The sequence below is a fragment of the Indicator indicator genome, chromosome 3, assembly GCF_027791375.1.
Source record: "Indicator indicator isolate 239-I01 chromosome 3, UM_Iind_1.1, whole genome shotgun sequence".
NCBI lineage: Eukaryota > Metazoa > Chordata > Aves > Piciformes > Indicatoridae > Indicator > Indicator indicator.
Genome location: NC_072012.1, coordinates 50193867 through 50310573, shown reverse-complemented (window position 1 = coordinate 50310573; position 116707 = coordinate 50193867). Strand labels below are relative to the sequence as shown.

Here is a 116707-nt window from a genome sequence, read left to right as displayed (position 1 = left end):
ATGCTTCAGAGTCATTTCCTGGACAGGAAATGAAAGGCTCTAGATATGCTGAGCTGTGAATCCTTGACTTCCACCACAGAAAACTCCTCTTATTAACTGATGAGAGATAAAACATGGATGATATTAAACCCCAAATCTATACTGATTCAGCTTTCCAGTGTTTGTCCACAACTGGTGAGAGAAGTTTCATCCAGCCTCCAATTATTGTAACAACTTGATTTATCTAGAAAAGCCTTTTTGTATTACTTGTGTTTGCTTTAGATGGTACAAGTAACATTTGTAGGGCTGCTCCAGAAGAAAAGCAAGCTCTGCCACATTCCACACATCAGCAGCCTAGGGAGGAGAGGAGGGTTCCACTCTGTAATAATGATCCTCACGGCTCTTCATCACCCACAACAATATTTACTATTGATGCACTAACTGTTGTGAGCTGTCCCCCTCTATCTCACGTTCTTAGATCAACAACCAGACAACTACATTTGATTGTTTTTTTTTTCTCTAAATATGATTTAATTAAAAACACTAAATCAGCTTTGATTTTTATTTTAGCTCTGTACAATAGTTACCAAATAATGAGTACACTGATTCAGTTCTGTTAAAATTTCACATCACGTCAAAGGACATCAGCATGGCATGGAATAAACTCACACTGCCTTCTGCATATACAAAGAGAAATAAATTGCATTTAATGTTAATTGTGATTACTGTTTTGGGTTGTGGTTTGTGTTATTGGTTTGTTGGGTTTTGAGTTTTGTTTTTTTTTATAACCTGCTTAATCATTCTCCAAATAATCTTGGCATAAAAACAGTGTAAGTAGTTAACTGATCAGTCAACATATTAGCAAAGATAAAACATTAGTAAAGTTTGCAAGAAAATCAGTTGCAAAATTCCCCTCAAGTGTAAGACTGACTTGAAAGTTACCTTCTGTTAGAAAAGTTCTGCAAAAGAGCCCAGGTTGGAGCTGTGCATTAATTTGGTCAAAGTGATTCATCTGACCAAAGAGTCGAGTTCATTCAGCTATTGAAATCAGGACTGCTAGGCCTTTTTTAGTATTCACAAACACTGGTGGCTACAGTGTGTGGGGGGGTGTCAGTATAGATGCAAATAGAAAGTGAAGGTATGTTAATGTAAAAATAGACTGTTCATCCACTCCCAAAATTCAGTATGTGGACATTAAACTCTCTAAAGGATAAACGTCCATTTCAAATCTACATTCAACCAGCAACAAATACTTACAAAGTATTTTTGTAAACATTTGAGATAGGGAAAACCCTTTCAGTTACAAAATAATCCTTCTGCTACAGATCAGCATCTCCTCAGCTGGAGAATTTTGTACAGCAGCTCCAGCTGACCTCTTGTGAATCTGCTCCAAGAGTTCACACTGTCCGAGATCAGCAGGTGTGAAAGCTCAGCAAACGCACGGCTTCCAAATCCACTCTTAATCACCATTCTCTTTCCAGTTCTTCTGCAAAAAAAGAAAATGCACTTGGCTACAAAAATATTAAGGAATGTTATTGAAAACAAAAGGCTATTTTGGTAGAAGAAACTACAAAAATAGTTAAGTTGAGTCATGTTGTAAAGCTTTAATGCAAGAGCATTACAGTACAGATTTTCTTTCCAACCTTAAAGCTTAATCAACATCGAATTTAAATATCCATCTCTCAAGTGCTTGAAAAACAATGTGCTCAGTCAAAGTCTCTCTTCAGCTTAGCCAGCTGGCACTATGCAGGTGTCAAGCTCTGTGTCTCAGATGTCTGTTGAGTGGTGTCTCTGGTTCCATTGGCAGCAGTTATGGGTGCTGAGATGCTCTGGTATAAGGATGGAGGACAACTCAACACAGCTCCACTTTCGTCCTCTCCAGTATCCGAATCTGGTGTTACAGAACTGCTTTCTATCCCCAGGATCTCGCTAACTGCTTGAGGCAATTCCTAGAAAGGAGGAGGAGAAAAAAGAATATAAACATTAGAAACCACTGTAATTCAATGAAGAACATTAACAACAAGGATGCAACCAGTAAGAGTTGGACTTGATCTCTTGAGGTCCCTTCCAACTTCTAATGTACTGTGATACTGTGATCCTCCTCCCCTAAGTCATTTTTATCTCTATTTAGCTGCACTGAAAGCATTTCTTTCAGTAGTAGTTCCAATTAAGTTACCCTTTTCTGTATCTGCTTTCTGAAAAGACAAAGAGGACAGGCTCAGAAGTTAACTCCTGGTTAACAATGTAATCTTCATTACAAAAACAGAAGTCCTAACAGCTAGTATACGTACACAGCATCAAAGTTAGTGTTGGCTGAACCCTTGAGTGGACTCTGCCTGGGAAGTCTGTTTTCAGAGCAATGCACCTTCCACCTCACCCTTCTCAAGCAGCTGAACATCTAATCACTTGTCCTGAGGTTATCTAGTAAGCTAAGAAATCAGGAGCAAAAGCCCAATCCAGCTTTCCCCCAGTGCACAATACTACTCAGTAGCATTAATCACTCTTGCTTGTAGGCTCTTTAATGTATGTGCTGTGGAGCTACAGCACATTCTTTATCAGATCCAGGCATGCAGTTATTTTGCAAGCCACCCAGGTACAATTACAGCCAACAATGTACTTTTACTATCTAGAAATGCTCACAGCAGGTATGGTCAAAGTATCTTTACCTTGCAGTTCATCATCTGCATAGAAATTGCTTCTGCTTTGCAGAGTATATATTCCACATCGATTTTCATAGACAGTTCATTAATATGCTGAAAAAAAGAACACTCAGTGTCAGAAATAGTAAATACCCTTTATTGTACAATCCACTGCTACCAATTATCACCTTGCAAGCTCCCTCCTTAAGTTAAGGAGTGCTGGACAAAAAATTATTTGCTTGGATGAAAGGAGAATGAAAAGAAGTACTATGGAACAGCTGCCTTTCAGCAGTACCCAAGAGCTGCAGGAGGAAACTGTGGTATTTCTAAATGTGACAAATTCTCCAGCCCTCTGAGGTGCCTCCAAAGAGACAAAAAGATAAATGTTTACTTTTCCTCTCTTGAATATATGAAGCAGTAGTCAAAGGGGGAGAACAGTTTTCCATCTGCTAATGATCTGGTGATTAAACACAGATATCAAACAAACATTTTGCAAGCATGTAGGACAGGAGAATAAATCTGATGAAGAGAGACTGAAGGACCTCTTTAGTTTGGAAAAGAGGAGGCTGAGGGGAGACCTCCTGGCTCTCTACAACTACCTGTAAGGAGGTTGTGGAGAGGTTGGTGCTGGGCTCTTCTCACAGGTCATTAGTGATAGAAGAAGGAATGGCCTCAAGCTGCCACTGGGTAGCTTTAGACTGGACAGCAGGAAACATTTTTTGAGGGCAAGAGTAGTCAGGGACTGGAATGTGGTGCGCAGGGAGGTGGTGGAGTCCCCAAGCCTGGCTGTGTTTGAAGGTGGTTTGGCTGTGGTGCTTGGGGCTGTGGTTTAGGGGTGAGCCTTGTAGAGTAGGGTTCTGGGTTGGCCTTGGTGATCCTGAGGGGCTTTTCCAACCTGAATGTTTCTGTGATTTCTATGATTCTGTGACAGACATTCAGTTCACACTTAATCCTTCACAAGCTAGTACACCCTTTTCCTGACATGAAACACTCCCAAAAGTTAATTAATATTTAAATAACACATTAAAAATTGAGTACCTTTAATATTTCATTAAAGCCATAGTGCTTGTCCATTATTTGCTGCTTTTCAGATTCTAAGATGGCACAACAAAGGAGAAGATGAAAATTCTGGCAAGGTAATTCTGTCCACATGACCTGTTAAAAGATGAGAACTGCTTTGGAAATGCTTCTGTTTTTAGTCTGAAAAGAAAGGCACTTCTTGGAAAACAAGGATGTCCCCAAGCCAAGTGGCTTTAATAAACTATTTTTGAAAGCAACTAAGTATTTCTCCAATTACCAGGAACTTTTCATTTAGCCACAGATAAAATTTAAAAAAGTTAGGAGTGGGATCTCAGATGGTACTTCTCCATTCCACCCTCTGCAAATGAATGCATCACAGTCTGCTAACATCACAGTCTGTCCATTCAGGGGGACTTGGACAGACTGAGAGCTGGGCAGAGAGGAACCTAATGAGGTCCAACAAGGAGAAGTGCAGAGTCCTGCACCTGGGCAGGGAGAATAAACTGCAGCAGGACAGGTTGGGAGGGGATCTGCTGGAGAGCAGCCCCAAGGAGAAGGAGCTGGGAGTGCTGGTGGACAACAAGTTCTGCATGGGACAGCAATGTGCCCTGGTGGCCAAGAAGGCCAATGGGAGCCTGGGGTGCATTCAGAGGAGTGTGTCCAGCAGATCCAGGGAGGTTCTCCTCCCCCTCTGTTCTTCCCTGCTGAGACCACACCTGGAATATTGCATCCAGGTCTAGGGTCCCCAGTTCAAGAGGGACAGGGATCTGCTGGAGAAAGTCCAAGGGAGGGCTCCAAGGATGCTGAAGGGACTGGAGCAGTACCTGGTGAGGAGAGGCTGAGAGCCCTGGGACTGTTTAGTGTGGAGAGGAGAAGACTGAGAGGGGATCTGATCAGTGTCTATCAATAGCTGAGGGCTGGGGTCAAGAGGGAGAGGACAGGCTCTGCTCACTTGTGCCCTGGGATAGGACAAGGCGTAATGGATATAAACAGCACAGGAGGTTCCACCTCAACATGAGGAGGAACTTCTTCACTGTGAGGGTCACAGAGCACTGAAACAAGCCCACCAGAGAGGTTGTGGAGTCTCCTTCTCTGGAGACTCAAAACCCATCTGGATGTGTTCCTGTGTGTCCTCGGCTAGATTCCATGGTCCTGCTCTGGCAGGGGGGTTGGACTTCAAGATCTCCAAAGGTTCTTTCCAACCCCTAACATCCTGGGATCCTGTAACATCACTTTCAAATGGGTTCTCTCAATTAATGTGCAATAAAAACCAGCACAAATTCTGCTCAGACTGAACACCCTCAAAGTAGTTCATTTCTCTCTAATTAATATAAAGGGGAGAATACTCTCCTGTGCTTATAGCTTGCGTTTGTAAATTCCACATATATCCTCTCCTAAGACCAATGAGGCTGCACAGCTATGAAGAGGAAAAAACAAAACACTGAAAAAAACAAGCCAAAACTAAAACCAACCAGCCACCAAGCCAAAACTAAAACCAACCAGCCACCAAGCCAAAACTAAAACCAACCAGCCACCAAGCCAAAACTAAAACCAACCAGCCACCAAGCCAAAACTAAAACCAACCAGCCACCAAGCCAAAACTAAAACCAACCAGCCACCAAGCCAAAACTAAAACCAACCAGCCACCAAGCCAAAACTGAAACCCTCAGTGTTTTAAGTTGGACTTCCAACTGTGACAAAAGTGGCACTAGCTGTCACTAAAACACAGGGCCTCGATTAGTTTGCTTAAAAAGGAAACCAAGATAGCCCTTTCCTATTCCATATGTCCTAGCAAAAGAAATGGAATCTTTGTAGTAAAAATGCATTATGATGTGCTAGAAGGAGCCTGCAAGACTCTCATATCAATAGGTTTCCATCATCTTCCTAAGACAGAAAAAATACACTTATGAGTTAGACATACAGTGTGTTTCTTTTCTCTATGCACATATTAAAGCAGATGTAATAAAACCATGCTAACCTGGGACTAAAACCTATTAAAAATACTGTGATTATCAATTTAAAAGGAGAAAAAAGCCTCTAAAACATACTGTGGTAACACTCAGGGGGGTAAAAAGGATGGGTGATTTCCTCCTCCCCACCTCAAAATCACAGGGTCACAGGATGTTAGGGGTTGGAAGGGGCCTCTGGAGATCTTCCAGTCCAAGCCCATCATTATAATTTATCCTTGGAACAGAGAATTCTCTTGGTTCCCTCCTTTATGAATGTTATGAATAAACTTTAGTCCTCTTCAGTTAAAACATCACTTCAATATTCTATTATAATAAATTCCAACAACTGGTGACAAAAAGCTAAAGAAGATTTACTTCAGACAGCTTTACATACTGGTCCTCCTCTTTATATGACTCCTTTCTCATTAGAGGAAAAAGCCAATAAAAGCATCAACTTTGGTTTTTATTGTATCAGAAACCTTATGTTTTATCACAATACAAATTTTATGCACCTCAACCCTGCTCTGTTCACTACCCTTCTGTTTCCCAGCACAACTCGGTGATGCTATGTGCTAGAAAATCCACCTTCCACTTATGTGAACATATCCTCTCTTGTGAGAGTTTGCAATGGATCTCAGACAATAAACCTGTACTGCTGGTGTGCTTCTCAATTTTCCTGGAACAAAGAATTGAAGAGAATTCAACAAAAACATTAGTTCACCTTCACTGCACCATCTGATCTCAAGATCATCTAAACCAAAAAAAGACTTTATTAACCTGAAACTATCAGAGCTTCCACGTTTTGGTATTTTACATTACAGCATTTGGCATCATGAAGCCTTATCAAGATGCCAGCATCATCCTCTATACGGTTTTAGCCAACACAAAACCTACCTTACAAGTGTTTCATTCCACTTAAAGCACTACCAATATCAAGGAATTTGTTAGACACACACACAAATACTACTACTTTTAGCATAAGCTCTTCTCTATTAGTGGACAGATACTTTACACTTACTATTTTCACTTAATGCCTCATCTGAGGGATCCTGCCCAAACCTTTTTCAAAAAGCCAATTTACCCCCCACCAGCTCTTTAAGTATTTTATTCATTAACTTTGCAAGTTGCTGTTTTGGCTGAAGAGACATAACAGACAGAAAAATCTCAGCTCGTTAGGGTATGCTAATACGTCCTCACCTCCTTGCATTGATCCAGCTTAACAAGTAAAAATCAATCTGTTGGAGTATTAACCACTTTGCAGAAGCACCCATGCTTTTGGTTCTAAAGAGTTTGGATTAGTCTTTAGGTTTTGAAATCTCTTCTTACCTCCCAGAGTCGAAGAATGTCTTGAAAGCTAAATTCCCTTTTAAATCTGATAAGAAGCCATCGGAAGCAAAAATAAAGGTAGCCTGAGTCTTGAGATTCTAGGAATAAGATTGTTACATTTCATAAACACCACATTTAGTTAAGACAAGAGAGGGGAAGCAAACCCAACACACTTTACAGGTACACAACCATACCCCTGATGCTTAAGATGGTAGCCCCTTTTCAGAATCAAAAGGTTCTGAGGACACCATATTATTAAAATCAGTAGCAGGATCATTCTGGTTTGCCACAGGCATGGCGCAATTACTGGAATCTTTGAGGGGTTACTGATTTACAAGTCCTGTATTCATATCAAATTACTAAAGGAATCATGTCTAAAGACTGGCAAGGATATCAATGCACACAGAATGCAGCAAGTTGTTTCAGTTACTGTGAGTGTATGAGGCACCTACCTAAATAACTGCAAAAGCCACTGTCTAGTAAACGAAGCAAAGTACTCAGCTGAATTAGTTGTGTCTTCATACCCTGCATCTGTTCTTCAAAATTCTGATGCTGGATGGGGGGGGAAGTAAAAAATAATAGCATTGTCATTTTTATCAACTCAATGACAAGAAAAATAAATAAATAAATAAATAAATAAATAAATGACTGTTTCAAACCCAGCTGTAAATCTCAAAGTGAAGTTTCATTATTGCAACAGTGGTTCTCATCCTTTACTTACTTAACCTATGGATATTTAACTGCACTTCTAATGCCTTTTACTGCAAGGTTTAACTAAAGCTGTGACCTGTGCCTCTTCAACAACACTTTTGTATGTAATAAAGGTTACTTTACATCAGCCTATGCTCTGTGCCTCCATGCAGCACCACTGCACTCAAACCAAAAAGTCAGCCTTGCTTTCATTCTTGTACAATTCTTCAAAGCTTCAGTTTGTGTCAAGTCTAAATTGCATTTAACAAATCACAGCAAACCATGATCCTGAACAAATTTCTGCTAGAGGGCTCCTGATTAATACAAATTCCTTTGTGATGGCTCAGAGTTACTTTGGAATTTGTAAGGAGCCTGATCTGTCTGCATTGCACAGTAACAGCACTGCAAACCCCCCAGATCCTGGGTTAAGGATTTTTAATACCCAATGAAACCTGTAAAAATGAACCCCAAATGCTACCCATAGCTTGTCTGTTTCTATGGACTACACAAGCCTTATTTTACCATTTGATCCATGTATGATACAAAGCACCAAAAGGCATCTACTTCATTCTCCATAACGTACAGGACAGGTGAAAGCAAGTCGCTCATTCCCTGGACGTAACCTTGATGTAGGAAAAAATAGGGGAAAAGAAGATTTGCACTCCAAGTTTCTACAGAGAAAACTCAACCACCAACAGAGACGGTTTTGTATTAATAATAACCAACAACCAGCAGATCTAACAAGATCTAGCAAATGCTTTTGCCAGTGTCAAGAGAATAGAAAAGAAACAAAATACGAAGAAACTGAGCTAGCACAACAGACACAATGGGAAAGAACAACTCCCTGGAGCACGATAGGCTGGGGACTGAGCTGCTGGAGAGCAGTGAAGGGGACAAGGACCTGAGGGTCCTGGTGGATGAAAGGTTGACCATGAGCCAGCAATGTGCTCTTGTGGCCAAAAAGGCCAATGCCATTCTGGGGCAGATTAGAAGGGCTGTGGTTAGTAGGTCAGAGAGGTTCTCCTCCCCCTCTACTCTGCCCTGCTGAGGCTGCATCTGGAATATTGTGTCCAGTTCTGGGCCCCTCAGGTCAAGAAGGACCTCAGGGAACTGCTTGAAGGAGTCCAGCACAGAGGCACAAAGATGCTGAAGGCAGTGGAACATCTTCCTTAGGAGGAGAGCCTGAGGGAGCTGAGGACTCAGTACCTTGGACATAAGGAGCCTGAGAGGTGACCTCATTGCTGTTGATAAAGATGTGCAGGGGGAGTGCTCAGAGGCTGGAGCCAGGCTCTGCTGGGTGATGCCCAAGGACAGCACAAGGGGCAGTGGTGGAAGCTGAGGCATAGGAAGTTCCATGGAAACAGGAGGAAAATGTTTTCCCTGGGAGGGTGCCAGAAGACTGGAACAGGCTGCCCAGGGGGCTTGTGGAGTCTCCCTCTCTGGAGATATTCAGGACCTGCCTGGATGTGTTCCTGTGTGATCTGCTCTAGGTGCTGCTGCTCTGGCAGAGGGCTTGGACCAGATATTTTTCAGAGTTCCTTCCAGCCCTTAACATTAGTTAAGAGAGTCCCCATTTAGTGCTTAGAAGCATATATTGATAATTCTAAGACGATAAAATATATTTCCCTTGCATCATCACAAATACAGACTCCTATTTATTCTCTTCTCCCCGTGTAATTGGTTGCTTTCTTCTATATATTTAAAATCTTTTCATGTCTTCCCACTTTCCCCCCCAACTGAAGATTTTCTTTCCAAACAGATTTCAAGAAGAGATGTTGAGTTTCAATCCCAGGAGAACAGATAGCACAAGAGCTTTCATGAAGAAAATTTCACACTTAACACTTTTTTTTTTGGGGCACTGAGTATGTTTTAAGGATTTCTGTATTTAGGGCAGTAGGGACTGTTCCTGCTTGGGTAGTATTATAAATACACTGAAGCCTGAGACCATCCACCTAACAATAAGGACTACTCCCCATCAAACTGCAGAAGGGTAGTAACAACAACGTATTGTTTGAGAAGCACAAAATACATATCCAGACCTGATTCAAGGAAGTACCTTTAGGTTTCTGTGCCCAGAAACAGGGAACCAAATTCCTATGTCCTAAAAAGCACTCACATCCCTTATAAGAAAAAGCTTCTGTTTAGCACCAGAACCAAACACCTGTTTTTAGAGAATGACATCTAGAATACCCAGGAAATTTTAGTTATATATAAAACATTTTCACAAGTCACAATTTTAATGCTTCCTCCAGCTTCCTTATTCTGTAATTATCAACCCAAATAAGAAGAATAGAAGACAAGGATTTGTAGAGCTCATTTTCCCCCTTCTTCCTGCCTCTTCCAATCTAGCTTTTCACTGATGCTGAAGTCAGCTTATCTACTGCTCTACTGCTGCTGACCTCCCTAAGTAAGGCAGAGTATGATTTATGTGCATGTCTGCCATTAGGGGTTGGTCCAACACAACATGAGATTGCTCAGCTAGACCCAAGCTTGGCTGATTCCATTTCTTAATGAGGTAATTGTAACTGAGTAACTGTTACTCAGTTACAAAAAGTTAACTGTTAAAATATGGAGAAGAAATGAGAAGAAAAAACAAACAAGGACAAAATTCAGGTAAAATAATTAAAAGCTCAAAGGAAAACAAATGTTTTATTCCCTACACATATAACATACAGCAAACTAAAAATAAATGTAGAGAAATTTTGGTTCAAGAGAGATTAAAAGTCTCTTAAGAGAATAAATCTTGTTTCTTTAACGCAGACCTGAGAAATACATTCATAAAAGGTTGTTCTGGCAGCTCTTCTGTCTCCTTCCCTATCTGGAACTTTGTGGCACTGGGCAGACCTCTCTCCAGCTGCTTTTGGAAGGTTTAAGAGCGTGAGTAGCTTAGCAGCCTTAGGCAGAGGCAATGTCAAATGTACTATGCTTCCATTTTTCTTGCTTGTTTCCAAAACAGCAGGCTTACCCACTGCAATATATTTAAGGCATCTAGACAATATTTTTCATAGAGTAGGCAGTGAATGTGCTTTAATTTCACTTCACTACTGCCATATAATGCAGGCTGAAATTTAGAAAAGAAGTGGAAAAGAGCTACATGGCTATACAGTCTCGGTCAGTTCTTTTTCTCCTTTTTCAAGCCAAACAACAAGTATCTCTAGAAACTTGACAAGAAGGACAGAAGCTAACAAGTACTATGGCTCTGCAGCAAGTTTACTACCAATGAAAGATTTGCTTCTACCTTCTGCCACAGTGGGCTTTTAGAAGCCAAAGACTTTCCTGAGGGAGAATATCAAAACAATCTCAAGAACAAAATCACAGAATTGTCAGGGTTGGAAGGGACCTCAAGGATCATCCAGTTCCAACCCCCCTGCCATGGGCAGGGACACCTCACACTACAGCAGGTTGCTCACAGCCACATCCAGCCTGGCCTTAAAAACCTCCAGGGATGAGGCTTCCACCACCTCCCTGGGCAACCTGTGCCAGTGTCTCACCATCCTCATGGGGAAGAGCTTCTTCCCAATGTCTAATCTGAATCTGCCCTCCTCTAGCTTGCATCCATTCCTCCCAGTTCTATCACTACCTGACACCCTCAAAAGTCCCTCCCCAGCTTTCTTGTAGCCCCCTTCAGATACTGGAAGGCCACAAGAAGGTCTCTTCAGAGCCTTCTCTTCTTCAGACTGAACAACCCCAACTCTCTCAATCTGTCCTCATACAAGAGGTACTCCAGCCCTCTGATCATCCCAGGGGCCCTTCTCTGGACACCTTCCAGCACCTCCAGATCTTTCTTGCAATAGAGGTTCCAGAACTGGACACAGAGCTCCAGGTGGGGTCTCAGCAGAGTGGAATAGAGGGGGAGAATCACCTCCTCCTTCACCCAGCTGGCCACACTTCTTTAGATGCAGCCCAGGCTCTGCTTGGCTCTCTGGGCTGCAAGTGCTCACTGCTGGCTCATGTTGAGCTTCTCATCCACCAGCACCACCAAGGCCTTTTCTTCAGGGCTGCTCTCAAGCCAGTCGCCACCCAGCTGGGATTGCCCTGACCCAGAACACAGCAGCCAGACATCATGCCAAGGGTGGAGGGGGGAACCAGCTACAAGTATCTTTTCATTCCCCCCCTCTCCAAGAATATTAACAGAATTAAAGACAGCTATTGCTTATTCACTGTGATGAGAGGAAGATTTTGCATGCTTTTGCTTCTGTAACAGATGCCTACTCTAAAGCAACTTCTGACAGACTGTTATGAATACTTTCAAAGCTGGTTCCTTAGACTTCAGAACACCCATGTTTACTAACAGCTGCTTCAGCATGCTGTGCTTTAATTACAGCAGTGACAGCTGGTTTATCATTTTTATTGATATATCCATCTTAAAAGCAGATGTAAAACTCAAGCTCCAAGGACTCAAATGCATTTAAAACTCTGAAAAGCAAACTTCTAAAGAAACAAAACCAAATTATAAAAAAAAAACCACCAGGAGGGCTATGGTGAAGACAAACTGTCTCTTAATTTTCCAATCCCAACTCAGCTGATGAATTCAGATGCCTGTGATAAGCATCAGATAGAAGAGAACAAGAAATAGGATGAGAAACTGAACGAAGTTATCTACATTATTGGAATATGAATCTTGACACTTACAAAACACATTGTAATCAATATGAGTAACAAGGCAGAATTTAGGGGGGGGGAACCACCATTAAAGTACAAAATAGGATAAGAATAAAAATACTTCAGTGATAATGTTATTTCTATTACGACCTGTGAGTCTGTGTTCTTTAAACTGAATCAGTAATAAATGAAGAGGGAAAGATCATTATATGTACAACCTGTTTCCAGGGGAAGCATTAAAAGGTTTCAGCAATGACAGGTTTTTCATTATTTCCAGTGCTAGGTGCCCATTATAGAGAGATTATTTTTTTATTGTGCAGTGCCTCTCTTAAAGTTAAAGCCCTTCAAAAATAGGCATTTTAATTTTATGCCAATTAGAGTGAAAAAGAAGAGGGGGGTGGGGAATAAATCCCTGTAAGTGTTCAAGCCCAGACTGGATGAGGCTTTGATCAACCTGGGCTAATGGAAGGGGTCCCTGCTGATGGCTGGCAGTTGGAACTGGATGATCTTTAAAAGGCCTCTTCCAACCCAAACCTTTCTATGAGCATTAAGCAAAGCTTAAGAGGCTTTTACATTCAGAAGAACTCAACTTACCTAAGTCAAAGTCATACATGCAGTAGGTCATCAAAATATCATGAAGTAAAATCAAGCCTGGATTATCTTCACCTTCATAGAACTTATTTGTTCGGTCTGTCCTGTTCACATCTTTTTCTAAGGAAACAGTACAGAGGGAGAAACATTCTCAAAATAAGTTCTACAAAGCCAGCAGCAAATGAATTCAGAATGGTTTTTAGGCTGCTGCTTTCTTCCTCAAACATTGTTGCAAAACTTGGAAGCACAGAAACAGACAGGGACAGGCTCTGCTCAGCTGCACCCTGGGATAGGACAAGAGGCAATGGATATAAATTGCAGTACAGGAGGTTCCACCTCAATATGAGGAAGAACTTCTTCACTGTAAGGGTCCCAGAGCACTGGAAGAGGCTGCTCAGAGAGATTGTGGAGTCTCCTTCTCTGGAGCCTTTCCAGCCCTGTCTGGATGTGTTCCTGTGTGACCTGTGCTGGATTCTCTGGTCCTGCTCTGGCAGGGGGGTTGGACTGGAAGATCTCCAGAGGTCCCTTCCAACCCCTAACATCCTGTGAGCCTGTGATACTTTTTCACTTTCTTGTTGTGTGTTATTATTTTAATTCAAAAAATCACATCATGAAGTAGTATGAAATAAAAAGCCTTCTATTACTAAGTACCTGAAGCTAAAAACCCCAGCCATCGTCTAACATTAATATGTAAAGCTCAGAATTACTGTAAGATAGTTTTAGTACTATGAATATAACAAAGTTTAGACAACTGGAAAGGCCAACATGTTAGCTTGTAGCGCCTGTTCATACAGTTCCTACTGAACTGCCAAAGTGTGATTTGTCCTCTCAGGATGTTTCCAGATCTACATTTACCTATAAGGCTCCGATAATCTCTTAATCTTGAATTCCGCTTTTCCTGTTCCTCACTGACAGACTTCCACTGCAACTTCATCCTGAAATATTCGTCCCTGAAGAAGAAAGGTAATTTTGAAACCAAAACATGCTCAATTATTACCCTGCTTTCTATTTAAAGCATTCACTCAGGCCATTTTTCTTTACCATAAATAGGATAACACCCTGCTTATATAGAATTTTAACTCTAGCATACAAATAATTTTTAAGCCCCACACACTTCTTCGCATTCAAGAATCTTCAGCAGCTGTCTTTCAAGTTTCAAAAAAGCTTTCTACATTACCACATGCCTAGAGAAAAGAAGCAGGGCTTAATTTTTGTTACTTTGTAACCCAAAACCCTAGCACACTCACGTTTTCCTTTTCTGCAGATTTGCTCTCTCTTCTTTAGTGCTATTCCAAGGAAAATACCCCAAAAGAAACTTCCATGCCTCTTTTCTCAGAGTATGACAGAGACCCTAAGGGAAAAACAGATATGAAACATTAACAGAAGACTATTTTGTGGGGAAACTTTCCTATAGTAATATAAAACTGCTACAAATTAGAAGAGAATCTTTACAAGTAAGCTTCTGTTTACATGCTACCCAAATCTTACCTGTCAAGTAAGTATGACAATTGAAGGAAACCACAGGAAAAGAGTCTGAGTAGAAAACTTCAGAATCACAGAATGCACTGAGTTGGAAGGGACATAGAATCATAGAATTGTCAGGGTTGGAAGGCACCTCAAGGACCATCCAAGCCCCTGCTATGCACAGCAACACCTCACACTGTATCAGATTGCCCAAAGCCTTATCCAGCCTGGCCTTGAAAACCTCCAGGGATGGGGGCTTCTCCCTCTAGAGATCATCTAGTCCAACTTCCCCTGAAATAAGCAGGGACATCCCCAACGAGATCAGGTTGCACAGAGACCCATCAAGCCAGACCTAGAATGTTTCTGGGGATGCAGCCTCCACCACCTCCCCTCATAGCAAAGAACTTCCCCCTAATGTCCAGTCTAAATCTACCCTTCTCTAGTTCAAAACCATTGCCCCTTGTCCTGTTCCTCCAGGCCTGTGTAAATAGTCCCTCCCCAGTTTTCTTGTAGGCTCTCTTCAGGTACTGGAAGGCCACTATGAGGTCTCCCCTGGTGCTAAAAGCACTGGATTCATTCTTAGAAAATAAAAAAAAGAAACTTTATAAAAGATTTTTCTTCCTTTTTGCTTCACAGCTGCAATAAAAACTTTATGTCTTTGAAGTGTATAAACACACTGCTCAACTGTCAAACTTCTGATCTTGAAGACCAGACTTCTTTTAAACTAGTATTTTTACCTACTGAGACTGAACAAAATGCAGACAAATCTTCCAACCAATATTAGTGTCCACTTCAGAACACTAACTGTCATACATCTTTGTAAGCAATGTTCATCATTTGAGGATGAAAAAAGTGTAGTAGCTGATTATATCCCACTCTCATCAAAAGAGCTTCTTTCAACTCCTGCAGTACAGTCAAGAGAATGAGGCACTGATGCTATCAGACTCCCCAGCTCACCAGTCCAAAGCTGGCTTGATTGCTCATTCTATTTCCTCATTTATCATTAGATTAAGGTGAGGCAGACAGTACAGCAAACAGCATCAACCACTGCAAAAACAAGCAGCACCTGGAACTTTTCCAGCAACAAGTGAACAGTTTAAGAGATACATTTTGACTTTCAATTTTTTCTCCTTCTTTAATGGGGATCTGCACTTAACGTACTGGATGTTAGCGGGACCTTGTGTTACAAAATTGAGCACTCACTCCTCTAGACATGGAAAGCAGAAAAGGTTTATACTAATTCTCATGATTGCAGACAGGTCCCTCACTGGGCACCTCAGGTACAAGTATATTAAAGAATAGTCAGAGAAACTGAAGAAGGGCCTCTGTTTCACCCTACTCCCTTAACAGTACATTACTTAGTATGTACAGGTGTTTAAAAATGGTTACCATTCTCTGCTTCTCAAAGATCAAGAATGCAGGGCTGCATGCTTGCAAACACAGGTGCAGAAAGAATGAAGCTAGATGCTCACCAAAAAAAAAAAAAAAAAAAAGGAAAAAGAAAAATACCAAAGTAACACTAGGTAGGATACCTACAGAACATAACTGAGCCTCATTTCACATTCATATTGCAAAAACCTTCAGGTCAATGAAGAAATATCAGCTGAAGTGTTTAGGACTGCTCTGATGAGGGACAAATCCAGGCAGATTTCTGGGCAAAGAAGAAAAGCTTTTGCTAAAGAAAGACAGGAAAAAGACCTTAAAATGAAAAGAATAAAGCCAATATTCTAATACTGAAGCAGTGGTGTGTTCCTGAACGGCATTCCAAGTTATCTTCTTTATTACTTAAGCCTTTGTGTTCTCAACTCTTCCACTTTAGCCACCACAAGATCCCTCTTCTCACAGAGCACTCTGTGTGGTTGCAAGGCTGCTGATGTATTTGATTAGCATGAAGTTGTGCTTTAGGAGGTCTCCCCAGCAATACTGACTGGCTCAAGGCCCTGCACAAAGCATTACAAGTACCAAAAGAACAGCACACCACGGTTTGAGGAGGAGGAGAGGTTTCCTATGAGGAGAGGCTGAGGGAGCTGGGACTGTTTAACCTGGAGAAGAGGAGGCTCAGGGGTGACCTCATTGCTGCGTACAACTACCTGAAGGGAGGTTGTAGCCAGGAGGGGGTTGGTCTCTTCTCCCAGGCAACCAGCACCAGAACAAGAGGACACAGTCTCAAGCTGCGCCAGGGGAGGTTTAGGCTGGAGGTGAGGAGAAAGTTCTTCACAGAGAGAGTGGTTGGCCATTGGAATGGGCTGCCCAGGGAGGTGGTGGAGTCACCGTCCCTGGAGGTGTTCAAGAGGGGATTGGACGTGGCACTTGGTGCCATGGTTTAGATAGTCATGAGGTTTAGGGTGACAGGTTGGACTCGATGATCTTTGAGGTCTCTTCCAACCTTCTTGATTCTATGATTCTATGAAAAAGAAAAGAATCAAGCCACAGGTCTTGCCAACTTGAGAGAAACAAATTACCCCTTTGAATATCAATCGCTTTATATAGTCAGCATCTAGAATTCTTCCTTCAGAATCCATATTCTTCACCCATTCTTCAGCTGACACAGGCTCTCTCCTGCTAACTTCGGGCTGGCTGCCCAGATCGATCTGAAATACAAACAAATGTGTTATATGAATCTCTCTTAAAGGCTTCAGGAGCTTGAAACAGCTGCACAAGTAGTACTAAGCTTGCCAGTTTGATATTCACTATGACTATATTTTCACATATGCATACCTCAGTTAGCAACACTAAAGATTTAGGCTATGTCCACAACAGCAACACAGCCAGACCTTTAAAGTAAACCACTCTGTGCTGAGGACCTGAGCATACATATGAGTATTTCAGATTTTGGAGGAGGTATGTGCCGGTGTTAAACAACCTTCTAACCCCCAAAACACCTCTGAACTAGCTTCCCATAGACTAAAACCCCCTGCAACTGGAAATATATTGGGTATGTGCAACACGGCAAACAATAGGGAGCTGCATTTCAAAAGCACACTCCTGATAAGAGAGAACTGAAAAACACCTTGGGTATAGAAGCTGCTATGCTCACAGAGACTGCACAGTGTGACAAAGATTAGCTGAAGTACACCATTCCTTAAAGAAAAACTGTATGTGCTTTCAGACCTCCGATCACCCACCACAGTTTCACAGTTTGTGGTTAGTCTCTCAGTTTCCAAACTGAATGTTTAAGCAGAGCAGAATTCTGTTCAGCAGACAGTAACTCCTCACTCTCCAGAACTATTTTGGTGATGGCAGCCACCAAGGCAATTTGTGTTTCAATTCTTTAGAATCACAGAATCACCCAGCTTGGAAGAGACCTCCAAGGGGCTACAAGAACGCTGGGGAGGGACTTTTTAGGGTATCAGGTAGTGACAGGACTGGGGGGAAAGGAATAAAGCTGGAAGTGGGGAGATTCAGACTGGACGCAACGAAGAAGTTCTTCCCCATGAGAGTGGTGAGAGCCTGGAATGGGTTTTCCAAGGAGGTGGCTGAGGCCCCGTCCCTGGAGGTGTTTAAGGCCAGGCTGGATGAGGCTCTGGCCAGCCTGATGTAGTGTGAGGTGTCCCTGCCCATGGCAGGAGGGTTGGAACTGGATGATCCTTGTGGTCCCTTCCAACCCTGACTGATTCTATGATCATCAGGTCCAACTGATCATCCAACTCTATCTAATCAACCAGACCATGGCACTAAGTGCCTCATCCAGGCTTTGCTTAAACACCTGCACCCCAACCCCTCCCTGGGCAGCACATTCCCATGGTCAATCTCTCTTTCTGTGAAGAACTTCTTTCTAAGATCAAGCCTAAACTTGCCCCTGCACAGCTTAAGACTGTGTCCTCTTGTTCTGGTGCTGGGAGAAGAGACCAACCCCCACCTGGCTACAGCCTCCTTTCAGGTAGTTGTAGACAGCAATGAGGTCTCCCCTGAGCCTCCTCTTCTCCAGGCTAAACACCCCCAGCTCCCTCAGCCTCTCCTCACAGGGCTGTGCTCCAAACCCCTCCCCAGCCTTGCTGCCCTTCTCTGGACACCTTCCAGCATCTCAACATCTTTCTTGAATTGAGGAGCCCAGAACTGGACACAGCACTCAAGGTGTGGTCTAACCAGTGCTGAGCACAGGGCAGAATGACTTCCCTGCTCCTGCTGGCCACACTATTGCTGATGCAGGCCAGGATACCATTGGCCTTCTTGGCCACCTGGGCACACTGCTGGCTCACGTTCAGACACTGAAGTTATTTGCCAGATTAAGACATTGAGGTCAGTGTTAGTTTCAGCATGTAGCAGTTGTTATACCTTTTCTCATTGATAAACAAATGTTTAAGTGCTAGGCAGCAAGTTCTTAGAATTATATACTTGATACAGCTACAGATATTAACACTATTTTGAACTCAAAGGGAAAAGTTAACAGTCACAGCAGTGTAAGACTCTCAAAACACATAAGCTGCTTAAATAGTAATCATAAGCATTTAAAAATAAACCTTTTCCACCTATGTGTAAAAGCCACCAACAGAAGTCCAAGGTGAATAATGATCCATTTACAAGTTCATTCTAGATTTGGTTCAAGTCATACATAAATCTCTACATTTACACACCCTAGGTACTAAATATCCAATTAAATACTTTGGTTTAATCTTCTCAGTCCCCTCAAAACAAACTGCGAGGTAAAAGTGATTAGCCAAGAAAGTTGGTTATTAACCTTCATACCTCCATGCTACTTACATAGCTCTGTGACTGCAGATGAAACACTAAGCATGAAATGGGTCACTTCAGGGAAGTGACTCTTAGACAATGATAACCCTGATTTCAGTAATGACAGACTTTCAAAGCAAAACTCCCATCTGCAGGCACAAACAATGAGATATCCTAGAAGCAGCTGACGATGCTCTCACTCTAATGAATAAATAGTAGAGCAGCACACGCCGCAGTCGCCAAGCACAAACACCACAACTCACCAGGCTTCCAGTCCTGCCACTCCTTTAAAGGTGTGCATCAAAAGAATAAATGCATCTGTCTCATATTCCTTGTCCTAGTTCAGGCTGGGTGCCTTTGAGAACCCCCACAAAGCAGACCTCCAGAAGGTACAGAGCATCCAGGAGGTGTACCAGAAGGTGCAATCTTTCCATTTCCTCTCATAAATCCTGCAGCTCTATAAATCTGACTGCAAAGTTATTGTCTTTCTCCCCTTTCTCCTCCCTGGACACAGTGAGCTCCCTTATCTGGTGGGAGGAGAGGATGGTTCCAGTCTTATCCATGGTCTTCAAGGCCTGACTAATTTTTACTGTGCAATCTTGGCCTGTTTAGATCTAATACCAGGGACCAAGAGGAGGCAGTTCAAGGCCTGGCTAGCCTGAACCCAATCTAGTAGTGGAAGGGAAGAAAGAGCCCTGGGGCATAGGTGGGAAGAAAAGAAGTACTGGGCTTTTGGTTTGATTTGGTGGAGGTTTTGTGTGAAGGTTTTTTGCCTAAGGAGCTTCTCTGTCAACCCCAGATCATGCATTCCTCTGTATTTTATATGCTTGCCTGTGCTCACCACTATGCATTGTAACATTGCAGTATGGTAGCTTGTGAAGAGCTTTTCCATGTACACTTTCCAGTACCCCAATCCTGTGTGTGAGGCAGTTTGCTTTTGCCCCTGGGGCGCGGGGGCAAGCTGTCCCACTCTGAACCAGGACACTCATTTACACACTCACCCGAGTGATGACTTCAAACCCTGGTTCCTCCTGCTGATTGATCTTCAGCCCTGGGATGGCATCATTGAGGAAGTCTGCCATTTCCGAGGGCGGGCGCCTCTGGTGGGAAAGGTCACTTGAACGGAAGCTGTCAAAAATGTAGTTGGTGACTTTGGAAAACTTTCCCATTGTTACTGTGTAGGGATCTTTCTTCAGCTTCTGTGTTGGAACAAGGAGAATTTGGGTTATTTGGAATTCTTGCACTCACAGAGAACAATACTCTTCCTGCTGTTCTGCAACTCTCAAAGTTCCTGAAGTTTGCTGTATCAGTAGCCTCGTACAGCACATGCATTACAGAATTAAAATGGTACTTGAGTATTGAGGTAATATTCCTGATTGATTTGCAAGACTGGGATAGCAGTGGATCAGATCCACCAGTTACTTTCCAGTGATTAATGCCACAAAATGTTTTCCCTATGCCTAGCTTCATAGGAAAAACACACTTGAATCATCATGTACTCTGCTAGGAATCTCACACAGAGCTTGACTTGATAAATAATGTAATTGACTCATCAAGGCTTTTCTTTAATTAAACAAATCAGTGAGTCAAAACACTGGCCTCATTCAAGGCACAGGAAGTTTTGCTGTTGACTTCAATGAGTTCATAAACTCCACCAAATGATAAGCAGTTCTAACCGGAAAAAAAGAAAGAAAAAGCTGTTTTAGACAATATTGTGCTCTTTGCTGCTGTATTTCCAGCATCCCTTCAAAACTGTCAGAAAATATCAAGAAAAGAAGATTCACTCAAGGAATATTTAGAAAATCCTAGTTAATGTTTTGGTAACTCCTAAATGTTTTCTTTCTCTCCCCTTCTACAGCTACCTGAACCCATGCGTATAGAATCAACATTCACTTGAATAGGTTTGAAATAGTACCAGAGGGAAGTTCAAAAGGATACATACTTGTAGTAAGCCATATGATGGTTCATCAAAGAGATTTTCAAAAGACTGAGACAGAGACTTGTTCTGAGAATTCACAAGAAGAATCCGTTTGTCCTGTGAAGATCTGCAATACAATTTGAAAAAGACCATTTCTTTCTTGACAATGGTTTTAGAACCTTTACTAGCTTTGGAAGCCACACTGCAGGTTTTGTGCAAAGAAAGAAGGTTTGATGCAAGCTCATTCTTAGTTCTTGGCACGAGTTCAGAAGCTAACACACTACAAAACAGGAAACCCAATGGAGGGCTACAAGGATGCTGAAGGGACTGGAGCACTGCCTGGGGAGGAGAGGCTGAGAGCCCTGGGGCTGTTTAGTGTGGAGAGGAGAAGACTGAGAGGGGATCTGATCAATGTCTATCAATAGCTGAGGGCTGGAGGTCAGGAAGGAAGGGACAGGGACAGCCTTTGCTCACTTGTGCCCTGGGGAATGGATAGAAACTGCAGCATAGGAGATTCCACCTCAACATGAGGAAGAACTTCTTTACTGTGAGGGTGACAGAGCACTGGAGCAGGCTGCCCAGAGAGGTTGTGGAGTTTCCTTCTCTGGAGACTTTTCAGCCCTGTCTGGATGCGTTCCTGTGTGCCCTGTGCTGGATTCTCTGGTCCTGCTCTGGCAGGAGGGTTGGAGTGGAAGATCTCCAGAGGTCCCTTCCAACCCCTAACATCCTGGGATCATAGTCATTCTAAATTGAACTCTTTCATTCTTTGAAAAATCATGACGCTTTTGAACTATTTTTGACAAGTTACTCTGGAGGGTGACTTTTGTCACCCAGATGTGTGAGTTTCCTTCAATTACAGCTTTCTGTATCCACAACAGATAAAGAGATGACACAGGAAAGGAAATTTGGTGAGACATGGTTAGCCTCAACACAGCATATGCTGAAACCCGTTCAATGAAGCAGAGGAAGTGAAAAGCACCCAGGCCACCATATATGGTTAAGGAATTCTTTGTACCAATTACTAAATCTTACAGTAAGGCTTCTTGTAAAAGATTAAAGGAATGCAAACTGCTTTTCAACATATGAAAGCAAATCAACAAATATCTAACCACCAGTATTACAACAGCTACTGTCAAAGTAATTCTAAATATTCCATTGTACTGTGAAACAGAACCATCTCAGCAGGGCCCTGCAAATATATTTCTGTGTAGACTTCAAAAGCTAAATGAACACAAACACGACTTGGGTTAACTCACTGTATCAATACACCCTTGGTCTTCAGTGGAACATTTGCTTCTCTCACAGGTTTGTATAGGCAGATGAAAACAGTAACAAAGACAGAACTGTGCTGCTCCTAGTGTTTAACCTGTTCTTTTGCCCTCGTGTCTCACCTCAACATTCCACCTTCCCACCCCCAGCACAGATACCCTATGAATTCATTAACCAGCTTCTGGAATCACCAATTCACAGTTCAATATGTGACAGAGGAAAGAACAGCTAAGAAGCCAGGCTGAAATTCAAGCCTCACTGTTGGTAGCTAGGCAGGGCCAAATACTCTGCCATTTGACTAATCTATCACACAGACTTCGATCTACAAATTACCACTCTACTGCTCTCTCCCAAAGTTTAAACCCACTATTTCTAGCCTTTGAAAGAAAAATTACTTTTATTTTTATTAGTACCTGCATCATCCACCATGTTATTGAAGTGACAGATAAGAACTTTAATAAGCCTTATCTCTCCTCCATTCCAACAGGACAGGACACTATTAACACTGACGGATATGAAATGCAACGAGAGATCTCATTTTGAGGCAGCCAGACACCACAGTCAGAGTTTTGAGGCAGCAACAGTGAATGAACCTCAACTGACTTTCAGTGCAAAGCAGCACAGGGGCAAATGATGAGTCATGTATTAGTCCTCCAACTAAAAGAACAAAACTTTGTACCCTATCTTCGTTTTAATTAAACACACTCTGTGGACAGACAGTTGGGTATCAACAGGAAAAATAAACTGCAGCAGTACAGGTTAGGAGGTGATCTGATGAAGAGCAGATCTGTGGAGAAGGACCTGGAAGTTCTGGTGGACAATAAGTGCTGCATGGGACAGCAATGTGCCCTTGTGGCCAAGAAAGCCAGTGGGGTCCTGGGGGGCATTCAGAGGAGTGTGTCCAGCAGATCCAGGGAGGTTCTCCTCCCCCTCTATTCTGCCCTGCTGAGACCACACCTGGAATATTGCATCCAGGTCTGGGCTCCCCAGTTCAAGAGGGACAGGGATCTGCTGGACAGAGTCCCAGGGAGGGCTACAAGGATGCTGAAGGGATTGGAGCACTGCCTGGTGAGGAGAGGCTGAGAGCCCTGGGGCTGTTTAGTGTGGAGAAGAGAAGACTGAGAGGGGATTTAATAAATGTCTATTAATATTTGATGGCTGGGGTCAAGAGGGAGAGGACAGGCTCTGTTCACTTGTGCCCTAGGATAGGACAAGGGGTAATGGATATAAACAGCACAGGAGGTTCCACCTCAACATGAGGAGGAACTTCTTCACTGTGAGGGTCACAGCGCACTGGAACAGGCTGCCCACAGAGGTTGTGGAGTCTCCTTTTCTGGAGACTTTCAAAACCTATCTGGATGTGTTCCTGTGTGGCCTGGGCTAGATTCCATAGTCCTGCTCTGGCAGGGGGGTTGGACTCAATGATCTTCAGAGGTCCTTTCCAAGCCCTAACATCCTGTGAACAACTACTTGGGCAATATTCAAAACAAATCTGTGAGCTGGATACTTTACTAAACACTTATAATTCTGCCAGTTAGGAACATACACCTGGTGCTTTCTCAGTATTAGCCCAGTGCCACCAAACTGGGAAGCACATCATCTTTAAAGCAGACTACAAGTATTTTGTTCAGGTTCAGCCACTTCACCCATACCAATCTGAGCAATAATGTGACATTTTATAAGGAATGCTGTCAGAGCAGGGCAGAAGCTTATGAGGTCATAGGAACAGAGGAAAAACTTATTCATGACAGAGATTTTAGAGCAAAGCTAAACTTTATGCCTTAGCATTGATACCCGTGTTCCAAACTAGAAGATGGAACAAGAAGTAATTATGCTGTCAAGTATTTGCTGGTGGTGTCTAGAAAAATGAGTAAACACCTTCTTCTGAAAGAGATTATGAGCTTAGGTACATCCTGTACTAAAGCATAAATACTAGGAAACAGAAACAGAGGCTAAAGTCTGCCATTTCCACAACATATGTGGCATGCTTCTTATTTGCTCTTTCCTTAAAAAGTCAGCAGGATTCACCACTGGACCACAGAAAAGCAATAGACCAGTGCCAGAAGCAGAACTTCACTGGAAGAGAGAACTTTAAGTAAGAAAACTAAACCTGCAAGTCCCTGCCCAGTTCAATGCTTAATTTGATTTAAATGTAGCTTTTTGCTTTAATGTTCACAAAATTTCAGTTGGTGCATTCATCAATGCTTAGACCTATTTGAGGTGGCAACACTATGCAGCTCAGTACAGCTTGAACACCACCCTCGAGTCTCCTTGTCTTAACTTAGCAGGGAAGTCCATCTGGTAAGCATCCCTGGACACCCCAGTGCATAGCTGATAGGTGAGACTACACAAACTCTATGCCACTGCCTTCTTTTAAAAACAGACACAGGAGGACTTGACTGTCTCTCTTTGACAGTTTCTTCCCCACCTGACAGCTACTGTTTTGCACTGTCCCAGAAGAAATGTCCACATAACCTGGCAAAAGGCTACAAAGGACAAGAACTAAGAATCCATGGAGTCAAATAAAGGAAGAATGGTTAAGTGTCCAGACATTCACCACCAACTACCCGAAACAGATAGTGTTTGGAACAGCAACCAAAATCCCTTTTCATTCAGTGACTCACCAATAAGAGGTAGTTTTACATAGCAATGGGAAGTGTAACTACCTGCAGCACATGACTCAGTAAAACTGGAAACAACGCCTCTTGGTAACACAAACTCTCTTAACACGATGTGCAGTAACAAACGTGACAATCAAGTGACACACACATGCACATATTCAAATAAGGTCAAACAACCTCACTAGTTTTAAATTGCTTATTTTAAAGCCTCAAATGGACCAACTGAAAAGTGGGCATAAGGGAAAATCGTGTAAAATTTGAAGTCTCTAGTTGATAATTAATCACAGCAACAAAGTTTTGATTATGTCAATGCAGGCCAGTTTGCTACATTGTCAAATGCAGTCACTACGCATACTTAAAACTTGGTCCTGCTCATTAAACATCTATTATGGGAATTAGTTAGAAAATTTGAAGTACATTGCTGTAGTACACAGGCAACAGATCAAATTTAGTACAAAGCTTTCAGCAACTGCAATACAGGTGGTTTTCTAGTGTTTGCTACACAGGTTGCCTCAAAAACCTCCCCTATCCTACCAGTCACTAGTCACAAGATATCCACAAATAGGTAAACACAGAGCAGTATGCTCAGAAAGGAACAATTTCCTTGGGGGGGAAGGGGACAGATGTGGCAGCAGCATGACAGGATGACGGTATTTCCCCGTGCCTGCAGAAGTAGTGAAATTTGGAAATTAAATTAAAGGAGATTTAAGGAAGATCTCAAAAGAAACCTAGGAAAAGAAAATCAGAACATATGATGAAGTTGTCATCCAAGATTTCCTCATCTACAGCTGTACAGAAAATATTCTTACCTACACTTTTATCTTGTCCAACTAATAACCTCTCCTTTGGTCTTCTTGAGCACTCCCCTTGACAAGCCCACATGCAACGCTAGTGCTACATTAGCCAGGGCCATCCCACCAACTGCTCACACTGACCATGACACAGTCTCTATGGAGCTGACAGCTTCTGATTATCACCAGATAACACCACCATATGTATTGGCACTGTCAAAGCCTTTCACAAATCAGTTCAGTGAACACACAAGCCCCCTGTCCTATTGGCTTGCTCTCTAGCCTCACAGTATTATCCAGCAACGAGCTCCTCTGCTTGTCAAAGGGAACTCTGACCTGGTTGATAGTACTAGCGTGAGAAGAGCCATCTATGAGGATTCCCACAGCTCCTTCACTAACCACCTTCAGACTTGTCATCAGAATAATTATGTTGCAAGTAATAACAAGACACTTGTGAAAACAGAGTACCTGTTACACTGATGTTACACTTGTTTGAGGTGTAACAGGTACACTTCATTATTTCTTCATGACTTATCTACTCTTATTGGCCATGTTGCCTTCTTAAACTATACCTACGCCTATGTGGTTAGAGCAGAACATTTTCTTTCAGTCTGCATTCATGCCATGCAAATCAAAAAGGCTTTTATCCAAGTGAGAAACCTGTAGGTAACACAACACTCCTCAAATTATGGAGGAACAGAATTCTGGGGGGAAAAGTTTACATCCAAATCAATGTAGTTGACAGCATGGTAAGTTACCTCACATACTGATGTCAACACTCAGGTATTTCACACAAAGTAGAGCTCCAATTTTAACATGAATTAGCACATTTAATAGAAATGGCTCATGAGGAAGAACTGAATTTTACACTGAATGTTCATGAAAAGCTTCTGCACCCACTAGAGGGAACTGGTGAGACATTAGGGAGCTAATCAGACTTGGAATGTTCTAAAAGGTTTCATAAACTGATTCAACAGTTACAAGACTTCATCCAACATTCCAAATGCATAAGCAGAATTACAGTTTCAGTCATCTTGCAAACTGATTCTACTAATAAGAAGGGGAAGACAAAATATATCAGGAAGCATTAATGTGAAATTCATTGCAGAATTTAAAAAGTAACCCAATAAATCCTCATGTTAAATCAGAACTAAGAGTTGTCTGATACTTACTCATTCAGTACAACATGTTTTTCAAGGCATTTAATTAATAGTTTGCTATCTCCATGATGAAAGTGAAGAGCTGGAAGCTTCACATCATCTTTCAGACAGAACACCAGGTAAGACCATCCCATGCCTTCTTTGTTTTGTTTGATTGACTTCAGATCTGTCAAACTGAACAGGAATGACCACTTGCTTTCTCCATTTGCATGAGTTGCAGTATCTTAAAAAAAAAAAAAGGAAAAAGAAAAAAAAAAAAACAAACCACCACACACATGATTTTTAGTCCAACTTCCAGTGTTAACAATAACAAATGCATTGTGTCTGTCACCATTCATAACAAACACAAAACCAAGCACTGGTTCTGACAGTAAAATGTGTCCCGTAACTATAAGAGCTGCCACTTCTGGATTTCTTTGTGTCTCCTCATTTTCTACAGACTTCCAAAATAATGAGCAAGTCCATTAGACTGCTCCCCTAAAGCTGTGCCTACAGTTTATAAAAGTGATCCAGCAGATAAATTCACAACTCTATCAAATTCCAGCAGCAAGCTGAATACCACCAGCATCTCCAAAAGGTAGCATTGCTTCCTCAGACTAAATGTTATACATATTATTATACTGTATGCTTTATATTGCACACAGTATTAGTCAGGTATTGTAAATCTGCTTCCAAAAGTAAAGCAGAGGAAGGACAATACAGGAAGGACATGGACCTGATAGAGCAGGTCCAGAGGAGGGCCACAAAAATGATCAGGGGGTTGGAGCACCTCTGCTATGAGGACAGGCTGAGGGAGTGTTCAGCCTGGAGAAGAGGAGGCTCCAAGGAGACCTAATAGCAGCCTGCCAGTACCTGAAGGGGGCTACAGGAAGGCTGAAGAGAGACTGTTTGCAAAGGCCTGCAGGGACAGCATGAGGGACAATGGCTTCAAAGTAGAGAAGAGCAGATTGAGATTCGGTATCAGGAAGAAGTTCTTCACCATGAGAGTGGTAGAACACTGGAACAGGTTGTCCAGGGAGGTGGTTGAGGCTCCATCCCTGGCGATATTCAAGGTGAGGCTTGACAAGGTCCTGGGCAGCCTGATCTAGTTGGGGATGTCCCTGACACTGCAGGGAGGTTGGACTGGATGACCTTTGGAGGTCCCTTCTGGCCTGGACCATTCTATGATTCTATGACTCAAAAAATCTCCCCATCCACCCGTCTCTCCCATACTGTGCAAGCATGTACGCATTCTGCACAAGACTGTACACATTCAAAGAGAAGGGATCAAATTTTATTTTACCAGAGGACATAAAATTGTCAGCAGGCCTGGAGGGAAATTGCAGATCTTCTGGCCTGCACCCATCACACTACAGCAATGGGAAATAAGCAAGGAGAAACTGGCAAAGAACAGAATTCAAGTCACTTGTGCTCCCTGCCACTTTGTCTGAAGATGAAAAATCAATACAAACCAGTGACATGTAAACCATCCTGTGCCTGATAAGAGATGCTGGCTCTAGCTTTAGGTAATGCTAGCCCTAAAAGCTCTTCTCAAAGTATCCTTGGAGCAGAGATTGTGCTTCAGCCAGAAACATTCATAATCTTAAATCCAAACCCTGCACTTGTACATGATATAAGTGACATTTAAAATCATCATACATTTTTTGGTTTCATCATAAGGTACCACAGGAGAATCAGAGAAAAAAAAGGCTACTTACTCAGGTCATTGTCCTTTCTGGCCTACTTTTTTTCAAGACAATATAATCATACAACAGGTTGAGCTGGAAGGGACCTTAAAGTTCACCTAGTTAAAATTCCCTTGCTGTGGGCAGGGACACCTTCTTTAAACACTTCCCAGTGATGGGGCCTCCACCACCTCTTGGCCTGATTTAATTATATTTACCCTCTTTCAGTTTAAAAATGTTACCCCTTCTCCTGTCACTGGAGTCCCTGACAAAGAGCCCCTCCCCATCTTTCCTGGAGGTCCCCTTTAAGTACTGACAGGCTGCTATAAGGTCCCTCCAGAACCCTCTCTTTTCCAGGCTGAACAATCCCAACTTTCTCAGCCTGTGCTCATAGCAGAGGACCCTGCTGGGCCCCCTAATCATACTCATGGCCCTCCTTTAGATCCACTCAAGCAGATCCATGTCCTTCTTATGCTGGAGGCCACAGAGCTGAACCCCATGGGGCCTCACAAGAGCAGAGGGCAGAATCACCTCCCTTGACTGTTGACCACACTTCTTTGCATCTAACCCAGGAACAAGGCTTTCTGGGCTGCAAGCACACGTTGCTGCGTCATACTCAGTTTTTCATCTACCAGTACCCTCGAGTCCTTCTTTGCTGGGTTGCTCTCAATCCATTCCTCACCCATCCTGTATTTGTGCTCAGGACTGCCCCAACCCAGATGCATGTCTCTACTGATGTAGATGAAAAGTCATTTTGCTCAAGTGAAAAAGACCATACAGAAAAGCCCCTTGCACCATGTAAGTGTACATTCCATCTCCCACTGCTGCTGCAGTATGCAAAGATACTTAAGATCGAAAATTTGGTTTACTACTCAAGACACCACCTACTTCAAATTCCATTTCTTTGAAAGAATGCAAGAGCCCAACACAGGTAAAACTGCTGTATCATCTAATAATTGTCACAGCAAGAAGTCAGAGTTAACATCTATTTTCAATACAAGCCACTAGCAATTTAAAGAAAAAAATAAATAGATTTGTAGGCAGGCAGCAGCTATTCCATTGTCATTTTATTTTTTTTCCCCACACCCAAAGATTCACATCTTACCATAAACAACTCCCACCTCAATTCCTAATAAAATATATTTTACTGTACCTAGAAGGCAATTCTTCAGTTACAAATTACCATAAAGAAAAAAACCCACACCACTAGACAAACCAACACACACAAAATGCTGCACTTCTGTTTTCAGTACCTCCATTTGAATGAGGTTTCTTTTTAAAAGAGACTGTGGTGACCATGTCCCACTCTGCTTCATAACTGCTTGGATGGTCTGCTCCTCGGGAACATTTGTCTTTAGGAGTCTGAGTCCACTCCACGACAGAACTGGAATCCTGAGGGGGGGGAAAAAAAAGGGTTTCTATCACAAAACACATGGCATGAAAATAGAGCTAGTTTCTCACATTCCACATGAAGAATAAGCATCTTCATTCTTACACATTAAAAGAAGCTGTAGTATTAAAATTCCAATAAACATGATACAATCAACATAGTACATCTGAACTGATGACTAAGAAAAGAGGTTTCACTTAAATTCAACATGGGACTAAAACACCCTAACCTCTCTTGCAGACAATACCAACATAAGCTTTTCAGTAAAATGCAAAACTTAAATCTTCCTTCTTTTCTCTTAATACTGCTTAAATACCACATATCACTGCATCTTGGAACCCTCACAGACTTTACCTTGCATTAGAACATTACCTCTCTGTTTTGAGTCTAATTACAAGGAGTTATTAGCAGACTACAATCTAGTAGCTATGGGGGGAACAAAGGACTAGTGACATCGACAAACTTACATTGATTTGGCCCTTACTATTCATAGACAGTCCCTTTCTGTGTATGAACCAAGGAAAATAAAATACAATAACCCACACATGTATCCAGATAGCCTGAACTGGGCTACACTCCACAAATACGATTCCTATGTGGAGCTATTAATACTAATAACGACCACATAAATAGGTTTTGCTTCCAGTTATGAGATGACAGAACCACAGAATATATCTGGTTGGAAGAGACCTCCAAGATCATTCATCTCAACCCTCGATCCCGCATTAAAGGTTCAACACTAAACCATGTCCCTAAGTGCCAGCTTCACAGACTGCTTAAACACCTCCAGGGAGGGTAACACCACCACAGCCCCTGGCAGACCATTCCAATGTTGGAAAACCCTTTGAGCAGGGAATTATTTCCTACAGGTTAACACAAACTAAAATTTCTGGAGAAACAGAATGAGGAACACCGATAACTAGCAAACATACCTTTCCAGCACAAAGGATATTAGAAGTATCCAAAGTATCATCCAGTGGTCTCCAGTCTACTATTATTTCATTTTCCTACAATATAATCATAAAATAATTTAAAAAAAAAAATTCAACACTACACAAAGTACATATCTCTATATTTACTCATGATATGATTGTGGTACAACTTTCTTACATATATATACACACACACACTTTATATACTTATATATATATGTATATCACAGTACAGTAGAGGTTGGAAGAGACCTCCAGAGATCATGCAGTTCAACCCCCGCCCTGAAAGAGCGGCATCACCCAGGGTGGTTGCACAGGAATGCATCCAGAGAAGGAGACTCCACAACCTCTCTGGGGAGCTGGCTCCCAGCCCTCACTGTAAAGAAGTTTCTCCTTATGCTGAGCTGAAACCTTCTCTGTTCAAGTTTGAACCCATTGTTCCTTGGCTTATCACTGTGAACGACTGAAAAGAGCTTGGCCCACTCCACTTGACCCCCCAGCCCTCAGCTATTGATAGACATTGATCAGATCCCCTCTCAGCCTTCTCTTCTCCAGACGAAACAGCCTCAGGGCTCTCAGCCTCTCCTCATAGGGCATATGCTCCAGTCCCTTAATCATCCTGGTAGCTCTTTGTTGGACTCTCTCCAGCAGGCCTCTGTCACTCTTGAATTGGGGAGCCCAGAACAGGACACACTATTCCAGGTGTGGTCTCAGCAGGGCAGAGTAGAGGGGGAAGAGAACCTCCCTACACCTGCTGGAAACACTTTCCTTGATGCAACCCAGGATACCATTGGTTGGTTATCATACTCTTGGCCATAACAGCACATTGTTGCTTTACATATATATATATATGTGTGTGTGTATATTTTTAATACAGTTTTTTTTCTTTTTTTATATATCTGATACAGAGCATATCAAACATGGTTTGCTGATTTACAAAATCCTATCCTTAGAAAGACATTTAAGATTTGCCAAACAGATGATGTGCTTCACCAGGAAATACATGAAGTTTCCATAACTCTGTTATGCAAATACCTTTTCTATGACACGTAGTATTCCTGCTATTAAGTTGTCCTGGTCATCATTTTTTCCACAGGATGAATGAATGAAAACACCTTCTTGTTCATATATAACCTATAACAAAATGGGTAATGACATCAAAAAATCACTATTTTAAAATTATTTCTCTCTCCTGTAGTATTTGACTCATGTACTCTCCTGTAATACTCAACTCATGTATGTAAGTTGAAGTGAATACCTCCACCTTTGTGTGGGGTTTTACTGACTTTCCTTCCTTCCCACTCCCAAGATCTGAGTCTTTCACTTAAATTATAAAAAGTAATAGAAAATGGTACTTCTTAAACTTAGTCACTAAGCAACATATCAACCATTATTACTTGGTAAAACACAAAAAATGCATTTAATACCTAGCATTTTTTACATCAGCAGGCAGAGGTTCATAGGGAAATACACTGCTGTTAAAATGCCAAAAGGCTTTCATACACAGTATGCCTTTCCCCCAGTTGCCATTTAAGCATCTTGAAATTATAACTTTAGATGGACAGTCTAGTATACAAAAGAACTGTTCAACAGCAATAAAAAACCCTGCAGCTTCAGGTTAAATAATTCCCCAATCCCACATTCAGAGAATGGCAAAGGTTCCACTTCAAAAATAGAATGTAACAGCTACAAGCCAAGAATGGTTTGTAGGAGTACACACTGCCCACATCACTTTTGCACGTAAGCATTTAGAAAGCTGCTCACAGTATTCTGACTGTACTCAAAAAAAAAAAAAAAGGAAAATGAAAGAATCTCTGTCAAAATTCAGCAGGATCTTCAAAACTGTATGCTATACAGACTATTAAACATTGTAAATGGGTTCTGCTTTTAACACTCTCTAAAAGAGAAGTGGAAAGTCCCTAATATATCAACTTTGATTATGCAGAAGTGAAATACATCAAATAGTAACAGTAATTGTTTTATAACCATGTTAATTCTCCAACTAAACAGCAAATAGTACCTTAAGAAACACATATTTTTAAAGGAAAAACCTTTAAAGGCTTAACTAATCAGTGAGAATGATTGTTTTTCTTTGGTACTAAAAGACATTTTTTTCTCAGCTTACTCATTCCTCAGGTTTTTAAAATAATTGCATTTACAGTCAGGGCAGGAATCTGAAAGTTTAGGTGTATAAGCTTAACTAGACAGATGAGAATATAGAGCTTTGAAACAGCACTAAAATTCAGTTAACCATTCTGTTGTAGATTTACTTCTTAAAATTCTCTTCACTTCACACAAGTAAGACATTTCTAAAGTGCCCTGTTTAATTACCAAAATATCATTGGGAAGAAACCTCTAGAGGTCACTTTATCTGATCTCCCTCTCAAAGGATTATTACCATCAAGTTACTTTTCAAACATTGGAAACCCTCTTTCCCCTTCTCTAGTACAACTTTTTTCTCTCTTCTATCAAAACAGATCTTCCCTCTATTTCTACCAAAAACTTGTTTTTAAATTCAGTCCCTGTTTAAACAGGGCAGCTTTGGGATTTATTTAAATGTTAGCTTCTAGCTATTTGGACCTGATCTATCACCACAATTAGTTAGAAGTATGAACCAAAGTGATCAATCATGGGGACACCGTATTAGTTATACTGGTAGAAGTGCATTTCTGCCAATAATGTTAGCAGGTATCCAAAGTACACCTTCTCAGTCTAGAAAGTATGCAAACTAATACTTGTTTTTATTGTTGTCCATTCATCAACCTCTCAGAGGGACAAACATTTCCTTTCACGGGAAAAGAAAATATGTTCTCAACACCATAGCCATCATGCAACTGAAAGATTCTGCATTGCTCTTCCTAACAGATCCAGCTTCCTGATCTATGCTTGACCAAAACAGGTGATAAAAAGCAAGCAAAAACATGCTTAGAAGTTTAGAAGGTATCTGTAAAACGGAGGACTTTACAGTGCAGTTTATGTCCCTCCTACAGTTACTCAAGAGAAAAACATCTCTAAGTCTGAAGGGCCAGAAAGCAAATGCATTGGGATTCATTCTTGTCCAGTAAGAGATGTGAGCTTGTATTTTTTTTTTCAACTGTTATCACATACTTCATATAATTGAGCTTAGAAAGTGTCATTTTTAATATCACTGAAGAAGAACATTGAGTCATATATAGGTGGGAGTCTAGAAGATGCAATAATGTTAACTAATTTAAAGAAAGATATAATTTCACACATTATCTAGGAAGTGCTTTAACAGCTTCTCACTGCACAGCATTTTGGAAGTTACCACCTTTGAATTATCTGAAGCACTGAGCAGCTCTATTCAGCAGTACTTTGTAAGATAATTCCATAAATCAGTTTAAATAATTTCCAGGAAACTGATGTTCATAGGCCTTTCCTTCTCACTGAGCATGTCCACACTTGAAAGACACAAGCATGATTTATGCTCATTTATTTTCCCAGTTCTACAGAATGAAAATTTGATTTATTGCCTGATTCAGAATTCTACCAAAATCTAAAAATTGTTCCCAAACACTGCTAAACCACCTTGACCTGGCTTGTTTTTTCAATAGGTGCTAAGGAAGCCAAAGGTAAATTCACAATTTGTTCTAATCAGTAATTCAAGGTGCTGTGCAGCTCTTTAATCTCGTACACTGACAGAAGGTCTGTAAAAACAGGAAACCAAAGCATGAAATTCAGAAAAGCTGAAAGAAGCAACAGTTGTATACCCATCTATCATAAAAAACAGGGAAGTAGCAGAATGTAGGCTTAGTTTACAAGCCATGGCATATGTTAGTTAATAATGGTCTGGAAAACTGTTCACGTATTTATGTTCCACACCCAGCAGAAAATAACTTTCTGAAGCCTCAGTGTTGTCCCAGTAACATTTTCTGATAAATAAATAGCATCATTCTTAATACCATAAAGGACAGAGCACAGACAATTCATGTATCTAGTTCATTGTGCTGCTTAAAATAAGCAATCAACAGGCAAGTTCTGTAACTTTTTAAACTTTTTATTGCCAGGGATACACAGGAGCAGGCGGCCTTCAGCACTCCACATCGACAATAACATGTGCCAGAACACAAGGAAACTTGCCATGTGATGGCAATTCACAGTCCTGTGCTACCAGCTAGTGAAAGATGACAACACTGCACCCAAAGACAACGAATGAGGTGCAGGTAAGGAAAAAAGGGAGCTCAGATCTGAAGCTACCGCAGAACAGGGTGGTCCTGCCCTCCTCACCCAGGGTATTTCCCACCCTGCCTGTGCTGGGCACCCAGGTACTAGCTGATGCCATGTGCACTGATCATTCATACTTTATACTCTTGTTCTTACCTCTAGCACACACCAACCACCTGGCAAATGCAGGAGGTGAGAGAACTGGAGAAGCACTGCCAATCTCCCAGCTAGTCAGCTGGTGGCATCTTTCAGACACTTCATACTCTCTCCCTGTGTTCTTATCCAGCTCTCCTTATCTGCCAGAGAGCATAGCTCAGGGCCAGCACTGCTCTGCCAAGACACCATCCAACTTCTCTTGACAGATGCAGCTTACAGCACTCACACAGTAAATCAGCCACTGCTCTGGAGTCATTAAGTAATTAGTGTTTGCACTGTGCAAATCCTGATCCTTTTCAATAGCAGCTGCTTCATTTTTGCCATGTATTAGGGAATCAGGTGAAGGACCTCACTGTGGATTCAACAGCTGAAGCAGCAAGCATAAGTGAATGAGAGAGTCTGAATGTTCCACAGTCTGAATGTTCCACAGACTACAAATTAAGGACAAACAAGCCTGTCTGCAAACATTACCAACAGATACAGCAGCTGTGCAGCATCTCATTTTCAGGTTCTGACAGAAGGTAAACAGAACAAGAGACGCAATACAGTAAGGAAAAAACTACAGAACAACAAAAATCAATTCAATTTAGGCAATGGTTGTCCTGAGGGACCTTATATCCACAAAAGAAATTATCTTAGCTTAGAACTGAGCTTTAAGTAAGAACTGTAACTTAAAAATCTGTGTTACGCTACTTTAATTTCCATCTCCCTCTCTTGAATAGCTGAGGTTTCTTCAGATCTTCTTCGCACATCCATCAGATCAAAGTGCCCTACTACACCAATAGTCTGCTCTCCATGACCAGACCCCAGTCCACCTCTGTTCTGAAAAATCATCAAACTAACATTACTTCCCCAACATGATCATCTGCTCCACAGAAGATATGCTACAACTTCTGGCATTTGAATTTCATTAAAAATATAAATTCATCACCTTCTCTCACTTTTGTTTGCTGAGCCTATGGCTAAACCCTTTTCCTAAGACCACAATATTTCATGCCCTGTTAAGTCTTACAAATACCAATTTTCTAAGCAAGATAATAAACCCAAACACTATTCAAATACAAAAAAGTTCACCACACCAGGAACCACATAAAATTTTCCTTCACAGAACCACAGAATTGCATACATTGAAAAAGACCTTTAAGATCATCAAGTCCAATCATTAACCTAACACTGACAAGTCCCCAACTAAACTGCACCCCTAAGCAGGACATGACTCAATGGGTCTTAATCACTGCCCTGGGCAAGCCATTCCAATGCCTGATAACCTGTTCAGTAAAGAAATTCTACCTAATATCCAATCTAAGCCTTCCTGGTGCCACTTGAGGCCATTTCCTCTTGTCACTTGATTGAACAGACCAACCACTACCTCTGTACAACCTTCTTTCAGGTAGTGATGTTTCCCCTCAGTCACCTTTTCTCTAGGCTAAACAACCCCAGTTCTCTCAAATGCTCCTCATAAGACCTGTTCTCTAGATCCTTCACCAGCTTTGCTGCCCATCTCTGGACACTGTCCTTCTTTCAGTGAGGAGCCCAAAACTGAATAGAGTACTCAAGGTGTGGCCTCACCAGTGCCAAGTACAAGGGTAAAATCGCTTTCCAGTCCTGCTTGTCACGCTATTCCTGACACCGGCCTGGATGCCATTAGCCTTCTTGGCCACCTGGGCACACTGCTGGCTCATGCTCAGCCAGCTATCAATCAACATCCCTTGCTCCCTCTCTGCTGAGCAGCTTTCCAGCCACTCTTGCCCAAGCCCATAGCACTGCTGTGGGTTGTTGTATCCAAAGTGCAGAACACAGCATTTGGCCTTACTGAAAGTTATACAGCTGGCCTTGGCTCATTGATCTAGTCTGTCTAGATCCTTCTGCAGAGCTTCCCTACTCTCAAGCAGATCCACACTTCCACCCAACTTGGTATCATCTGCAAACTTACAAGGAGTACACACAATTCCCTTATCCAGATCATTGACAAAGATGTTAAAGAGGAGCGGCTGCAGTACTGAGCCCTGGGGGACACCTTCTTGACAACAGCAAGTTTTTCAAGTTCTGCCTTAGGTGCAAAAAGTACTTCTGCTACTTATCACAACAACAGTGAATGAAAATACAAGTCTGAGGGGTTGCACACTTCCAACTGTGAACAATTCTGCTAGAGAAACCCTTAGTGAATAGAAAACAGAAAGAACACAGAGACATTGCACTCCTTTACATTTTAGCATAATGAAATCTTAACTAAATTCAAAGAGGTTAGAGGCTCCTGTTCAGAAAGAAAATCTACAAAGTACGCTATATTCAGAAAGGGTAAGGATTATGATTATGCATGTAGTAAATTACAAGGGCTGAAGAAGTTAGAATGAAGATTTTAAATCAAGTGTTTAATAAAATGGGCACAAAAATGCACAGTGTAGGAGTATCTGTGCCCCAAAATTTAACTAGTAGAAGGTACAGCAAGGCATTGCTTACACCATAGGATATACACCCATCTAAAATAATCTGCTATGTCTGTGCCAACAAACCATCTGAAGGATGCAAAGCTGATTTAAACACACCACCTTTTTAGTCTCTTTGCTGGTCCTGGCAATAAAAAATAAAAATCAAAAAAACACCAAACCAAAACCTCAACAGCAAACACACACAACTCCATACCCCAACACTACACCATTTACAACATTATTTAGTAGCAGCTACAGTGCTACTCTTAGCACATCCAAGTTGCCAAACTGGCCAAACATCTGAGCTTAGTCCTGAAGCTCAGATATGTGGGGCCAGTTAAAGCTCTAAACCTTTAACTTGAAAGCTCTGAAGATTCAACTTCAAGAGCAAGGGCACAGGCAAGTGAAAAGTAACTTCTCTGGCAGCCCATGTGTCAGCTGGTAATTTGAGAAAGATCTAACAGCTCATGTGCTGAAGATACTCTGAACTCCCAGAGCACAGAACAAAAATCACTACTGTCTTTAGACCAGCTGTAATAATAGCCTACACACCAACAGACTAAAATGGAAGTTTGTGTTTCTCCCCATACAAAACATTTGCCTCATTTTCTAACATGGTTTTCTGTTACAAGGGTGAGTCCAGAGTCAGTACTGGGAAATAAAGAAAATAAACTGCCATTTGTTAAGCAACACAGAGAAAATGTACCTGCTTTCACACATAAAAACAAAAGCACTGAAAGCAAAAGACTGCCAAGCTACATGCAGGAAGAAAAACAGGCAAGTCTAAGACAGGTAAAAAAAGAAAGCAGCTTACAGTGGTTCTAGTACAGATGGTCATTAATAAAGAATGAGTCACAACTCTAGAACTCAGTAGCACGAACTTAAGTTTTCCAGAACCCAGTTAACCACATAGAGAAAAAACACTGAAAGGAACCTTCTGAGATATGCAAGTAAAGCAGTATATGCAGTTGCATGAGGTAATCAAATTTTTATCCTATTAAGGTATGGAACAGAAATCACAGACAGTATAAACCAGCAGAGCAGTGAGTCTACTGACGACATTAATGATGCCTGGTAAATAAAATGTGACAGAAGGAGAAGGCAAACAAGGTAAAGATGGAATAGAAACCACAACCTTGTGTGGTTTGCTGGAATGAGACTTCAGAAAAGCTGAGACAATGCAGTCCATGCCAACTGCTTAATACAATGCCATGTGTGTTCCATGGGAATTACTTGGCACAATATTTTGAAAGAAAGAATACATTAATGTACATTACTTTCATGTGATAAGATCTGCCAAACAAGACTAAAGCAACCCACAAACTAATGCCTACTACTCTTTCTGAAATCTACCACCTGAAACACCTCATTACAACACTGCAGAGCCAGAAAATTAGTTTAGGACACCCATAGCTCAGAAACACACAGAAAGTGCAAAATGCTTTAAGAGAACACTGAGGCTGTACCAACTTACAGAGTGTTTACTCCCCCTGGAGTGCAGTTTCACTATTTTATGAGCCTTTTGCCATTTAAAGGAATAACTTGTGGTCCAATGTGCTCCCTAGACCAAATTCAGCCAATTTGGTCAAAAACCAAGGACACAGAGTTTTATGCATTACTTCAGCTTGCTAAATCGAATCACAGAGATCAAATGAGTACAGTATCCAAGCAAGCAGAAGTGGGGAGATCTAGAGAACAATGGAGCTGCTCCTAGTGACTAGTGAAACTTCATAGAATCACAGAATTGTTGGGGTTGGAAGGGACCTCAAGGATCAGCCAGTTCTAACCCCCCTACCATGGCCAGGGATACCTCACACTGTATCAGGTTGCTCAGAACCACATCCAGCCTGCCCTTAAAAACCTCCAGGGATGAGGCTTCCACCATCTCCCTGGGTAACCTGTTCCAGTGTCTCAAGCAGCCCAACCTCTGAAAAAACACAACTACCTTTTTTTTTTCTACTTACTAAAAGTGATGTGGCAAAGAAAGTTACTGAATCAGAAGTTGTGTTAACAAGTTGCCTTAGTAGTGTGGATGTGGAATAACTGAAACAGTTTTAGTTTTGCAACATCTTAAGAAATTTGGCCTGGGACAAAAAGACTCTTCTCTCTGCCCCCCCCACCAAGAACAACCAATACATAGCAAGTTTGTAAATACACAAAATAGTTGCAGCCTCTTATATAAAGTACTGTAACTTAGCCTGCTCTAAGAAGAAACTTCGTGAAGATCCTGATAAAAGGCACAAAATGAAAATGTTTACCATAATCCAATAAAACTTAGATCAGACAAACCCAGAAGAGTAACTTCTCTCTATGTACATAAAAACTGGATGTGCGTTGCTAAAACCAGCTGGGAGGGCAATATGGCTATATTTACATTTACAGCACTTAACAACGTGGTTAAGTGAAAAAACTGCCCACTGAACAAGTTGTCTGCTCCACCAGTTCTGGTTGAAATGGATATGGTAAACTGCCACAAGCAAGGTCTCTACTGATTCTCCTAGCTAAACACACTCCTCAGGATTCTCTGAGAAGCATAGACATGGCTAATTACATCTTCTCATAAGCAAAGATCAGCTGAAATAATAGTTTGCTGCCATACACTGGAAAACTGAAGACTATCTCACACTAATCTTAGCTACATACAGTCAGATGCTACTCTGACATTTTAAATCCTAGATAAAGGACCACAACCTTGAGAACCCAGCATTGCAAAGCAACACTTTTAGAAGACAAAGTCACGGAATAGAACTATTTCTATAATAAAACCATAGAGACACAACTTGGATCTGTTGATGGGGGAGGCAGGGAGTGTTGTCAACATCTTCCCTCTGCGATCTCGAACCAGGGCAGCTATCTGAGTCATAGTCAAGCTCTACTCTTTCTTTCAAGAACACTTGGCTTGGATTGGTGTCATGTAAAAATCTTCAGTTTACCAAACTATCCATCTGACAAGGCTTTTTACCCACTCCGATTCAGGTACCTGCACACTATCGGCGTGCGGGCAAGTAAAGGCCGGTTATGTCTGCGAGTACCTCGGGAACATACAGCCACGTAGACGGGACAAGTCTCGTTTCTTCAGCTCAGTCTCCTCTGCGGAGACCAACCCCCGGCCTCAGGGCTATCCGCCTCTAGCTGACAGCGGCCTGCTTCCCACACTGGGGTCAACTCACCGCGCAGCCTGGAGGCAAGCTGAGGCGGCGTGGAACACGAAGGGGGTCGCGGGCGCTGAACCGTGTCACAGCACCAGCCCCGGACAGGGCCCAAGTCCCACCCGCCGGTCGCGACCCCCTCCTGAGCACGGCTCAGAACGGCGCAGAAGGCCCACGCTCTCCCACACCCCCGCCAGCCCCGCTCGAAGGCGGTACAGCCCCTGTCCGGAGAAGCAGGCCCGGGCTCCGCGAGAAGACCTGGCACCTGCGCACGGCAGGGAAACAAGGCCCCCGCCCAGCCACGCAGGGACCCAGCCACCCCTCTCCACGACTGCCATCACCAGGACGACCCCAGCGGCAGACAGAGAGAGGCCCACCAGAGGGGCGGACAGCAGCGGCCGCCGCCCGCCCACGGCGCGGGCCCAGCTCTCCACCGTTACCTTGCCGTTCGGAGGCGCCGCCATATTGCCTACGAGTGTTTATGATGACGTTGCGCTCCTCACGTGCTCCGCCGCCGCTCCACAACAAGCCCCAGCAGCCCCCTCCGCGGCGGTGCTGGCGCAGGCGCACTGGGGCCGACACTCCCCCGTCCGCGGGAGGAAAAGGCCACGCGCGGAACAGCCGGCTCCAGACGGGGGCGGGGCCCGAGTCACGAGGGACGGGGCCCTAGGGCCCCGCCGCCCCCGCGCGTGACTCTTTTTGCTGTTTTCTGGCTCATTTGGAATCTTCCCACGCAGCTCCCTGCGAGACTAGCCGATGTCCAGCCACATGGAAGCGGCTTGCTCGTGGGCTGGGCGGCAAGGCCCGCGGGCCGTGCCTGGCGGGCCCGTCGCTGGGCGTCGCGCTGCCCTTTATCCTCTTGCCCAGGTTCGAGAGTCGTGAGGGTGGGGAGGCCGTGAGGAACGAGGTGGCAGCGAAACGTTTTTCCAGTGGGGGCGCTGCAGAACAGCCGAAGCAGCGGCCCGTGCGGTTTGACCTCAGGCGGCCGCCGTAACGGTGAGAGCTCAGCTGTGCCAGTGTGGCAGCACGGAGGGAAGGGGGGCTTGTTTGATTTTTTAAACTCACGCTTAAAGCTTTTGCTCAACTGCCTGAGGTTGCACTTGCAGTTTGAGGACTGCCGAAAAGTTGGTGTAAATCACCAATCGCGTTCCTGCTAGTTGTTTTCTTCTCGCGGTTGCACGATGTGAATACCAAGGAAATACTGGCACCATTAAGCTGTCCAAATACTCATGGACCGGATTTTTACAGTTACTGAATAATAAACCGCTTCCAAAGTGAGGGGTTCCAACACAACGTGTATGTATTTATCACGGGACAAAGCGAAATCTTAATTACAGTCTCATCTGTGTTAGCCAGTACTCAGCATTCATACACATGCAGATTTATAAAGGCTGAAAGAACTCACTTGCAGATGGCAACAGGTCTGGATTGGTCTTCTGTGCCTGGCAAAGCATGGTGTTAAAACAAAAATCAGTTTCATTTAATCACTGCAACGTTTGGTCCTGCTGAGAGCCATAAAGATGTGTCTTAAGACATCTGTTATATTCCAACACATTACCATAAAATATTTCTAGCAAATAATATATCCTCAAATACTGTTTGCTTCAAACAGATTAACGAGATGCTCCCAGGGAAGTGATTTGTTACTCTGAAGGAGCAAAGATAATTGGGTTTTTTTTGGCTGTCATATAATGGCATAATTTGCTTTTTGCCTTCTCACATTGGAAACTTACTTGTGTAGATTAACTCCCATTGCAAACCAGATTTGCTGCTCTCAATACCTTTGTACTGGTCTGCTTCAAAGTTTTGAGAGCCTGTTAGGACTCTGTATATAAACATGTAAAAAGTTCATAAAACCACAGTTGTAGCAAGATCTAGGCTGGAAAGCTGTATGAGTGTAACAAAAATGGACATCATAACTATAGTGATCCCTTTCTTTGAATTTAGGAAGGGCACAACTGAAAGTCATGGTGAATGTAAGGAAGTCCACACCTTACACATGCATCACCATAAATTGCTTTGAGAGGTGAAATTGTCATTGCCATCTTGCACACCCACACTGGTATCATCTCCTTTAGTCTCCCCTCTGTTCATTTTCATCCTTTCCCTTTCTTATAATGTTCCTTCTTCTCTTTCTCCTTGCAATATATTCATACATTAGTTGCACACCGGTGTGTAATCCTATTCATCTATCCACTTCCTTTTCATCTTTCAGCTCCCTTAAGTCCCTTAAGAAGACTTCTGCTCAGTTCCATTGCATACTCTTATTCTAACTCTCCACTGAAACTGCTTGGTCAAGGTTTGTTTCAAATTTCCTTTCCTAGGAGAAGCTCAGAATTAAGATTCCCATCTTGGATTCATTGTTCATTCTGTAGTGCAGTCCTTGAAGGCTGCTCTCCTCACTAGCATGACTGCCATCTTCCAGTCCTCCTAGCTCTTGGACTTGATCTTTAGAATATGGTCTCCTAGGCTGCAGCAAGAGAAGACTGGCCAGCAGGTCAAGGGAGGTGATTCTCCCCCTCTACTCCACTCTGCTGAGACCCTACCTGGAATACTGTGTCCAGTTCTGGAGCCTCTATTACAGGAAGGATCTGGAGGTGCTGGAAGGCATCCAGAGAAGGGCCACAAGGATGAGCAGAAGGCTGCAGCTCCTCTCCTATGAGGACAGAGTTGGGGCTCTTCAGTCTGGAGAAGAGAAGGCATCAATCAAGGAGACCTTTTTGTGCTCTTCCAGTATCTGAAGGAGGCTACAAGAAAGCTGGGGAGGGACTTTTTATGGTGTCAGGTAATGAGGGATAGGACTGTGGGGAATGGATCCAAGCTAGAGGAGGGAAGATCTAGATTAGACTTTAGGAAGAAATTCTTCCCCATGAGGTGGTGAGACACTGGCACAGGTTGCCCAGGGAGGTGGTGGAAGCCTCATCCCTGGAGGTTTTTGCAGACAGGCTGGATGTGGCTGTGAGCAAGCTGATCTAGTACGAGGAGTCCCTGGCCATGGCAGCAGGGGTGGAACTGGATGACCCCTGAGGTCCCTTCCAACCCTGACAATTCTATGATTCTATATCCAACCAAAGCCTCCCTTTTCTTTGCAGGCAATTGTGTCCATAAATATGTATCCCATGACTCACTGCTTTATTTCTGCTGCACCCATTAATCCTGATCCAAATCCAAATCTATTTTTATCATCTGCAGGCAGCTAATGTACAAGAAGGGTTTTATCTTCCCTCCAGACTCTCTAGGCACCCATCTCTTTTCAATGTCAATAATCATCTGTCTCCAAGACCTAGAGCTTGGTTGTCTTTCTGGATTCTTTCACCTTATAGCTAACTCCCTTGCAGAGCTTTCTTTGTGCAACATCACAAAAGCATAGTTTTTCCTATCTATCCACACTCCTGAAGTAAAATGGAGCCTGAATGCTTAGAGAAGGTAAGCCTGGGGCAAAAAACAGGGGGTGGGGGGAAATCACAGAATTAACCAGATTGGAAAAGACCTTCAAGATCATCCAGTCCAACCTATCACCCAACACCATCTAATCAACTAAACCATGACATTGAGTGCCTCATCCAGGCTTATTTTAAGCACTTCCAGTGATGGTGACTACACCACCTCCCTGGGCAGCCCATCCCAGTGTCCAATCTCTCACTCTGGGAAGAATTTCTTCCTAACATCCAGCCTAAACCTCCCCTGGCACAGTGTCCTCTTGTTCTGGTGCTGGATGCCTGGGAGAAGAGACCAACCCCCACCTGACTACAACCTCCCTTCAGGTAGTTGTAGAGAGCAATGAGGTCTCCCCTGAGCCTCCTCTTCTCCAGGCTAAACACCCCCAGCTCCCTCAGCCTCTCCTCACAGGGCTGTGCTCCAGACCCCTCCCCAGCCTTGCTGCCCTTCTCTGGACACCTTCCAGCATCTCAACATCTTTCTGGAACTGAGGAGCCCAGAACTGGACACAGCACTCAAGGTTTGGCCTGATCAGTGCTGAGCATAGGGCAGAATGACTTCTCTGCTCCTGCTGGCCACACTATTGCTGATGCAGGCCAGGATGCCATTGGCTCTCTTGGCCACCTGGGCACACTGCTGGCTCATGTTCAGCTACTGTCAACCAGCAGCCCCAGGTCCCTTTCTGCCTGGCTACTTTCCAGGCACTCTGTCCCCAGCCTGTAGCACTGCATGGGGGGTTTTGGCCAGTGTGTAGAACCTGGCACTTGGACATGTTGAATCTCATGCCTTTGGACTCTGCCCATCTGTCCAGCCTGTCAAGGTCCCTCTGCAGAGCCCTCCTACCCTGTAACAGATCAACTCCTGCCTCCAGCTTGATGTCATCTGCAAACTTACTGATGATGGACTCGATCCCCTAAAATGACCCAACAAACCCTCTATGTTTCAAACTTTCCTGATCTTCAGATCTAGGTTCAGCTCAGCCCTATTCAACACTCAGTTGAAAAGTAAGAGATCAGAATGAGGAAGAGAAGATCCTGCAGTCTTCAAACACAGATCTTAAAATGTCCATGCAAATGGGCCCAGCGTTTTGCAACCACACAGACCCACTGCAGAAGCAGCATGTAGCTCATTCTGAAAGATAGCTTTGCAGAGAAACTGTGTGCCAACAGAGGAATCATTCAACATCTTTATCTTTATTTGAAGACATTTTAAAGCTTTGATGCTTGAGAATTTCCCATGAAGCACTCTAACAGAGGAGAAGAACAGCCTTCAAAGGCTGTGAAACAAGCAAGGGATCAAAAGCTTGCACTTCTGTGGTGCAGCCAGAACAGGAAGCAGCACAGCACTATCTGAAAGAGCTGTCACCTAACTAAAGAATTAAAAGATAAATCAGAGAATTGTCATCACCTCCCTGGGCAACCTGTGCCAGTGTCTCACCACCCTCATGGGGAAGAACTTCTTCCTAAAGTCTAATCTCAATCTCCCCTCCTCTAGCTTGGATCCATTCCCCCCAGTCCTGCCACTCACTCACATCATAAAAAGTCCCTCCCCAGCTTTCTTGTAGCCCCCTTCAGACACTGGAAGGCCACAAGAAGGTCTCCTGGGAGCCTTCTCTTCTCCAGACTGAACAGACCCAACCCTCTCAGTCTGTTCTCATAGCAGAGCAGCTCCAGCCCTCTGCTTGTTCTCATGGCCCATCTCCGGACATGTTCCAGCATCTCCAGATCTTTCTTGTAACAGAGGCTCCAGAACTGGACACAGAGCTCCAGGTGTGGTCTCACCAGTGTGGAGCAGAGGGGGAGAATCCCCTCCCTGGCCCTGCTGGCCACACTTCTCTTGCTGCAGCCCAGGCTCTGCTTGGCTCTCTGGGCTGCAAGTGCTCACTGCTGGCTCATGTTGAGCTTCTCCTCCACCAGCACCCCCAAAGTCCTTTTCTCCACGGCTGCTCTCAAGCCAGTCTCTGCCCAGCCTGCACTGGTGCCTGGGATTGCCCTGACTCAGCTGCTGGACCCTGTGCTTGGTTTTGTTGAACCTGACAAGGTTGTCATGGGCTCACCTCTGTAGCCTGTGCAGGTTCCTCTGGATGGATCCCTTCCCTCCAGCCTGTCTGCTGCACCACATAGCTTGGTGTCATCGGCAGGATTTGTCTCAAGGCAACATTAGGGTTGGTATCACTGATCACAACCTCACAGCAGCTTTGTGCTCTCAATGGAACAAGACTATTTTTTTCTTTTTAACTACTAAAAAGAAAAAAAAAAAAAGCAGAGCAGATAACAAGATGAACTACTCTGCATTTGTCATGCAAGGAGAGCTTCTGGATTGCGTCAGCCTCCCCAGCAGGGGGGAGCTGGAAGCTGTCCCAGAGTGATGACTAAACAGAAACTGGTCTGTAGTTTGCTGATTGGCACAGACTGGTATTGCCAGAGTGAGGAATACAGAAAGCACAGGCAAGGAGTAGCAATCCCTTCACTTCTACTGATGCATTACAACTCCACCAACAGGCTGCATTTCCTGCCAAGAGCAGGAACCCAACACAACAATTGTTTTCGGGTGGGGGTAGTCGATGCTGTGTTTGACTGCAGCCATTCACAGAGCAATGCTAAGCATGGGTCAGTAATTAACCACTACCTCCTTCCTTAACTTGCCAAAACAATCCACTTCAGACTGCTCCATTTCCAAAACAAGCTGAAATCCCCAAGTCCCAGAGAAAGAACCACTGACCTATGGTGCCAAACACTGCAGTAGTCACATCCGGAAAGGATCACAGTACATTAGAGGTTGGAAGGGACCTCAAGAGATCATTGATCCCAACCCCCCCTTGCCAGAGCAGCATCACCCAGGGGAGTCCACACAGGAGTGCATCCAGGTGGGGTTGGAAAGTCTCCAGAGAAGGAGACTCCACAACCTCTCTGGGCAGCCTGCTCCAGGGCTCTGTCACCCTCACTAGAAAGAAGTCTCTCCTCATATTGAGGTGAAATCATCTTTGTTCAAGCTTGAACCTGTTGTCTTATTCCTGTGTACCACCCAAAAGAGCTTGGCCCCCTCCACTTGGACCCCCAGCCCTCAGCTATTGATAGACATTGATCAGATCCCCTCTCAGTCTTCTCTCCACACTAAACAGCCCCAGGGCTCTCAGCCTCTCCTCACCAGGCACTGCTCCAGTCCCTTCAGCATCCTTGGAGCCCTCCCTTGGACTCTCTCCAGCAGATCCCTGTCCCTCTTGAACTGGGGAGCCCAGAACTGGATGCAATATTCCAGGTGTGGTTTCAGCAGGGCAGAGTAGAGGGAGAGGAGAACCTCCCTGGATCTGCTGGACACACTCCTCTCAATGCCCCCAGGACCCCATTGGCCTTCTTGGCCACCAGGGCACATTGCTGTCCCATGCAGAACTTGTTGTCCACCAGCACTCCCAGCTCCTTCTCCTTGGGGCTGCTCTCCAGCAGATCCCCTCCCAACCTGTCCTGTTGCAGGTTATTCTTCATTCCCAGGTGAAGCACTCTGCACTGGTATATAAAATACTCCATTTCAGAACTTCAGTCCTCCAGAAGTGCAGCTGCAGCAACACCCTGGGAAAACAAAGGTTTGTGAAACCTCTGCTAGATACTGGGTTAGCATTTTTTCCCCCAAGGATTTTTATCAACAAATGCCAAGTAAAATATTTTTACAACATTTGATGGTGTCAATGTTCCCACTATTAAAAACGCTGTGTCCTTCTCAGGGATGGCTTTTGCCCTGCTAATATTTTCCCTGGGTTCAAATCAAAGTATTCTGTTTGACTGAGGCTGGAAGAGCTTATCCTATGTGAAGAGTCCAGTAAGACAAGTGCCACAACAGCACTCAAGTCTTTAGTTATCAAGTGCTTGCCTCTTCTTTTGCCACTAAGAAAAGCCTGAGGAGGAAGTTTAACCCTTCTGAGAAAGAACTTCTTGACTGTAAGGCTCCCAGAGCACCAGAACAAGCTGCCCAGAAAGACTGTGGAGTCTCCTTCTCTGGAGATATTCAAAACCCACCTGGATGTGTTCCTATGTCATCTGCTCTAGGTGATCCTGAAAGGTGATCCATCTAGGACTGGATGAGCTTTCAAGATCCCTTCCAACCCCTAACATTCTGTGATTCTGAGACGATTGCAGCCTTGAACACAAAGCCTTACCAGTTTCACTCCTCAGATCACTAAGGTCTCTCTTCAAAGAGCGACTTTCATCTAACTGTACAGATCTGAAGGTACTGGGTTGAGACCAAACTGACCTGTTCTTCAATTTGGTTCACTGAAGTTTGATATGAGAATGTTAATGGTGTTGCTATACTTACACAGTCACAGATTTTCAATTCACACTGAAGCTCTGCACAGTCAGGAATCTTTATCTTCACCAGCGTAGGCAGATCACCTTTGTGCACATAATCACATCAGAAAAGCACAGCAATGATAGTTTAATTATCTACACCAGTTTAGGTAGAAAGGGGGAAAAATGCATAAGGACTGGTCTGTATCAAAGCCATCTATTATTTCAGAGAAAAAAAAATAATCAGCTTGAAGCCAGCACAGTTCTTACACGCCAGACTGATTAGTTACTACTATGCCTTCCATGTATCAGAACACACCCACACCACTCAATGCATTCAAATGCAGTCCTAACTCTACCCTTCAGAGAAAGGAAAGCCAAGGAATATTCTATTTTGTCATAGACATCACCTTTACTGTTTTTCCAAGCATGACAACTTAAGTAAAAAAAAAAGTCAGAGCACAAAACATTTTGAAGTTTCAGCTACCACCATTTGTGTTTCCTTGTGATAGTAGTTCACATTTTTTTTCTGAACACCCTCCTCCCAAAACTTAAGTGAGCTTCAAAATACTTCACAAGAGAAAGAGCAAGTCAGGAATAAGTTCAGTTCAGTCTACCATCTCTCCAAGTTACAACTGCATCTGGCACATCTTCCACTTCATCACTCCAAATCAGAAGCAGTTCTGGTAAACGCCAATTCATTTGTTCACTCACACCCTGCTGCAGTACAGGGGTGGGGGAAATTATGCTCATTAATAGTCTGTAATGCTGTCTTGAGACACAAATGTATTAATGCAGCTTGGGAGTTTCCCAAGCATCTGGCTTACTGGCTACCAGAACAGATGAGGGCTAAACTTGCTTTGACTTTCTGGGGACATTCCAAGAGGCCAACAGAACTGCAGGCAGGATATATGCATGCACCAACTGTTCCAGCTGGGAGTCCAACACCTCCATGTCAAACAGCAGCCTAAGGAAGGATTCTCCTCTTGCTAAGGGAATACTCTAAATACTGCTGCTTGCCATCAAAGGCTTCAAAAAATTTTTTGCTGTAGCTATGAATGTAGCTGTTTTCAGGCTGAGGGAACAGAATGAGCAATTCAACAGTACACATGAAAAGCATCTTTCACTGACTGATTCACTTCACAACCACTGACAAGACTGATGTACAGATTTCTGCACCTGCAACTGTAAAAGCAGATAAAATATTAAATATGTCATTTACAAGGGTATTTTACCAGCTTGGCATACAGGATGAACAGAATATATCAAAGTAGTTGACAGTTATAGGCTTGTGGAGGCCCTGCAAAAATATTACTTCAGATATCTTCAAATTTAAGAAGAAAACCCCCCCCCCAAAAAAAATCAGTTTGCATTTTTTTTTAAGAAGTGATAGAATTCGGATTGACCACAAAATACAAAGAGCTGCTGCAAAAAAACAGATACCATTCCACAACAATGTATATAAGTTATTAAATAATGATCTGATTTAAAAGAATATAAATGAAGCCTTTAAGTAGGTCTTTTCTACATGCATATTATTCCTTATTAAAGAAAAAATATGTAAAAAGGCCCTTGGTAATTGCTTTGTTAAACCACTGTAGAAAACGCCAATTCTCTGGTCACAGACGCCACTAGTTTAGCACTTAAGGTCTCTGCAATGTTACATGTGATTATTTTTAAATACTGTTAATTCTATTACTCCATTGGTAAAGAACGTGTGACTTGGAATATGGCAGTCTCCATCTTGAGAGGGCAGTGATGCACAGTTCTACAGTTATCCAGAAGAACAACAGCCTCCGCTGCTCTGTACTTGTGGCTCGTCGTCGATGATCTGTACGCCTCGCCTGGCTGTTCCGGACTGACTGGAACCGTTGCCTCTTGCTCTCTCTTCCACTTGAGCAGTTTCTATCATTCCTGTAAAAGGAAGAAATGTATGAGGTGACATTCCACTGCATTTTCACACACTCTCAGATCTTAATCTAAGTTCTGTGCACAAAGTTCAAGCCAGACTGGTTTGGTTTGGTTTCCCCTCTGTTATGCACAAGGGCTCAGGTGTCACACAGCACAGCTACATGAACACACTGACATCTTCCAAAAGCATAACAACACCCAGCAGCTCTGCTTGACTAAGGGCAACCTTAGATAGAACCACAGAACTGCTGGGGTTGGAAGGGACCTCAAGGATCATCCAGTTCCAACCCCCCTGCCATGGACAGGGACACCTCACACTACAGCAGGTTGTTCACAGCCACATCCAGCTTGGCTGCAAAAACCTCCAGGAATGAGGCTTCCACCACCTCCCTGGGCAACCTGTGCCAGTGTCTCACCACCCTCATGGGGAAAAACTTCTTCCTAAGGTCTAATCTGAATCTACCCATTTCTATGGGTAGATGCCCTGATATTCTGGGATTGGTAATTTCAAAGAAAGATTTACACATCCATATCAAGAACATTCTGTTAGAAAAGGAAATAAAAACACAGCACACATCTACCACTCCCCTTTTCACAGAGCCGTAGAACTGTCAGGGTTGGAAGGGACCTCAAGGATCATCTAGTTACAACCCCCCTGCCATGGGGACCACACTACTTCAGGTTGCTCAGAGCCACATCCAGTCTGGCCTTAAACCTCCAGGGATTAGGCTTCCACCACCTCCCTGGGCAACCTGTTCCAGCATTTCCCCCTCCCCAGAGCCCAAACCTGCTCTACAGACATGCAGGTTTCGCTTAAATTAGCAAAATGAATAGGACCATTTCCCTCTGTTAGGCTTTTAACCCACATTTGTGACCTACACCATTTGCTTAGACTGCTGTGTATGATTTGCATCATTGCAACTTTGATTTGTAATTAGCATCATTTGAGAAGCTTTTTCGAAAGAGGTTGAACAGAGGGTTTGAAGCAGGCAATAGTGAAAGACCACTACACGTATGATGTGAGGTTACAGTTTACACACACAGTCAAATGGTTGTCAGTGCTCCAACAAATGACAAAAAGATCTTTTTGGAGCACAAGCATGGATCTGCAATGCTGTAATCATCTGTGCATCAGGCTTCTAAAGCTGTTACAGTACACAAATGGCTTGAAGGAGACTCAGATGAAGTCAGTTCTTAGTTTACAGGAGGGCTTTTTCCTATGGTTTTAAGGATTCTGAAGCCTTGAGCATCTTGTGAATAAGCTCTTGAGTAACCTGGAGAATACCTACTTTTACAAAGGTCAAGAAACAGTTCCTCAATTCCTTTGTTCTGTTTAGCTGAAGTATGATAATGTTTTGCTCCAACAGACTCAGCATACCTGTAAAAACACAGAGAACTTCATTGTACCAAAGGACTTCCATCTCTCTAGGCTGCTTCACATGAAGCAAAATGATAATCACAAGAGATTTTACTCCAAATTCAGAGTTAATCTACACATGTTGATTTATTATAAAAATGTAATTATGTGGCTAAAACTGCCATGACTGAACATTAGATGCAATAAGGACATTTTTGGGTCTAGAAATGCATTTAAACTGCAAATGTTGACTTCAGTCAAGTTACACTTTGGTCAGTAAGGACATTCTGGGACTCTGGTACTAACAGAACACTTAACACCACAGCCAGCTACACACTGCTGCTTTATGCCTGCCAGTTGTTAACAGCATCACAAGTTCATTCCTCCAGCATAGTTCCACAATGACTGTTTCTATTAATTAGTGTGACTTACGTTTCTGCTTCTTGAACCAAAACATGTCTCTCTTTTTCCAAGTCTATTTTGTTACCTGTTGAAAACAAGTTAAGCTTTCAAGTCTTTATGGACCAAAATGACCCAAAAGCATGCAGCAGGTAATCACTGTACCCCAGCATTATCTTACAAGCTGTCCCAGTAAAGACTGACTCCTTACACAGGTCAGTATGGAACACAACAATATGATTTAAGAATCCCCTTCCACTCAAGCATTTACAGGCAACAAAGTTTTACTTTAGTAGAGGGATCAGGATAGCTAAATACCTCTTTAGAACCTACCAATTTAGCCTTCTCCTTTTCTTGCATAGTTTAATAGCAGTTTGTGTGTGGCAAAGGTAGATTTTGTAGACTATCATAGAATCAGTCAGGGTTGGAAGGGACCACAAGGATCATCTAGTTCCAACCCTCCTGCCATGGGCAGGGACACCTCACACTAGATCAGGCTGGCTACATCTAACCTCCTGAAAGTGCTTTAATCACTAGACCACATTTAAAATCTAACCCCAGCAATTCTGTTACATTGTTTGCATTGAAATATTGAAGCTTTAAGACTCATTCCACACCCCAAGCACTTGATAAACAAACAAGCATCTAGTCTATGCCACTGAGAAGAGTTAAAATAATGTTTGACTACCTGCAAGAAGGGTAATACACATTGGAAGTTTGTTTCCTTCTTAAACTACAATCTGCAGGTGTCTATACCATGCACTTCTGACATGGTGTACCATGAAACAGCTTGTTTGAAAAAAATCAATTCATTTCCTCAATGTGATCTACTGAAAGTTCTAGCTCTAACTGAATGTAAATAGGGAATGAAGAGAAGCTTTGCCCCTTCACATGCACAAGGTGTCAAAGCAGTGTTAATCAAAAGAAGTTTGATTCAGTCAAAAGAATCAGATATTAAACCAGACTTACCTACTATACATAAACAGATTTCATTGCCCAACATTTTCCTTAATTCCTTCACCCAGTTTTTTACCTGCAAGAAGAACACTGGTGAGTTTATTTTCCCCTTTACATACTACCACCTTAGGCACTGCAGAACTGACCCATTTCCTTCAACTGTTTACTCTAAAACTTGGAACAAGCCTGTTTGGAGGAACATAACACAAAATACTCTTTAGATAGCTACACAGGTTTAGTTCAATTGAAATTAAGAGCAAATGACTTGGATAAAAGGTTCAATTACTCCAGAAATACAACTCACCACACTTGTGTTAGACACACTCCAAAGAACAAGTTCACTGCATTGGTCACTTTAGGTGAGGCATGAGGTCTTTTAGCAACAGGCACTTACTGCCTGATCACAAATGGGACTTTAAAAGCAGAGGTACCTGAACTGAGCTCTTCAGGTTAGATTACAACAGATGGGACAAGAGTGTTGAGTCAGCTGGTGGTAAGGTATCTCCTATCAATTCTGTGGCATGCTTCGAAGTTGTACAATCACTACACTAACTTAGGGACTGCTATTTTAAGGGAATTCAAGTTGTGAAGAGATGCAGTCACTGGAAGAACCTAAAAATAGTTAGGATACATGAAACAGAGGTGGTTACATGGTAGCTTCTGAGGAAAAGGGAACCTTGCTTTGCAGAACTGAAGTGCTTCATTATCACAATGTTACTAAGTAAGGCTCAACATAAAAAGGTACAAGTTGAGGCATTACTTGAAAGTCATCAGCATTCTGCAGATGGGGGAAGAGTTCAACTGCTAGCACAAGTCCTTTACTTTCCTCCTGTGGCACTACATCCTTACGCTGCTCCTATCACTGCTAACCCAAGCCTTGTCCATACAACCACAACTTCACAGAATTGTCAGGGTTGGAAGGGACCTCAAAAGTCACCCAGTTCCACCTCACACTGCATCAGGTTGCTCAGAGCCACATCCAGCCTGACCTTAAAAACAGGGCAACGTGTTCCAGTGTCTCACTACCCTCATGGGGAACAACTTCTTCTTAAGGTCTAATCTAAATCTCCCCTCCTCTAGCTTAGAGCCACTCCCCTGAGTCCTCATCACTCCCTGACATCCTAAAAAGTCCTTCACCTGCTTTCTTGTAAACCCCTTCAGATACTGGAAGGCCACAAGAAGGTCACATCAGAGCCTTCTCTTCTCCAAACTGAAGAACCCCCAACTCTCTCAGTCTGTCCTCACAGGAGAGGTGCTCCTGCCCTCTAGATGATCCTCATGGCCCTTCTCTGGACACATTCCAACTTCTTATTCTGCACAGAAGTTTGAGGAGGATTTGAATTCTAAACATCTGTTCTGAGAAAACAATGTTTCCATACCATGTATGGCAGTTTGAGTTCTCAGATCTGTGAAAGGTCATGTCATTTAGTATCTTCTAGTAAGCTGGTTCAGACAGAGATCTGTATGGCATACTGCCACAAGAGTACTGGTTTATGTTCATAGCTTGTCACACCTAACTCACATCTAATTCTGTTATTCTTTGAGCAACCCTGCTAGAAACTCAGCAGAGTGAAAAAGTAAGGTATGTATTTTCATTACATCATCTACATTTGCAGATCAGAATGGTTTGGGTTGGAAGGCACCTTAGGGATCATCTAGTTCCAACCCCTCAGCCATGGCCAAAGATGCTTCCCTCCCCCAAGAGGGGATCTGATCAATGTGTATCAAAAGCTGAGGGCTGGGGGTCAAGTGGAAGGGGCCAAGTTCTTTTGGGTGGTGCACAGCAATAAGCCAAGGAACAATGGAGACAAACTTGAACAGGAAGAGAAACTTCTTTCCAGTGAGGGTGACAGAGCCCTGGAACAGGCTGCCCAGAGAGGTTGTGGAGTCTCCTTCTCTGGATGCATTCCTGTGTAGACTCCCCTGGGTGCTGCTGCTCTGGCAGGGGGGTTGGACTGGATGATCTCTTGAGGTCCCTTCCAACCTCTAATATACTGTGATACTACCAGACCAGTGCAATATATACAGCTATTGCTGAAAACAAAAGATTCCCATTTACACATTCCCATCACAGATTACCTTTCCATCAGTTCACATCTCAGAGGTAAAAATCTGTCCAGTACCTTTTGAAAAGAGTCTTCATCTGTTATATCATATACTAGAATTGCTCCATTGGAATCCCTGTAGTAGATCGGCCCCAAGGCATGAAATCTTTCTTGGCCAGCTGTATCCTGTATTTAAAACACATGTGTTGGCATTTAAGACAAAAGCAAACAATGCTTCAAGCAACTCCAAATACTTTGAAGTTTTACTTCTAAAAATATTTGAGTTGTATAGCTAAGCAATTTTTCAGGAGCATATTCTATTCAGCTAGGGGAGAGAAAATAGGGAAGCAAACATACCCATATTGCAAGGTTTACTCTTTTCCCACCAATATTTAGCTTCTTTGTAAGAAAAGATGCCTGGAAAGCAAAAGAGATTAGAGTTAAGTTTTACACACAAATGCCTCATTCGACTTCAAATTAATTTACTAATAAAAACAATTGAATCAATAAAAGATTTCTGGCTCAAAACACTCTTTAACACAGAAGACTGAGTCAATACTAAGTCAGTTATTTTACTTCTGTTTCCCAGGAGTCTATTCTAAATAAATTTGGCTTAAGAAATTATTTACTACCTTTTTTTTTTCTGCTGCTGTTTTGAATGATTTCAGAAGGATCAGAGTTGTTTGGAAAGATCCTGAATACACAACAGTAGTAACTCTAAGCTGAACTTGAAACATTTCACAAGAGCACACAAAGTTTGGGTAGGAACCAGCCTAACAGGATTTTAAATTAGCAAAACAGTTCACTCCTGGTAAGCTATTAGGACAAAATAAAAGAATTTGAGTTTATTGCTAAAAGTCTCAGAAGTATTCTGCAAGTTTCCTTGCTTGTAACTTTCTCTTCTTTTTGCTGAAGTGAGCTCACAACACTCCTCTGGCTTTAGGAACAGCAGTGTGGTTTGGGGTTTTCGGTTGGGGTTTTTTTGGACACTGTTCCTGAAGGCTCCACGATATACTTCTCAACTAAGACACAGAAAGAAAGCAAGGATAAGAAAAGCTGCTCTAAGAATTCCACAAGGCTAACTTATGAAAACATTTTATGGGCCCATTGCATACTGCAAGATTAGTCCAATTTCAGTAACTTGAGAGTCTGTCTCTGCTCTAAGCCTGCACGAGCCACATTTTGAACCACCACCTCTGTTACCAAGTGTATCATTCAGTGTCTAAAAAAGGACTTTAAAATTTACTACAAGTTTAATAGGCTAGAACAGGGTCTGAAAGAGTTGATACATTAGGAAACTGCTCCTCCCATTCTGAAGATTAATACTGACAGGTTACTACCAGACCGACCATTCAGTTGCCAAGGGTTAACTTCCATCTTTTTCCTTAAATTATACTCAGTTTTCCTTTCAGCTTTGGTTCAACTTCCATTTGGATACTAACAAGTATTCAGTGGTATTTTATGATACAGCCATCCTAGATGATTTTAGGCTGGGCTGTGGCAGCTCAGCATGAGATCTTTGTGTGAGCACTGACCAGTCATTGAACTAACTACAAGTCACATGGATTTGGAAAGTATCAGATCAGCTGCTTGGACTGACTTGCTGCTTAACTAATCAGCAACCAGTACATAAGCAGATGACCACAGAAGTTCAACTTACACCAGCCTAAACTACTGTGAAAGTGCCTCTCTGGAGCGCTGCCTGTATTACAGTTCAAGTCATCCAACACTCAGCTAGCATCTGTATGGCCCAAGAAAAAATTTCTTGAATCCTCTCTCCAATAAGTTGTTCCTTACCCCAAAGCTTTCCATGAAGTCTGATAAACCAAACAGATAGAGAAGACAGACCAGAGCAAAGAAACAACACTAAAACTTCCAAGAGCAGATAGCAAGGAACTAATCACTATGACCATTGTATTCCAACATAATTAAAGCATTCATGAGACCCTTTTAGTCTACCACAAAGTGGCACAAGTCAACATCAAGAAAAAGATCCAGACAACAGTTAAAGTAACTTGTAACAAACAGCTTAACAGCAAAGCAGCAAATCTTAAAACAAGGAAAATTTTCATTATCTTTATTAAAACTCTGCAGAAAGTAGTTTATGGCTTTTAGCCAGCTCTCCCTAAGGATTGTGATCAGTGTAATCAATTTGTTTGACACCAGAGCTGACAAGTGAAAAGCTTAGATGTGGCTTCAGAAGTTTTAACTTCAGAAGTTTTAACACCTAGGCCATGGTAAGAGAAGGTATGGTTAGGCACAATGAATCAAGCTACCTGACAATCTTTTATTGATCTGCTGTACTACAATACCTGATACTCTATTGTAAATCTCAAAGGAAAAACTCTTCTGAGCACTGTTTGCTTTTGTCACAACACCAACAATCTGATCTGCTCAGCTGGTAAGAATTTCTTGGCAAGCAGTGTTTGAGAATCACATTTCTGGACCAAAAGGCAGAGAAGTCCTTCACAGAAACAAGATGTATGTTAAAAAAAACCAAAACACAGAACTCAGTATCCATAAAGTTACATCATGACTTCAAACATGAGCCAAATTAATCACAGGAATCTTTACTATCTGACAGCAAATATTAAAGTAGCCTTATCTTCACAGGTAAGTTTTACTTAAGTATCAGAGGTCTTCCATGTCACTACAGCTGTGTTCTAACACTAAGAACAGAGCACTTCCCTCCCTATATACCCAAGGATTGGAAAGCATACATTCAAGTAAGGATTTTTTTTTCAGGAGCCAATAAAATCACAAGAGACTATGGCAAGTATATTTAGAATTCAGCTACTATGCTTGCTGCCTTACTTGCTGAATTTGTACCAGTGTTGTCAACGGGCTCTGTCCTTCAATTAACAGGTGTTGGGAAGTTTGGCATATTTGCCATCAGTGAAGTGCATTTTACAAGCCACAGTGGCAAATAAAGACAAACCACCTAATATCTACCTTTTCACACACACACACCCCCCCTTCAACACCCATTTGTGTCATGGAAGAGAGCAAAGTTACTATTCTTCACTCATTCTGAGGTTAAAGAGTAAAAGAAGAGATGAGCGGGTGAACAGCAGGACTAGGCATTTCTAAATAAATTGAGGGGGAAATCCATCATCAAAATAAGTGGCTTTAGGAACCTGGTTGAGGACAAAAGTGCCAAGAGTATCAAAGCCTTCAAACAATCAGTAGAGTCTAGACAGTATTAGGTTAAGGAGAAGACTCAACTTTTCTAATCTTGTGAGAGCTTACCAAATTCAGTGCTAGGTTTAAGTCCAAGATGTGACTCAACTTACAATCAGGAACTCCTTTCCACATTATTTCCATTATCATGACAATTCATTTCTGCTAGGACTTTCAAAACCCCACATTTATAGGACAACAGTTAATTCAAAGATAAGTAATCTCAAACAGCTCTTTGAAGTATTTTGACTCTGTCTTATGACTTGTCTGAAGAATACTAATAACCACATTCTTTTCTTCTAAGTCTACAAGAGCTGACTCCTTCATGTGCCTGTAGGAAATGCTTTAATTTTCTTCTGAAAGAGGTCAGTTTCATGTGTCCATCAGGCCCAAGGGAGCTGATAAAGGAGTCAGAGTGGAACACAAGGACAACCCAGCCAGAAAAGATTCTCTTGAAACTCACTGAATAAAAGCAGGTGCATGGCACCTGCCCCTTGAGTGCTTCATCTTCAAGAGGCAAGCAAGGCATGGGAACAATGCCTGTACCACTGAACCTCCTCCTTGCATTGTCCTCCCCACCCTCCCCCACTTACCTTCGGCAGCCATAGACAACTTTTCCAGGTTATGCTAGTCCAGCAGAGCTCTTTGTATCATTTGATTAACATAGCATCCACAGCTCTCCTGGGGTGGATATTTTGCAGTCCTCCACACATTCGAGAGTTTGTACACAAAAGGTTTATCTTGATTAACTGACTAGAAATGTCCACACAAATTTTTATTTTTACTACCTGGACAATAGGGTTATTATTAGATTTTCCAGCACAGTTCACTTAGTATCAATTTATTGCTTAGAATTATTTCATCAAGGAAAGAGCATTGGCCTCAACATTTCAATCAATGGGAACCAATTCTAAGCCCAGGTCTGACAACAGGTTATAAATTGTATTAATTGCTTGCAAAAAACCCTACCTTTCCTGAATCATCTTTTCCACATTATTCTAGATAAATGTTTTCTTACGTGAATCAGTTGCTACCTTAATTTCAATTTTAAGATGATCAATATCTTAAGTGCATGACCTGAAGCTAGCATAATTACAGCAACACATGCCAGCATGCTCCTAACCTCCAAGGAAGCTCCCTTTAGCTTAGGGAAAGGGGGGTGGGAAGCAAAGAGAAACAGCTCCTGTTTGCTAAAAGCCTTCTGTTACCAGCCCAAAACTAACTCTCCTGCTTGGGTGTACACAGGTTAACTTCACAATGATATTTGAATGTTAGAATTCAGATAGGATAGCATGGAATCATAGAATCAGTCAGGGTTGGAAGGGACCTCAAGGATCATCTAGTTCCAACCCCCCTGCCATGGGCAGGGACACCTCACACTAGACCAGGCTGCCCAGAGCCACATCCAGCCTGACCTACATGAAAGATTCACAGTAACCGATTTAAAGGCTTGCTCTGCTCTCCCCCATCATTGGGTTCACACTGCAGGAAGCAGCAGCCAAAATTTTTATTTAAAGTTTCCAGAAAGCAAGTCTCACCACTCTTTTTGCTGCAGTCATATTGGAAAAAATAATTATCAAGTGCCTTTTTTTTTAATCCAAGTCAGCCCTTTGTGTCAGAATCTAGTGATCTTTTTTTATATGATTCATCACTGTGGCTGCTTTGCTGAAGGAGGAGATAAGTATTTATCTAATTTTGTCTTTATTGGAGCAGAAGTAATTTGGTGCAAGGCTTTAATGCCATGAAAAAGAACCAACATATCAGATTAAGGCTTTAATCTTAAAAAAATGCAGAAATGTCACTTCACTGCTTAATCACAGTTTTTAAGGGATGACTTCATTTGCTAGTGGAAGAACTTCATAAAAACTTCCTTGTGCACCCGTAAGGTGTATGCAAGCAAGGTAACACTTTGCACAAGACACAGAGGTACAGTAAGATGCAAAAGCTTCTGACAGGGCATTTTACAATCAGTAAGAAATAAATGCAGCTAAGGAGGCATGGAATAGAAAAGCAAATGAGAAAAAACAGTGCAGCCAATTATAAGATACAGGCAGTAAGGAGAAACCTAATCACAGTGGAGAGACAAAAATCTCAGTATCAAGTGCAAGCGTGAGCACATGCTTCCACTCCTCTACAAGCACACACAGCCAGCCAGTCAAAACCAGAACTTCCCAAGCCACAGCACCTAGAGACATTTTCCTGTCAACACTCCGGAGCCATTTAAAGGCCCACATTATAACATTTGTGCCCCAAGTCTGTGTTACAACTCAATTCAGGTTTTTCCACTACAGATTTACAAAACAAGATTAACCAAAATGAAAACAACACCAACCCACCCACCCCCCCCAAAAAAGCCACAACAAAACAAACAACCACCAAAACCCAAACAAACCAACAAGCTGCATCACATGAGAAACCATACAGCATGGGGCATCAGAATTCAGCTACACACGACCATTTCAATGCACTTCAGCTGATGGTTTGCTTAGTGCTACACCAGGTGAAAATTAGAGCTGCAGCTCTGACACAAGCTGCTATTAATTTCTGTAGCATACCAAATATTACTCACTCTATGGCCGAGTTACAATCAGCTTGCTGTAAATACATGTTCCTAGTAAATCTACCAACAGATTCAGGGGGAAGACATTTAAAACACATTCTTAATTTTTTATTGCAAAAACGGGGCAACAGCATCTGTTTATGAAACATTCACAGCATTGTTTCTATTTCACCTCTAATGTTTCACAGGAAAGTTTCACTATTAACCACTTCCAAGCCCATAAGAATCTTCCCCTAAGTGTGCAAGAATGGTGCAGCACTACCCTGAAGCTCTTTTTGTTGTGTACTTCTACTATTTGTTGTGTATTTCAAAGAACTTCAAAAGTAATTAAAAAATCCACTAACAGCCCACACGGTGGCAAGGTTTGTTTCTTTTTTTAACAAAAAGCAAAACTAAACGGTATTAAGAGCAGCACACAGTAGAGTGCTAAAACCACTTTTCATACAGATGCTCACCACTGCTAAAAAACAATGCCCTGCAAGTGGTGAAAGTGTAAACAGAAAAAGCATGCAGAGACATCCCAAAGGACTTGACACACAACTCGAACTGAGATTTAAAAAAAAAAAACCACGTTTTTCAGAGACCTTATACAACGTGTTTTATTTTGTAACATCACATAGATGCCATTCAGTGCTAGTAGGTAACAGGAAAAGAGGACTTTTAAGCAGACACCCTGTCACAATTTCACAAGCAGAACATCACTTTTCAGTTCTTTCCAAGCTGGCAGACAGATTCAGGCCAAAAATTCAGGGAGATACCATGGCAAGCAACTAAGCCTTAGGCACCTTCTCTGTTATTAAATCACACACCTTAACCTTATAAGCCATTTCGGGAAAGCTATCCTCTTCAAACGGCACTATTGAGGTGGTTCAAGCATTCGGGCATGAGGAAGACTATTATTAACAGGAATGAAGCACATAGGAAACACTTAGTCATCGGACCACTGCCAATGATGACAGTAACATCACTTTCAAATCATACTTTGCAACACTTAAATGAGGACATTCGAACATATAACTGGATAAAACTAGTAGTTAGCATTCAGAATAACCATGAGGCCTTTTAAGTACTGAAAACTTAAGTGTGAAGCGAAAAAAAACGAACAAGAAAATAAGCTCCCAGCAAACTGGGCAGAGGACAGCCACCACATAAACCCGGCTGCGGCCACTCCGGCCACACTTAAGCAGTAAACAAGACAGCAAGCACCAAATCCCTAGTGCGGGCTTACAGAGCGACAATCCACGAGCACTAGGGCGGAAGGGACAGGCCAGCACCGGCCAGAAACCCTAGAAAGTGTGCAAGGGGAGGAGAGCAGCGGACATTCCCTTCGCCACCTCACCCTAGCCCAGGGGATCAGGGCAAAGGCTCCCCGCCCGCCCCCGGCCCGGTCCGCACCTGCAAGGTGGTGATGTGCTTGTCGTTGAACTTGTTCTCGCAGTAGCGCAGCACAAGGGAGGTTTTCCCCACGCAGCCCTCTCCGAGCAGCACCACCTTGAAGGAAAAGCTGCGGCCTCCGGCCGCCGCACCGGTCCCCGCCGCCGCCATCCGTGCCCCGCCGGCAAGCCGGGCCGCCGCCTCACATCAACGGTCCGCACCGCGGCCGCGGGGCGCCACCGCCCACCGGGACGGCGACCCGCGGGAGAGTGAAAGGGGAACCGCGGGGCGGGAGCGAGAAGGGGAGGAGAGAGAAGGGTACCGCCGAAACCCCGTGGAGACAACGCCTGGGAAGAAGACACCAGGAACCACAACGTTACAGCACCCGACGGCCCCGCTGCCCCTAATGGCGTCTCCTTCCTCCTACGTCAGGCGCCGCTCGGTCACGCGCTCCGCCCCGCCGCCAATGGGAGGGGTGAACGCGACGGCGGCAAGAGGCCCCGCCCCGGCGCAGCGGAGGGGTGGGGCCCTGCGGGAGGGGGCGGGGTCGAAGGCGGGGGTCTCTTCGGGAAAATGGGCGTGGTCACGTGGAGGCCCCTCTTCCTCAGGCAGCTCCTCCGTGTCTGGCGGGCGGCGGTCGGTTCGCCTGGGTTCGGTTGGCTCCGCGCTGCTTTACTCTTTGCGTGGGTGCGCGTCTGCACAGGCGCCGGAGCAGCGGCGTGAGTAAGGATATGCGCCTGCTGGCGGCATCCTCGGCCAGGGGCAAGGGCGGGTGAATCACCTCGTGACAGCAGCTGGATTTTTCCACCGCCCAAAAAGAGCAGTCGGAGTCGCGGCTGCGGCCAAAGTGCGCCGTGGCGTGGGAGGAAGGGAAGGAGCTCCTTCTCAGGTCTGGCTCCTCGCAGGCTCTAAAAATACTCGCACGGAGCGGGAGCGATGAGGCACACCGCAGAGGGGTGACGCTCCAGGCCCAGGCACGACAAACAGCTTTACCATATCTAGGAATAAATCCTCAGTAGAGATGGAGAGCCGTGCGAGATTCATACCCTCTTAGGAATTAGCTTTTAAGTGCAATATTAAAGCTTTTAAATCCAGTTGGAGGAGACCTCAAAGTTCTAGTCCAGCCTTTGACCCAGCACTAAACCATGTCCCTAAGCACCAGGTCCAAATGCTGCTTGAACACCTCCGGGGGTGGTGACTCCAGCACTGCCCTGGGCATTCCAATGTTTGAGAACCTTCTGGGAAGAAATATTTCCTAGCATCCAGCCTCAGCCTCCCCTGGTGCAGCTTGAAACCGTTTCCTCTGGTCCTGTCACTTGCTACCAAGGAGCAGAGGCTGCCCCCTCCTCACTCCAAGCTCCCTTCAGGAAGCTGCAGAGAGCAATGAGGTCTCCCTCAGCCTCCTCTTCTCCAGCCTGGACACCCCCAGCTCCCTCAGCCCCTCCTGGCAGCCCAGGTGCTCCAGGCCCTTCTCCAACATCCTTCCCCTTCTCTGAATGCCTCCAGAACCTCAATGTCATTCCTGTAGTGAGTGGCCTAGAACTGAACACAAGACTCGAGGTGTGGCTTCCCCAGTGCTGAGCAGAGGGGGATGATCACCTCCCTGACCCTGCTGCCCACCCTGTTTCTAACCCAAGCCAGGATGCCATTGGCCTTCTTGCAACAAATCTATCTACCAAAGATCTCCCTGTGAGCAGGAGGCCAAGGCCTCTAAAAAAGAGAAGCATCACAAGCAGAGGCTTCGTCCCAACTTCAGTGGTCCTGCTCATGTGAGCTAAGTTAAATGATTAATGTTGGCAAAATGTTTGCAAAAAAGCAGTCCCTAATAAAGTGCTTTAAAACAGATGTGGGAGCAGGTGATAAAAGATGGCACAAGAACAACGTTGAGTTGTGATTGAAGGGGCCCAGCAGTGTTTATGCACTCTAGAACTAGGTAACTGCCTTAGTTAAAACCAATCATCACAAACCAATCCAAACTTCTCTCTAGTGACCATTTAGTGGTAAGAAAAAATAAATTTATGAAAGTGCATCATAGTGCAATTTCCTTTATCTCTGTTGGGCAGTACTAATGCTCAGTTGTGTGAGAAAGGATAGAGAAAAGAACAGAGAATGCATCCAGGACAACAAAGATCAAATTTCCTGGAGTGACAAGCTTCATTCACAGCATTACATTCACGCACAACATGGATTTGATTTGATTTCCTCCAGATTTAAATAAATGAACCTTTCTGATTCTAGCCAGATGTAAGTAAAGGAAATGGGTGGGACAAGGTCAAAAATCCATGCAGACACAACCTTCAGGAGTATCTTATCTTTCAATAAATGACCAGTTTCATTTGCACATACACAGAACCACACACAGAATTAACTAGATTGGAAAAGACCTCTGAGATCATCCAGTCCAACCTATCACCCAGCACCATCGAATCAGCTAACCCATGGCACTGAGTACCTCATCCAGGCTGTTTTTAAATACTTCCAGGGACAGTGACTCCACTACCTCCCCGGCCAGCGCATTCCCATAGCAAATCTCTCTTTCTGTGAAGAATTTCTTCCTCACAACCAGCCCAGACCTCCCCTGGGGCAGCTTGAGACTGTGCCCTCTTGTTCTGTTGCTGGTTGCCTGGGAGATCAACCCCCACCTGGCTTCAACCCTCCTTTCAGGTAGTTGTAGAGGACAATAAGGTCTCCCCTGAGCCTCCTCTTTTCCAGGCTAAACACCCCCAGCTCCCTCAGCCTCTCCTCACAGGGCTGTGCTCCAGACCCCTTACATAAGAGGTTTCAGCAAGTTACTGTAAAAATACTGTCTTGCTGGAAAGCAGAGCTGGCTTTTGTCAGTCATGCCTTGTGTGTGCAGGCAGTAATACTGACTGGCATGTTAGTTATCCTTCCTTCAGTCTGCAGAGAAAGAGGAAGCAAGAGCAAGTTCAGAGTAAGGTTGCCAGGCAGAATGGAAATAAATCAGTGTTCAGAAGCAAAACTGCCTGCAGGGCCCAGCAGGCTGAGGCTTTCCTGGGTATCTGGTAGCAAATGCATCTGCTGAGACACAGCATTGTCTAGAAGGCTGTCTTGAAAACTTAGCAAAACCACTTCATGTTCTTGAACCTCTTTATTGTTTTCAGCAAAAGCAGGTTCTATGTACATTACAAAGACTCAGAATTACACTGAAGAATGCATTTGATTTGTACTTTGAAGTTCTCCTTTGGCTGGAAATGATCCATACATCAGACACATCATGGTGATTAAATGAGTGATTCCTCATGAGTCCTCATTTTCTTATTATACTGAACACTGTAGGCTGTCTTCCACTGAGCAAGAGAGAGGAAACTTTGAAAAGGACTAGAGAAGAGGCACAGTGTATGAAGTCTGTGCATTAACTGTGTCTGGCAGCATGACTGGCAGCATTGTTTTTCTGAAAGAGGACAGAGAAATGCCTAAAATGCCAACTAAAGCTGGATTCCTTCAAGAATCCTCTGCCATGGTGCTGGGTGGGAAGATTCATCATCCCACTGACCACAGCCCACTACGAGTAGCTACTCTATTCCATCATTTCTGTTTTCCTCTCTCTTGTCTAGAACCTGTGATTACTTTTGTTTGTTGCACGAGAAATCCTCTACCTTCCAAAATTTCAGCACAAAATGAAATTGAAAGGCCAGTCTGGCTGAGATGAGAAAATTCTATCTGAGTTACCTGGAGCATCACATTTCACTATAATCTGATAGGCATGACTTGTTAAAAATCTAACTCTGTGTTTAACTATCAAGTTACTTTGTTTTAGCAGCGTTAATCCAATTTGGGAAGTGTTTATTTTATTTCAACATCTCTGGCAACATCTCGTTGTCATTTGGTTTAATGTGCTTCCCCTTTTTACATATCTTCATAAAAACACTTTTACAGTCCTTCTGTTTAAACTATGCTACTGAATGCATCTGCATGCATGACAAATGCCTTCTGAGACACATTTTCTCTTTCACAAAGAAACTGCGATGCCTTGTGTGTAATTACACCAAAAGAAATTGCACCATCACATCCATTGTCATTAGCTTTAATCATTCTAGGTAAGGCTGTTCAAGCTTTATTTCATAGGCATTGTCATCTCCGGAAGTGAAAATCATATGCTTCTCTCAGCTTGCATTATTAGGTGTCATAAAAATACTAGATCACAGAATCACAGAAAGTTAAGGGCTGGAAGGGACCTCTAAAGCTCATCCAGTACTGCCAGAGCAGGAGCACCCAGAGCAGGTCACACAGGAACACATCCAAACAGGCCTGGAATATCTCCAGAGAGGGAGACTCCACAACCCCCCTGGGCAGCCTGTTCCAATCTTCTGGCACCCTCAGAGGGAAAAAATCTTCCTCCTTTTTCCATGGAACTTCCTATGCCTCAGCTTCCACCACTGCCCCTTGTGCTGTCATTGGGCATCACCCAGCAGAGCCTGGCTCCAGCCTCTGGGCACTCCCCCTGCACATCTTTATCACCAGCAATGAGGTCACCTCTCAGGCTCCTCCTCTCCAAGCTACAGAGCCCTCAGCTCCCTCAGGCTCTCCTCATAAGGAAGATGTTCCACTGCCTTCATCTTTGTGGCTCTGTGCTGAACTTTTTCAAGCAGTTCCCTGAGGTCCTTCTTGAACTGAGGGGCCCAGAACTGGACACAATATTCCAGATGCAGCCTCAGCAGGGCAGAGTAGACGGAGAGGAGAACCTCTCTGACCTACTAACCACAGCCCTTCTAGTCACCTCTCAGGCTCCTCCTCTCCAAGCTAAAGATACTCAACTCACTCAGCCTCTCCTCATAAGGAAGATGTTCCACTTAATTCCATTCTAAACTTAAGTGCAGGTAGTAGCTGTACAGAAAAGATACTCTAGTTGATCAGAGCTACAACATGCATGAACACCTCCCATGCCATTGACAACATAAATCTGATTTCTGAGTTAATTACAAGTTTCCTGTAACTTACAAGAGTGGCTGTTGTTTTGTAGGCAATGGTGGTCTTAAATTTACGTTTCTTTCTTTGGATAGCATTTGCAAGCACAGTTTGTCACAGCTGTGATAAAATGTTCTGATTTTATCAGATTTACTTGGAAAAGAAAGATAGTACAAAATCTCAATCAAATAATGTCCAGTTCATAGAATCATAGAATGCTCTGGGTTGGAAGGGACCTCTGAAGGTCATCCAGTCCAACCTCCTCTGCAGTCAGCAGGGACATCCCCATCTAGACATTGATCAGATCCCCTCTCAGTCTTCTCTCCACACTAAACAGCCCCAGGGCTCTCAGCCTCTCCTCACCAGGCAGTGCTCCAGTCCCTTCAGCATCCTTGGAGCCCTCCCTTGGACTCTCTCCAGCAGATCCCTGTCCCTCTCAAACCGGGGAGCCCAGAACTGGATGCAGTATTCTATGTGAGGTCTCACCAGGGCAGAGTAGAGGGGGAGGAGAACCTCCCTGGATCTGCTGGACACACTCCTCTGAATGCCCCCAGGCTCCCATTGGCCTTCTTGGCCACCAGGGCACATTGCTGTCCCACGCAGAACTTGTTGTCCCCCAGCACTCCCAGCTCCTTCTCCTTGGGGCTGCTCTCCAGCAGATCCCCTCCCAACCTGTCCTGCTGCAGGTTGTTATTCCTTCCCAGGTGCAGGACTCTATCAGCTGAATTTCAGGGTTTCCTCGTCTTTTCTTTCTCTAAACAAACAGTAGAGCACACAGCATGAGACAGTTCTGCTTTGGATTTAATCCTTAAAAAGAATTGGGGCACTGCTGATGGTTTCCTGAGCATCATGGACATAAATATGGGCAGAAAAATAACATTACAATTTATCAGAGTCATAGAATATTTGGGGTTGGAAGGGATCTTTAAAGGTCCAACCTGTGTGCAATAATCAAGAGCATCTTTAATCTAGATCACTTTGCTCAGACCCCTATCCAACCTGACCTGGAATGTTTCCAGGGATGGGGACATCTCCCACCTCTCTGGGCAATGTGCTGCAGTGTTTCACCAACTTCATAGTAAAAAAATTCTTCTTTTTATCTGGTCTGAGTCTAGAGGAGGGGAGATTGAGATTAGACTTTAGGAAGTTCTTCCCCATGAGAGTGGTGAGACACTGGCACAGGTTGCCCAGGGAGGTGGTGGAAGCCTCATCCCTGGAGGTTTTTGCAGCCAGGCTGGATGTGGCTGTGAGCAACCTGCTCTAGAGTGAGGTGTCCCTGCCCATGGCAGGGGGGTTGGAACTGGATGATCCTTGAGGTCCCTTCCAACCCTGACAATTCTGAGTAGGAGCAGAAGTTAAGTTTAAAAAAAAAAAAGAGTGGGAAAACAGAGGAAGTAGAAAGAAACTGGGGAAGCAGAAAACAGGGAAGTAGTTATTTTAGATAATGACAAGCAGAGTATGGGCAGGGCAGCCAACAGTAGGAGGTAGGCCCCCTGTGAGGAGTTAAGTTTGTCTTCCTCTAATTGCCTGAACACTGTTTGTCCCCAGGTGTTGTCACACCACTGTCCCAGGGGGATCCCTGCTTATCTACCAGACCACCAGCTCTGTGACTATGGCAGCTGATAACCAGACAAGGCCACAGGTTCTGCTCTCAGGAGTGTTCAGGTGCAAGCTGGGGCTCACTGTGACAGGTTTGTGTGGCTCCTCTGATGGAGAGGACCCCCAAAGACGATCAGCACAGCAGTTTAGAGCCAGAAGAGTGCACAACTTACTGGGAGACTGGGACTGGCACACGTGGCTAACCATGGCACCAGTGCTGGCACCAGTGAAAATATTATAACCATGGCAACTGAATGGGGAACTGTGACCACGGATGGGACTGGAAAAGGTAGAAAACCTCAAAGGTAAGAGGGGAGTTTGAAGGTTCCCCACCAACCAAGACCCTCAGGATCAGCCAGACATCACCTGCATGCACGATGGTAACTGTCTCTTCCTTTGCTAGCCCTTGCCCTACTCCTCCTTTTCTATATTTCTAACTTTTCCTCCTGCACATGTAGGCAAAATAAAATCCAAGTGTTTTTTCCCCAAACTGATTACTCAGTTCCTTCTTGGTTTCAGTCGGGGGATCCATTAAGGAACCACCTCTCCTGCAAAAGCAGGTCGAGACAGCCACTACTTACAAAGTCAATAGGGTTCAATATGTCACAGCTAGAAAAGCAAATATCTCCCTCCTCAAAAGTCTGTAACAGTGCTGAGAGTGAAACCACTAAAAAAAAAGAAAGCAGAAGTGCTCATTTTGAACACATGCTGACAGAGAAGGGAAATTCCAGAGGAAGGCAGAACTGGCAAGACTATGTTCAAAAAAGAACAGAGACCTGCTGGAGAGAGTCCAAGAGAGAGCCAGGAGGATGCTTAGGGGACTTGAGCATCTCCCCTGGGAAGAGAGCCTGAGAGCCCTGGGGCTGTTTAGTGTGGAGAAGAGAAGGCTGAGAGGGGATCTGATCAATGTCTCTCAATAGCTGAGGGCTGGGGGTCAAGTGGAGGGGGCCAGGCTCTTTTGGGTGGTGCACAGCAATAAGCCAAGGACCAATGGAGACAAACTTGAACAGAGAAGGTCTCAGCTCAACATGAAGAGAAACTTCTTTGCAGTGAGGGTGAGAGAGCCCTGGAGCAGGCTGCCCAGAGAGGTTGTGGAGTCTCCTTCTCTGGAGCCTTTCCAACCCCCCCTGGCTGCATTCCTGTGTGGACTCCCCTGGGTGCTGCTGCTCTGGCAGGGGGGTTGGACTGGATGACCTCTGGAGGTCCCTTCCAACCTCTGATGCACTGTGATACTATGATCCTAAAGCCCACTTATCTCAGTGCTGCTGAGCTGCAGTTAAGCAGTGATCATCCCATGGGGAAGGAAAGGAATGAGCTTCCCTGAGCAAAGCTTACTTAAGTAGTTATCTGCATCCAGATCAGCAGCAGCACACCAGCAACCAATCTGCTCACAGGGTGGCTCTTTGGAATTGGTAGTTGTGTGCTGCATTTAGGCTTGTAAGCCCTTGTGTAGACACACAAACCTTGATACACCCATCTGCACCATGGCATTCATAGCTTCAGCTCTGGGGAGGGGCAGGTAGTGACACAAAGAGAAGCAATGAGGCAAAAGAACAGCTAACAAGGGAAGCATTTACATGAGTGCCACTCAACAAAGCCCAATGGAGAAATAGGTCTGGTTGGAGAAACCTGAGGGGAGATCACAGGCTTGGCTGTGTTAGAAGGGAATGTCATAGCTGTGCTAAATTTTTCAGGACCTTGGCTTAGCACCACATGATCCAGGATGCTGAAGGGACTGGAGCACTGCCTGGGGAGGAGAGGCTGAGAGCCCTGAGGCTGTTTAGGGTGGAGAGGAGAAGACTGAGAGGGGATCTGATCAATGTCTATCAATAGCTGAGGGCTGGGGGTCAGGAGGGAGGCGACAGGGACAGACTCTGCTCAGCTGCACCCTGAGACAGGACAAGGGGCAATGGATGGAAACTACAGCACAGAAGGTTCCATGTCAACTTCTTCACTGTGAGAGTCACAGAGCACTGGAACAGGCTGACCAGAGAGGTTATGGAGTCTCCTTCTCTGGAGCCATTCCAGCCCTGTCTGGATGTGTTCCTGTGTGACCTGTGCTGTGGTCCTGCTCTGGCAAGGAGTTGGACTTGATGATCTTCCAACCTCTTCTCCAGGCTGAACACCCCCAGCTCCCTCAGCCTCTCCTCATCACTTCCCCTCCAGTCCCTTCCCCACTCTCATTGCTCTCCTCTGGACCTGCTCCAGCCCCTCAAGATCTCTCTTGCAGTGAGTGCCCAGAGCTGCACACAGTGCTGGAGGTGAGGCCTCCCCAGTGCCCAGCACAGGGCAGAATTCCATCCCTAGTCCTGCTGGCCACACTATTCCTGATCCAAGCCAAGATGCCCTTGGCCTTCCCTGCCCCCTGGGCACACTGCTGGCTCCTGTTCAGCTGTTGTCACCCAGCACTGCCAGGTCCCTCTGTGCCAGGCTGCTCTCCAGACACCCCCAGTCTGCAGCCTGCATGGGCTCATTGTGGCCAAGGTGTAGGAGCCTGCACTTTGCTTTGGTAAACCTCATCCTGTTGGCCTCAGTCCATTGCCCCAGCCTGGCCAGGGCTCTCTGAAGTGTCAGGCAGGAGGAGTGAGCTACCTTTTCTACTTCCCAACCCACCATGCTCATCAGGGGTCCCATTTGCTCAGTCCAAGAGGTGTTGCAGGCAGGACAGTTTGTTTGCTGCAAGCCAGAGGGACATGGAGCATGTGTTACTCACTTTGAACTACGTGCTGCTGCTTCAGAAAGTTCCTGAATCACATTCAAACCCAGACTTTTCTCACAGAGGAGCTTTTGCTGACTGAACAGAACTAGCTGCTTAATAGCCTCACCTGGCAGGGCACATAAATCATGGCTGCTGTGATTAACAGCAATAAAACTTTTGTTCTTGCTGTTTAGTAATCAAGCCAGTTTCAGCCTGTTCATTCATTTAAAATATTCATGCCTGCTCAAACAAAAGCTGAAGGGAGCCTTTAACAACTAATGATGCCTGAGCTTCATTTTGTGTTGGCTCTTTTGTGCCTTCCTGTCTCATGCAGCAGCCAAGGTTACCTTAAATGGTGGCAGCTTCTCATCTGCCTTGCCTTTACCAGGAGGATGGCTGCAGGGGGAATCCCCAAGGGTGACAGGCATAAGGCTAGGGGCTAGGTTCAGTCGTCTTTGCCTTTCAGCTGGTGGAAGCATGCTCAGAGCTCTAAAATACTGTACAGCACACAGCTCTGAGCTCCCAGCTAGTTCAGGTGTCACTTCTTGATTCCTGAGCTCCCCAAACGTGCAGCAGTGACTGAAATAATAATAGGAACTCCAAAGCTTGGGGAAATTTAGCCTCTAACTCAGGTGGATTAAGAAACATCCACTACATGCAGTAAGCTCCTAATTTTCTAGGCCAATTTTACTTCAACTTCAGATGGATTCTTCCTTCAAGGCATCTGGCACTGAAGAGTTTCAAGGAAGGGCTGAATCTTGTGCTCTGGTTTGATAGTACATTTCTAGGCTCCTAAAAAGCTGATGTCACCGCAGGCATTTAACAAAGGAAGAATGGAAGATCCAGGAACACAGAGAAGGGAAAGAGGACGTTGACATGGCTGGGTGATGGGAATTACAGGCAACAAGTTAGTGCCTTGAAGCCTCAGGGTCTATTTTGGTGGCTCTCTGCTTCGTTTTCATACCATACAGCTGTTGCCACTGTTGAAGGAAGGGATGGGAGGAGTTGGGTAATGATCCTATTGCAATGGAGACATTCTACAAAGAGGTCTGAAGTTTTGGGTGATGAGTTCTCCACTTCTCTGTCATAGAATTATTAGGGTTGGAAGGGACCTCAAGGATCACCTAGTTCCAACCCCCCTGCCATGGACAGGGACACCTCACACTACAGCAGGTTGCTCACAGCCACCTCCAGCCTGGCTGCAAAAACCTCCAGGGATGAGGCTTCCACCACCTCCCTGGGCAACCTGTGCCAGTGTCTCACCACCCTCATGGGGAACAACTTCTTCCTAAGGTCTAATCTAAATCTCCCCACCTCTAACTTGGATCCATTCTCCCCAGTCCTGTCACTCAGTCACACCTTAAAAAGTCCCTCCCCAGCTTTCTTGTAGCCCCCTTCAGATACTGGAAGGCCACAAAAAGTCTCCTCAGAGCCTTCTCTTCTCCAGACTGAACAACCCCAACTCTCTCAGTCTGTCCTCATAGCAGAGCAGCTCCAGCCCTCTGATCATCCTCGTGGCCCTTCTCTGGATGCCTTCCAGCACCTCCAGATCCTTCTTGTAACAGAGGCTCCAGAAGTGGACACAGAGCTCCAGGTGGGGTCTCAGCAGAGTGCAGAAGAAGGGGAGAATCTCCTCCCTCAACCTGCTGGCTATGCTTCTCTTGATGCTAGCAGAGCTTAAAACACCCTTTCTCCCTTGCTCCATGTAATGTAGGAACAGCTCAGGTCATCAAGAACAGGGCCTATTCTTGGTTACTCACCTGGTATGTGTTGTAATAGCAGATGATACTTTTGGTTTTAGAAAGTCAAAGTTTACTGCCCTGATCTGTGGCAAGGGCAAAGGTGGGCAGAAAGCCAGGTCACAGTGCATGTTCTGAAGCATTAGCATTATCATTCACCAACTTTCATAACAGGCATTGACCTCTAATTGTGAATTCTCTGAGCAATTTCTTGGACTCCTGTTTCCCCACCCCACCCCAGTCTGTTAACATCATAAATGAAGATGTGAAGGAAATAAATCTATCAGTATAAAAAGCTTGCTTTAAAAGGTGAAGGATAAAACTACTTGTGTGGATGAACTCATTCGTGGACAAGCTTAGCACAGCAACTTCCCTTGCTCTCCATGATTTTCCATGGAGACAGACTGAGAGAGTTGGGGTTGTGCAGTCTGGAGAAGAGAAGGCTCTCAGGAGACCTTCTTGTGGCCTTCCAGTATCTGAAGGGGGCTACAACAAAACTGGGGAGGGACTTTTTAGGGTGTCAGAGAGTGGTAGGAGTGGGGGGAATGGAGCAAAACTAGAAATGGGTAGATTCAGATTGGATGTTAGGAAGAAGTTCTTCCCCATGAGGGTGGTGAGACACTGGCACAGGTTGCCCAGGGAGGTAGTGAAGGCCAGGCTGGATGTGGCTGTGAGCAACCTGATGTAGTGTGAGGTGTCCCTGCCCGTGGGAGGAGGGTTGGAACTGGATGATCCTTGAGGTCCCTTCCAACCCTGATGATTCTATGATCTGGGTCCTCACATCAGTACACTCAAATTGTCCCAGGTTACACCTTCTGCCTACTCCCTTGGTGTAAATTATACAGGAGGGACCTTGGTTGTTGGAAGCTACTCCACAGAAGAGAGTTCAGCACAAGTATGGGTGTATCCAGGTAGCCAGCTTAGGGCTTCTTCTCTCAGGTGCTGCATGACCTGATATAAAACCTATTTGCAACAACAAGAAGAGTTCAGACAATTCACAGAAGCAAACCAAAATCCTTGAGGATCAAGAAGGTAGGAGGACTTCCCTCCTCTGAATACTTTGGCACTGTAGAAGCAGAACACTGTCAGATGGGCAGAGCAAGTTTTCCCTGTGCTGCTGCCAGTTCAGCATGATAGAAGTCAGCCCTGACCAGCTGTCCCAGTCCTACCTGGAGAGCTGCTGTAATAGATTCAAACAGTCCCCTAGGAAGGCAGAAGGAAATGGCAAGCCCATCAAGAGACAGAGCACAGAGCCTTGTCACAACCATGTAAATGCGGCTCCATTTCTTCCAGTGGTGTTACTGCAACATGTTCTGTCCAGTTCTGTGCCCTGGAGAAAAGAGCAACTTGAAGATCAGGAAGCAAAGGGATGGTGCTGAGAGCAAACCACCAGCAACAAGGTACCTGAATGACAACTCCCATCACTGGAAGGTTCAAGGTCTGTCCTGGCACAGGAGGTGGCCACTGATCGATCTCTGGGTGACAAAACTGCCCACAGGGATATTTCTCATGTGAAGGAGCTTAATCTTCAGCTGAAATGCATTCTGCAGTTTATCTTTAAGTTCCTTTCTGATCAACACTTAAAATAACATAACCTATTCTTATCTTCACCTTATTTTCCAATTCACAACCAATACCCAAAATCATACCTATATATCCTCCATTTAGACATATCATAACACCACAACACCTCAATCCCTTATATATTTACACTAAAATATTCTAAAATCACAATATACACTATAAATACAACCCTCCACCCCAACACCATTTCTCCCATATCCCAATATTCCCTCCTTCCCATTTCACATTTATCCCAACTCTTCTATATACCCTCTCATCTTCTTAACACCACCCACCATACAATCATATCTCCACATTCCACAATCACCTAAATTTACTAACCTCTTTCCTTTCAATCATTCTCCTCCTTCATCATCCTTTCATTCATATTATCTTCTCTTATTCTATTTTATAAACTAATTCTCTTTCTCCTATCACAAACAACCCACCCAAAAAACCACAAACAATAAAATACAACAAACAATACCAACCCACACAAACCCCAACAAAACAACCACAACACAAACACACCACCAACCCCACCAACCACCCCACAACAACCAACCCAAACCCCCCCCCCCCCCCCCCCCCCCCCCCCCCCCCCCACAAAAACCCCCCCCCCCCCCCCCCCCCCCCCCCCCCCCCCCCCCCCCCCCCCCCCCCCCCCCCCCCCCCCCCCCCCCCCCCCCCCCCCCCCCCCCCCCCCCAAAAAAAACCCCCCCCCCCCCCCCCCCCCCCCCCCCCCCACCCCCCCCCCCCCCCCCCCCCCCCCTCAGGAGGATCTTTCCTTTGGAGGTATTCCTCTTTTCAGTAGCCAAGAGGCAGGAGCCAGGCTCTGCTGGGTGATGCCCAATGACAGGACTAGGGGCAACAGGTGCAAGCTGCAGCACAGGAGTTTCCATGGAAACATGAGGAAAAAACTTTTTCCCTGTGAGGCTGACAGAGCACTGGAACAGGCTGCCCAGGGGTGTTGTGGAGTCTCCCTCTCCAGGAATATTCAAGACCTGCCTGGCTGTGTTCCTGTGTGATCTGCTCTAGGTGCTCCTGCTCTGGCAGGGGGGTTGGGCTGGATGAGCTTTGGAGGTCCCTTCCAGCCCCTAACATTGTGTGATTTAGTCATGGACAAAATAGGTAAGAGCTGAGTCCCCTTGTGTTCTGACCAGTCCTCAGCAATCAGAGGGGCTGAGGGCAGCTCAACTTGTGTCTCAGCAGGTAGGGCAATGAGTGCTATGACTATAGCCCAACACCAGATGCATGAGCAGCCTGTCTGCTGCAGGACCAGCCTCATTCAAACCAAGCAGTGGGGTGCACAAAGAGTAGTTTATTCATATGAAAGTACACAGGTTCTGTGGGATTGCCAGCAATAGGTGCCCTAAGCTGCAGGCTGGCTCCATGGCTCTACAAGAGGACTGCAATCACAAGCTGGGTGTCCCAGGGAAGCACTCAGTGCAGCCAAAGCCATGGATCTTACCAAGTGTCCCTTCTGGGAGTGGAAAAGGAGAGGGGGAGGACAGATCTACATCCCTGCTGTTTGGTATACAGATATTGCTGTGCTTACGACAACTATAACCACCTTGGATCCCACCAGTAACTCCCAATCCAAACCAGCTAAGCATCCTCAAAGGCCAGCTGTCAGTCTGGGGAGTTCACATGCGTTTTTCCCCACCTGTCCCCTCTTCTCCAGCTGGGTGCTGGGGGCCTGTGTTTTTCTTCCGTAAGAGGAAGTCCAGAGCCATGCAGTTCCGCTGAGCCATTCTCGAGACGTCTTGCAGTTGCTTGTTCATTGCCTCTATAGCACTTAGAGTAGCATTAGCTACCACCCCTATTTCATGGGCCAGTTTATTTGTTTGAATCCAGCAGGGTACTATGCGCTCCCATAGAACAGCCACACAGACCACACCAAAAGCCAGCTTCCCAACAGAGCTTAGAAATGTCATCTTGGTCTGCTCCAGCTACAGCCTTTACCTAACTGCGTGAAGGTGGAACTCACAGCTAGCACCTGTGCTCACAATCAAAAGCTATCTCATACAAAAATTGGGGGTTAACACAAAAACTAACAGCTCCTGTGGACAGTTGAGGTTTGCATAGGGGAGTCCTTGGTTCCAGATGCAGGTTTCCAGTAGGGGTACAGACAACCTAGAGAAACATTAAAAAAAAAGAAAAAAAAAAAAAAAGAACCATTGGCTTCTAGCTAGTGCACATTGGGTTAGAAAGAGGGAATTATCCACCCAGCATTCCAAGGATTTTCCCACAAGATTCTTTGGAGTTGTTAATACCATTGGTACTGTCTGAGTCTGTGGCAGCTTGACTAACACAGGTTGTGCTGCATAGAATCACATAAGGTATTCTTCAGGTTTCTTAAACATTTGTGACACCATAGTTGTAGCAGGAACACAGAAAGCTTTGGTTTTGGGACAGCCATTTCCACTCATTCTATTGTTTATCTGATAGATGGCATTAGAAAGTCTTAGATGCCATCCAGGCCCAGGAGTTCTTCTTGTCTTAAATCTGCAATGCCAATCAGACTCATGAAACTGGCCAGGCTGGAGAATTATAAAGGAAGTGACTGTGGTTAACTGTGCCTCCAGGCCCTCAGCTGCTCTCTGATGGGCTGTTGAGGTGCAGCTGGCAGAGGCTGTTGAGTAACTCTAGATTGCTGCAGTGCAGGAGCTCCAGGGTCCTACAAGAAGCACTTCCATATTGTGTCTCCTGGAATTCCACACACAGCCACTGGGCAGATCCCACCGCCTACCAGGAAATCCCATCAACCCCATCAAATCAAATGCTTAATCAGAATGCTAATTTGAGGCTGTGTCTCAATTAAGAACTAAAACCTATTTGGACCCATGGGAATATGTATGTAAGGTTCCCTATTAGAGGGCCATTATCTTTAATGCACCATGCAGAGCGAATGGAGCAAACTCCACAGTGCAACCTCTGGGTTGATTTTAGGTTTTCTTCTGCAGTGCTTTGGTTCCTCTCTCGGGGACACAAAAGGGTTAACTGCTGTCCTGCGAAGAAGGGGTTGCCCGTATTTCTCATAGACCCCTCCCAGGGGCCCTTGTTTCCCCCTCTAGCAATTTTGCCAGTGTTTGTATACGCTCAATAGGGATTGAGAGCCGCACGCCCCAGAGCACTCCCAGTGCTATCCCTTGTTTGCCATAGGTTGCTTTCCTACCGGATTGGAGGTTTCAACCACTTTGCCTTGGGAGGGTTCAGACTCCAGGTGTGGGGTTTGTCGGGGTGAAGTTTGGGACGGACTTGTCGAATCCTCCTTTTCCCTCCCAATGCCGCCGGCCAGCCCAGCCCAGCCCAGCCCACACCCGTAGGCGAGCCGCTGGCTCCGTGTTTCTGCCCGGGGCACCCATGCCTGGCCGCATGATGAGGGTTTTGCCCGTGACGGTCTATGGTCCTCTGAATCGTTCCTCCGAGAGCCTGAAGAAGTATTTTTAAGCTTCAAGCAGCCTTTCAAGGAGCAGCGTGAGGAGCCCGGGATGTGCTGGTGCATCAGTGGGTACCCCATGCAGCCCTCTCTCACACATCGCTCCTACACAGCTGCCTTTGGCACTGAACCTGACAGAGCCCAAACCCTTGAAGCTTTAATCGTAAGAGGATTTCCTCCCTCCTGCGGGTCTATGCCCCCAGCCCAAAAAACTGCTCGGATGGTGAAATAAGTAGTTGTGGTTACCTGGGGTAGTAGCCAGAAATACTGCAGGTCCCGAGTACCCTTCTGCAACTTCCTCACTCAACAATTCTGACCTCTGCCTGCGAGGGAAACACACCACAGGGACTATTTGTTTCTTTGTTCGTGTTACTGTTTTTATTTCCTGTGGACTCCTACACTGTCCTATTAGCTCTACTACCTTGTCCTCATCTGTTTAAATTTCCAGGCCCGTTCTGTGCCTGCCTGGATCGGTGCGAGCTGTGTTTCTGCAGCAGTTTGTCCATGACAGTCCTGCGGACAACGCCAGCTTCATCTTAGATTAGCGATGGATAAATTCGGTCAGAGATGAGTCCCCTCGGGTTCTAGCCGCTCCTCAGAAATTAGAGGAGCTAGGAGCGGCCGTACACCTGGGCTAGCGATTGCCGTGACCACAGGTCCAGCACCAGCGGCGCCCACAGCCTGTCCGCGGCTGGTCCGGCCGCGCTCGGCAGCCCGGGGGACACTGGCAGCGCCCTTTAGTCCTGCGGGACACAGGCAGCTGTTTAGGACTGCAAGCCATAAGCGCACCCAGCTGCAGACCAGCTCTATAAAATACCATCGCAGTCACAAGCAACCGAGGTCGCAAAACTTACCCAGAGGCGGTGTCTGGGGTGCGGGATGGTAGTGAGGACACAGCCGCTTCCCTGCCGATTGCTTTCGGATCCTCGTCCCTCAGCAAATGAGCTACGAAATGCGGCTACTACTTACACCCTGTGATCTAGCGTTGTGCGGAGAGCGGGGCTGGGACTGCGCTGAGACTCTGCTCCTTCAGCTGCTGCACAAGCGCCCCCGAGCCGCGGTGCGCGGCCAGCGGCGATAAGCGGAAGAGCAGCAGCCGCGGGGTCCTGCCCCGCCCGCAGCACCCCCGGTGCCACGGCAACGCGGCCGCAGCGCTTCCACCGCCTGGCCTGTGCTCCGCAGCCTCTTTCCTTGGTGTAGCACACACGACACAGACACCACAGCAGAGCTCTGCCCGGGCAAACCTCTTTGCAAGTCGCACTGCAATTAGTAATTAATTCTTAGGGTTTATCAGAATGTGCCTCCTGCAGCCCATCAAAGGCCTGCGCGTTGTGATGGGTCTCAACACCTTAGGCTGCTAAGGTATTTTTGTGTGTAAACGAATTGCAAATGTGTTATTGTTAGCAGATGAAGAAACTGTACATCTAATAGAAAATTCAGACAAACAAAAGCTTCCCTTGGTAGCAAGCTGCACACCCAGAGACAGGCAGCAGTTTACAGGTTTGTTCTTTGTAAAACAAAAATATCTGTTGCCTTTTTTCATGCACAGCTGAGAACAGGACGAGCTCTTTTTTTCTAAGGCAGAACGGTTTCCTTCACCCACTGTGCAACACTCACTATACAGAGGGAGGGAGCCAAGATCCTGATTTCCTAAGCAAGTTGCTCAAGTCTGCCAAGCTGGCAGCTCTCCCCCACATTCCTCACTCACTGCATACAAATTCTTATCACCAAGCTACCTGACTGATTTATAGCTTCTTTGTTTTCGATTAAAGCAACAGTGCAGAACTGACAGAGGGGTGATCTTGCAGGGCAGGGGCCTCTCAGCTCAGGCAGCTGTGTGCTTTGTATCAGTATGTGCTAACGAATAAAGTTCCCTCCCTAGGACATAAGTTTTACATCTTCAGGGTTCTCTGATAAAAGCTTCTTCTGTGGACCATAAGTTCCTGTTTCTTTGTGTCTCCATGTCCTTGGTGTCTTCTCACAGCCTTTTGCTCTGCTTCAGTGGAGATTTCCAGCACATGCATCCTGCGACTCTTCAAGAACAACAGGGTTGCTATGTTTATTCATAGTGAGCAGCTCCATACCATAAAGCAGCTGATCAATGGTCCTCATTACCAGACCAAAGCAGTATGTTTAACCCTAACAGCATCACTATAACCTGGGCATTCATTCACTTTCACTCGGATCACAGCAGCATAGCCTGAAAAGCACTTTCTGGTGTCTGGGGATGCTTTGAATGGGATATAAAGCTGCAATGATGTCTTGTTTGAATAAACATTTAATTCATTACTTAACTAGTTGATGAAGCGTTTTGTAAGGCTGTATCATTGCATATTCATGTCACTTGTCTGCAGGGTGATCAGTGTGTGGTTAAGCGGCTGTGGTGCATCAATAACCACGACTGACATGGATGCTAATATCATCACACATTAGGAACGCCATTTTGAGAGCCACTGCTCCTTCAGGTACATTTCTAGGCTTGTGTAAGCAGGCAGTTCACAAAGGTCACAAACAATTGTGTTGGCCCAAGGCTGGGCTCTTTCCCCAGTGTGCAGAACCCAGGGGACATAGAGAGTGGAGATATTTGTTTGATTCCAGCTCTGCCATGTGACAGTGGCTGCAGGGACTCCTTAGGGTTTGATTGGTGATGTTTTTCCGGTTTGTTTGGGGCTTTGTTGTTTGTTTTTTTTTTTTCTTATGTGACTTTCTGGCATAGCTTTGCACAGATTGAATCAACCATGGAGCTTCTCAGGCAGACACTATGGAATGCAGTGGTAGATGCTGACACCTCTTTTTTTGCTTTCTTAGGGCATCTACCAAAAGACAGAGGGTTCCCAGAATTCCAGAGGAAAATTACTCTCGTGTTTTTTACCCCAATGCATCATGAATCAGCTCCTTGTACCTTTTCATTTTAAGTTATCCTAGGAGACGAGGAGATGATGCCTATGTATGTATTAGGAACAGTATAACCAGAGACACCACAACAAATGTTTCGAAAAAAAAATGTCCAGCAGGGCTAGGGAAATTCTTCTCCCCCTCTACTCTGCCCTGCTGAGACCACATCTGGAATATTATGTTCAGTTTTGGGCTCCCCAGTTCAAGAGAGACAGAGACCTGCTGAAGAGAATCCAACAGAGTGCCAGGAGGATGCTTAGGGGACTTGAGCATCTCCCTGTGAAGAGACTGAGAGCCCTGGGGCTGTTTAGTGTGGAGAAGAGAAGGCTGAGAAGGGATCTGATCAATGTCTCTCAATAGCTGAGGGCTGGGGGTCAAGTGGAGGGGGCCAGGCTCTTTTCGATGTTTCACAGTGATAAGCCAAGGAATAATGGCTACAAACTAGAACACAGAAGATTTCAGCTCAACATGAGGAGAAACTTCTTTACAGTGAGGGTGACAGAGCCCTGGAGCAGGCTGCCCAGAGGGATTGTGGAGTCTCCTTCTCTGGAGACTTTCCAAACCCACCTGGATGCATTCCTGTGTGGACTACCCTAAGTGATCCTGCTCTGGCAGGGGGGTTGGACCTGATGATCTCTTGAGGTCCCTTCCAACCTCTGATATACTGTGAGACTGTGAGAGTTGCCCCCATGATTGACACCAGCCAAGTGTTCATAAGAAGTGGTGATCTGGGCTGTTTCTTAGGAATTTTAATGCTTTTATAAATGCATAGCAGTGCTGGGTTGTAAGGGTAGAGGAGGACTGATGCATTTACCAAACAAAGGTGTTGGGAACCCAAGAGGTTGTATGAAGCCTGGAACTGGGTTCATTGAAAGAGAGAACCAAACCCAGTACGTTGTGGTCAGTGTGCAGAGCTTGGGCTCTGCCACAAGAGGTTTGTGCACAGGTGTTTGCTTCCGCAGTATGTGCATGATGCCTTTTCCTGGGCCTGACATGATTTTCTATGATCCCTTTTTGCCTTCTTACCTTTTCAGCTAGGGCGGCAGTGGCAAAGTCTCTACAAAACTAGTTACTAAAGTTAATAGAAGGTATTAACAAATGAGCACCAGAAGACTCTTCTTACTGCTTTCTACTGCTGTTTAATTGCAGAGTGCATTTGTGTTTTATTTTTTTTTTAACCACTATCATCCTTGGTAGTGGTGTGGGTCTGAACTTCCACATTGCAGCATTTAATTCTGGCTTGAAGAAAGCCACAAGCGAGTGGCCACCAGGCAAGACATGTAAACAACTCACATGGAGTTCACAGGTGGCTTTGCAAATCCACACCAGGCAGCTCTCAACAGACTTGCAGCTGTTTTCATATTGGTGGTATTCTCCTTTCCAAAAAGCCTTTCCTCAGCACAGGTCAGACTGGTTGTGCCACATTTCAGGTAGACCCAGTCTGTTCTTGTTCAGTCAGCTGCCCAGGTTAAGAGCTTGAGCTTGTTCCTGCTCTAAGACAGCAAACCCCAGACAAGCACAGAGCAAACAACCCTGCTAGAAGGTCTGCTAAGGATGAAAACATTTCTTCTAAATATATTTCCAAAGTGATAATGTGTGTGACATTACTGCTTCATGTTATGAGGCAGTCACAAGGAAGGTTTCTGGGTCAGGACTCATATAACCATGGTCTTCTGCTTGCCTTTTCATCTGCCCTCACTGTGTTTCAAGGAAGACTGACATTTAGGGGTATGGAGGAGACCATACTACCACAGGTTTTCAAGATGCAATTGGACAGGCTCCCTTTCCCACAAAAGCTTGGACTAACTGATCAGCCGAGGTTCCTTCCAACCTGGGAAGGAACCCAGGTTCTGTGTTTTGAAATAAAGATGTCCAAAAAGCACAGACAGAAATATTATTCCTGCTGGAAAAACACAACTGAGCTTTTATTTCAAATTCAGTCTTTTGCTTCCAACATTCTGTGATGGTATCACCTTTCCCAGCTCTATTCTCAGGGAAGTGGAGACAGTGTCAGGATACAGAACAGGCAAGAAGGTTTACTTTTCTCTTCTCTCCTCCCACCCCCTCAAAAAAACCTGACATAAACCATTACATACTATAGATGATGGGAAGTACCAGAATTCACCCATGTCACCCACGGCACCACTGCCAGTATAAAGTTGTAGCACACTTTGTGTCTGGCTTGGAGAAGAGCCACAATGTTCCACCACACAGACAGATGCAGATTAGGTTGCTGTTTTCCTGATTTTTGCCCTCACAGATGCTGGGGACTGGAGAGAACACAGATGCCAACCAACCTTTCAGCTCCAGAAAGATAAAGGCAACGCTTCACCTCACTTAGCAATGATCTACATCCGTCTGAAGAGCAGCAAGAGAATGCTGACAAAACCCCTTCCTTGCTCTGAGAGATGCCAATTACCACATGAAGCTTACAGCCTTAAGCTGAGACGAAAAGTTCTTTGGCTCTCTGAAAGTTTCAGACCCCTCCGTTCAAGAGAGTTCAAAGAGAACTCCTCAGAGTCTTTGAGTAAGACTGGACATAAATGAATTACATGCAGAAAACCTCACATCATTCAACCCCTAGGCCAGAAACACCATGCCACACATGGAAGCATCAAAGCAATGATTATAGAAGAAAAAAGATTTACTGCATTGTTGTCCAATATAGGTTTTCCAGATATGTGCTTGGAGTCTTTTGTTTGGTGGTTGACAACCATGCCAATGTTCTGGTCAAAACCTGAGGAAAAAAGAAACACTTCATTTTACAGAGCCAACCAAGCTGAAAAGAAACTCAGTGTAACAGGTACACAACAGTTTTATACCACAGCAACTGGATTTGTTAGTATCATGGAATTGTTAGGGTTGGAAGGGACCTCAAGGCTCACCCAGTTCCAGTCCTCCTGCTATGGGTAGGGACACCTCACACTACATCAGGTTGTTCATAGCCACATCCAGCCTGGCCTTAAAAAACCTCCAGGGATGAGGCTTCCACCACCTCCCTGGGCAACCTGTGCCAGTGTCTCACCACCCTCATGGGGAAGAACTACTTCGTAACATCCAATCTGAATCTCCCCTGCTCTAGCTTGGATCCAATCCCCCCAGTCCTATCACTACCTGACACCCTAAAAAGTCCCTCCCCAGCTTTCCTGTAGGCCTGTTTCAGATACTGGAAGGCCACAAGAAGGTCTCCTCAGAACCTTGCCTTCTCTTTCTCTTTCTTGTACTTAAGCTGTTGCTTGCTTTGCCTCTGCACTATCAGTACTTTAGCATTGTGTTTCATTTGCTGTTACTGTACACACACCTCAGGTTTCATTTGATAAAAATATTAACAGTATTTTAATATCTTCTAATAGCCACAACATGGAAATTTCACTTTGAGCTGCTGAAGGGAGGTTGGGGCAAGGAGGGGGCAGCCTCTTCTCCTTGGTGTCAAGCAACAGGATCAGAGGAAATGGTTCCAAGCTTCACTAGAGGAGATTCAGGCTGGATGCTAGGAAATATTTCTTCACAGAGAGGGCTCGCAGCCTTTGGAATGGTCTGCCCAGGGCAGTGCTGCAGTCACCCTCCCTGGGGGTGTGCAAGCAGTGTGTGGAGCTGATGCTTAGGGACATGGTTTGGTGTTGACCCTTCAGCACTGGGTCAAGGGTTGGACTGGATGAGCTTTGAGGTCTCTCCCAACTAGATGGATTCTGTGATTTATTACACAGAAATTTCCAACACATCAAGACAAAAGAGCTACAGAAAAATCAGATTTCAAAGCCTGGGAATGAATTTTTACAAATACATGAGGGCCTGCAGTGACAGGACAAGTGGCAATGGCTTTGTATTAGACAAGAGGAGATTTAGGTTGGATGTTAGAAGGAAGTTCTTTACTATGAGGGTCATGGAACACTGTAACAGGTTGCCCAGGGAGGTGGTTGAGTTCCCATTCTTGGAGATACTCATAGTCAGGCTCAACAGGGCTCTGGGCAACCTGATCTAGTTGAGGATGTCCCTGCTTACTGCAGAGGAGGTTGGACTAGATGACCTTTGGAGATCCCTTCCAACCCAGACCATTCTATGATTCAGAGCACAAACAAGTAGGAAAGGTAACAGCAAGTCTTTCTGTTAGCCTTGTTATTTATATATAAAACAGGTATATCTGAAAAGAGAAGAAAAAAAGAAAAAAAAGAAAAAGAAAAAATAAAAAGAAGAAAACAAAGGAAGAAATAGAAGTCACAGTTAGTTGTGCTAACCCCAGAATGTAACCCACAGTGCACACTTTCCTCGAGCTTTTCTTATTTAATTCTTACAGCTGAGACTATTTCTGAGTCTTCTGAGTTAGAAATGGAGCTTCTGCAGTGACAACTTAATCTGAGTAAATGGATAAAATTAAGATGAAATCTTCTCCTATAAAGTGTTACCATAATTAGATAGCTAGAAAAAAATAGGGTAGCATTTTTTTTGTCTTTCAAGGTAATGTGATGGAGACCTTTGGCCTCTCTCAGTGATCAACAAGACAGTAACATAAGATAAATTAATCAAAAAGTGGAGGAGGACCAACTGCCCTTGCCCTAGTTTTCATTACCATGTCCACCACTTTGCCTCCCTTTGTCCTTTTCATTACTAATTCTGTATTTTTCCCCATTTAAAAAATCATGTCCTCAGCCTTTCAGGGCAGGGGCAGGGGCAGGGGCGGGAAGGGAAGGGAAGGGATCTTACCACTGTATTGCATTGTAGCTCCCAAATAGGAGTCAACAAGTGATCCCAGCAAACCAGCAGCTGCACCAAACACCACAATAGGCCATTGTGGAGCAGAGCTTTCCAGATCAGTCACAAAAATGTGTTGTGTTATGAAGTAGGTTACACCAACTGCCATGCCCCCAAGCAAACTTGAGAGCAAGCCCACTAAAGTAATTGCTCCATTTGTACCTAAAGCAAACAAAATTAAGCCAATTTACACCTTTTTTTTTCTTAAAAGACTTGGTTTTGTTCAAATGTTCTCTATGAAACCAAACCCATGTTCCCAGAAATCTTCCCCCCTTATACCCAGAGGACTCTGCTATCACAGCTTTTATTTACCATTCCCATTGGGCTGCTGAGAAGCTTAACCTGTACCATTACAACCATTACTATAATTTTTCCTGTCTCTAAGGGTAGAAATTCACTAGCACTGAATTAAATAAAACCAGGGAGCACACCTCTCAATGCCATCTGGTATTTGTCTGCTGCAAGGTGTGAGTGAGGGGCAGGAAAAGAAAAAGAAATTTGCCCCCACAAGCACAGACCTTGAGATGTGCATGTTACTAAAGCAATGCATCTTGCAGAGGTACACCAAGGCAGATTTCACCAATACAACTAGGAGAACAAAAACCCTTGGAGTAGGGGTTGGACTCAAACATCCCCTGAGGTCCCTTCCAACCCCTAACATCCTGGGATCCTGTGAGGATGTCTGACAGCTCATTGAATTAAAAAAAAAATCTGAAGAATGCTTATAAAGAGAAAAAAAAAAAAACAACACCCATGAATTTAAATCCCATCCTACACTATACAAAACTCAGATGCCAATGCCAGCAAGACTCAAAACCCCACACTGTCCTAAGGTCACAGTGTCATTCACTGTCTAGCCAAGGCCTGACAGACAGAAGGTTCACTTTACTCACCCTTTGTAAGATAGTCAAGGAAATTAGCAATTTAGTTAAATAAGAATTGAGGTTTTTGCAAAATGAGCAATTTAGTTAAACAAGAATTGAGATTTTTGCAGTGTTGGTATTGAATCTACATATGATTCTACTGACTAAAATGTTAATGTCAGAAACATTCAGTTCATAACTTATATTCTTTATATTATTGTGTTGCAGTTTGAAGGGGGAACTCCAGCCTAGTCCCTGACTGCAAAGGCTGAAAGTAAAATCAATGACCATTGGATGCAAAAGGAAAATAATGCTAAGGTCTATGGAATTCATTGGCTTGCTAATGGGAATGGAGACCAGAGGCAGAAGCAGTTCTCTCTCTCTTTTCTTCTCCTGTCACTTCTGCTTGCAACTTTTCTCTCTCCCTCTCTCCTGTGGCCTTGCCAGGGGATCTCTGTTTTGACTACTGATGTACCAGGAAGGAGGAAGGGAGTAGGGGAGGAGGTGAACAGTCTCCTGGATCCATCCAGAGGGCCTCTGAGGAGTTTCTGTGTTGTTTATAGATTGTAAATATCTCTATATTGTACATCTATTGTGCATTTTGTACATCTCCATTGCATTTCATATCTCAAGATTGTAGTTTGCTTGTAAATAGAGCTTCATTTGCTTCCACCCCAAACTGAGCTGGGCTGGCAATTTTATTTTGAGGGTAGTTTTCTCCAGATTAGTATGGGAGGTAATTTCAACCCACCACATACTGGCAACACAAACACTTTGAATATTGCCAGAGATAAGAGGTGTCAGCACTCACTAAGAATGGTTTTAGCTCCCTGGATGCTATGTTGGTCCATCTCCTCAATGAGATGCAGCAGAAACCCATCTGAGTATATCTCATTTCAGAGAACGTATTCTTGATAACATTTGCTAATCCCAAATTTCTGTGAGGTTGTTTGTTTGTTTGTTTTCCTGGAACTATTTTTTTAAACTTTCCAAGCTGGATGCAAAATTGAAAACAGATTAGCAAACTATTCAGAACATGTAAAACAGGCAACACCTTACCTACTGGTAGGACCTTACCTGCTGGAACCTTTTCCCAGGTGGTTATCAACCTTGGCTTGCTTTTGCTCATAACACTACCAATCTCTGAAGCCCATGTATCACCAGCAGAGCATGCCAAAGCTCCCAAAAGGGCCAAGCACATCCATGATGCTGTGTAGTGCTTTGAAAAGTCTATTGGAATTTCACCTGGTCCATTTTCTATCATATACAAGAGAGCCAGCTCAGTAGGGACACCGCCGTTACAGAACACTTGCACCCAGTTCCTCTGCCCACCTAAAGAGACAAAAATCTACATGTTAGTATTTCCAGGCAACAAAAAGTGAAATACACACAATATAAAGTTCAATTTAAAAAAAAAATAAACTTTCAAACCAGAAAATACATAGCAATTGGTTAAATAGAACAGAGGCAAAGGCAAATTTGTGTCCAGCAGATCCAGGGAGGTTCTCCTCCCACTCTGCTCTGCCCTGCTGAGGCCACACCTGGAATATTGCATCCAGTTCTGGGCTCCCCAGTTCAAGAGGGACAGGGATCTGCTGGAGAGACTCCAAGGGAAGGCTATGAGGATGCTGAAGGGACTGGAGCACTGTCTGGTGAGACAGTGAGACAGGGCTGAGAGCCCTGGGGCTGGTTAGTTGCAAAAGGAGAAGACTGAGAGGGATCTGATCAATGTCTATCAATAGCTGAGGGCTGGGGGTCAGGAAGGAAGGGACAGGGACAGCCTCTGCTCACTTGTGCCCTGGGATAGGACAAGGGGCAGTGGATGGAAACTGCAGCACAGGAGGTTCCACCTCAACAGGAGGAGGAACTTCTTCACTGTGAGGGTGACAGAGCCCTGGAACAGGCTGCCCAGAGAGGTTGTGGAGTCTCCTTCTCTGGAGCCTTTCCAGCCCTTTCTGGATGTGTTCCTGTGTGCCCTGTGCTGGATTCTATGGTCCTGCACTGGCAGAGGGGTTGGACTGGAAGATCTCCAGAGGTCCCTTCCAACCCCTAACATCCTGTGGTCATCCTGTGATTTGCTTGCTATTGTTCATAGGGATGAGGGTGGAAAGGAGGCAAAACAACAGCGTTCCATACTCTGGATATGATACCCAATCTGACTGTTGGAAAGAAAGAGCAGTATGCAGGGTTTATATTCCACAAGGGATTATAGAAGCATTGAAATGTTGTGGCTTACCTTCCTTGTATTCTGAATCTATTTTCTTCTTTATGTCTTTTTTCCATTTAGTAAGTTTTGAAGAAGTAACAAAAAATACAAACAAAGAAGTGAAGAAACTGTAATTTGCTACTGTAAGGATAAATCCAACCACCAGTCCTATAGAGAGAAAAAGAAAAAAAGTATATAGAATCATAGTATTGTCAGGGTTGGAAGGGACCTCAAGGATCATCCAGTTCCAACCCCCCTGCCATGGGCAGGGACACCTCACACTACAGCAGGTTGCTCACAGCCACATCCAGCCTGGCCTTAATAAACCTCCAGGGATGAGGCTTCCACCACCTCCCTGGGCAACCTGTGCCAGTGTCTCACCACCCTCATGGTGTAAAACTTCTTCCTAACATCCAATCTGGATCTCCCCTTTCTAGTTTTGCTCCATCCCCCCCCAGTCCTATCACTCCTGGAGACCCTAAAAAGTCCCTCCCCAGCTTTCTTGTAGCCCCCTTCAGATACTGGAAGGCCACAAGAAGGTCTCTTTGGAGCCTTCTCTTCTCCAGACTGAACAGCCCCAACTCTCTCAGTCTGTCCTCACAGCAGAGCAGCTCCAGCCCTCTGCTCATCCTAGTGGCCCTTCTCTGAACACCTTCCAGCACCTCCAGATCCTTCTTGCAATAGGGGCTCCAGAACTGGATGCAATACTCCAGGTGGGGTCTCACCTCAAGTAACAATGTCTGGTTGTAAAGCCATTCTGTATTTTGAATCTCCTGAACACAAAGAGGATCCGCATGATAAACTTAAGACAATCATGCAATAAGAAAATGACTGAAGTCCCCAATACTTGTATGAGAGTTACAGTCCTATTTTGACTTATAAAAAATAATTTTATATATATTATTTATCTAATATAACAATATAATTTTCTCTTAGAATTTATTTTCAAATTGCAAATTTTATTGCTCCTGCTTTAGCATTTAATTAAGAGGTTCTCTTGTCACAAATCAGTAATACTGTGCAGAAATATGATGGAGCAATAAAAAAGTCAAAAGGATATCTAAGCATGCTGACTGAAGAATAGGATTGTTTGTTTAAGAAGGATATATACACTTGTGGTTGTGTCTCCAGCAGGAAGATTTTTCAGCTTTAGAATCAAATTCCTCCCCTAAGGTCTTTAAAATAACTCTCCTCCTTATCTTAACAGCTGCTACTTCTCCTTTCTCTTTCTCACTTTCTGTTTCTGATTTTAATGTCATCTTTTTCTTCCTGTAATTTTCTTCAGTATTTGAGCTCCTGGATGTGCTTCTTTTCTCATCTCCTCCTCCACAGGGGAGGCCTCATACTCCCTGCCCACCATAAGCATACAGTTAGTTCTTCAGGGCTGAAAGGAAATTGGTGGCACTTAGAGCAAATGCCAATAGAATCTGCCTAGAAGAGCTGTTTTGTTCAGAGATAAAGAGAAAAGACTTCTTTTTTTTTTTAATTTAAAAAATGCTTCCCTGAACAAGATTTGCAACATGGTGACATGGAAGGAAAGGATTTGAGGTCCTGTTTCTTTCCACTGACCATCAGTTCAGATAATGTCCCAAGACAAAGGTGAATCACCTCACATGAAAGCTGTGCACCACATTCCAGCGACAGTATTCTACACTACCTTGGGGTTTCTCTTGTGTGGTAAAGGAAAGTTTTGTTGAAACAGTACTTGGCTTGAAGTGCAACACAGATTTAATTGTCTTCTTATTTTGGGGAGGCAAAAAGTGCCTACAACTGCACTTGCTATAGAAACGGGAATTGTGTTATCTTTACTAGTTTTCTACCAGGCAGTTAGGCTACTGACATGGCTCTGTTTAATGGCATCCCTTGACCACTGTCTCTGCCATTTTCCTTATCTCTGTGTGAATCCATTTGTGATTTAACTGCATGCTGGACTGAATTTTAAAGCCATCTTAAAGGTTTACATAAATCTTAACAACAACATTAATCAAATTAATAACAAAGAGCAGCGAAAATTACCACTGGAACAGGCTGCCCAGGTGTTATAGGTTAAGGACTGAATGTTCCATCATAGAGAAGGACCAGAGAGCACAAGGAGGTGGACACAGGAAAGCGTAATCTTTGTAATTTCATTCCCATCATGCTGCATCTCCCTGTACAAAGGGGGTTCACAGTCTGTTCTTTCTGTTTCCCTCCCTTCTCTGCTCCTGACATGGTGATTCCTCTCATCTCTGTGGTAGCGTGGGGGAGTTTCCAGCCTTCTGCGGCAATCTACATTCCAGCTGCACAGTTTTGGCCCTAGTGGGAGGGGGGCAGACAGGTCTGTGGGGGTACATTGGGGCCTGATCAAGGCTTAGTTGCCTCCAGCCTGGGGGGCAATTGAGGCCTTGGTAGACCTGTCCTGTGGGGGGACAGTTTGGCCTGCTGAGGTTGAGTGGGGGGGAAGGTTTTGGAAGGTTCTGGCCCAGGTAGAGAACTGGGCTTAATTTGTGTATAGATTCCTTTTCCCTGAATACCTGTTGTATTTCTATATATATCTGTAAACAGCATTCATCTACTCTCCAATTCTATGCAAGTGTTTTTATTTCACTCCCTTGGGGGTAAAATACCTTTCTGCCCTGTTGGCCTGAGCAGCTCATGGCTCAAACCTAGGACACCAGGGGGGTTATGGAGTCTCCTTCTCTGGAGATATTCAAAACCTGCCTGGATGTGTTCCTGTGTGATCTGCTCTAGGTGCTCCTGCTCTGGCAGGGAACTTGGACTGGATGAGCTTTCCAGGTCCCTTCCAACCCCTAACATTCTGTGATAAATTAACTTGACTATTTAAAGAGGAACCAAAGCTAAAAACTCAGTATGAATTCAAGGCATATATGCTTACATTTTTACTTCTGACTTTTATTTTACTTTTCATGATAACATAAGTAGGTAGGAAAGTCTTAGGAGAATATTATATACAATTAGAAGGATCTTAATTTAATTTATGAAATGTTTAACTGAATAGTCTCTGGAGAAAAAAAGAAAAGACAACATACCTCCTAGTGCTCCACTGTGATCAAGACTCTTCTTCTTAAAACCCTGTGTAGCAATTATTAGTGGAACCAAGATTGAAAAAAGCCAGCGCCATGGAGAAATTGGTTGTAAAGTACCTGATAAATCAAATAAAATGGATACAGATGATCCTTATAAGCCTTCTTTTTAGTGCCTTCCTATCTTAAAAGTAATTACCTTTTAGGATATATTTCAAACTGGATCTTAATGGAGATTAAACTTCTTACCCTTTGGGAGAAATATATTTTTATGAATATGTGCAATTTATCTACTCAGCAATTTTTCTACTCAGCTTTCTCAGGAAAAAGAAAATACATTAAATTAACTAAAATTATTTACAAACGAATATCAGATGTGTCAAGAAATAAACATGGTGATATTTTCCATTCCAAAATTCATTTACAAACTCCAAAAATGAACATTCAAAATGCTAAGACCAGCTGAAACCTGATTTGGACAGAACAGATAACATCAGATTTTCGAACAAAAAAACTCCAACCCAACTCATAATCCATCCAAGTTATGTAAAATTCAGTTTCAGTGACTTTTTTTGCCTTGGTCTTCAGTGGCAAGGGCTCCAGCCACACTGCCCAAGCTGCAGAAGGCAAAAACAAGTGACAGGGACAACAAAGAACCACTCACTGTAGGAGATCAAGTTTGAGACCATCCAAGGAACTGGAAGGGGCACAAGTCCATGGGACCTGATGAGCTGTATCTGTGGTTCCTGAGGGAGCTGGCAGATGAAGTGGCTAAGCCACTATCCATCATACTTGACAAGTGGTGGCAGTCTGGGTTTGGAGTTGTTTAGCTTGGAGAAGAGAAAGTTCTAGGGAGACCTTATACAGGCCTTCCGGTACTTAAAGAGTCTTGCAGTCAAAGGTTGACTCAAAAACTCAAGAGAAAAGCACCACCAACTGTGTATGAAGAGAGCTCCAGTGCTGCTGTCTGGTATTGCTCAGCACAAACCGAGGGGGTTCTTGGTATTAACTTGAGTGCAAGTAGTACCAAACCACAAAGGGCTTCTTTGTGAGTGGTTAACAAACAGAATTTTCACCTCTTCAAGGTAATTTTTAAATTGACCTTCTTTTGTGTTTCCTTGGGGGAAACTCCCAAATTATTAATACTAAATTGCTACAGAAAGTGAATAGTTAAAACTAGTCTTAAGATAGAAAACATTTATTGGTTTCTTATGGATTCTTTTACACTTCCATTTTATCAACAGTTGGGTCACCATTTGGTGCCTAAGCATTACTATGAACTTTAAACTGTAAATTAAAAAATGCATGGGTTTGGTATTTTTATATTTATGGTTATGGACTGTGACTTCATCGCTTTAAAGGCTGAACTCAAGCCTCCTCAAGCTGAGGCCTTTCCATAGTCTCAGGTAAACAGACAACACAAGTTATATGTTTCTTGTTCTATAATCATTCTCTCTAAAAAAGGAGGATAAGTCTGTAGTCTCTTCCTTTGTATCAGTTCCTATTCACCTGATATCAGGACTCTCCACTCTATGCTGCCAATTCCCAATCACATTAGCTAGCAAGGACTGGAATATCCATCAGGTAAAACTCAGAGAGCTATACCTGTAGAGACTGGACACACATAAATTAATGTATGTGTTTAAGTCCAACTTGGCTACAACAAAATGTGGTTGTGAAGTCTGCTTCTGCATACCTTCTATGTGTGGCATCACTCTGCAAGTCGAAGTGGAAGTGCCCAGGCAACACAGATTTAATGCTGTACTAGAACTAATACCCCATCCTAAGTCCCAAATCACTGAAAAATGCTGTGCTGAGGCATCCAACTGTCACTGCAAGTCATCTTATTTATTCTAACTTCTGGATGTAAGGTGACACTAGGCAGATGAAGGCGTTCATATTGCATCTCTAGGCACTCAGTAACGCTGCTCTTCCTGCACGAGGCTGCACACTTAATGACAAGTCTCTACCTGTCCTGGGAACTCGGGAACAGGATGCCCAGGGGGGCTGTGGAGTCTCCCTCTCTGGAGATATTCAAGACCCGTCTGGATGCGTTCCAGTGTGATCTGGTATAGGGGATACTGCTCTGGCAGGGGGGTTGGACTGGATGAGCTTTCGAGGTCCCTTCCAGCCCCTAACATTATGTGAAAGCACTTAAGTCTTCTAGGCTGAAGGCATTGCTGTTAAAATGGTCCTTAAAGCGAAATGACGAACCACAGACGTCACTAGTGTGCTTGCAACTACAGACAACTAAGCCACAGACGGTTCAGTTCGCCCTCTCCGGACCATGCCGGCCTCCCCACAGATCCGGGCCTTTGGACTCACCGTAGTACGTACTTGCCGTGATGGACACGATCCAGAACACTAAAGAAATACAAATGAGCAAGTTCAGGACAACGATATTCGCCATCATCTTGAGGTACTCTTTGAAGAAATCCTCCTGGTAACAGGACATAGGAAGCGAGAAGGAGAATACCTGTCGGGGAAGCACACGGCGCAGCCTGTCAGCAACACCACCACTCTCTCCTCCTCCCACCCCGGCCCGCATCACCCCGCGGCCGCCTTTCGTCCCCGGTACCACGGGGCACTACCAGGCGACACCACAATGGCCACCACCACCCGCCCGCTCGGGGCTGGGCTGTGCATCGCTCGGCCGCCGGAGGCCCCCCGCCGGCTCCCCACCTCGCACCGCCCAGCTCCGCTCCCGACCTGCTCCTGCGGCCCGCGGGCGCCGCCACCGTCCCGCCCCGCCGCCGCTCTGCGCATGCTTCCTCGGCCGCCGCACCCGTGGCTCTGCCGGGGGAGAAGAGAGGAGGCGCCGTGTGCCCTGGCGTGGCTCAGCTGTGGTCGGGCTGCGGCCGCACTGCGGCTAGTCTGTGTCTTGCCCGCCCTCCGTTCCCTCCCAGGCGCTGCGGCTACCCCGCAGCCCGTCTAGTCCGGTGTCTGCGCTTTTCCCCCCCCCACAGCGGTGCCTTTTCCTCTGCCTGATTCTGGGCTGGGGCTGCGTCCCTGCGACAAACGCTGAGTTCTCCCGGCGGCGGCCCGGCGTCGCAGTATGTTTTTTCCCGTCCTCTGCCCTTGCCGGGGAGAGGTGGCTGCTTGCGTGCCGCTGGCGGGTCCTGCAGCTGAGGGGAGCCAGGCGGCCGCCTAGCAGACAGGATGGCGCTCCCCGGCCTCTGCCGCGGCGCTCCGGAGGGGCACTCCGCCCCTCTGACCCGGCCTCTTCCCGCAGTCTCCCACGGGACGGCCGGGCTGACGCGCGGCCCTTCGGGCTCATCGCCACCCCTCCCCTCAGGCCTCGGTACACAGCCAGGGCCCTCGCTCCCCAGCCCGGGCGGGCTCCTGGGTAGTTGCGAGCCCGGCACCAGCCCTTCGCAACCCCCCACGCTGCCTCTTCTGCGGTAGGCGACCCCCACTGGGGCAGCCACCCCGCTGCCGGTCTCACGGCTTGGGGCTGGGCTGTACACCGGACTGCTCAGTGCTTTCCGTGGTGGGCTCAAATGGCAACAATTACTGCACACGCCGAAGGAAGAAACATTGTTTAAATATAAATCCAGTTCGTGCCATAATGTTTCTGAATAAAACCAGGAAAGGTATCACTACGAGCGTTATGGAATCGGTTAGTAAGTAGTGATACCAAGAAGATACCTGGATGAGGTTTGAAACTTGTCAGGGCATTGCAAAGTTCACTAACGCATGAGAAAGTGACTTGGAACTTTCCCTGAAGTTAACTTTGAACAAGCCAAACCTGACTGGCAGCTTTTCTTCAGGCTCACCAGAGTTACTTTCAAAACACCGAACTGCTTACATGAGTTACTAGAAGCATTCTGCAGCTCCCACTTTAACTTACCAGAGGCTTTGTCAATAAAGCACAGAAATGCCTGAAACTCCACAACTTTTCCAGAACCCCTTCCTTTGTTTTTAGGCAGCTGCCTGTGAAATAAACAAGATTTTAGGTACTGCAGAAGATAACTTTGGAATAGCATTTACGTATTCAACATTTGTTCAGTTGAAGGTAAGATCGAAACCCTTAAAGTTTACAAACACTGGTACAAATGAGTCACCTCATGAACATTAATCACCTCAGGTGCTTGTTTTCGTAGACTTGGAGCAGCAGCAGAATAGAATCTTTAGTTAAGTATTCAGTGAGAGGCAGAGTAATAAGGAAAAATGAATGAAAAGGTCTTTTACATACAACAGGTAGCCATTCAGTTATAGGCTCTGGTAATAGTTTGAGGAACAGGAGTAGTCTTTAAGCTTGAAAAGTCTAGTGAATAATCTTGGTGTTTATGCCTGTTTCTGATTTCATCTTTGAAGCACATTCTATTCATTTGTCATTTAGAATCCAGAGTAAGTTTTTAACAGGATGTGAATACAGTCCAAGCTGGGGCTTACTTTGCAAGAGACACTTAGATACACTTTTATCGTGTTTTGAAAGAAATACTAAGTTATCACTCAGGCCTCCTTCCTTGGCTGTTGTCTAAACTAGGTACCATATTCTGCAAAGATTTACAGATACTTGGCTGAAGATAAAAGGCCTATTGCAGAGGTTAAAGTTAATGAACACTTGGGTGTTCAAAATGCATTTGGTCCAGGCAAAGGCAATTAGAGCCAAAATTTGGACCAGGCACATCAGACAAGGTCAGACAGGCTTTATCTTATTTTCTGCTATATTTGTTGATAATAAAGACTGGGAACATAGAGTCATAGAATGGTCCAGGCTGGAAGGGACCTCCAAAGCTCACCCAGTCCGACCTTCCTGCAGTCAGCAGGGACATCCCCAACTACATCAGGCTGCCCAGAGCCCTCTCCAGCCTCACCTTGCGTGTATCTCCGTGGGCAACTTGTTTCAGTGTTCCACTACCCTCATGGTGCAGAACTTGTTCCTAACATCCAGTCTAAATCTGCTCTTCTCTAGTTTGAAGCCATTGTCTCTTGTCCTGTCCCTGCAGGCCTTTGCAAACAGTCTCTCTCCATCCTTCCTGTAGCCCCCTTCAGGTACTGGCAGGCTGCTCTTAGGTCTCCCTGGAGCCTTCTCTTCTCCAGACTGAACACCCCCAGCTCCCTCAGCCTGTCCTTGTAGCAGAGGTGCTCTAATCCCCTGATCATTCTTGTGGCCCTCCTCTGGACCTGCTCCATCAGGTCCATGCCCTTCCTATCCTGAGGGCTCCACTCGTGGACACAGTACTCCAGGTGAGGTCTCACCAGAGCAGAGCAAAGTGGCAGAATCACCTCTCTGGATCTGTTGGCAATGCTGCTTTTGATGCAGGCCTGGATGTAATTTGCCTTCTGGGCTGCAAGCTCACACTGCCTGCTCATGTCCAGATGTAAATTTCCTCTGAACTAGAGATCCCCAAAACAATGCTGATGTAGAAGGACTGACTTTGGTCTATCTGGTCTTCCTTCTTACCTACCACATTTTCACTAAACCTCCATCTGAGCTCCAGATTTGAAATCTAATAACTGGGTGCTCTGTAGCTGGGCTGCTTTGCAAGAACAGGGCATCTTTCAAAGGGTAGCACCAGCATGACATTGTTTAGATGCTCCTGCCAACATTTAAGAGATTATTTTTCAACCAGATCAACTCTGCTTAGACTGGGGGCTGAACAAGTAGCTGCTTGTTTAGGTGTAACCAACTCCCATAAGTTTATTCACTCAAATACACCCTTCATTGCAACAAATTTATTAACTCTGTTGCTTAGTTTTTTGTTTTCTAAACTGTAACAGGGTTGATACTGGAATTTCTGGTGAAGAAACAAAGGTTCCTGTAGGAATCATACAGCCCTGGCTAATATCTGTGGGCCTGTACAACTCTGGCAGTATGGTTAATAGTAACACACAAGCTGATGTGAAGAGGGGGCAGGTCTGGGGAGCTCTGAAGTGCCTTCCAGCTTCTTTCATAGGTGCTATATATGTGTTAAGCAGCCCCTGTGCTGATTTAGAGGGTCAAGCCTGGCTGTTGCACTGGCTTAGCCAAAGCCACAAATGCTGCTGCTGGAGTTTACATGAGCAAGAAAAAAACAGAGTACTGGTCTCAACACCTGGTGTGAGGTGGCGGTGTGAGGTGGTCCTAGTCATGAAACTGGTAACAACCATGGCATGAATATTTGCTTTGACTCCTCTTTCAGCTCTGAGTCATTCATTAAATGTGGCTTCATAGAGCCCTCTTCCAATGTTTCCATGAAACCAATCACATTTCCTGCAGTTGCTTGGTGCCCACTAAAAGTTACACACAGACTAGAAGATGAAAAAGAAAGGAACCAGAAGGTAGACTTCTACATTTAGAAACTCAGTGAAGTAGCCAAGCTATTAAAGTAATGTCTACAGCAGTTATTGTCATTGGCCCGAATATTATGTGTGAAGTTTTTAAGGCCAGGCTGGATGTGGTTCTGGGCAACCTGATCTAGTGTGAGGTGTCCCTGCCCATGGCAAGGGGGTAGCAACTGGATGATCCTTGAGGCCCCTTCCAACCCTGACAATTCTGTGGTTCTGTAAAGTCCTCTTTGCTAAATGTTGCCCTTGGATTTTATTAGGTCCTGCAATAATAATAATAAAATGATTTTAATGGGCACAGGTGGTGGTGTTTTTATTTTTTTTAAATGAAATGGCCATCTGGACATTTACAATACTACAATCTAGAATTCATGTACTTAAAATGCCATCTTGAACCAGTATGAGGACTATTATGCATATTAAATCATGCAGTACCTACATTTCATAAACAATTTCTACTTGTAAACCCTGTGTCGGTGTGAGCTGAAATTCCCCCCCCCCACCAACAATAACCAGGCTAGCTCAGTCTGGAAGCAAATGAAAAGCTGTATTTACAAGCAAAGTCTAAAAACTGCAATGAAATGCAATGAATATGTACAAATATACAAAATTCACAACATTCACAAATATATACAATCAACAGAAAAGCACAACCAATCTCCCTTTGCTTCCCCCCAAGGGGACCCTCCCAAAGGGGCCTCTCTATCTCTCCCAGGAGCATCCCCCCCAGACCCTCCTGTACAGAGAAGCAGAGTTAGTTAAGCAGAAAGTTGTTAACTTAGCTGCCAAGGTCAGTGTGTGTTATCTTCAGCCAGAAGAGAAGAAGAAGAAAACAGCAGCCAGACAGCCCAGCAACTGCCCCCACTGCCGAACGCAGAATGTGCAGAGTGCCTACTTTGTTTTGGGTAATAGTTCTTAAACATTTCTATCTATCCAATGGAAGTGTTTAGAACAACCAGTATTTTGCTTTCTTACACCCAATAGTGACTTATTTACATTCTTTCACTTTCTCTGTTCTGAACTTTGCAAGGAAAAATTAAAAAGACAGTTTCAAACCATCACAACCCCTACATTCTTCACTCACACCTAATAATATTGATAAGCTTGATAATTAAAAAATTTGCAACAGCTGCTTGAGACACAGACCTGAAAACTTTTCTCTACAGTTTCACAGAATCACAGAATGTGAGGGGCTGGAAGGGACCTCCAAAGCTCATCCAGTCCAGCCCCCTGCCAGAGCAGGAGCACCCAGAGCAGATCACACAGGAACATAGCCAGGCAGGTCTTGAATGTCGCCAGAGGAGACTCCACAACTCCCCTGGGCAGCCTCTTCCAGTCTTCTGACACCTTCACAGGGAAAAATTCTTCCTCCTTTTTCCATGGAACTTCCTATGCCTCAATTTCCACCACTGCCCCTTGTGCTGGCATTGGGCATCACCCAGCAGAGCCTGGCTCCAGCCTCTGGGCACTCCCCCTGCACATCTTTATCAACAGCAATGAGGTCACCTCTCAGGCTCCTCCTCTCCAAGCTACAGAGCCCTCAGCTCCCTCAGGCTCTCCTCATAAGGAAGATGTTCCACTCCCTTCAGCATTTTTGTGGCTCTGCTCTGGACTTTTTCAAGCAGTTCCCTGAGGTCCTTCTTGAACTGAGGGGCCCAGAACTGGACACAAGATTCCAGATGTGGCCTCAGCAGGGCAGAGTAGAGGGAGAGGAGAACCTCTCTGACCTACTAACCACAGCCCTTCTAATCCACCCCAAGATGCCCTTGGCCTTCTTTGGCCACAAGAGCACATTGCTGGCTCATGGTCAACCTTCCATCCACCAGGACCCCCAGGGCCTTTTCCCCATCACTGCTCTCCAGCAGCTCAGTCCCCAACCTATCCTGCTCCATGGGGTTGTTCTTTCCCAGGTGCAAGACTCTGCACTTGCCTTTTCCTATACAGACTTGAAATAAGAAAAATCTGAGAAATTTCAGTTAAAAAGAAAAGAAAACAAATTAGAAATATAAGCTGCCCAATATTGGAAGTAGAGTTTCTTCTTACCTTTTACCTAGATCTGTAGGATGCAAAGCACAACCAGTGCAGAGTCTGAAAGAAAAATAAATATGATGTAATAGGAGACAGGAACGTGAGATGATTAAAGGCAGCATGACAAACTGAAGATAATAGCATGCTACTGTCCACAGCATGCTAATCACTCTTTTACATTAGTAATTTGGGGATTTTTTGGAAGTACACTAGAATTTAGCATATTTGCCATAATGTAGAATAAATTTTCCAAATTTTCATGAAGAGTTTAGAAGTAAACTTTTGGTGCTTCTTTGCTTTTCTGCCTCTAGTTTTGGATCTCTGAGCTAGCACTCTCTATTTCTCTTTGTGCTTAAAACATTCATGTTTGTGGGAGCTCTGCTTTTGTTATGCTATTTATACTTTTTTTTTTAGTGGTATCAAATCAAAGGGAAATGCTGATGTGACCATGGAATAATTAATTTCACCTACCTCTGTAGTGTATAAATACTGTTTATAGGAGAAGAAAAAAAGAAAGAGCTGCCCATTGGCTTTTAAAAACAGAAGAAGCTATTAAAATTTTGTTTGGAGACAAGTATTGTCTCACAGGTAATATGACAATGAAGGAAAAACAACCCCTTTAATCACAGAATCACAGAATTAACCAGGTTGAAAAGGACCTTTGAAATCATGCAGTCCAACCTATTACCCAACACCATCCAATCAACTAACCCATGGCACTGAGTGCCTCATCCAGGCTGTTTTTAAACACTTCTAGGGACGGTGACTCCACCACCTCCCTGGGCAGCACATTCCCATTGCCAATCTCTCTTTCTGGGAAGAATTTCTTCCTCACATCCAGCCCAGACCTCCCCTGGTGCAGCTTGAGACTGTGTCCTCTCCTTCTATCACTAACGACCTGTGAGAAGAGACCAGCACCAACCTCTCCACACCCTCCTTTCAGGTAGTTGTAGAGAGAAATGAGGTCTCCCCTGAGCTTCTTCTTCTTGATGATCTTGATTTTTACTACTTTCTTTCTTTACTTAGTTATTACAAGAGAAAACACCATACTTGGACATGAAGTTCTATCCTGCATTTTCTTTGTAACACTCCCCAGGAATTTATACATACATTTACTTATAGGAATATTCCTGCTTTTTATCACTTGCCTTTATAGTCTTTATGTTAGAATGTATTATGAATATAATATAGCTTGAAAGTTATACAGTAATTTAAAAAATATATATTCTTCATTGTTAAACTTGTCTTTTCAAAAAAACAAAAATTGATTGAAGACAAAATAAAAATGGTTACCAGTGTACTAAGCATGGCTACACACAAGGGGCTTGAATAATAGTCACACTTGAAGAATCACAGAACCACAGAACATCAGAGGTTGGAAAGAACCTTTAGAGATCATCCAGTCCAATCCCCCTGCCAGAGCAGCATCACCCAGGGGAGTCCACACAGGAATGCATCCAGGTGGGGTTTGAAAGCCTCCAGAGAAGGAGACTCCACAACCTCTCTGGGCAGCCTGCTCCAGGGTTTTGTCACCCTCACTGTAAAGAAGGTCTTCTCATGTTGAGATGCAACCTCCTGTGTTCCAGCTTGTACCCACTGTTCCTTGCCCTATCACTGGGCACCACCAAAAAGAGACCATCACCTTCATCTTGACACCCACCCCTCAGATATTTATAGATGTTTTGTTAAACTGGGAGACTGGGGAGAAGGCAAACTAAGGCCCATGCCTGTGAAAAGCAAAGCAACCACAAATGGAGATGCATCATCTCCACTACCTCTGATGTCCATTCACATTGTGACTGGATCCATGGCCAACATTAACAGGAGGAGCTTCAACAAGGCCAAGTGCCAGGTCTTGCAGTTGGGTCACAACAATCCCAAGCAATGCTCCAGGCTTGGGGCAGTGTGGCTGGAAAGCTGCTGGCAGAAAGGGAGATGGGGCTGCTGATGGACAAGCAGCTGAAGAGGAGCCAGCAGTGTGCCCAGGTGGCCAAGAAAACCAAAGGCATCCTGGCTGGGATCAGCAATGCTGTGTCCAGCAGGAGCGGGGAGGGGATTGTCCCCTAGGACTCAGCTCTGCTCAGCCCACACCTGGAGTGTTGTGTCCAGTTTTGGGCACCTCAATCCAAGAGAGATGTGGAGGTGCTGGAGCCAGGGCAGAGGAGGGCAAGGAAGCTGTGAAGGGCCTGGAGAAGAAATGTGATGAAGAGAGACTGAAGGAACTGGGGATGGTTAGTGTGAAAGAGAGGAGGCTGAGGGGAGACCTCATGGCTGTCACGGAGCACACTTAGATGCTTAGATGTTATTAAAAATAAGTATTGTATTACTTCCAAGCAGATCTCTCTAGCTAAACATGACAGTTTGTTAGGAATGTCTAACAGAGAAACCTCTGAAAAGACAAAACAGCGATACTGTCAAATTTTATGCTGATAGTGTCATTAGTCTACAGAAACCAGGAGAGGCATAATACTGCAGGCAAATATTTATCCCAAGGAGAGCACCCAAAACTAGTCATCCCCTCTGAAAATGCCAACCACATTGCAAACAATCATTTTCATGCCACAGGAGTTGCAGTATGGATGAATTCATAACATTTTTGAGGCAATCCCAAATGTCAGTGATTAACACTGCAGAGAAACCATTCAGAGCAGGATTTGGAGTGTGGACTATACAAAGCAACAAATTTTGTGTCTGACAGGAAACTAGGATTTTCTTCTCCTCCTCCAGGAGGAATCTAGCTCATGTACACCGAAACCATGGTGGTCATAGTGGCTTCAAAACTCCATCACTGTTCTGTATCATTGTATTAGGTCTCATAGCCTATGTTGACACAATGCTAGCTATGCAGGGGAACAGGACTGGCTGGCTTTTAGATGTAGATAACTTTGAAATGATTCAGAATCATTAAGTTTCATATACTTTTAGCCTGGGAAAACACACGTCCTTCCATGTCTGCCTCAACACAACTGGGTGTAACTTGACATACTTCATTATTCCAATTAGCAGCTTGACCCATTTAGGCAGACTGAGCAGAACTTTTTTACTGTGTTTAAAATTGCTTATAAGAGATGAACCAAAGCTAAATCTAGATATGGAATAAAGGCTTAACAAAAAAAAAAAAAAAAAAAAAAGTATCTTCCAGTTTGTTAGTGACCAGGCCTAGGTTCTTACAGGCTTGTCAAGCTCCCATTGATTTTAGTTGTGGAAGTGGGTGCCCAAATATCCAAAAACATAAGCTGTAGTTCTTTAAAAGGAGGACTGTGAAGAAAAGAAGGGCAGGCAGAGCACCTGGGAGTGATGGAGGAGGCTGGAACATGAGATGAACCCTCAGGCAGAACAAGGGGGAAAAAATCTCTGCTGAATGACACCAGCAAGAAGAAACACACAGGTAGAAAGGTAGAAATGGAAAGATGAGTGGATGCAAAAGTGCAAAGTGGATGCTCCAACACAGCTTGACACCAGTTTGCAGACTTAAATACAAACAGCAGGAATCCTTTTTTTTTTCCCCCTGTCTTGTCAGAAAGATCAGACGAACTGAGCTCAAAGAGATTTTGGCTGCAAACATGAAAGTTCAATAAAAAATCCTAAACCTGAGTACCTTCCCTTCAAATGATTTAATGGCTTGGGCATCTAAAAACCAAATGTTTGCTGGGGGATTTTTGCCTGTCTTCACAGAACTAAGCAGAACAAGGGTAGAAATTGGGTTTACTATTTTTAACTGACTACTCCAGCCACCAGACTATTGGCTTTTCTAAGGGCTTTCCCTACTTATAAGAATTTTGTTCAGACTCTAACCTGATTTTAGGGGCTTCCCCCACTAAAATTAGTTGAAATAAATGTTCTGATTTTAGCACAACAGCAGAAGTTAAGGCCAGGCTGGATGTGGCTCCCAGCAAGCTGATCTAGTTTGAGATGTCCCTGCCCATGGCAGGGGGGTTGGAACTAGATGATCCTTGAGGTCCCTTCCAACCCTGACAATTCTATGATTAACAAAATTCCTAACCATTTCTTTCTGATAGAGAAACCATGCCAACAGGCTGTTAACTCCAACTGTTGAATCTATGCTTCATTGTAGAAGTTCAAAAAGTAGACCACTCTATAAGCCTCTGGAAGATGAAAAGCAACAGTGACATACGTGACTAACATTTCAAACAATCTCCTTAACACTAAATCAAGCTTTCCTGGAGCTCAAGTACCAAAATGCTGTGTCTATGTGAATAGCTTTGAACTAAGCCTTTCCAAGCAGTTGCTCATCATGTCCTCATGTGCATCTGCAATAAACCAGGACTGAATTACAAAATGACTGTTTGCAGGGTAACTCTGCCAAGTGTCATCAACAGCTGCCAGTGTTTTTTACCTGTGAAGTCTCCAGTCAGGTAATGACTTCATTTATCCTCCTACTCTCTTTTTCCAATTTTTTTTCCAGTTGCTAAGCTAAGCTATAGTGGCCTCAGTTTTCTACCTCTTCCGTGTGAAGGAAGGCAGGATGGTTTTGTAACAAAATAAAGTTACATAAATTCTGGGATGAACTCTTCATGGCTGCATGATGCTGTCCGTGAAGATGTGGTGATACAGTGCTGTTAAAGCATATTCATCGAGTAGATATATTTTCTCACTGATTATTACTTCAAAAGCAGACTTACAGTGAGAATTGTTTTTTTAATTTAAAGATTGGTTCTCAAACACCACTTAAATGCATTTATTTTCTTGTGTCTGCTCTTCTGCTGCTTGTTCCCAATTAAATTTCCACTTGACAATTTGTATTTTTTAATTGCTTCTGGAAAGGCATGGAAGTGGTGTTTTTTATTAGTGACAAAAGGTGGCAGAGTGGTAAAACTGCTGAATGGTGAATCACCATGGGTTACCTCTACCTTCTATCTCCTTTAAACCAATGGAAGAATTATGTTTAGATACTAGATAGCAAAGCTAAGTGCCACAAAGCCAGCCTTTGTTGAGCTGATACAGACAGGTGACAGCAAAGAGAAGTTGATGCAGGCATTATCCCTGCTAGTAGATTTTTGCCTTGGTTGTCTAAGCCATTACAGTTTAGGCTGGTAGTAGATCATAGATGAAAGTGATACTGTTCATATTTCCAGTGATAAGTGTGTGCATTTCAGCTGAATCATATGATGAATACTGATGTGCTCCTGGTAGTTCTGATAGAAGAAATAAAATAGTCCTCACTTCACTCATTATTTAATGTAGTCTTCATCTGTGTTTCAGTATATTAAGATTAGAGGCATGATGTTAATTAAACCTCTGCTGATAGACAATGAGGGAAGGGGGAGAACACCCTGCAACACTCCACTCTGGTGGCTGTGGACAGATTTGTCTAGGAATTAAAGGTGATGGGTAATTACCCCTTGCAGTTCAGTGGGGTGTGTGTGCTATTTGTGAGTTAGCATTTCCCAAGCAACAACAATACTTAACAATGCTACACAGTCATATGAGCAAGTAATTAATTGCTCTGTATGCGAAGTCCATGGCAGAGCATTAATAAAGTTCATGGTAGAGCCTTAGCTGCTCTGAGTCCATGTCCAGAGGTCATGCTCTCTGATGCTGATGCAGTCATCCATTGGCCACACCAGTGATGTGCCTCTGTCCCGTGTAGCTGGCTCTGGCTCTCCTTGTCCAGGTGGTGGCCAGGTACTGGTCGATGTGCTGGAACCAGGCTCTTGGCATGCAGTTGCCTGGCTTGACAGTCAATAGTTGGGGACAATCCACCATGCACTGATGCAGTGGGTCCTCCCATTGGTGTCCAGGTTTTAGGGGCCCAACATAATCAACCTGCCAGGTGCTCCAGAGAGTCTTATCCTGGCGGATGTGTTGGGCTGGGGTCAGGTTTGGATGGTTGGCCCTCAGCCTTATTGGCATTGTGGACATGCTGAAATGATAGTCTCATATGCTGATAGGGAGACTGGCCAACCCTGAGACCTGCACTTGTAGTACAGATCAGCTTTGCCTGAGTGGCCCCTTTTAAGCTGTAGCCACTCAGCTAATCTCTGCCAGTCCTTCCCCTCACTGCCCACCACATGGATGTGTGCCAGGCCATGCCATGCACCTGCTGGTTCCATTTTGCAGCAGGGGTATCTTTCTTTGAGTGCCCCTTGACCCATTCCACTTTGATGGGCCTTGACCAGCTTATCTCCAGCAGTCTCTGCCAGTCTTCAGATCGCCATACCTTGGTGCTGCCCACCTCCCACTGATTTGCCTCCCCCTGGCAAATCCACTCCATAGCTCCTTTAAAAGTGGCATAGGAGTCAGTGTAAATGGACTTGGCACCATTTTCCACTGCCAACATGAGGGCCCACAGTTCACCCACTTGGGTGCTGCCTTCACACTCCTCAGTGACAGTTCTGCCTGTCCTGATCTCTGGGGCTGCTGCCTTGTAGCACCATTGTGATCCCACTCTGTGGGAAGAGGCATCAGTGAACCACACTCCCTCAGTGTTGGAGTCTGTGATCACCTCTGGAGCTATATCTATTGGAGATGGCTTGTATGGCTGTCCCAGTAAGGTCATATCTGGATTTACTGGACCAAGCTGGAGCTTGGACACTTTGGTGAGGCCCTCCTTTAGAGGCATGAGCTGAGCAATTCCCTCTAAGAAGGCATAGCACTTCCTCACAGTGGCTTTCTGAGACACCCCCTCGGGAGGAGGGGTTTCCTTCAGGATTGCCTTGAGGAGAGGAAAAGGGTCTTGCACCACAATTTCTTGGGTGGTGTGAAGCTTCTCTGTTTCTTTAACAGCCCTTGTAAGGGAAAGAAGCCCCTTTTCCCATTCTGAGTACCTCTTTTCAGCATCCTTGAAAGCTGTGGTGGAAAATAAGAGGGCTGTTTGGGCCTGTAGGTCCCTTCTGGTAAATGCCACAATAGGAAGCATGTTCAGAGAAGCCCCATTCTGCCCAATATCTGATAGGCCTTTAGTTCGTCCTTCAGGATCTTAAGGCACTCAGTGTATAAGTGTGAGAGCTGAAATCCCGCTCCCACATCGACAAGAACCAGGCTAGCTCAGTCTGGAAGCAAACTTAAGCTGTATGTACAGGCACCAATACAATCTATAATGAAATGCAATGAATATGTACAAATATACACCATTCACAACATTTACAAATATGTACAGTCAAGAGAAAAACACAACAAAGCACCTTGGGCCCCCAAAAGAGAGGGGGCCGTGCTTCTTTTTCCTCCGCCCGCAGAGCAGGCAAAAGGGAAGAAAGCCAAGAAGCAGAGAGAGGTTCATTAGACTTAGCTTGTCAAGGTCAGCATGCAGGTGTGTGTTATCTTCAGCCAGAAAAGAAGCAGGCAGACTGAGAGAAGACGGACTGCGAGACTGCCTGACTTTGTTTTGAGTAGTGATTCTTAAACATTTCTCTCTCTCCAATGGAAGCATTTAGAATAATCATTATTTTGCTTTCTTACACCCAATAGTGATTTATTTATATTCTTTCACTTTTCTGCTCAAACTTTGTGAGAAGAAAACAGTCTTAAAACCATCACACAGTGTGTTGTGGAGTCCACTCCCAGGCCCTGTGCTTCTATTTAGGTCATGCAGTGGCCTAGCAATCACTGAGAAACCAGGAATATACTTCCTCCAATACCCAAGGGTTCCCAGTAGCTTTTGCAGCTCCTTTCTGCTACCCAGGGTTTGACTCTTCTCCGTTTCTTCCAGTGCATCAGCTGGCACTGCCATTGCACCAGCTACCCACCAGGCCCCAAGGAATTTGATTTCCTGTCCTGGGCCTTGGCACGGGGAATATCTATCCCATCCTGGGTTAGCAATTCAGATGGCTCCTGCTACTGAGTCCACCTGGTCTTCGTTGTTTCCCCCCACTAATATGTCATCTGTGTACTGGTAGATGACAACCCCTTCTGGGACCTTGATGGTGTCCAGAAGTGCAGCCAGTGCATTGTGGGCAATAGTGGGTGTGTGCTTATACCCCTGTGGGAGAGGATGGAAGGAAAATTGGACTCCTTGCCCTGTAAAAGCAATCTGGGGCTTGCCTTCCTCCCTCAGTGGGATCATGAAGAACATATCACACACATCCAGGACAGCCATCCACAAGTGGGATGCAGCCTGTATGGCTGTGACCACTGATGTCAGGCTAGGCACTGCAGCTGGGAGAGGAGGAGTGTTGGCATTTAATTTCCTATAATCTAGAGTGAGTCTTCACCGCCCATCTGCCTTTTTAACTGGCCAGACTGGGGAATTGTATGGAGAGTGAGTCCTATAATCTGCCTCCTCTCCACTCCACTCCATTCCACGCCACTGCTACCTTGCTTGGCTGCTGCAGGTAGGGGGTATTGAGGCACACAAGTAATGCCTACTCAGGGTAACGCTGGAGGCAGCTGTAGGGTGTTTACATGGGCTGCTCTCACCCTCTTGTACTCCACCCCACAGAAGCCAAAGCACCAGAGAGACTCGTTAGGAAGATGCCACCTTTTCCCAGCTAGCACATCAAAGCGCAGTATATTTCCTGGGTAAGGGCTAAGAGCTACTTCCACTAAGGTGCTTCGTTTATCTCCCGGAAGCCACACCCTTGTCTTTGCTAAACAGCAGGTATACTCCGGTAACACCCAGTATTTTAATCTTTCTATGGGATGCCTAGATTCCCAGGCTTTTTGCCAGTTCAGTTTAGGACACTGATCTGGGCGCCTGTATCAATTAGGAATTTCACAGCCGTTCTATTTGGTCCAGTTGGAATTAAAATGTAAGGTTCCCCTTTGTCAGACCACTGGCACACCTTAATGAAGCGGTGAGGCCGGCTTGCTTCCTTCATCGCCTCTTTTAGTTTTTTGTCTCCTGCCGGCCGGGAGAAAAAGGGTTAATTTTTCCCTCCTGAGGGGGGACTGCAGCTCCTGGGCTCGCAGCTGCCGGGACAGCTTTTGTTCCTTAATGACAGTACTAAAATCTTAATTTGGCAGTCAAGTATAGACTTCAAAGTTACCTCAGGCACACCCAGGGCTAACGCCTGCTTATACCAGCCTTTTGGGGGTGAAAAAGACCTGTGGGCTGGACGCGAGCCACCCCTGTGTTTGCCCATGTCCCTTCTCCGGTTTTGTCCCGAGCGGCGCTTGTTGCCAGGGGAGCTAACAGCAGGAGGGGACGGTTTCGCAACCCGAACTGCCCGCTTTTCCCGCGACGCTGCCTCGGCTTTGCTTTTCCAGGGGCCGCTCTGATCTCTCTCAAACCCAGAGCGCTTGCTTCTGCGATCGCCAAAGCCGAATTTGTGGCCGTGGGCGGACAAATCCAACAAAAGTTCAGTCCATGTCATGACGTGCTCCCGGGCATCTTTGGATTTGCGATTTTTCTCTATCGCTGTCTCAATCGCCTCCATCCTTTCTGAGGCGCGCCCCTGCAAACTAGGGGGCAGCCCACGCATCAACCGATGTAGCCGATAAGGGTCCACTGGTGCGCTCAGCGGGGAGTCGTATTTCCCCTTACCATAAATTGCCTACACACAGGCAAGCCTCCGGAGCCTTCGGAGGAACTGGTAACCTCCAATTCAAGTGGCTCCCCCCTGTAAACCGGACGAAAACTACTAGCCCAGTATGCTAGCCGCGCCGTCACGCTGTGTGAACCTTCTGGCTCTCGCGTTAAGAAAATGTCCTCGCCTCAGTCCCCGGCAGCTTCTTCCGAATCTGGAAAAATTTTATCCCCACCAGTACGGGACATCCGATAGATGTAGTCTGCCACGGATTCATCTGGCTTCCTTGCATAGTGGTTTGGAAAGTCAGCGAGTTGTACGCTGATACATCTCCGTGTGGTAGCCACGGCACCGCGCTTGCCGCTGCGATTTACGACCTCTGTTTTGGCCAGTGGGCGCACGCTTTTGTGTCCCATAACGTCCTCTCCTCGAAACTCTCCCCGCCGCTCGCCACAGTGGGGAGGGGGTTCCTCTCTGGTTTGGACTTGGACTTTATGAGTGGCTTATTCCTAGATTTCTGCGGTGCGGGGGCAGACACTGCGGGATCCTTGGTAACAGCAACAGAGTCTGATTCACTAGGGTCCTCTTCCCCAGAATTATCTGACACAAAAAGCTGTTCCTGTACCCGCGGCTCCGAATCGCTAAACTCGTGTGCAGAGCAGGGGGTCGCCGGCCGGTCGTTTGTCTGGGCTAGTCCTAGCACGACTCTCGTTTCTGCCTGTGCTTTTAAAGCTTCTGTAAAACCTTTAATTTGCATAGCCATACTTTCCGACAGATTTTGATTTCGAGCCTTTTCGTCCTTTAGCTCCTTTTTCAGAATATGAATTTTATTTTCATAAATTGCAAACTGGTTCTGTGCCTGGACAACCAGAGAACCGAGAACCACAGCATAGTGGCTGTTGAGTCGCAGAGCAGATCCTCAGTATTTTCAGCTAATCTCGCTGTAATCTGGATTTTTACAATTTTCATGTGCCCAAGCCAAATCAGATCCCGTAATTATGCATCCTTCTTTATGGAAGAATTCGACTATTGAATAACCCTTGCCAAGCTGCGCCATTATGATGTTAATTGGGGTTAAATTAACGAGGCGGGAATTATAAAAATATAGCTATTTTTATTTTCCCGAAAACCCCGCCCCAAAACTATGTACAAAACTGATAATTATTTACAGGTTCTATCCGGTGGCGAATTCTTACAGGATGCTTATGGCAATTATAGTACAATCTGGAAAATTCAGAGAATGGAAAAGGATAAGCCACAAATAGCTTCCCCCCACTTATAAACCAAAGGCCAGCCAGGAAACTGCTAGGGAAGTATGGGGTGCCGATTTCTACTCACAAATTCGGAGTAGGAATTTGAAGACGGTTCCTAGACAGGCTCCAGAAACTGCTGGGTTTGTAATCCAGTTCGGTGGGTGACGTGGCTCAAATCCAAAAGGGGGGGATCCGCCAGAAATCAAAAGCGTAGGCACGGTTGCCACGAGGGAAATTCGTGCAGTGCCCTGCGGCTTTTCCTTGCACTGTACTCCCAGGCGGGATCGGTGCCAGGCAGGCAGGCGGGTCCGAGAAGAAGCCGTTTCCTCCAAGGTAGCCACAAATGCAGGGCAAGGCGAGTAGAATCCAAAATGAGCGCCCAAAATGGCAGAGCCGAAAATGAGCCGGCTCCCAGGAAAGAGGGCGAGAGCGGCAGAAAATGCGAGCCCTGACTGCTCCCTGCTTAGCCTATTTAAGCTATTCCTAGACAATTGTTCAGGCCAAAATATGAAGTACCCCCCTCATCACATTTCCAAATCCCAGCGCACTTCCCTCCCATCGGTAAATACCTGTGGGGGCCTTTGCCCGGCAGAGACAATAGGTGAAATCCCCTGTACCCAGGAGGAGGGGAAGGCCATTTAACGCTTTTGTCTGTCTTCCCCGTTCAAACCTCTGCTGATTAGATAATGAGGGAAGGGGGGGAACACCCTGCAACAAGGCACTGCATATGTGCTAAATTCTACTCTGACTAAGGAAGTACAGAAAAACAGCTTTCACAACTCTTCTGCAGTCATATATTCTTAGCTTAAATTTATAATCTGTTATATAAAATCTAGTGAAGCATATAAAATGCCTCTTATATTGACTTCAAAGTAATTTTATTTCACTTCTTTAGGTTACTAAAAGTGTAAGAGAGCTGAAAGTGAAACATCAAAAGCAATGTGAATGTTAAACTGAATGAATTATGGCATGAAGGCCCTATTAGTATAACACCATGGCTGGATTTTATGAGGCAGGGGCATCAATTATGAAGGGACAGTTTAAGTAGTGAGGATATGCTGCGTCTCCAGTAACACACACTTTGCATTTCAAGCAGAAAAGGTTAAAAAACTTCAAAACCATTACATTTTGGCAAAGTTTAAGGAACTGAAATAATGTTGGTAAATGTTTTGTTCCAGACCACATAGGAAACTTAACAACATATCAGATAATCTGCCAGTTCTCTCACACACAGTGAAATGCCACATGAAGTATTTTTACTAAACACTTGTAAGAGAATCTGTGAGCTCTAAGCACAGTCTCTGAATCCCACAATAAAATAAATGATAAAATCATCCTTCAATGCTTACCTGTACAACTACCAAAGAAACTGTAAGGAAAGTTCATAAGGGGATTATCCAGCTGTGAGATACACCCAAACTCAAATCCACAGCACAGTGGCACCTTACACACATTTCAAACATTGTATTGATTTGTTCTCAGGATACAGAAGACCCTATATGCATTAGTAGTAGCTTACTAAAATCTGCTGTAGTCAGCAACAGTGTCTGATAGGTTTTTAAAGTGTTATTTTTCTTACCTCTACTGCAGCATTATTCTAAAGATACAAAGTTTGTAACATCTATTAAAACACATCATTCTTAGATTTACAGCAGATTGTAAATATGTACTTGCAAGGTTTTATCTGAAAAATTTACCTGCACAGATGTTCTGTTATCTGTTAAACCAGACAATTTTTATTTCTTTGGAGATATATCTATCTATATATCTACCTATATATCTGTATATACAGATATATCTCCAAAGAAATAAATATATACCTATATATCAATAGTTATATGAAGACAAAACACTTGTTTAAGTGCCAGATTTGACTCTGGTTTGTAAGTGGATAAAAGCAGCCTGTGGCCAACCAACCGCATTTCAGGAGATTTGCTTTAGAATAAAGAAGAATTTTTGTACTATTAAATAATCTACTTACACAAATACCATAATTTTGGTTTTGACAATACAGAATTTTAGTCCTGGTTCATCCAGGACCAACACCTCTACAACTAACTTCAAACACTGCTAAGGAGCTGAAGACGTTTTCATTTTAGAAACTGGATAATTAAGTATGAAACATGAAGACATCTTGGAAAACTAAGTACACAGTAAGGCAGGAGAGTTTTAGCTAAAAGAGGTGGCTATAACAATGTGCACTACAAAGTTAAGCAGCAATATCCTTTACCTTTCAAGACTTCTGTTCAGTCCAGATTCAGTGGAACTGGTGCAGCAAGAGTATTTCACAAGCAAGATGAGTTGAAGTCCTATGAGGAAGAAATGTAGATTCTCAGCATTTCAGCATCCAAAGTTTCTCATCAGAAAGAACATTTAACTGCCTGTTCTGCTGCTTTGCTCTGACAATGTGTTACCATTCTGTCAGTAACAAACAGTAAAGTGATGCCACAGCAAATCATCTGCTCATGAAGTAGATGTAAAATGGAGAAATCAAACCCTAATAAACAGGGTGGAGCCCAGTCCACTGTTCTCATGCCCAGCCAGTGTCAATTAAAATTTCTTTGCTTGCTCTCCTGACTTCAGAGATCCACCCAGTGTCATAAATTGGTATTGAAGTTTCAGAGCACCTTACCACCCTGCACAACACTCAAAGGGTTTAATCCTAGAAAGGTTTGTATGTCTTACTGGTTGTGGGTAAAAAAAAACCCAAACAAAACACCCCCTCCACCCAACCCCAAAACATTCTTAATCATAGAAATTATAGGATCATAGAATGGGCTGGGCTGGAAGGGACCACCAAAGGTCATCCAGTCCAACCCCTCGTCAGTCAGCAGGGACATCCCCAACCAGATCAAGTTGCCCAGGGCCTCATCGAGCCTCACCTTGAATATCTCCAGGGATGGGGCCTCAACCACCTCCCTGTGCAACCTGTTCCAGTGTTCCACTACCCTCACAGTAAAGAACCTGTTCCTAAAATCTGTGCAAGCAGTCTGTAATTCATTCCCTAGCATGGTCATAAGAAAAACAAAAACCTCTTGGTGCTCTGCTTTTCCACATAAACCTATGTTAGTTTTGGGAAGCCTAGGACATTGCTATATCAACAGGAGGTTATCTCATAGCTGCCAAGTCTTGCTACATCTCACGTTTTTTCTTGATGACATAGGCATTGGGTAATAAGAATGCAGAAAAGAGAACAACTCTTGGGAAAACAAAACCTTCTCAGAAGTCTGAAAACAAATAAAAAGTGAATATTTTTAACATCCATGATGATTTGAGTAGAAGGTATCATGATATTTTTTTAATGTATTTTGCACCCTTCTGTCTGAAGACTTCACCCAGCCTACTTTTATGTTATTATTTGAACCTTCTACCCGTAAGTCTGGAATTATCTGGAATCCACCTTACATGTTTAATTTCTCTTATGTCAGCGACTGATTTAGTTGTAACCCTTCACAGGGCCACAGAATATTAGTGGTTGGAAAGGACCTTAAAAGATGATCTAGCCCAACCCCCCTGCCAGAGCAGGCACCCTTAAGCACACTAGAGCTGTTCCAGTCTTTGTGAGCCAAGTACTTGCATAGAAAAAAACCCAAACAAACACTTCTAAAAATATTTCTTTTTTTCCCTAAGGATTCAAACCCGAAAGAACTTTTGTCAAAAGCCTTAGGATTTATGTCTTGCAAATAAAGAACTCAACACCTCTTCTGGAGTTTGTACTGCCACACAGAGAGCTTCTGAATTAATTTTTTAACCTGAAAACTGATCTTAGCAGTTTCACCAGAAGATTCCAACATCCAAAGTTTAAAGAGTGAGGAAAAGTTATCAGTACAATAATCAGGCCACTGCTAGCTGCTGGCTGAGGTAAGGTACTGAAACTCAAAATGTTTCATGGATTTTCAAGGATTCCTTGTAGAACACTTGTACAAATAAAAGCTACATTCAGCCTGTGGAAGATGCTGTCCTCATAGTAACATGAGGAGATTTCTGCAATGTTCCCCCCCCTCTGAAGTCACTTGACATCAGGAGAACTGAAAAAAAACAGTAAAGAATTTTTCTTTCTTTAACTGACAGAAGAGTTTAACAATTATTTTACACTGTTCAGTAAATAAATAGCACGTGGGTACAGCTCAAGCATTGACCTCTGATCCACACTGCTTAATTGTAAACTAACTGCCCAGCTGTATGTAGACTGTTCCAATGAGCTGCTTCCAAGAGGTCCCTAGAGAGTGGCCTAGTCCTGAGCACCAGTTGGCCTTGAGGTCAGGTCGTGGACCCAAGCCCATTGGTTAGCAGCAAAGCTAATTGAAGTAATTCAAGCACATCTTCCTCCAGTGCTTTATTTCACATATCTAGAGGTGTAGGCAATATTCAGGGAATGTGATAAAGAATAAGTGAAATTCTGTGGCCCAGTATCTATGCTTTCTTTTCTTTGAAATGATTCCATTTGTACTGTACTGAAAATATGTTTAGTATTTAACACAAACATTGGCTCTCCAGCAGCAATATCATCTATTCCCAAGGCATGAATTGAAATGAAGCCAAGATAAATTTTGTTTTTAATTTTGTCTCAAATTTGCACATTGCAAGGAAACCTCACAAAAAGTTACTCATCTATTACCCATGCCACAGGCAAAGAAGTTAGAATCATAGAATGGTCTGGGCTGGAAGGGACCTCCAAAGGTCATCCAGTCCAACCCCCTCTGCAGTCAGCAGGGACATCCCCAACTAGATCAGGTTGCCCAGAGCCCTGTCCAGCCTCACCTTGAATATCTCTAGGGATGGGGCCCCAACCACCTCCCTGAGCAACCTGCTCCAGTCTTCCACTACCCTCATGGTGCAGAACCTGTTCCTAACATCCAATCTAAATCTGCTCTTCTCTAGTTGGAAGCCATTGCCCTTCATCCGGTCACTGCAGGCCTTTGTAAAGAGTCTCTCTGCAGCCTTCTTGTAGGCTCCCTTCAGAATAATAGCATAATAACAACCTTCAGAAGGTTGTTATTAGGTATCCCTGCATCTTTCTCTTTCAACCTCAGCTCTCTCAGCCTGTCCTCATAGCAGAGGTATTCCAGACCCTTGATCATTTTTGTGGCCCTCCTCTGGACCTGCTCCATCATTTGGAACAGACTGGCTTCTGTTTCAGTTTATGTTGACTCCACATTCCCCTGGAGCTAACCTGAGCATTTCCCAACTTTCACAGGCCTTCCTCAGCTCCCTGTCAAGGCTCTGCACCATCCATGACACCTTACATCCAGTCCCAGGACCTTAGGACCACTGAGGTGGGGGTGCAGCAATACATTGAACAGCTTGTCCCCAAAACTGGGAGTCCTCTCGAGTGCTTTTCTTCCAACCAGCACCATCCTACAGCCTCCCTGAGCCAACTGATCTCCTCCACCCATGGCAGCTTCCTAATAGTTTTCAAATGTTTGTGGCCTCTTGTTAAAACATGCAGATACCAAAGCCATCAGATGAACAAACTCTTTGCACACATGACAATTAATTCCTTTTACAGAAGAGAATTTAACACTATCAGTTTCCCTGTTTATTAACAGTGATGAATACAACCAATGAAACTGCTTTTTCCTGAAAACTGAGACACAAAATTACTTGTTGATAACCTCAGACAAGGGAAAACAGCAGGCAGTATTGGGTGACTGAAATAAAAGAAGGGACATAGGATACCATACACTATACAAAAACACTGGAAGAATCTCAGGATCTTCTTTTTCAGATGGTTAAGTACCTCAGCTAGAAATTTATAATACAGATCATAAAGCGGTTTTAAATAAGTCCTGCACAGTTGTTGGATGAACTCTAGGCAAATACACAGTAGCAATCAATAGAATGGGGAGACCCTCATTAGGTTAATTTCCCATAGAGATGATGTTCTTTTACCAATAATTTACAATTATACAAATATTTTCCTTCCCAC

General features: G+C 44.4%; 3 protein-coding genes across 4 annotated transcripts; all 3 read right to left on the bottom strand.

Moving 5' to 3' along the window:
• Positions 1-537: 537 nt before the first annotated feature.
• TBC1D15 (TBC1 domain family member 15) lies at positions 538-41065 on the bottom strand. Of its 2 annotated transcripts, XR_008489506.1 has the most exons (18): positions 41036-41065; positions 31712-31810; positions 30677-30751; positions 29608-29746; positions 26703-26913; positions 20874-20976; positions 19933-20130; positions 16723-16851; positions 14044-14147; positions 13652-13746; positions 12800-12916; positions 8126-8226; positions 7366-7465; positions 6914-7011; positions 3657-3773; positions 2646-2732; positions 1623-1928; positions 538-1465 (listed from the first exon to the last, which is right to left on the bottom strand). XR_008489506.1 is itself a non-coding variant. In XM_054399910.1 (17 exons), exons 1-17 carry the CDS (start codon positions 41057-41059, stop codon positions 1722-1724), a joined length of 2004 nt encoding a protein of 667 aa, XP_054255885.1. In that variant the 5' UTR covers positions 41060-41065; the 3' UTR covers positions 538-1721. The 2 variants fall into 2 exon arrangements, 1 of the variants encoding a protein (XP_054255885.1); XM_054399910.1 differs by having other exon boundaries at positions 538-1928.
• A 7654-nt stretch (positions 41066-48719) lies between these two features.
• On the bottom strand, positions 48720-62267 carry RAB21 (RAB21, member RAS oncogene family). Its single transcript, XM_054399461.1, has 7 exons — positions 62118-62267; positions 55340-55399; positions 55061-55168; positions 52950-53013; positions 52014-52068; positions 51514-51602; positions 48720-50227 (listed from the first exon to the last, which is right to left on the bottom strand). The coding sequence occupies exons 1-7, from the start codon at positions 62265-62267 to the stop codon at positions 50088-50090; spliced, it is 666 nt and encodes a 221-aa protein (XP_054255436.1). The 3' UTR covers positions 48720-50087.
• A 21164-nt stretch (positions 62268-83431) lies between these two features.
• On the bottom strand, positions 83432-94269 carry TMEM19 (transmembrane protein 19). The gene is made up of 6 exons (XM_054399715.1): positions 94125-94269; positions 91806-91919; positions 88807-88944; positions 87648-87902; positions 85660-85869; positions 83432-83695 (listed from the first exon to the last, which is right to left on the bottom strand). Exons 1-6 carry the CDS (start codon positions 94252-94254, stop codon positions 83532-83534), a joined length of 1011 nt encoding a protein of 336 aa, XP_054255690.1. The 5' UTR covers positions 94255-94269; the 3' UTR covers positions 83432-83531.
• Positions 94270-116707: the final 22438 nt, after the last annotated feature.

Coding starts and splice junctions, on each gene's coding strand:
- TMEM19 (XM_054399715.1), bottom strand. CDS start 94,254: ATGTCCTGTTACCAGGAGGATTTCTTCAAAGAGTACCTCAAGATGATG. Junction 91,920..94,124: donor CACGGCAAGTACGTACTACG/GTGAGTCCAAAG, acceptor TTGATTTATCAG/GTACTTTACAACCAATTTCT. Junction 85,870..87,647: donor CTGGGAAAAGGTTCCAGCAG/GTAAGGTCCTAC, acceptor TGTTTGCTTTAG/GTACAAATGGAGCAATTACT.
- RAB21 (XM_054399461.1), bottom strand. CDS start 62,267: ATGGCGGCGGCGGGGACCGGTGCGGCGGCCGGAGGCCGCAGCTTTTCC. Junction 55,169..55,339: donor GAGTAAACCTTGCAATATGG/GTATGTTTGCTT, acceptor TTTTAAATACAG/GATACAGCTGGCCAAGAAAG. Junction 52,069..52,949: donor AATCTGTTTATGTATAGTAG/GTAAGTCTGGTT, acceptor TGTTTTCAACAG/GTAACAAAATAGACTTGGAA.
- TBC1D15 (XM_054399910.1), bottom strand. CDS start 41,059: ATGGCGGCGCCTCCGAACGGCAAG. Junction 14,148..16,722: donor AGCGATTGATATTCAAAGGG/GTAATTTGTTTC, acceptor TTTTTCCCTTAG/GGTCTCTGTCATACTCTGAG. Junction 13,747..14,043: donor AATCTGCAGAAAAGGAAAAC/GTGAGTGTGCTA, acceptor TTTCTTCTTCAG/GGACGAATATTTCAGGATGA.